This window comes from Oncorhynchus gorbuscha, linkage group LGY, assembly GCF_021184085.1.
Source record: "Oncorhynchus gorbuscha isolate QuinsamMale2020 ecotype Even-year linkage group LGY, OgorEven_v1.0, whole genome shotgun sequence".
Classification (NCBI taxonomy): Eukaryota; Metazoa; Chordata; class Actinopteri; order Salmoniformes; family Salmonidae; genus Oncorhynchus; species Oncorhynchus gorbuscha.
In genome coordinates, this window is record NC_060199.1 from 2,616,558 (window position 1) to 2,727,471 (window position 110,914).

At 44.8% G+C, this 110,914-nt stretch overlaps 3 protein-coding genes across 9 annotated transcripts; 1 reads left to right on the plus strand and 2 right to left on the minus strand.

Moving 5' to 3' along the window:
• Window positions 1-559: 559 nt before the first annotated feature.
• On the plus strand, window positions 560-11,723 carry LOC124016623 (myomegalin-like). Its single transcript, XM_046332150.1, has 15 exons — window positions 560-892; window positions 1,321-1,647; window positions 2,309-2,443; window positions 2,549-2,668; window positions 3,157-3,249; window positions 3,951-4,217; window positions 4,570-4,740; window positions 5,333-5,443; window positions 5,595-5,732; window positions 5,939-6,118; window positions 8,179-8,373; window positions 8,632-8,823; window positions 10,632-10,764; window positions 10,906-11,085; window positions 11,226-11,723. Exons 1-14 carry the CDS (start codon window positions 560-562, stop codon window positions 11,052-11,054), a joined length of 2,544 nt encoding a protein of 847 aa, XP_046188106.1. The 3' UTR covers window positions 11,055-11,085; window positions 11,226-11,723.
• Window positions 11,724-15,091: 3,368 nt separating this feature from the next.
• On the minus strand, window positions 15,092-26,395 carry LOC124016633 (nucleoporin NUP188-like). 6 transcript variants are annotated; one of them, XM_046332161.1, is made up of 8 exons: window positions 25,558-25,994; window positions 24,611-24,688; window positions 24,381-24,457; window positions 23,957-24,102; window positions 22,385-22,562; window positions 21,889-22,083; window positions 16,617-16,709; window positions 15,092-15,624 (listed from the first exon to the last, which is right to left on the minus strand). In XM_046332161.1, the coding sequence occupies exons 1-6, from the start codon at window positions 25,627-25,629 to the stop codon at window positions 22,017-22,019; spliced, it is 618 nt and encodes a 205-aa protein (XP_046188117.1). In that variant the 5' UTR covers window positions 25,630-25,994; the 3' UTR covers window positions 15,092-15,624; window positions 16,617-16,709; window positions 21,889-22,016. The 6 variants fall into 6 exon arrangements, with proteins under 6 accessions (XP_046188117.1, XP_046188116.1, XP_046188119.1 ...); XM_046332160.1 differs by having other exon boundaries at window positions 16,009-16,709; XM_046332163.1 differs by lacking the exon at window positions 25,558-25,994 and adding an exon at window positions 26,270-26,395 and having other exon boundaries at window positions 15,092-16,709.
• On the minus strand, window positions 26,300-84,566 carry LOC124016632 (volume-regulated anion channel subunit LRRC8A-like). Of its 2 annotated transcripts, XM_046332158.1 has the most exons (4): window positions 84,434-84,566; window positions 61,263-63,384; window positions 27,791-27,989; window positions 26,300-26,435 (listed from the first exon to the last, which is right to left on the minus strand). In XM_046332158.1, exons 2-3 carry the CDS (start codon window positions 63,372-63,374, stop codon window positions 27,837-27,839), a joined length of 2,265 nt encoding a protein of 754 aa, XP_046188114.1. In that variant the 5' UTR covers window positions 63,375-63,384; window positions 84,434-84,566; the 3' UTR covers window positions 26,300-26,435; window positions 27,791-27,836. The 2 variants fall into 2 exon arrangements, with proteins under 2 accessions (XP_046188114.1, XP_046188113.1); XM_046332157.1 differs by lacking the exons at window positions 26,300-26,435; window positions 27,791-27,989 and adding an exon at window positions 41,098-42,672.
• Between the last annotated feature and the right edge of the window lie 26,348 nt (window positions 84,567-110,914).

Here is a 110,914-nt window from a genome sequence, read left to right on the forward strand (position 1 = left end):
CTGCCACACCTTAACCCACCCCAAGTCAAAGTCAGTCTTCACCTGTATAGACCTAGGGCCAACCCAGAGCCTGTTGTCCTTGTGAGTGAAGCTACGCTAGGTAGACAGGCCAGGGGTCTGACGGGGCAGGATTACGAGGACAGCAGCCAGCCGTAACACAGGAGATCACAGCGGGTCTCATCCAGGGGATTTAGTCTGATTGAATGTGTGGGGCAGTGGAGGAGGGATCAGGGGAGCAGGGACAGATTTCTTAACGCTTACGCTGAGCTCACCAGGAAGAGCTCAGTCTCTCCTCTTCAGTCAGAGAGAGAGGGAGAGTAGGCTGTGTTCCATGATTGGAAGGCAGACGACCATGGGACAGCGGAGTGTTATTTAGGGTCTGTAGTAGACTATTTGTGTTGGACTAAACTGCGAGCTTACTGCGCTGTCACTGACACAGAGATGGATAGAGAGCATTTTCTGTGTGCCATGGCTGGCAAGCTGACGACTGTGGGACATCGGAGCATTTATACAAGGAGCCTATCTGAGTGTGTCTGAACTGTGATCTCTTGTCATCACCATGAAGGACCCGTGCCGAGTTTGCGGCGTGCGCCTCATTGGCAGCCAGTGCCGTTGGATCTTCAACCCGTTGGGCAAGCGACAGCTCCAGGTCATCCTGTCCCACGTGCTGGGGCGCCAGGTCGACCGCGACCCTGACGGCCAGGCCTCAGAGTTCCTGTGCGGCAAGTGTGTGTTCACACTGGAGCGCGTGGTGCAGTGCGATGTGCAGATAGGCAGGCTGCAGGAGGAGCACGCCACTCTGGTGCAGCAGCTGCAGCAGGAGAGGGAGCACCTGAAGGAGTGTGTGGCCCACGTCTACGGACGCCATAACCCCTTGCCTAAGAGGCCCGATGTGGGGGGAAGAGAACAATGTTAAGGTCCCCCTCTGGAGGTCCTCTGAAGGTGGGGGAAGCCCAGAGGATTACGGGGGAGGGCAGTGTACGTCAGAGGGGCAGACCAAGGAAGGCGCGGGGGAGGGGGATGGTCGGGGGAGGCGCTCTGTGAGTATGGACCTCCTGGGTGGACCGAGTGGTCCAGGGGGAGTCACAGGTCGGTCAAGCTCAGTCCCCAGGAGGGTGCAAGCAGGGACAGATCTTTGCCAGGTGAAGAACCCCTGGCTACAGTCATCACGGCTCCGCTCCAGGAGCCTGATCTACCTGGACCTGGTCTACCGCAAGGGTACTCTCGCCTCTCCCGGCCCCAGGCTCCGCTCAGCCTCGCTCCAGTCCCTCAACCTTAACCCCCCCTCAACAAACAGAACCCCTGTGCCCCCTGCCACAGAGACAGCACAGAGAGTCGAAGATACCATTGAGGGAGCGTTCGCCCTCAGTTGGCCCAGCTACCAGCACTACCACACCCCAGAGAGCCCAGCCTTCCATCATCTCTGACCTGCTGCAGCTGCTGCGCTCCATCCCCAGACCACCAGTGCCAGGTGCCCCCGGAAGCCGCATCCCCATACTGCGTGGGAGGCCCAGCGACGGACAGCCGCTCCCCCCAAGACGCAGCCTCACCCCTTGGGCCTGGCACAGACTGAGGGAGGCAGAGTGGAGGTCCCTCCGGCACCTCACTGAGGAGTTTAATGATGATTACATGCCGCTCAGAGTCGAGGTAGTCCAGTCAGCCCAGACCCTTACTCTGTAGAGAATCTAAAGGCCCTGGAAATGTAGCCTGGTTAAACTAGACTGAATGATGCGCATGGTTTTGAATGATTAAAGATCAAAAACTAAATGGGATTCGAAGCTGTGTTCTGTTCCCATGTGTCCTAGTATTGCCCATGTGTCCTAGTATTGCCCATGTGTCCTAGTATTGCCCATGTGTCCTAGTATTGCCCATGTGTCCTAGTATTGCCCATGTGTCCTAAATGGGATTTGAAGCTGTGTTCTGTGCCCATGTGTCCTAGTATTGCCCATGTGTCCTAGTATTGCCCATGTGTCCTAAATGGGATTTGAAGCTGTGTTCTGTGCCCATGTGTCCTAGTATTGCCCATGTGTCCTAGTATTGCCCATGTGTCCTAAATGGGATTTGAAGCTGTGTTCTGTGCCCATGTGTCCTAGTATTGCCCATGTGTCCTAGTATTGCCCATGTGTCCTAGTATTGCCCATGTGTCCTAAATGGGATTTGAAGCTGTGTTCTGTGCCCATGTGTCCTAGTATTGGACACAATGCTATAAATAATCCCTCTGTTAACGCAATGTCCTTTTGTCCTTTGTTAGCCAACTCATCCCTCCTCGTCGATGAATATTCCTGAATCTTGTGCTTTACCTTTCCAGGGTTTCACTGAGCATCAGAGTGAAGTGAGCAGACTGAAGACAGCCCACAGGCAGCTGAGTGAGGAGATGAACCAGTTCAGAGCAACCAACCAGAACCTCTCCAAGACCCTGGTGGACACCCAGAACAACAACAAGGTAGATTGAAGTGGAAATAGAAAATAACCAATCTAACATGTTAGAGGCAGATTCATCTACTGTTCTGGCTACTTAAGGTCCCTGACTCCTGGTGTGTTTTAATAGGTGCTGTCTGGTAAACTGGAGGACACTGAGAACGAGCTCACCTCTGAGAAAAAAAACACTCTGAAACAAGACAAAACCATCCAGGGACTCACTCTGCTGCTCAAGGAGAAAGAAAAAGAGGTAAGGTTGATTTGTATATTGCTTTTTCAACTGCTTTTCTTTCTCCAATGAGTGTTGACCATGACAACACGATTTGATCGTGTGAAATGATAATATACTGTTGTAAATATACCAATGTATCACAGAATGTTGACCATTATAGTTTCTCTCCATACTCTATGCAATCTGTGTTACGCAGACTGAGGGCTTATGTAACATCATCACAACTAACCTGTCTGTCTGTCTGTCTGTCTGTCTGTCTGTCTGTCTGTCTGTCTGTCTGTCTGTCTGTCTGTCTGTCTGTCTGTCTGTCTGTCTGTCTGTCTGTCTGTCTGTCTGTCTGTCTGTCTGTCTGTCTGTCTGTCTGTCTGTCTGTCTGTCTGTCTGTCTGTCTGTCTGTCTGTCTGTCTGTCTGTCTGTCTGTCTGTCTGTCTGTCTGTCTGTCTGTCTGTCTGTCTGTCTGTCTGTCTGTCTGTCTGTCTGTCTGTCTGTCTGTCTGTCTGTTCCAGATTGAAGAGCTGTACCATGAGATTGAGGACAGGGACGAGGTTTTAGTCAAAGCCAGGGAGACGGCGCACAAAGCCCAGCTCCACAAATACCAGGCAAGACGTCAGACCAGACACTTAGCATTGGTCCCGTTCCAGGCTCAATACATTGCAGTCGCACTAAACTCATCAACCAATGGCTGTGAGCCACGTCAGTCGGGCTTGCTATGTCATATGATGTCATTAGCTAAACACCTATAAAGGCATTGTAACTCTGCTACTCTGCTGTAATTCCAATGTGCTGTCCCTGCAGGATTCCGCGATCAAAACCTTTTTGCAAAATTAACAATTCTCCCCATATTTTGCAAGGGATTGCAAATTTGACCAATCACTGCAATGTTACCACATAAAAAATTTAAATCAGCTCAATATTACATATAAAACTGACACATCACCGTAGTTCAAAAAGAGGGCTCGCAATTTCAACCAGCCAATGCACATTTACCTCATATGGTTCAATCAAGACCCAATCAAACTTTTTCCCTTGTCAGCGCATTTTCGGGAGAATTTTGAGAAAATCCCTGCATATTGCCATGCAAAATGTCAGAATTGTCACAGCAGAATCAAACATTTTTGTCTGCAAATATCACATAAAATCCCCCTGAAGTCTTGGAGGGACTGAATGTGTGTACAGTATATGCGTGTTTACAAAAGGTCACAAATGCAGACTCAACATGTACACCACACACTAAAAAGACAAAAAAAGAGGTCTCCTGCTTCTCTAACTGTATCCTAATTTCATGCTTTCCCCTGTGGAGGAGCACCAGAACCATTTGATGGAGAAGCAGGAGGAGCTGGCCCAGCTCCAAGGGGAGCACCAAACCAAGCTGCTGGAGGCCCAGAAGCTGCAGCGCTCCCTGGGCAGGCAGAAGCAGGCCAAGGAGCAGCTGGACCAGGAGCTGTCAGACCTGCAGCAGGCCAAGGAGCAGCTGGACCAGGAGCTGTCCGACCTGCAGCAGGCCAAGGAGCAGCTGGACCAGGAGCTGTCCGACCTGCAGCAGCAGAAGGTCGACAAGGCCCTCAATGTAAGCCCACGGGAGGAATTTAGATTCTGTCATTGTGAGGGAAAACTTTGATAACGGCAAGCTGGCAGCAGGTCTGCTGTTTTTTTTTTTTTAACCACATAACTACATGGTTTTATGTAATATAATGCAGAGTGTATTACCCAAAGCCCTTTGCCCAAAATATGAGGGTGACTTATTCTCAGTGCTTTTGCTAACCACGTGACCCGACCAGGAAAGAGAACTCCTGACCCTACCTGTAATCAACCTTATGAGCACAAGACCTTGAAAATACTGTATGTGGTTTTGGTTGAAAATACCTTGAAAATACTGTATTTTCAATGCAACCAGTCAGTGGCATTGTTCTAACCCCCAGGAGGTGCAGAACCAGCTGAAGAAACTGACCGGGGAGCTGGGCGAGAGGGAGAGCAGCCTGAAGCAGCAGTACCAGGAGCTGCTGGAGCAGACCAAGAGGAGGCTGCAGGGCCATGAGGTCACCATCCAGCGCCTCACCACTTGCCTGACCGACAAGGAGCAGCAGCTGCAGGTAGAGAGATATAATGCAGGAGGGCAGTGAAGAAGAAATGGATAGTCTAAGAACTAGAGCAACTCTAGGTGAAACCATGGAAACATAATCATAGAAGGGGTTTAGAGCCTCTAACCCTGACCATTTGGAGAGGCCAATTCTATAGTTTCTATGGGTGAAACTAGGTAAAGGCGATGTGCTAGCACGGGAACTGGTTCTGGCACAGGAACTGGTTCTGGCACAGGAACTGGTTCTGGCACGGGAACTGGTGCTGGCACGGGAACTGGTGCTGGCATGGGAACTGGTGCTGGCACGGGAACTGGTGCTGGCACGGGAACTGGTGCTGTCACGGGAACTGGTGCTGTCACGGGGACTGGTGCTGGCACGGGAACTGGTGCTGGCACGTGAACTGGTGCTGGCACGGGAACTGGTTCTGGCACGGGAACTGGTGCTGGCACGGAAACTGGTGGTATAGCACGGGAACTGGTGCTGGCACGGGGACTGGTTCTTTTTTTTCTGTCTCTATTCTATCTTGTTCCTTGTCTAACTTTCACACTATTTTCTCTCACTTTCTCTACCTCCTCTCTCTGTCTATTTTCTCTCTTCCTCTCAGGAGTACATGAACATAACGAGAGACATGGAACAGAGCAGAAGTCCTGGGGGAAGCGACACCATGCTGTCGAAGCTTCGAGAACAACTGAAACAGAAAGAGAAGGCTCTGGAGGTGTGCTTTCTATCAATGTCTTTTTAAAATAAAATATTTCACTCACTCACACACACACTTTCTCTCATGTTCTAGATCTGTCTCATCTGACAAAGAATGTTGTAAGCATCTACAGTCTTTATTATCAGCCTGTTTTATTGCTCCTCTACAGGAAGCGCTGGATGATAAGTTTGCGGCTCTAGAAGAGAAAGACAACGAGATCCACCAGCTGCACCTGTCACTCAGGGAGAAGACGAGGGACCTGGAGAGACTCAACAAACTGCTGTCTTACAATGAGGACACCATCAATGTAGGGACCACTAGTCCTGTTCACACTACCTTGACTGCTCAGTGCTCACACTGTTTGCAATCCCTAGACACTTGTGGAGATCTGAGAGGATTTGATGGTGATAGCTTACCTTACTCCTGGGATAAAAAGCATGTTCAATGAAGTCTCAGCCGGCACTATTTTTCACACCTCTTGGACTAACACATATTCTCACTTCCGAACTCCAGAGTTTTGACACGTTGATAAAGGAGAAGGACGTGGAGCTACAGTACCTTGTGAACATGCTGAAAAACCTGCAGCAGGCCAAGCAGGACGTGGAGGACAACCTGAACTGGGCCTGCAAGGAGAAGGATGCCATCATTAGCCAGCTGCAGCTCTGCCTGGAGTGCAAGACCAAGGACATGGAGGTAGGCTGCTGAGACATGCACAAAGAAACATGCTAATGCATGCACTCACTCACCCATCCACCCACTTATTCATTTATTAATTCACTCACACATAGACACATACTTACAGTACGTACATACCCCCGTAGATACACACTATCCATCAAAAGTTTTTTCTTTATTTTGACAAATGTTTACATTGTAGAACAATAGTGAAGACATCAACACTATGACATAACACATATGGATTCATGTAGTAACCAAGAAAGTGTTAAACAAACCTAAATATATTTTATATTTGAGATTCTTCAAAGTATCCTCCCTTTGCCTTGATGACAGCTTTGCACACTCTTGGCATTCTCTCAACCAGCTTCATGAGGTAGTCACCTGGAATGCATTTCAATTAACAGGTGTGCATTGTTAAAAGTTTATTTGTGGAATTTCTTTCCTTCTTAATGTGTTGAGCCAATCAGTTGTGTTGTGACAAGATAGGGTTGGTATACAGAAGATAGCCCTATTTGGTAAAAGACCAAGTCCATATTATGGCACGAACAGCTCAAATAAGCAAAGAGAAACAGCAGTCCATGAAAGTCAGTCAGTCCTGAAAATGTCAAGAACATTGAAAGTTTCTTCAAGTTCAGTCGCAAGAACCACCAAGCGCTATGATGAAACTGGCTCTCATGAGGACCACCACAGGAAAGGAAGACCCAGAATTACCTTTGCTTCAGATGATAAGTTCATTAGAGTTAACTGCACCTCAGATATTTCAGCCCAAATGAATGCTTCAGAGCTCAAGTAACAGACACATCTCCACATCAACTGTTCAGAGGAGACTGCGTAAATCAGGCCTTCATGGTCAAATTGATGCAAAGAAACCACTACTAAAGGACACCAATAAGAGGAAGAGACTTGCTTGGGCCAAGAAACACGAGCAATAGACATTAGACCGGTAGAAATCTGTCCTTTGGTCTGATGAGTCCAAATTTGTGATTTTTGGTTCCAACCACCGTGTCGTTGTGAGACGCAGAGTAGGTGAATGGAGGATGTCTACATGTGTGGTTCCCACCGTAATGCATGAGGAAAGAGGTGTGATGGTGTGGGGGTGCTTTGCTGGTGACACTGTCTGTGATTTATTTAGAATTCAAGGCACACTTAACCAGCATGGCTACCACAGCATTCTGTAGTGATACCCAATCCCACCTGGTTGCGCTTAGTGTTAGTATCATTTGTTTTTCAACAGGACAATGACCCAAAACACCTCCAGGCTGTGTAAGGGCTATTTGACCAAGAAGGAGAGTGATGGAGTGCTGTATCAGATGACCTGGCCTCCACAATCACCTGACCTCAACCCAGTTGAGATGGTTTGGGATGAGTTGGACCACAGAGTGAAGGAAAATCAGGCAACAAGTGTTAAGCATATGTGGGAACTCCTTCTAGACTATTGGAAAAGCATTCCAGGTGAAGCTGGTTGAGAGAATGCCAAGAGTGTGCAAAGCTGTCATCAAGGCAAAGGGTGGCTACTTTGAAGAATCTCAAACTTTTTTGGTTACTACATGATTCCATTTGTGTTATTTCATAGTTTTGATGTCTTCACTATTATTCTACAATGTAGAAAATAAAGCAAAACCCTTGAATTTTTGTATTATTTATTTTACCTTTATTTAACTAGGCAAGTCAGTTAAGAACAAATTCTTATTTTCAATGACATTCTAGGAACAGTGGGTTAACTGCCTGTTCAGGGGCAGAACGACAGATTTGTACCTTGTCAGCTCGGGGATTTGAACTTGCAACCTAGTCCAACGCTCTAACCACTAGGCTACCCTGCCGGCCTGACTTGAACTGTACATAACACATAGAAAAACACACAGTTTGCAATATACTCACAACAAATACCCACAAAAATGGACACTCACTCGACACAGTCATACAGTAATAATATATCCATAGCCATCTTAGCTCACGTCTCTCTTGGAAAAAAGTTCTCTCCAAGGGACAAAGCTGGATAAATAAAGGTTGAACAAAAATATATATTCAACTCATTCTTTCTCTCCGTGTCTCTCCATCGCCCTCTCTGTGTGTAGGAGATGGCGAATGCCTTGCTTAGTCAGTCCCAGTCTCAGGCCTGTGACCTTGCAGAGCAGATGGGTCAGAGGTTAAAGGTGACAGAGGCCATGCTGGCGGAGGCAGTCAAGGCCCGGGAGAGGCTGGTGGAGAACAACAAGAGCACCGTGGAGGGTCTGCTGTCCACCATCAGCAGCAACGACCAGCTGCTCAATGTACACACACACACACACACACACACACACACACACACACACACACACACACACACACACACACACACACACACACACACACACACACACACACACACACACACACACACACACACACACACACACACACACACACACACACACACACACACTCATATCCTCCAATCTGTCTCAGACACATTCATCTACACCCAATAACATGTCATTTTTACAGGAGGTGTAGTTTTATGTTCTCTCATGTCTGTGTTGTCTTACCAGGAGTCAGCGGAGCACTATAACCGCACACTGTCTGAGCGCACCCAGGAGATCCAGGAGCTGAAGCGACAGCTGTTTGTCCGACAGCAGCAGCTGGCCTTGGCAGAGAAACAGAGTTCTGAGGCAACACAGGAGGGTTACCTGGAGACTGCCGAGCTCAGGGCCCTGCTGACGGAGAAGGACTCCATCATCGACGTAAGTGGGACCGAAAGCGCTACTCAGTTATTTGGTTAGATGCATTGTAAAGAAATGACTATTTTGTAAAGTGTGGGGGTCATTTTTAAGAGTTTAGGATTTATATGGGTGCTGGCTTCACTGTGTGTAGGATTTTGCTCCTGCCCAACTCATACGCAGTAAAAATGGAAGACACTTTGGTTATTATTATTATATATTATCTCGAATCCCACCGTACCTTCTCCGCTGTGCAATCTGGTTTCCGAGCCGGTCACTGGTGCACCTCAGCCACGCTCAAGGTACTAAACGATATCATAACCTCCATCGATAAAAGACAGTACTGTGCAGCCGTCTTCATCGACCTGGCCAAGGCTTTCGACTCTGTCAATCCTCATATTCTTATCGGCAGACTCAGTAGCCTCGGTTTTTCTAATGACTGCCTTGCCTGGTTCACCAACTACTTTGCAGACAGAGTTCAGTGTGTCAAATCGGAGGGCATGCTGTCTGGTCCTCTGGCAATCTCTATGGGGGTTCAACAGGGTTCAATTCTCGGGCCGACTCTTTTCTCTGTCTATATCAATGATGTTGCTCTTGCTGCGGGCGATTCCCTGATCCACCTCTACGCAGACGACACCATTCTGTATACTTCTGGCCCTTCCTTGGACACTGTGCTATCTAACCTCCAAACGAGCTTCAATGCCATACAACACTCTTTCCGTGGCCTCCAACTGCTCTTAAACGCTAGTAAAACCAAATTCAAGCCTCCTTCTCTCACGCCGCCAAACTTACCCTAGTAAAACTGACTATCCTACCGATCCTCGACTTCGGTGATGTCATCTACAAAATAGCTTCCAATACTCTACTCAGCAAACTGGATGCAGTTTATCACAGTGCCATCCATTTTGTTACTAAAGCACCTTATACCACCCACCACTGCGACCTGTATGCTCTAGTCGGTTGGCCCTTGCTACATATTCGTCGCCAGACCCACTGGCTCCAGGTTATCTACAAGTCCATGCTAGGTAAAGCTCCGCCTTATCTCAGTTCACTGGTCACGATGGCAACACCCACCCATAGCACGCGCTCCAGCAGGTGTATCTCACTGATCATCCCTAAAGCCAACACCTCATTTGGCTGCTTTTCCTTCCAGTTCTCTGCTGCCTGTGACTGGAACAAACTGCAAAAATCACTGAAGTTGGAGACTTTTATCTCCCTCACCAACTTTAAACATCAGCTATCTGAGCAGCTAACCAATCGCTGCAGCTGTACATAGTCCATCTGTAAATACCCCACCCAATTTACCTACCTCATACCCATACTGTTTATATTTATTTACTTTTCTGTTCTTTTGCACACCAGTATCTCTACCTGCACATGACCATCTGACCATTTATCACTCCAGTGTTAATCTTCTAAATTGTAATTATTCGCCTACCTCCTCATGCCTTTTGCACACAATGTATATAAACTATTTTTTCTTCTTCTTTTTTCTACTGTGTTATTGACTTGTTAATTGTGTAACTCTTTGTTGATGTCCGTTCACACTGCTATACTTTATCTTGGCCAGGTCGCAGTTGTAAGTGAGAACTTGTTCTCAACTAGCCTACCTGGCTAAATAAAGGTGAAATAAAAAAAATATGTGTGTGTTAATGCTGGGCCAGAACAAAAGCCTGCACACATCATTGGCCTGCACACATCATCCCTGATTTCCCTTGCAATAATTGCTCCTCGTAGAGTAACGTTGAATAAAGATAATTGCAAGGTTATTTAATTGCAAGGTTATGAACAAGAGAGCTCCAGTGTGTTAAACATTTGATTTCCTCTTCAAGAAACTTCTGGAGCGTGGGCAGGAGAGAGACCAGTTCCTGGCTGAGTTAGGGCAGAAGGAGCCTGCACCGCCCCAGGTGATGGAGATCAGACAGACCATCAAAGTTCTGCAGGAGAAGCTGGAGGAGAGGGAAGGTGAGAAACTCGTATCTCGAAGGCATTTTCAAAGCATTCAGGAAACGGGGGAAAACTTTGGGTTGAACGTTGCTTTCTTTAGTCTCTCTGGGAAAGGTAACCCATTAACATTGTCCTCAACTGCTCTGTCCCTCTCTGTAGTGCAGCTCTCCAAGAAGAACAACGAGGACAACATGGAGAAGGTCCCTCTCACCGAGAATACTCTGGTCATCCTGAAGAAGGAGCTAGCTCAGAAGACTGATGCTCTCAACAAGGCTCTGAAGAGGGAGAATGACCTCAAAGTGAACTAAAAGAACACACGAACACCCCTGCTCATTCAAGGTGTGTCACATTTTGGGTGTTTTGTTGGCTCATCATTCTTAGGCACAGATCTAGAATCATCTTACCCTCCACAAATCCTAATATTTAACCATTAGATGGAAAAACACAAACCTGACCTTGATGTCTTCCCAATGTTCCAGATGTCCCTAGCTGATCTCAAGTCAGTGTTGTCAGAGCTGAAGGAGCGTATCGAGGTCCAGGTGGTCAGTATAGACTCCCTCACCACCACCCTTGGGACCAAAGACAAGATTATAAATGAGTGGACGACCAGTGGCATCTTCACACACTCATACACACATTCAAACAGGCTCATTAGGTTATCTGGTGCCATTTTGGGTTCACGGGTAGCTTTCATAGGGTTCATCCATTTGACTAACCTTGAACTGAACTTATCCATCACCACCTGTTCTACTCTTGAGCGTGGCTTTAAAGTTGAAACCATGTATTGCATTCGTTGTAAATTGTAATGAACATGTCTGGACAATACATTTACTTCAATACGTTTGTTTTTTCAACCCTTTAAGGGCACATTTTAATTTGCTGTTACCGACACACAATACCACCATAATGTCAAAGTGGAATTATGTTCTTAGAAATGTTTACTAATTAATTAAAAAGGAAAAACAACTTGCAGACTTGTTTACGTGTTGCTGTGCGTTTTGTTGCCAACCTTACTTTGCTACCTGACAACTTTACGGTTTTTACTTTTTAACTACAGTTCATATTTTTTAGTTTTCCCAACTTTTTTTCATTCAACTTTTTCACTCCTTATGCTTTAGTTGGACCAATAGCCGACCTCCAGACGCCGAAGCTTCCTGCCATTAGCTCTGACAAATTGAAAACCCTGGTCATTGGCGACTCCATTAGTATCAGACTTAAAACGAATCATCCAGCGGTCATACACTGTTTACCAGGGAGCAGGGCTACCGACGTTGAGGCTAATCTGAAGATGGTGCTGGCTAAAGCTAAAACTGGGGCAGGGCTACCGACGTTGAGGCTAATCTGAAGATGGTGCTGGCTAACTGGTGAGTGTAGACAGTATAGGGATATTGTTATCCACGTCAGCACCAATGATGTTAGGATGAAACAGTCAGAGGTCACCAAGCGCAACATAGCTTCAGCGTGTAAATCAGCTAGAAAGATGTCGGCATCGAGTAATTGTCTCTGGCCACCTCCCAGGTAGGGGGTGATGAGCTCTACAGCAGACTCACAACTCAATCGCTGGTTGAAAACTGTTTTCTACAACCCCCAAAAGATGGCATTTGTAGATAACTGGCCCTCTTTCTGGGACTCACCCAAACACAGTTTTAACCTGTCCAAATCAATAACCAATATGTAGAAACAGTTTGTTCCCTGGCCTGTTGAGGAGTGACGGACTCCATCCTAGCTCTCATTTTATCTACCAACATAGACAGGGCTCTAACTCCTCTAGCTCCACAATGAAATAGGATGCAGGCCAGGCAGCAGGCTGAAAGCCAGCCTGCCAGCTTAGTGGAGTCTGCCACTAGCACATTCAGCGTAGTCAGCTCAGCTATCCCCATTGAGACTGTGTCTGTGCCTCAACCTAGGTTGGGCAAAACTAAACATGGTGGGGGTCGCCTGAGCAATCTCACTAGAATAAAGACCTTCTCTATTCCTGCCATTATTGAAAGAGATCATGATACCTCACATCTCAAAATAGGGCTACTTAATGTTAGATCCCTCACTTCCAAGGCAGTTATAGTCAATGAACTAATCACTGATCATAATCTTGATGTGATTGGCCTGACTGAAACATGGATTAAGCCTGATGAATTTACTGTGTTAAATGAGGCCTCACCTCCTGGTTACACTAGTGACCATATCCCCTGTGCATCCCGCAAAGGCGGAGGTGTTGCTAACATTTACGATAGCAAATTAAATTGACAAAAATATGTAACCTACTCAATCACTTTTTATAGCTACTGTTTACAAGCCTCCTGGGCCATATACAGCATTCCTCAGTGAGTTCCCTGAATTGCTATCGGACCTTGTAGTCATAGCAGATAATATTCTAATTTTTGGTGATTTTAATATTCACATGGAAAAGTCCACAGACCCACTCCAAAAGGCTTTCGGAGCCATCATCGACTCAGTGGGTTTTGTCCAACATGTCTCTGGACCTACTCACTGTCACAGTCATACTCTGGACCTAGTTTTGTCCCATGGATTGAATGTTGTGGATCTTAATGTTCCCTGGCCTGTTGAGGAGTGACGGTATGCTACTGTAGAGCTCTACTTCCAGTCATTGCGCTAATGCTAGTTAGCATCAGGCTCGTGATACTACCTCTAACTTCCTTCATACTGGACACGGAGACATGAAAATGGTACCTACGGTATAGCCTTTTTGACATCCCCAGGTTGTACAGTGCTTGAAAGTGGGGAGCAAGCAGTGAGCAGCTGTTCACATTTCCTTTGATCAAATCTACAGTCCCACTAGTCTATCAATATCCAGTGTAATATTTACGGAACCTGCTGATTTCCAGTTGGCGCCCATGTCGGTGTACGCCTGCCTGGGCGGTGACGCGGCAGCCATCTGGGACGCCTACCTGACTCGGCTGCAGAGCAAGACGGAGGACATGAGGAGCAAGGTCATGATCTGGAGTTTCTCACCGTAGCCGTGGAGACCCAGCCGGGCCTCATTGAGCTCTTCCTCAACCTGGAGGTCAAGGACAGCACAGAGGGGTCTAAGGTGAGCAGCTAGACTGGGAAGTCTGACAATAGGACTGAAATAGGTTGGGACTCCATTTTGTTTACTTGTTAACAGACTTTGTGTATTGATGTTTGCCACATATAACGGAACAAAAATGTAAACAACATGCAACAGTTACAAAGATTTTACTGAGTTACAGTTCATATGAGGAAATCAGTCAATTTAAATGAATTAGGCCCTAATCTATGGATTTCACATGACTAGGTAATATAGATATGCACATGTTGGTCACAGATACCTTTCTGTGCATTCTAATTGCCATCGATAAAATGCAATTGTGTTTGTTGTCCGTAGCTTATGCCTGCCCCTACGATAACCCCACCTTCACCATGGGGCACTCCAACAAAATGCCATACATGTGGTCTGTGGTTGTGAGGCCTGTTGGACGCACTGCCAAATTCTCTATAACAACATTGGAGGCAGTTTATGGTAGGGAAATTAACTTTCAAAACTTGAGAAATCTGTGACATTGTGTTGTGTGACAAAACTACATTTTAGTGGGCTTTTTTATTCCCTGCACAAGATGCACCTGTGTAATGATCATGCTGTTTAATCAGCAACTTGATATGCCACACCTGTCAGGGGAATGGATTATTTTGGCAAAGGAGAAATGCTCACTAGGTACGTAAACAAATTTGTGCACAAAATGAGAGACATGCGATTTTTGTGCGTATGGGAAATGTCTGGGATCTTTTAATTCAGCTCATGAAAAATGGGACCAACACTTTTCATGTTGCACTTATATTTTTGTTCGGGATATTTGTTTCTTTTTCACCATTTTCATTTAAAAAATCACAGCAAGGTAGTTAATTGTTACCTAGAAATGATTTGATATTGTGATTAAAAAAGACTGCATTGGACCTTTAAGGAGCCCATGACCCGTACAGAATGGGGTCTATTGAGATGCTCCATTAAACAACCCAATCTGAAACTACATTTACATTACATTTAAGTCATTTAGCAGACGCTCTTATCCAGAGCGACTTACAAATTGGTGCATTCACCTTATGACATCCAGTGGAACAGTCACTTTACAATAGTGCATCTAAATCTTAAAGGGGGGTATGAGAGGGATTACTTATCCTATCCTAGGTATTCCTTAAAGAGGTGTGGTTTCATGGATGTGGAGCTAAGATGTTGTAACAAAACCCACACTACCTTCCAATACACACACTGCTAGGCCTCTCACCACTCAAGCTGAGTCAAGTGTTTCACTTGGCAACCAGGAGAAGACAGGCTGTTCAAAGTTGTAACGTAGACACTGGGAGTCGAGAAGCAGGTGCAGGTGGTAAAGTTTAATATAACAAGTAACATGGAACGATACAATATAGGAGTAGCGTCTAGACATGAACAACAGAAACAATACTGCCTGGAGAAGGAACCTAAGGGAGTGCCAGATAAAAGGGAGGTAATGAGTGAGGTAATGGAGAACAGGTGAGCTTACTGATGAAGCGCAGGTGCACGTAATGATGAAAGCCAAGTGTGCATAAAGTACGGTGGTTAGTAAACTGGTGATGTCGAATGCCAGAAGGGAGGAGTGGGGATAGACGTGACAGTACGCGCGGCTCCAGCCGCAGGACAGCCCCGAGGACGAAGAGCAGGCTGGTCCGATAGGCGAAGATGTATATTACGGATGATATTGGGATCCAGAATGACCTCCACCGGAACCAAACACTTTTCCTCTGGGCCGTACCCCTCCCAGTCCACCAACCCCCACGACGTCGGGAGTACAGTAGGGATCTAACATCCAGGAGGGCGGAGGGGTGTCGTGGGGGACAGCATCAGCCAGAGGACCAGGAACCACCGGCCTGAGAAGGGAGACATGAAAAGAAGGTGAGATACGTTAGTCACTGGGAAGCTGTAAGCTATACATCACCTCCTTGGCCCCCCGAAGAACCTTGAACGGCCCCACAAACCGGGGGCTCAACTTCTTGCAGGGCAGGCAGAATGGGAGGATTCTGGTAGAGAACCAGACATGATCCCCAGGATGGAACATGGGAGTCTCACTGTGGTGGCGGTCTGCCTACTCCTTCTGACGGCTCCACACTTCCTCTGCGCGCCTGATCCATTCATCAACTGCAGGAGCTTCAGTCTGGCCTGGGGTCCACGGAGCAAGAAACGGCTGAAAACCCAGAACACACTGGAAGGGAGTCAGCCCGGTGGAGGAGTGACGTAACGAATTCTGTACGTACTCTGCCCATGGAAGGAATTGGGCCCACTCTCCCTGCCGGTCCTGGCAGTGACTCCTCAGGAACCTCCCCAGCTCCTGGTTCATCCTCTCCACCTGCCTGTTGGACTGAGGCCTATACCCGGAGGTGAGGCGGACCGTGACCTGAGCTTCTCCACCCGTGATGTGAATTGGGGCCCATGATCGGACACAATGTCCTCCGGAAGGACATAATGCTGGAAGACCTGCTGGAATAGTGCCTCAGCAACCCGGGGAGCAGTAGGGAGACCAGACAAAGGAATGAAATGACAGGATTTAGAAAATCTATCCACAACTACCAAAATGGTGGTGAAACCGTCAGAGGGGAGATCAGTGACAAAGTCAATTGATAGATTAGACCAGGGACGATGAGGCAAGGAAAGGTAAAGGACTTTCCCTGCTGGAGCGTGCTGGGGGGACTTAGTTTGCGCACATACAGAACAGGAGTTGACTTAGCAACTAACGTCCTGTGGCAAGGTAGGCCGCCAATACTTCTTGGAGAGAGATTGGGTAGTGCGAGAAATACCTGGATGTCGGGCAATAACAGTTGTGTGCACCCAGGTCAGCAGCCGATCCCTTATCCCCGTGTGTTACCTGTGAGGCTCCATTGGAGGGTGCTGCATAGGCACTGAGCAGAGGGAGACAGATGCTCTGGATGACTCTGGCCCCGGCTACTGCTGCTGCCCCCTGGAGGACAGGGCACAGAACATGCTCAATGGCTGAAACACAGAGTACATGTTTAAATAGGTTTGTCTTTGCAGAATAGATAATGATATCTAATAATATCACATCTAAGTCTTTCTACAGTACTCAACATTGTGCTATTGGGGTGTGACAATTGGTGTCCTTCTGTACCTGTGGTGAGTGGGTGAATGAGAGAGACAGACAGTGTGTTCCTGTGGTGGGTGTGTAATAGAGAAAGACCAACATGTTTTCTTTTAGGGCCTCTACCAATTTTTGGGGGACCAAGGAAGCCGATGGACAATATTTTATGGCGATATTCAATATCATTACATTTAAAAATGTTAGTAAACATCTTCCAGAGACATCCATATATGCATCAATAAATCAAACTATATAACATAAATGGTAGTCATTTATTTGTATGGTAAATCTCTATTGATACACTGGTCAGTAGCCTATAGGCCTACAATACAGGTGAATGCATATGCAATAGAAGTGTGCATGCATTGAGTTACTGAGCTTGTTGTGCTCTCGCTAGGAAGGGGACATTGGCTGTAGTTTGCAACACAAGAGGCACGGTGTGCTCTCGCTAGGAAGGGGACATTGGCTGTAGTTTGCAACACAAGAGGCACGGTGTGCTCTCGCTAGGAAGGGGACATTGGCTGTAGTTTGCAACACAAGAGGCACGGTGTGCTCTCGCTAGGAAGGGGACATTGGCTGTAGTTTGCAACACAAGAGGCACGGTGTGCTCTTGCTAGGAAGGGGACATTGGCTGTAGTTTGCAACACAAGAGGCACGGTGTGCTCTCGCTAGGAAGGGGACATTGGCTGTAGTTTGCAACACAAGAGGCACGGTGTGCTCTCGCTAGGAAGGGGACATTGGCTGTAGTTTGCAACACAAGAGGCACGGTGTGCTCTCGCTAGGAAGGGGACATTGGCTGTAGTTTGCAACACAAGAGGCACGGTGTGCTCTCGCTAGGAAGGGGACATTGGCTGTAGTTTGCAACACAAGAGGCACGGTGTGCTCTCGCTAGGAAGGGGACATTGGCTGTAGTTTGCAACACAAGAGGCACGGTGTGCTCTCGCTAGGAAGGGGACATTGGCTGTAGTTTGCAACACAAGAGGCACGGTGTGCTCTCGCTAGGAAGGGGACATTGGCTGTAGTTTGCAACACAAGAGGCACGGTGTGCTCTCGCTAGGAAGGGGACATTGGCTGTAGTTTGCAACACAAGAGGCACGGTGTGCTCTCGCTAGGAAGGGGACATTGGCTGTAGTTTGCAACACAAGAGGCACGGTGTGCTCTCGCTAGAAAGGGGACATTGGCTGTAGTTTGCAACACAAGAGGCACGGTGTGCTCTCGCTAGAAAGGGGACATTGGCTGTAGTTTGCAACACAAGAGGCACGGTGTGCTCTCGCTAGGAAGGGGACATTGGCTGTAGTTTGCAACACAAGAGGCACGGTGTGCTCTCGCTAGGAAGGGGACATTGGCTGTAGTTTGCAACACAAGAGGCACGGTGTGCTCTCGCTAGGAAGGGGACATTGGCTGTAGTTTGCAACACAAGAGGCACGGTGTGCTCTCGCTAGAAAGGGGACATTGGCTGTAGTTTGCAACACAAGAGGCACGGTGTGCTCTCGCTAGGAAGGGGACATTGGCTGTAGTTTGCAACACAAGAGGCACGGTGTGCTCTCGCTAGGAAGGGGACATTGGCTGTAGTTTGCAACACAAGAGGCACGGTGTGCTCTCGCTAGAAAGGGACATTGGCTGTAGTTTGCAACACAAGAGGCACGGTGTGCTCTCGCTAGAAAGGGGACATTGGCTGTAGTTTGCAACACAAGAGGCACGGTGTGCTCTCGCTAGGAAGGGGACATTGGCTGTAGTTTGCAACACAAGAGGCACGGTGTGCTCTCGCTAGGAAGGGGACATTGGCTGTAGTTTGCAACACAAGAGGCACGGTGTGCTCTCGCTAGAAAGGGGACATTGGCTGTAGTTTGCAACACAAGAGGCACGGTGTGCTCTCGCTAGGAAGGGGACATTGGCTGTAGTTTGCAACACAAGAGGCACGGTGTGCTCTCGCTAGGAAGGGGACATTGGCTGTAGTTTGCAACACAAGAGGCACGGTGTGCTCTCGCTAGGAAAGGGGACATTGGCTGTAGTTTGCAACACAAGAGGCACGGTGTGCTCTCGCTAGGAAGGGGACATTGGCTGTAGTTTGCAACACAAGAGGCACGGTGTGCTCTCGCTAGAAAGGGGACATTGGCTGTAGTTTGCAACACAAGAGGCACGGTGTGCTCTCGCTAGGAAAGGGGACATTGGCTGTAGTTTGCAACACAAGAGGCACGGTGACATTGGCTGTAGTTTGCAACACTCGCTAGGAAGGGGACATTGGCTGTAGTTTGCAACACAAGAGGCACGGTGTGCTCTCGCTAGGAAGGGGACATTGGCTGTAGTTTGCAACACAAGAGGCACGGTGTGCTCTCGCTAGGAAGGGGACATTGGCTGTAGTTTGCAACACAAGAGGCACGGTGTGCTCTCGCTAGGAAGGGGACATTGGCTGTAGTTTGCAACACAAGAGGCACGGTGTGCTCTCGCTAGAAAGGGGACATTGGCTGTAGTTTGCAACACAAGAGGCACGGTGTGCTCTCGCTAGGAAGGGGACATTGGCTGTAGTTTGCAACACAAGAGGCACGGTGTGCTCTCGCTAGGAAGGGGACATTGGCTGTAGTTTGCAACACAAGAGGCACGGTGTGCTCTCGCTAGGAAGGGGACATTGGCTGTAGTTTGCAACACAAGAGGCACGGTGTGCTCTCGCTAGAAAGGGGACATTGGCTGTAGTTTGCAACACAAGAGGCACGGTGTGCTCTCGCTAGAAAGGGGACATTGGCTGTAGTTTGCAACACAAGAGGCACGGTGTGCTCTCGCTAGGAAGGGGACATTGGCTGTAGTTTGCAAGTTTGCACAAACACAAGAGGCAGGCACGGTGTGCTCTCGCTAGGAAGGGGACATTGGCTGTAGTTTGCAACACAAGAGGCACGGTGTGCTCTCGCTAGGAAGGGGACATTGGCTGTAGTTTGCAACACAAGAGGCACGGTGTGCTCTCGCTAGGAAGGGGACATTGGCTGTAGTTTGCAACACAAGAGGCACGGTGTGCTCTCGCTAGGAAGGGGACATTGGCTGTAGTTTGCAACACAAGAGGCACGGTGTGCTCTCGCTAGGAAGGGGACATTGGCTGTAGTTTGCAACACAAGAGGCACGGTGTGCTCTCGCTAGGAAGGGGACATTGGCTGTAGTTTGCAACACAAGAGGCACGGTGTGCTCTCGCTAGGAAGGGGACATTGGCTGTAGTTTGCAACACAAGAGGCACGGTGTGCTCTCGCTAGGAAGGGGACATTGGCTGTAGTTTGCAACACAAGAGGCACGGTGTGCTCTCGCTAGGAAGGGGACATTGGCTGTAGTTTGCAACACAAGAGGCACGGTGTGCTCTCGCTAGGAAGGGGACATTGGCTGTAGTTTGCAACACAAGAGGCACGGTGTGCTCTCGCTAGGAAGGGGACATTGGCTGTAGTTTGCAACACAAGAGGCACGGTGTGCTCTCGCTAGGAAGGGGACATTGGCTGTAGTTTGCAACACAAGAGGCACGGTGTGCTCTCGCTAGGAAGGGGACATTGGCTGTAGTTTGCAACACAAGAGGCACGGTGTGCTCTCGCTAGGAAGGGGACATTGGCTGTAGTTTGCAACACAAGAGGCACGGTGTGCTCTCGCTAGGAAGGGGACATTGGCTGTAGTTTGCAACACAAGAGGCACGGTGTGCTCTCGCTAGGAAGGGGACATTGGCTGTAGTTTGCAACACAAGAGGCACGGTGTGCTCTCGCTAGGAAGGGGACATTGGCTGTAGTTTGCAACACAAGAGGCACGGTGTGCTCTCGCTAGAAAGGGGACATTGGCTGTAGTTTGCAACACAAGAGGCACGGTGTGCTCTCGCTAGAAAGGGGACATTGGCTGTAGTTTGCAACACAAGAGGCACGGTGTGCTCTCGCTAGAAAGGGGACATTGGCTGTAGTTTGCAACACAAGAGGCACGGTGTGCTCTCGCTAGGAAAGGGACATTGGCTGTAGTTTGCAACACAAGAGGCACGGTGTGCTCTCGCTAGGAAGGGGACATTGGCTGTAGTTTGCAACACAAGAGGCACGGTGTGCTCTCGCTAGGAAGGGGACATTGGCTGTAGTTTGCAACACAAGAGGCACGGTGTGCTCTCGCTAGGAAGGGGACATTGGCTGTAGTTTGCAACACAAGAGGCACGGTGTGCTCTCGCTAGGAAGGGGACATTGGCTGTAGTTTGCAACACAAGAGGCACGGTGTGCTCTCGCTAGGAAGGGGGGACATTGGCTGTAGTTTGCAACACAAGAGGCACGGTGTGCTCTTGCTAGGAAGGGGACATTGGCTGTAGTTTGCAACACAAGAGGCACGGTGTGCTCTCGCTAGGAAGGGGACATTGGCTGTAGTTTGCAACACAAGAGGCACGGTGTGCTCTCGCTAGGAAGGGGACATTGGCTGTAGTTTGCAACACAAGAGGCACGGTGTGCTCTCGCTAGGAAGGGGACATTGGCTGTAGTTTGCAACACAAGAGGCACGGTGTGCTCTCGCTAGGAAGGGGACATTGGCTGTAGTTTGCAACACAAGAGGCACGGTGTGCTCTCGCTAGGAAAGGGGACATTGGCTGTAGTTTGCAACACAAGAGGCACGGTGTGCTCTCATTGGCTAGGAAGGGGACATTGGCTGTAGTTTGCAACACAAGAGGCACGGTGTGCTCTTGCTAGAAAGGGGACATTGGCTGTAGTTTGCAACACAAGAGGCACGGTGTGCTCTCGCTAGGAAGGGGACATTGGCTGTAGTTTGCAACACAAGAGGCACGGTGTGCTCTCGCTAGGAAGGGGACATTGGCTGTAGTTTGCAACACAAGAGGCACGGTGTGCTCTCGCTAGGAAGGGGACATTGGCTGTAGTTTGCAACACAAGAGGCACGGTGTGCTCTCGCTAGAAAGGGGACATTGGCTGTAGTTTGCAACACAAGAGGCACGGTGTGCTCTATAGTCAAGACTAAGAAAGGGGTAATACTGGCCCTAAATATCGGCCAAACTGATTATCGATCGGTCGTTGACTAGTGTGTACTTGTGGCGTGTGTGTACCTGTGGCGTGCGGGCCAGCGTGAGAAGCAGGTGCAGGGCAGCCTCAGTAAAGTAGAGGTTGTGTTTGGATCGCAGGCTCAGTTCTAGAGTGCTGAGAACCGAGTGGAGAACGGGAACCTTCCTCATCACTAGAACCCAGTGTTCCTCGTCGTCACGACACAGCTCCATAGCCAGGTGTAACGCCAGCAAACACACCTTAGAGTAAGATTGAAAGGAAGAGGGGGAACAGAGAATATTAAGGCTGAACACTTAGTCGAATTGCTTTACATAAACTACACTTGAGATGATCCACCACAGACAAGTAACATAGATCATTCTGACTGCTGAGTTGCCCTGACTAAGTTCGTCATAGATCATCATTTTTTCAGCACATAAAATTGAAAGACGCAGATTTCATTTTTGGGGTATGCTTTTTCAAAACACTTTGAACAACAGGTAGGCACCGTGTGCGTTTAGAAGAGTAAAATGGCAGCCTCGGTCTGGTTGTGTGACTCACCTGTCCCTCTGGTCCTTCTGGACGCTACTGGAGGCATCAGTCTCCGTGCGGTCCTTGTCCTTGGGGACATCCCCTGCCTGGGCCGTGTGATGCGTGCTGTCAATCAGTGCCAGTGCCTCGTCTTGCACAGTCTCACACACACACAGCAGTAGCTGGGGAAGTTGGCAGATCTCACCACCTGGTAAATGTAATGAGCAATACTGTTACAGTGGTATACCCAGGGGTGCAAATAAGGAGATACAGTCTGGTACGGCGTCCCGGCAAAATAAATAGTGGGGGTAAGCCGTACCAGTAAAACATGAGCCTGTCAAAACAAAATGTCAAGAAAACTGTCGGCTATTAGACCGTTATTTATCATTACCACATGTCAGAGTTATGGAACAATTACGAATGGACATTAAAACGGGCGATATAGTCTACACTCCAAAATGCCATGTGTTTCGACAAGAAAACGTACATTTTGCCATGGCAGAGATGAATGGCGGACAGCAGTGGACGTCAAATGTCATTAAACGTTTGTGTAGAAGGTGTCTCTTTCCACAACTATTTGGTGGCTTGAAATACACTACATGACCCAAAAGTATTCGGAGACGTGCTCGTCAAACATGTCATTCCAAAATCTTTGGCATTAATATGGACTTTGGTCCCCTCTTTGCTGCTATAACCGCCTCCACTCTTCTGGGAAAGCTTTCCCACTAGAAGTTGGAACGTTGCTGTGGGAACTTGCTTCCATTTAGCCACAAGAGTATTAGTGAGATCGGGCACTGATGTTGGGCGATTAGGTCTGGCATGTAGTTGGCGTTCCAATTTATCCCAAAGGTGTTCGATGGGGTTGAGGTCATGGCTCTGTGCAGGTCAGTCAAGTTCTTCCACACCGATCTCGACAAACCATTTCTGTATGGACCTCGCTTTGTGAATGGGGGCAGTATCATGCTGAAACAGGAACTTCGCCAAACTGTTGCCACAAAGTTGGAAGTACAGAATCCTCTATAATGCCATTGTATGCTGTAGCGTAAAAATGTCCCTTCAATGAATCGAATGGGCCTATCCCGAACCAAGATAAACAGCCCCAAACCATTATTCCTATTCCTCGACCAAACTTTACAGTTGGCACTATGCATTCGGGCAGGCAGCATTTTCCTGGCAACCGCCAAATCCAGATTTGTCCTTTGGACTGCCAAATGGTGAAGCGTGATTCATCACTCCAGAGACGCGTTTTCACTGCTCCAGAGTCCAATGGCGTCGAGCTTTACACCACTCCAGCTGACACTTGGCATTGTGCATGGTGATCTTAGGCTTGTGTGTGGCAGCTCTGCCATGGAAACCCAATTCATGAAGCTCCCGACGAACAGTTATTGTGCTGAAGTTGCTTCCAGAGGCAGGTTGGAACTCGGTAGTGAGTGTTGCAACTGTGTTGCAACTGAGATTTTTACAGATTCTATGATTAGGCCTGCAGGCGTGTGCACACATAGCAAGGTCCCGTACGGGGAAGAAATTACATATACTTTCACCCCTGGTATACCATACACACACCCACACCTAGATACACACAGCGGTTGTTCCCTTCCATACCATCAAGGCCCAGCATCTGCAGCACAGACATGAGAGCAGAGAACACCTTGGCCTTGGTCTTTGCCATCAGCTGCTGGTCGGTCTGCAGGACACTCTCCAGGATCAGAGAGAGGGGAGACAACATGTCAGAGGTCGTGGCCACCACACTGGAGGATGGGAATGATGGAGGGTGGTTGGGTAAAAAGAGGGGAAGATGTTAGAGCCAAGATGTACAGAGAGAGACTGAATTAAGTATACAACACAGGTTGGAGGTGATTTTTAGCATCCTGATTTTTCTACCTGAGTGGACACAATGTATACCTATTACATCAATCCAAACACACACACACACACACACACGCACACGCACACACACACACACACACACACACACACACACACACACACACACACACACACACACACACACACACACCTTCTCCACTGTTTGAGCAGGATCAGCAGCAGGGTAGTCATCATGGATCCCAGACGTAGACAGTGCACCGATCTGGGCACCAGCAACTGAAGAGACAGTGGACGAGAACATGAGTGAAAAGATGAGTGAGACAGGGATGATGAGAAAACAAGTGAGTTAAAAGGAGTACAGAGATTAAATACAAGAGAGGAAGTGACAGCAAGTACAAATTGCAGCAGTTGTCATGGCGACTAACTCACAACAGCTTTGGTCCCATTCAGCACATCCATGAAGAGCTTCAGTCTGGCAGAGTCCTCATTCAACTGCATCACATCTGACTGGAGACAATACCACACATCAATCAACCAACCAATCACATTGACATATCTGCATTTCACTCTGGACAGAATAAATGTAAGACTCAACACACATCAGGTTTATATAACATACAACAACCAGTTCCAGTACTTGTAACTAAACTAATACAACTGATCACATGAAATTGGTAGTCTCATATCGCTACTATAACCCAAAGTCAAATCTGCACTTGAATTAATTCAACCTTGAACTTGAAAGTCACAGTTCAGTTCAGTGCAGAGCAGTGGGTTGTGGGTAGTGGGATGTGATAACGTACGTGACCATGGCTGCATTCCATATATACAGTGTATACCAACCATTAGGAGAACATTCCTAATATTGAGTTGAACCCTCCCCTGTTGCCCTCAGAACAGCCGCAATTCATCGTGGCATAGACTTGAAAGCGTTCCACAGGGATGCTGGCCCGTGTTAAATCCAATGCTTCCCATGGCTGTGTCAAGCTGGCTGGATGACCTTTGGATGGTGGACCATTCTTGATACACACAGGAATTGGTTGAGCGTGAAAAACCCAGCAGTGTTGCAGTTCTTAACAGAAACCGGTGCGCCTGGCATCTAACCAGTTCAAGTGCACTTAAATATTTTGTCTTGCACATTTATCTTCTGAATGGCACACACACAATCCATGTCTCAAGGCTTAAAAATCCTTCTTTAACCAGTCTCCTCCCCTTCACTGATTGAAGTGGATTTAACAGGTGACATCAATAAGGGATCATAGATTTCACCTGGACAGTTTATGTTATGGAAAGAGCAGGTGTTCTTAATGTTTTGTATACTCAGTGTATAAACATGCACACATATATTTTGTATACATTATTGGGTCATGGCGTACGTGACTGGTGGAGAGGATGAGCAGCAAGAACCAGGCTGACATGACCATCTGGGTCTCTGAGAATGAGCGCATGCCCTCTTCCTCAGTCTCAGCTATGTGCACCACCAGAGACTTGACGTACTGGGACCAGTAGTGCCGCCCACTGGAGAACTTCTGCTAGAATCAGAGCAGTGGTCGTGTACTGTTTTTGACAAGTGTCTGCTAGCGTCCTTCAGAGTCTGCTCCAGGGAGCCACTGGGGATCAGAGGTTCGTTCAGATGGAAGAGTACTGTGTAGAATAGATATGAATGTATCTCAGGTAGGATAAGGAATTTGTGACGTATCTATCCATTACGTTTCAAAAGTCCATCTCGTTTAGTTTATTTCATATCTCTATTTTACAAATTTTCACAAGAAGTTTTTTGCATTTCGCTCCAATTCCCACAGATATACAAAACTTGACATGCAATTCGGGTTGACGGAGCCATTGATACCAGTAACAACTCAATCCACCAATCCAAACAGAGGAGGAAATATCATAGATTTAATATATTAAAACTCGTAAAAACAATGTCACTGTATCATCTCTCATGTCGGTCTGTGTGTGGATGTGTGTGCATGTGTGTGGATGTGTGTGCATGTGTGTGGATGTGTGTGGATGTGTGTGGATGTGTGTGTTCACGTGTGTGTCTCAGGTTGTGTGCGCACCCAGGCAGTGTCATAGCTCACGCACTTGGTGCGTAGGACAGAGATGGCTCTGTCCTGTTGGTCCTGCCACAGGGCGTGGAGGACGGCCAGGATGGCGCGGTGCAGAGGGGGGACACCAGTACTTCCTCTGCTGCCGAGTCGATCAGGTCCAACAGCACCTGCAGACAGCTCCACTCACCCAGCAGAAACTCCTGAGAGGGAAGGAGGGAGGGAGAGAAAGAAAGGTATTTGAAATGACTGAACTCTGAGTCCACAGCCTTGAGATGGGAAGAAGAATTCATCTTGCATAAAGACGCAGAAACTAAAAAATAAACGCTACATGTAAAGTGTTGTGCCCATGTTTCATGCTCTGAAATAAACGATCCCAGAAATGTTCCATACACACAAAATGCTTATTTCAAAATGTGCACTTTCTTTTCTTACATCCCTGTTAGTGAGCATTTCTCCTTTGCCAAGTTAATCCATCTACATTACAGGTATGGCATATCAAGAAGCTGATTAACACAGCATGATTATGACACAAGTGCACCTTGTGCTGGGGACAATAAAATGCCACTCTAAAATGTGGTTTTGTCACACAATGCCACAGATGTCTGAAATTTTGAGGGAGCGTGCAATTAGCATGCTGAATGCAGGAATGCCCAACATAGCTGTTGCCAGAGAATTTAATGTAAATATCTCTACCATAAGCAGTCTCCAACATTGTTTTAGGGAATTTGGCAGTACGTCCAACCGGCCTCACAACCACAGACCACAAGCGGTTTGGAGGCAAGCGGTTTGCTGTTGTCAACGTTGTGAAAAGAGTGCCACATAGTGAAGGTGGGGTTATCGTATAGGCAGGCATAAGCTATAGACAACGAACACAATTGCATTTTATCGATGGCAATTTGAATGCACAGAAAGGTATCTGTGACTAACATATGCATATCTATATTCCCTAGTTGTCACGAATATCATCGAAGGTGGCTCCCATTCCTGTTCGGGTGGCACTCGGATGTCGTCATCGTCGGCCTACTAGATGCCACCGATCCCTTTTCCTTTTCGTTTGGTTTTGTCTAATTGTTTTCACCTGTTTCTTGTTGGGGTTTTGGGGTTGGTATTATTTAAGTTTGTTTATCCCGCTTGTGTTTGTGCTTGTTGCTTTGTACGTAAGAGGTGTATTGTTTGGGTTTTCGCTGTCCAGGTTATTACCAGTGGTCCTTGGGTTGTGTTTGCGCCTGTGTTTTGGCTTCACCCATTTGTACATGTTCCTGGTTGTTTTGGACATTAAAGCGTTTTTCCCTGGTATCATCTGCTCTCTGCGCCTGACTCCACACCCATCACTCTTCAGATGTTACACTAATCATGTGAAATCCATAGATTAGGACCTAATGAATTTAAATTGACTGATTTCCTCATATGAACTGTAACTCTTTGTAACTGTTGCATGTTGTTTACATTTTTGTTCCGTTATATGTGGCAAACATCAATACAGTCTGTAAACAAGTAAACAAAATGGTCCTAACATATTTCAGTCCTATTCTCAGTGCCCAGTCTAGCTCCTCACCTTAGACCCCTCTGGGCTGTCCTTGACCTCCAGGTTGAGGAAGAGCTCAATGAGGCCCGGCTGGGTCTCCACGGCCACGGTGAGAAGCTCCAGGATCATGACCTTGATCCTCCATCTTGCTCTGCAGCCGTGTCAGGTAGGCGTCCCGGATGGCTGCCGCGTCACCGCCCAGGCAGGCGTACACCGACATGGGCGCCACCTGGAAATCAGCAGGTTCCGTAAATATTACACTGGATATTGATAGACTAGTGGGACTGTAGAATTGGTCAAAGGAAATGTGAACAGCTGCTCTCCGCTTTCAAGCACTGTACAACCTGGGGATGTCAAAAAGGCTATACCGTCAGATTTTAGCAGTCTTGGCATTTTTCTACCAGGCCGGAGTCAGATGAACTCGTAGGTACCATTGTCATGTCTCCGCGTCCAGTATGAAGGAAGTTAGAGGTAGTTTCACGAGCCGGATGCTAACTAGCATTAGCGCAATGACGAAGTAGAGCTATAGAGTAACATACCTGTAGATTGTTTGGGCTCACTAGCCACTAGGAAAGATTTTAACGGCATTACTACTCTTACTGATACTGCTTATCGAACCGGTACTTTAACGTTATTCTCATCAGTGCTTTTTGTTATTTTTTTTACAAAATGTAAAATAAAATAAAATATTATTTACAGCAAAAGAAACCGCAATGTTTTGAACAAATCAGTATTATAGACTAATGTTGTGATGAAAATGTGAATCAAATGAAAAAAGGACTATACAGTGGTATACAGCAACATGGGAGGGGCATGCAGGTAGACTGCAAAAGGACTATACAGTGATATACAGCAACATGGGAGGGGCATGCAGGTAGACTGCAAAAGGACTATACAGTGATATACAGCAACATGGGAGGGGCATGCAGGTAGACTGCAAAAGGACTATACAGTGATATACAGCAACATGGGTGGGCCATGCAGGTAGACTGCAAAAGGACAAAGAGTTCTTAGCAGTTATTCAGGAGAAAGATCAACATATTTGCCTTTTCTGGCAGAAGTCGGGACCTCTCCTGGCATATTGTCTTCCCTGCAGTCGAAGATACTCTCTCGCCAGGGGTGGAGGAGGCTTGAGCACAGAGGTAGCTTTTTGCAATGTTTGTGAGGAGGGGCAGAGTAGCTCTGTTCCCCCACCACCACCACATCACAGGATCTCCAGCCATGGAGATGGGAGGCCTTTGTAGAGCTCCACCTCTAGGTGAACACACTCGCTGAGGGTGAGGGACGAGGTGTCCTGTTGCATCGTCAACCTCAACTCCCTGTCCTCTGAGAACAGCTCCTCCGAGGCACTCCTTGTTTTGTAAAATGGAGACTGTCTTCTGCTTCAGACTCCTCCTCCTGTTGCTGGTGCTCTGTGTCTGTCTGCTTCTGCTCCTCTGACAACCCTGGTGTTGCCTCCCTTTACATCTGGGATCCATTGCTGTGGCCTCATGCAGGAAGGCTTGATTGTCCTCATCCCGATAGGGCTCGGTGAGGTTCTCCCACACCTTCGCTTTGATGGTTGCCGCAAACGTTGCATCTTCATGCTTCACAGTGACGTGCTCTTCCAGTTTGAGCAGGATGGGTGGCATTCTTGTCACATGACACACAGGGTGGATGTATAGAGGATTCTCATGATCTGGACAAACTCCTCAGCCTTATGCAAGTCCTCATCCTTCAGACGGTCCAGGTTGTCCTTGGTCATTTCTTTTGGCAGTCGTGGGTCCAAGGCTGCTGCTTGGATGGCTGGGCACTGCTCCATGAATCTCTCTATCGTTAGGTAGAGTTCCATCGGGTCTTGACGTCAAGGATGAGTGTTGCGGAAGGCCTGAAACAACAAATTAAATTGAATTAAATAGTTAAATCTAGGAATTTCAAAATAATACTTTAATAGACTGAACTGGCTTCTTACCAAGGAGCTGCTGCTTTTCCTTCAATACTGTTTTGGACTTCGAGGATCTCGTGAACCACACGACCACTGCTCTGATTGGGGCTGGACATCGAGGATCTCTTCAACCACACGACCACTGCTCTGATTGGGGCTGGACAGAGGATCTCTTGAACCACACAACCACTGCTCTGATTGGGGCTGGACATCGAGGATCTCTTGAACCACACGACCACTGCTCTGATTGGGGCTGGACATCGAGGATCTCTTGAACCACACGACCACTGCTCTGATTGGGGCTGGACATCGAGGATCTCTTGAACCACACGACCACTGCTCTGATTGGGGCTGGACATCGAGGATCTCTTGAACCACACGGCCACTGCTCTGATTGGGGCTGGACATCGAGGATCTCTTGAACCACACGACCACTGCTCTGATTGGGGCTGGACATCGAGGATCTCTTGAACCACACGACCACTGCTCTGATTCGGGCTGCGCATTTATCAATGGAAGTCATTTTGTATATTTTCTGCACTGCCAGATTTAGTGAGTGTGCCAAAGCATCCTATTTTTAGGATGTGTAGCCTCTTGATGGCAACATCCATATTGCCAGCACTATCAACAATCACAGCTACAATCTTGCTTGGCTCTATCTCAAACGCTTCCAGAATATCTGAGATCTCCTCTGTCACTACTCTCCTCTGCCACAGTTTGCGATTTATACACTGGCCTGGTGTGGAGGACCTTCTGTTTTTACACTGCCCTGGCTTGTGTAGTGCACTTTAACAGTGACATAGTGGTCCTGACAGAGGCTGGTCCACCCGTCTGATGTGATGGCCAGCTTTGGCACGTCCTTCAGCTCAGTGATGACATTGGCCATTTCTACACCATGAAAATAAAAGAAAGCCACACACTCTAGGAGCTCAGATGTATTTACCAATGTTTCGACAGCCAAGCTGTCTTCATCAGGGTATAATCACAAACACTGCGGGATGACTCGTTTATATAGTGTCAAAAGACACAGGTGTCTGTAGTCATGGCCAGGAGTGGCCTATTATCATTGGTTAATTCTCAAATATTAAAATGGCATACAAAGAACAGCATACAAACAAATGGATAGCATACGATCATACATTCATTTTAGACTAAATCAAATCAAATGTATTTATATAGCCCTTCGTACATCAGCTGATATCTCAAAGTGCTGTACAGAAACCCAGCCTAAAACCCCAAACAGAAAGCAATGCAGGTGTAGAAGCACGAGACTACACAAGCTTACAAACAATTACAATGGCAAAGTCACAATAATGGCTTCAGATCAAAGTCTACGTTGAGACCGAAGGGAGCAAAGGTCTATAAGTTAAAGATCCAGGCAGCCTCTCGTTTTAACAATAAATTGTCAAGGTCACCCCCTCTCCTACCCTCCGTATGTTCGATGCCAATATAATGCAGAGACTAAATCAAGTGGCCTGCCTCCAAGAAGTGGTCCGCAACTGGGTAAGTCAAGTTTTTGCACCTAATGGTGCTACGATGCTCCGAGATACGTACTTTTATTTTGCGCTTTGTTTTACCCACATCATTTTTACCACAAGGACAAGTTAAGATAAATAACTGCCTTAGTGGAGCACGTAATAACAACTTTGATTGGGATCGATCTCCCTGTTTGTGAGTGTTTGAAGGATCTACATTTATAAGTGCCATTGCATTGAGCACAGCCATTACACTTCCATCCAGTAGGGGCGCAAATAGACGTTGTTCAGGAATATCTTGGGGTGGTAAATCAGAGTGTACCAATTGGTCTCAGATTTCTGCCCCGCGAGAATACGACCAAGGGAAGGCCCGAAAACATATTACCCAGACGATCATCAGATTTTAGAATGTGCCTATGTTAGTGAACGATTCCCTTAATTTGTTCAGAACGCTTTGAATAGCGGGTAGTTAGAACACAAGAATGCGTCTTTTTGCGAGACTGACCTTGAAAAAGATAATGTCTCATTTTGATTTGAATTTTCTCAAAGGCAATATTAATCGGATTGTTTTTTGCTAATTCTTTTGAGTCAACAGAATTGGCTGTAGGGCAAACTATTTTTCAAGGGAAGTGGGTGACAACTATCAGCCCTCAACCAGCTGTTACGATCAGTAGGCTTCATCAGTGTATAGAACATTATCTTCACACAAGATCAGAAGATCAAGAAAACTGATTTGACATGTATCAGATTGCATAGTAAATCTCAAATGATCAGAACAAGAGTTAAGAAAAGCACGGAACGCCTGGAGCTGTTTGGCATCACCCCTCCATAGAACACAACTATCATCAATATACCGTTTCCAAATTATGATGTCAGGCAAGAAAACATTTGAGAGGATTGAAAATAGACGGTTTCTCCATGTAACCCACATACAAATGAGAAAAGTTAGGAGCCACGGGGGATCCCATAGTAGTACCCTTCATCCCAATAAAGAAATCAATTTTAAAAAACATGAAATGATTATGTGCGAGTATTTCAGCCAATTGGATGACTTTGGGAGTTTCAGTAAGCAACAATTTGCCTACTTTATTCCAATATTTCTGTTATTCAGTGATATTTATTCCCATAGTAACTTTCATTATGGATCCATCCTTAAGGGTAGAGCCGCAGCTTTCAAGGGACTCGGAAGCTAATAAGAAGCCCTCTGACGAACCATCTAACAGGCAAAGCACCAATACAGTACTAAGATTGAATCGTACTACAACGGCTCCGACGCTCTTCTTATGTGGCAGGGCCTGCAAACTATTACAGACTATAAAGGGAAGCACAGTCACGAGCTGCCCAGTGACACGAGCCTATCAGATGAGCTAAATCACTTCTATGCTCGCTTCGAGGCAAGCAACACTGAGGCATGCATGAGTGCATCAGCTGTTCCAGACGACTGTGTGATCACGCTCTTCATAGCCGACGTGAGTAAGACCTTTAAACTGGTCAACATTCACAAGGCCGCAGGGCCAGACAGATGACCAGGACATGTGCTCCGGGCATGTGCTGACCAACTGGCAGGTGTTTTCACTGACATTTTCAACATGTCCCTGATTGAGTCTGTAATACCAACATGTTTCAAGCAGACCACCATAGTCCCTGTGCCCAAGAACACTAAGGTAACCTGCTTAACTATTTTTACTAACTTTCTATAAAGATTTATTGGTAGTGAGAATTATTTTTTTTCGGGATATGTATGTCCACATCCCCGTCTATATTGGTAAACTACACAGTAATGTAAAATGTATATTTTTTTGTGATCCAATACATAATATAGTACGTTAAAAAAAATCCAGCTCGCAACATGCATCTGATTATTCATTATGAATAGGATTTATTTGAATAATTTTGTTTACATTCTTCATTGTAACCACAATGTCACAAATAATTGAACCCACACAACATCAGCAGATTGACTGGGTCAAAACCTGTCTTTATTAAACACTATTAGAAATAATGCTGGTACTTATTTATTTTGATCCAAAGCCATGAATGAGTGAGTCACTCAGCTTTATGCTGAAAGATCTTCACTGGACTCCCTTTCATTATGTTTCTTCTTCACATCAGCAAAGGACTCAGTGTTTCAGAAACTCACTTTATATAGAGGGGATATCACTCTTTCACACAGGTAAATAAATACAGTTTGTTATTTATAATTTAAAAAAAATGTTTTTAGAGGGAGAGAATCGTCAGTCCACATGTTAAGTGTAATTCTCTGATTTTATTTACCCAAGTCTCTCTCAACTCCAGGACCACAGCCAGCATTTTTAGTTTTTTTTGTTAGTTTTTTGCCTGATGCAGGATTCAAGTGCCAGAGAAGAGAGACTCTCAGATTGAAAACACCTCCATTAATTTACGAAAAGATAGTCAATTTGTGCCACAGTTTAGACTACCAACAGATCAGCATTCTAACTCCCCCTTGTGATAATGTGGTGCAATGACAGAACGATGCAATCTACCACAAACGGTTGCGGCATCAGCTCTACACTTTTAACCAGTTGGATTTAGGGGGCGCTATTTTAATTTTTGGATGAAAAACGTTCCCGTTTTAAACAAGATATTTTGTCACGAAAAGATGCTAGACTATGCATATAATTGACAACTTTGGAAAGAAGAAACTCTGACGTTTCCAAAACTGCAAAGATATTGTCTGTGAGTGCCACAGAACTGATGTTACAGGTGAAACCCAGATAAAAATCCAACCAGGAAGTGCCACATTTTTTGAAACCGCCTCATGTCAATGACTCCTTATATGGCTGTGAATGAGCTACGAATGAGCTTACGTTTTCCACGTTTTCCCAAAGGTGTCTACAGTATTGTGACCTCTTTTTAGGCATTTCCATTGAAGAATGGCTGTAGGGGACCATATATGGCATGTGGTCACATGGTGTCTCCCGCAGAAAACCTTGCGTAAAATACTGAGGTAGCCATTTTTCCAATCGCTTCTTATGAGAAACCAACTGCCTCGGTGGATATATTATCGAATATATTTGTTAAAAACACCTTGAGGATGAATCCTAAACAACGGTTACCGTGTTTCTGTCGATATTATGTAGCTAATTTTGAAAAAAGTTTGGCGTTATAGTTGTAGCATTTTTGCCTGCTGCCAGCAGAGCCTAGCATAGCATTATGCCATGATAAACTTACAAAAATGCTTGTCTAGTGTTGGCTGTAACGCATATTTTTAAAATCTGAGATGACAGTGTTGTTAACAAAAGGCTAAGCTTGTGTTTGAATATATTTATTTCATTTAATTTGCGATTTTCACGAATGTTTGCGGATGACACTACAGTGGTAGGCTTGATTACCAACAACAACGAGACGGCCTGCAGGGAGGAGGTGAGGGCCCTCGGAGTGTGGTGTCAGGCAAATAACCTCACACTCAACATCAACAAAACAAAGGAGATGATTGTGGACTTCAGGAGACAGCAGAGGGAGCACCCCCCTATCCACATCGACGGTACAGTAGTGGAGAGGGTAGTAAGTTTAAGTTCCTCGGCGTACACATCACGGACAAACTGAATTGGTCCACCCACACAGACAGCGTTGTGAAGAAGGCGCAGCAGCGCCTCTTCAACCTCAGGAGGCTGAAGAAATTTGGCTTGTCACAAAAAGCACTCACAAACTTCTACAGATGCACAATCGAGAGCATCCTGTCGGGCTGTATCACCGCCTGGTACAGCAACTGCTCCGCCCACAACCGTAAGGTTCTCCAGAGGGTAGTGAGGTCTGCACAACGCATCACTTGGGGCAGGACACCTACACCACCCGATGTCACAGGAAGGCCATAAAGATCATCAAGGACAACCCCCACCCGAGCCACTGCCTGTTCACCCCGTTATCAACCAGAATGCGAGGTCAGTACAGGTGCATCAAATCAGGGACCAAGAGACTGAAAAATAGCTTCTATCACAAGGCCATCAGACTGTTAAACAGCCACCACTAAGATTGAGTGGCTGCTGCCAACATACTGACTCAACTCCAGCCACTTTAATAATGGAAATGTTTTATTTATTTTATCTTTATTTAACTAGGCATGTCCGTTAAGAACAAATTCTTATTTTCAATTGAAGGCCTAGGAACAGTGAGTTAACTGCCTTGTTCAGGGACAGAATGACAGATTATTACCTTGTCAGCTTGGTGATTCGATCCATCAACCTTCCAGTTACAAGTCCAACGCCCTAACCACCAGGCTACCTGCCACCCCAAGCATGCTGAAAGTCTGTTCATTTGTTTACAGAGAAATAATAATAATAATAATAATAATAAATAACATTGTATTTGGTCAAACACCATTATTTCCCAATGGTTTGGAAAGAGTTGGCAGCAAGCTGATAGGTCTGCTGTTAGAACCAGTAAAGGCCGCTTTACCACTCTTGTGTAATGGAATGACTTTGGTTTCAGATTAAATATCAGATTAAAGATATGACAGCTAGGACTGGCTATAGAGTCAACTACCATCTTCAGTAGCTTTCCATCGAAGTTGTCCATGCCAGGAGGTTTGTCATTACTGGTCAATAACTTTTTCCACCTCTCCCACACTAACTTTACAAAATTCTAACTTGCAATGCTTTTCTTTAATTATTTGTTTTGAGTACAATGGCTCACTGTTCGTTGTTGGCATTTCCTGCCTAAGTTTGCCCACTTTGCCAATGAAGTACCATCGGTACCACGGGGGCCCCTCAGGGTTGTGTGCTCAGTCCCCTCCTGTACTCCCTGTTCACTCATGACTGCACGGCCAGGCACGACTCCTACACCATCATTAAGTTTGCCGATGACAACAGTGGTAGGCCTGATCACCGACAAAAGACCTGACCATGTGGTGCAAGGACAACATCTCCCTCAACGTGATCAAGACAAATGAAATGATTGTGGACTAGAGGAAAAGGAGGGCTGAGCACGCCCCCATTCTGTAGTGGAGCAGGTTGAAAAGTTCCTTGGTGTCCAAATCACCAACAAAATAACATGGTTCGAGGACACCAAGACAGTCGTGAAGAGGGCAAGACAAACCTATTCCCCCTCAGGAGACTGAAAAGATTTGGCATGGGTCCTCAGATCCTCAAAAGATTCTATAGCTGCACCATCGAGAGCATCCTGCTGGGTTGCATCACCGCCTGGAATGGTAACTGCTTGGCCGCAAGGCACTACAGAGGGTAGTGCGTATGGCCCAGCACATCACTGGGGCTAAGCTTCCTGCCATCCAGGACCTCTATACCAGGTGGTGTCGGAGGAAGGCCCAAAAATATTCAGGACTTCATAGACTGTTCTTTCTGCTACCGCACAGCAAATGGTACCGGAGCTCCAAGTCTAGGTCCAAGAGGCTTCTAAACAGCTTTTATCTCCAAGCCATAAGACTCCTGAACATCTAATCAAATGGCTACCCAGTCTATTTCCATTGAACCCCCCCCCCCCTTAACACTGCTGCAACTCTCATCTATGCATAGTTACTTTATCTCTACATACATGTGATCACTGAAAATTGGAAAATATATCAATGCGCCACTTGCATGTATTGTCTATGGGAAAGCAAATTACCTGGAGCCGAGATTGCAATTCCTACAGCTTCCACACGATGTCAACTGTCTTGTCATTTGCCTAGGCTTTGTTTCTTGGTCAAACGAACAAGAGACAGCTCATTTCTTCAGGTCTCCGACCGGATATTTTGGTTGAGATTTACCCGGACATTATTTCCAGACGTACAGCTATAGAATAAACATCGCCTCGTGATCAATTTGATCGCTTATTAACGTTTACTAATACCTAAAGTTGCATTACAAAAGTATTTCAAAGTGTTTTGTGAAAGTTTATCGCAGACTTTTTTAATTTAAAAAAATGACGTTACAAAACACTATTTTTTTCCATTGATCACACAGTCTTCATAGATCGATATCACACAGTCTTCATAGATCGATATCACACAGTCTTCATAGATCGATATCACACAGTCTTCATAGATCGATATCACACAGTCTTCATAGATCGATATCACACAGTCTTCATAGATCGATATCACACAGTCTTCATAGATCGATATCACACAGTCTTCATAGATCGATATCACACAGTCTTCATAGATCGATATCACAGTCTTCATAGATCGATATCACACAGTCTTCATAGATCGATATCACACAGTCTTCATAGATCGATATCTATGGACCGATTTAATCGAAAAAAAGACCCAATAGTGATTATGGAACATCTAGGAGTGCCAACAAAGAAGATGGTCAAAGGTAATGAATGTTTTATATTTTATTTGTGCGTTTTGTGTAGCGCCGACTATGCTAATTATTTTGTTTACGTCCCCTGCGGGTCTTTTGGGGTGTTACATGCTATCAGATAATAGCTTCTCATGCTTTCGCCGAAAAGCAGTTTAAAAATCTGACTTGTTGCCTGGATCCAAATGAGTGTAGCTTTAATTCAATACCCTGCATGTGTATTTTAATGAACGTTTGAGTTTTAACGAGTGCTATTAGCATTTAGCGTAGCACATTTGCATTTCCAGATGTCTAGATGGGACGCCTGCGTGTCAGGTAGGAGCAAGAGGTTAACAAGTCCAATACAGAAAATGAAAGATAAACTTCTTGTTAATCTACCCATCATGTCCGATTTCAAAAAGGCTTTACAGTGAAAGCACAACATAGTGGTTTATACATTAATGGCTGTGTGTTGAGTTATTTTGAGGGGACAGCAAATTTACACTGTTAAACAAGCTGTACACTCACTACTTTATATTGTAGCAGAGTGTCATTTCTTCAGTGTTGTCACATGAAAAGATACACTCAAATATTTACAAAAATGTGAGGGGTGTACTCACTTTTGTGATATACTGTATATATACACATTTTTTGTAATAATGACAATTGCAACAATACTGAATTAACACTTTTATTTTAACTTAATATAATACATATGGGCTTTTGGATGGGTGTACTTAAGGTGATTCCACAGGTTGGTGGTATGTTTTGATTTAGCCCTTGCTGACCCCATGCTTACATCTTTATCACAAATAAGACACCTTGCTTTCCCTGGTGCCAATTCCATGTAATAGTCTGGTGCTCTGCTTTTCTCTGCCATCTGTATAAAACACACACACACACACACACACACACACACACACACACACACACACACACACACACACACACACACACACACACACACACACACACACACACACACACACACACACACACACACAGCTCTGAAGTGACAATGATGACACTGAAGAGTCTGCTTCGGAGACAAATACTCTCAACTGTTTGAATAAAAATAGAGTTTAAGTTACCTGTGATGAATGTTGAAAACAAAAACTGTAATTTCTATATGCAGGAAATCCTATTTTAATAATGGGCACGGTAAGAATTGACTACCAAGGTGCGAGTCATAATTCCCATGACACCTTCTAGCAAAATCTGAAAAGCGGTTCCTTCATTCATTTATTCCATAGGATATTTTTTAGATTCACTTAAAATAAGGTCTGTGTTTCGTGTAGGCTTACACCACCTTGCCAATTTTATAACTGTGTAGATATCCATAGGACAAGGTAACTCTGATCAATATTGGCTAAATATAAGCGAAGATCATTTTTTTGTAGAGTGGATTTATGAAAATATTTTGACAAACGTTACCTTATCCTAGTGAGATTTACACGGGTATCAAAACGCAGAGGCGGTTTAAGCCTGCACCCTAACCTGCATGAAACCCTCTCACCCCCCCCCCCTTTAAGATTTAGATGCACTATTGTAAAGTGACTGTTCCACTGGATGTCATAAGGTGAATGCACCAATTTGTAAGTCGCTCTGGATAAGAGCGTCTGCTAAATGACTTAAATGTAAAAATGTAAATGTAAACCCAGACCTTATTGGAAGTAGATCAAGACATTCTCTATGGAAGACATGAACGGTAAAATAACGAAGGAAACTCTTTCAAGTTCAGACGCAAGTTATTACAGGAATTATAACGCGTCGACTATTTCTCTCTAAACCATATACCTTTGACTATTACGAGCCTGCTGCTGCCTACCACCCCTCAGTCAGACTGCTCTATCAAATATCAAATCATAGACTTAACTATAAACACACAGAAATACAAGCCTTTGGTCAAATCCAGAAACTATCACCTGGAAAACAAAACGTTTATTCCGTTCCGTATTTTATCTAACGGGTGGCATCCATGAGTCTAAATATTCCTGTTACATTGCACAACCTTCAATATTATGTCATAATTACGTAAAATTCTGGCAAATTAGTTCGCAAAGAGCCAGGTGGCCCAAACTGTTGCGCAAGAGAAGTGACACAATTTCACCTGGTTAATATTGCCTGCTAACCTGGATTTATTTTAGATAAATATGCAGGTTTAAAAATATATACTTGTGTATTGATTTTAAGAAAGGCATTGATGTTTATGGTTAAGTACACATTGGAGCAACGACAGTCATTGATTGATTGTTTTTTATAAGATAAGTTTAATGCTAGCTAGCAACTTACCTTGGCTTACTGCATTCGCGTAACAGGCAGCCTCCTCATGAGGCAGGTGATTAGAGCGTTGGACTAGTTAACTGTAAGGTTGCAAGATTGAATCCCCCGAGCTGACAAGGTAAAAATGTGTCGTTCTGCCTCGTTCCTAGGCCGTCATTGAAAATAAGAATGTGTTCTTAACTGGCATGCCTAGTTAAATGAATATTAAATAAAAAATCAAATTAAAAACATCGGCAAAATCGACGCCCAAAAATACTGATTTCCGACTGTTATGAAAACTTGAAATCGGCCCTAATTAATCGGCCATTCCGATTAATCGGTTGACCTCTAGTCACAGCATCATCAGACTGAGCTTGTTGTCATTGCAGGCAATCTCAACGCTGTGCGTTACAGGGAAGACATCCTCCTCCCTCATGTGGTACCCTTCCTGCAGGCTCATCCTGACATGACCCTCAAGCATGACAATGCCACCAGCCATACTGCTCGTTCTGTGCCTGATTTCCTGCAAGACAGGAATGTCAGTGTTCTGCCATGGCCAGCGAAGAGCCCAGATCTCAATCCCATTGAGCACGTCTGGGACCTGTTGGATTGGAGGGTGAGGACTAGGGCCATTCCCCCCAGAAATGTCCGGGAACTTGCAGGTGCCTTGATGGAAGAGTGGGGTAACATCTTACAGCAAGAACTGGCAAATCTGTTGCAGTCCATGAGGAGGAGATGCACTGCAGTACTTAATGCAGCTGCTGGCCACACCAGATACTGACTGATACTTTTGATTTTAACCTCCCCCTTTGTTCAGGGAGACATTATTACATTTCTGTTGGTCAAGTCTGTGGAACTTGTTCAGTTTATGTCTCAGTTGTTGAATCTTATGTTCATACAAATATTTACACATGTTAAGTTTGCTGAAAATAAACACAGTTGAGTGAGAGGCTGTTTCTTTTTTTGCTGAGTTTACTATAGAATTCCATGCATTCCTATAGAGGACTGCTCCTACTGGGGAGAGCCAATATGACCGGCCGGTGGCCTCTCAATGGCCAATACATAGCATCAGCAATCGAGGGTTTATATATATCATTGGTCTCAACCAATGATTTATATACACACTTGATTACTAATTGAGGATGCTGTGTTGAAACCACCACGCCTCCATCTTGGTACACCTTATTGCATACTTTTAAATTATATTATTTGGGCTAAACATACAAAAACATATTTTTTGGTGCATTTTTCATCATCAGCAATCCAGGGTTTATATACATCATTGGTCTCGACCAGCGAGCCTTTGCTCTGGGATCGCTTGCTCCTTTCTGATGCACTCCTACTCTGTGAGCATTGTTCCATTCATTTCAATCTGGGCCTTTACTAACAAATCCAAAACCGCTAACTTTTCAGAACAGAGCTAGATTCAAAACACCTAGCTGGAAAGTTTTATTCGGTAAGTAACATTGTGAGAAAAGGGAAATGACATATGTAGTTTATACATAAAATGAAAGTAATTGTGTGAACAAAGATGAATTAAGCTCCCTTTCCTCCAAAGTTAGGCTTTCCTCTCCTAATATAACTTGGGACAGTTGGTGAGAAAAATAAAACCATCAATGCCTATGCTCAAAACAATTTTACAACAGCTATACATTTGTCTGCATATTTAGCAAAATCGTGAACATTATGGTTTTAATCAAAGACAATGTGGGACGTACAGCACAGCATCCAAAAGGTAAGGCCATATTAGTAACAAGAGTTGCCTGGCTGGTCTTGAAGGAATCAGCTGAGGTGGCAATTGCCCTCAAAATTATGTTGTTTACTCCAAGTCCAATCGATAAAAGTGTCTCTTCTTCGATATCCCGGCAGAATATATTGCACTAACGTGTACTGTATGGGCCAATGCCGTATCCATGGACACTGTTTTGGAGTGCAAACATCTGGATCATTTTCATTAGGGCACAGTATCAAACGTTTCAAAACATTTAGCAACAGGAAACAAAAATATGTGTTTCTTATTGATAGTCCGTCTGTTTCAGACCATTTTCTTCCATTTGGTGGCTAATGAACAGGGCCCTGCTTTGGATGTATTGCCATCGTGATGTGTTCCCTTAAGCCAGTCGGATCCTGTGTCCTCTCACTGCCGTTTGGATAAACACATACTGCTGGTATTGGTGGACTGTATACTTTAAAGTGAAAATGATGGAAAACAGAGCACACACACATTGCTTGGTAGGCTACATGAGCCTTCCACTCCCATACAGCGTTTTTTCCATGTTGACCACTGGCTTTCTAGGAGTGGATCAGTTAGGCAGAAGATACTATTTTTCTGAGTTGTAGGTGTGTGTGTTTTTTATTTTTACCACATGGGGGAACCGTGGGGGTACTGCTTAGCTTTGTAACCCCTTGTCACTTTGTGGTCTCTGTCTATACGGAGACGACTCAGTACTAAAAAAGGGCCTCGATCTCAGAGAGGTTTCTGTCTGGTTGGTCTGTTAAAGAGCATCTTGTGAACCTAAACAAACTAATTCAACCAGTAAAGCCAAGACACCAACCAACCATCCTTCTCTAAACGTACATCCAGAAATATTGACACCTCTTTCTCCTTCCCGATACCAGTGGAGGGAGAAATTGGAGGATGGCTGCTGATTTAAAATGACATCATCCTCCACTGCCAAATAACCCTTCTCTCTCCCGCTTTCCTCCTCGCCTTAGGCTCTCTGGAGTCTCTCCTCAGACCGGCTCTTTGTCGGCCCTCCACAGCTGCTCTTTGACCTCGGGGGGCAGGGTGTTAAAGAGGTCCTCCTCCACCACTAGACCACACCTCTTCAGCAGCCTGCACTCTCCCAGCTCCACGGGCAGGCACTCCAGACGGTTCCCCCGCAGCTCCAGCTGGGTCAGGCCAGTCAGCTCGCCAAAGCGCGAGGGCAGAGTCTGCAGGCAGTTGTTGCCCAGGTTAAGGGTGCGCAGCTTCTTGCACTGGAACAGATCCGGCGGGAGGGACTCGATCTGACAGGGACAAGGAGGGAGAACAGAGAGAGGATGAATGTTGAAAAATAGTAGAAAGGTTCTTGTATTTGTTAACTTCTCCCCAGTGCATAGTTAACAGCTATATTTGTAATAGCAGACTTGGAAAAAGAGGCGAGAGAAATCCGTGCACTGTTCCCGCCGAAGTTACCCAATCAAAAACCAGTCACACACCAGCCCATAGAACTTTAAACCAATCTGAAACAAATCAAAACAATCTGCCCTAAAGCAAAGACTGGCATGATACCCTAGCCAAGAATCTAGAGTAAATTATTTAGGTAGAGGTACAGACATACCGTGCATTCGGAAAGTATTCAGACCCCTTGACTTCATCCAAATTTTGTAACATTACAGCCTTATTCTAAAATGGATTCAATTGTTTTTCCCCCCTCATCAATCTACACACAACACCCCACAATGACACATTAATATAATATTTTTATTTTTACAAATTCGTAAAAAAAGTGAACTGAAATCACATGTACATAAGTATTCAGACCCTTTAATCAGTATTTTGTTGAAGCACCTTTGGCATCGCTTAGAGCCTTGAGTCTTCTTGTGTATGACGCTACAAGACTGGCACATACATTTGAGGAGTTATTCTTCTCTGCAGATCCTCTCAATCTCTGTCAGGTTGGATGGGGAGCGTCGCTGCACAGCTATTTTCAGGTCTCAAGAGATCAAGGACATTCAGAGACTTGTCTTGACGCCACTCCTGCGTTGTCTTGGCTGTGTGCTTAGGGTCGTTGTCCTGTTCGAAGGTGAACCTTCACCCCAGTCGGAGGTCCTGAGCACTCTGTAGCAGGATTTCTTCAAGGATCTCTCTGTACTTTGCTCTGTTAATCTTTCCCTCGATCCTGACTAGTCTCTCAGTCCCTGCCGCTGAAAAACATCCCCACAGCATGATGCTGCCACCACCATGCTTCACCGTAGGGATGATGCCAGGTTTCCTCCAGACGTGACGTTTGGCATTCAGGCCAATCTTGGTTTCAACAGACCAGGGAATCTTGTTTCTCATGGTCTGGGTCCTTTAGGTGCATTTTTGCAAACTCCAAGCTGGCTGTCATGTACCTTTTACTGAGGAGTGGCCTCCATCTGGCCACTCTACCATAAAGGCCTGATTGGTGGAGTGCTACAGAGATGGTTGTCCTTCTGGAAGGTTCTGTCATATTCACAGAGGAACTCTGGAGCTCTGTCAGAGTGACCATCAGGTTCTTGCACACCTCCCTGACCAAGGCCCTTCTCCCCCGATTGCTTGGTTTGGCTGGGCGGCCAGCTCTTGGAAGATTCTTGGTGGTTCCAAACTTCTTCCATTTCAGAATGATGGAGGCCACCCTGTTCTTGGGGACCTTCAATGCGACATTTCTTAGTACCCTCCGCCAGGTCTGCGCCTCAACACAATCCTGTCTCAGAGCTCTACGGATAATTCTGTTGACCTCATGGCTTGGTTTTTGCTCTGATATGCACTGTCAACTGTGCCAACTTATATAGAGAGGTGTGTGCCTTTCCAAATCATGTCCAATCAATTCAATTTACCACAAGTGGACTCCAATCAAGTTGGAGAAACATTTCAAAGATAAATGGAAACAGGATGCACCTGAGCTACATTTCAAGTCTTATAGCAAAGGGTCTGAGTAGTTCTGAAAATAAGCTTTGTTTTGATTTTTTAAAATACATTTGCAAAAAATTCTGTTTTTGCTTTTGTCGTTATGGGATAGTGTGTAGATTGATGAGGAAAAATGACTTTAATCGATTTTAGATTATGACTAAGATAAAATGTGGAAAAAGTCAAGGGGTCTGAATACTTTCCGAATGCACATTACACGTACATATTCTATAATAACTTCATGCCTACACTAACACCTGTTATTATTGGCTGCCATCTGTTGGGACAACAGCACAACGAGTGCATCCTATATAGATTATGTTCATTTAAGACAATTACGATCAGAGTAAGCCGATTTACGAGCCTAAAAATAGCCTTCTCAAATTACAAATGCTTTTCTTAGCTACATGCGCTGAAGATGTGAGATGGCTTCGAGCAAAAAACTAAAACATAGCACATTGGTGTCCAGCTGTAAGCATTGGATCCTCGTTAGGGCCCACCTGGGAACGACGTTTTGCAAATTACGCAACTCATTTAAGTAAATAATGTGCAAATTGCAAAGAGAAGATCCCAGAGATGATCGTAAAAACGGTACAAATCAGAGGGGTTCCTTGTAAACGGGGCTAATTTGGGATAACACTCTGTTCCAGGACAAAGGAGTGCAGCAAAGGGTGTTTAATAGTTATCCAACTTCATTGGGAGGAATGATGTTTGAAATTCTTTTGACATTTTTAGAACGTTTTTTAAAAATCATGATGAAAATGTCATTTTTTAGACCTTCTGTAAAACCATATGACCTGTGAACGTGATAAAGACAACATATCGGTGCCATTTTGAAATATCCAATAAATGTCGTTCCACTTTACATTTACATTACATTTAAGTCATTTAGCAGACGCTCTTATCCAGAGCGACTTACAAATTGGTGCATTCACCTTATGACATCCAGTGGAACAGTCACTTTACAATAGTGCATCTAAATCTTAAAGGGGGGGTGAGAGGGATTACTTATCCTATCCTAGGTATTCCTTAAAGAGGTGGGGTTTCAGGTGTCTCCGGAAGGTGGTGATTGACTCCGCTGTCCTGGCGTCGTGAGGGAGTTTGTTCCACCATTGGGGGCCAGAGCAGCGAACAGTTTTGACTGGGCTGAGCGGGAGCTGTACTTCCTCAGTGGTAGGGAGGCGAGCAGGCCAGAGGTGGATGAACGCAGTGCCCTTGTTTGGGTGTAGGGCCTGATCAGAGCCTGGAGGTACTGAGGTGCCGTTCCCCTCACAGCTCCGTAGGCAAGCACCATGGTCTTGTAGCGGATGCGAGCTTCAACTGGAAGCCAGTGGAGAGAACGGAGGAGCGGGGTGACGTGAGAGAACTTGGGAAGGTTGAACACCAGACGGGCTGCGGCGTTCTGGATGAGTTGAAGGGGTTTAATGGCACAGGCAGGGAGCCCAGCCAACAGCGAGTTGCAGTAGTCCAGACGGGAGATGACAAGTGCCTGGATTAGGACCTGCGCCGCTTCCTGTGTGAGGCAGGGTCGTACTCTGCGGATGTTGTAGAGCATGAACCTACAGGAACGGGCCACCGCCTTGATGTTGGTTGAGAACGACAGGGTGTTGTCCAGGATCACGCCAAGGTTCTTAGCGCTTTGGGAGGAGGACACAATGGAGTTGTCAACCGTGATGGCGAGATCATGGAACGGGCAGTCCTTCCCCGGGAGGAAGAGCAGCTCCGTCTTGCCGAGGTTCAGCTTGAGGTGGTGATCCGTCATCCACACTGATATGTCTGCCAGACATGCAGAGATGCGATTCGCCACCTGGTCATCAGAAGGGGGAAAGGAGAAGATTAATTGTGTGTCATCTGCATAGCAATGATAGGAGAGACCATGTGAGGTTATGACAGAGCCAAGTGACTTGGTGTATAGCGAGAATAGGAGAGGGCCTAGAACAGAGCCCTGGGGGACACCAGTGGTGAGAGCGTGTGGTGAGGAGACAGATTCTCGCCACGCCACCTGGTAGGAGCGACCTGTCAGGTAGGACGCAATCCAAGCGTGGGCCGCGCCGGAGATGCCCAAATCGGAGAGGGTGGAGAGGAGGATCTGATGGTTCACAGTATCGAAGGCAGCCGATAGATCTAGAAGGATGAGAGCAGAGGAGAGAGAGTTAGCTTTAGCAGTGCGGAGCGCCCTCCGTGATACAGAGGAGAGCAGTCTCAGTTGAATGACTAGACTTGAAACCTGACTGATTTGGATCAAGAAGGTCATTCAGAGAGAGATAGCGGGAGAGCTGGCCAAGGACGGCACGTTCAAGAGTTTTGGAGAGAAAAGAAAGAAGGGATACTGGTCTGTAATTGTTGACATCGGAGGGATCGAGTGTAGGTTTTTTCAGAAGGGGTGCAACTCTCGCTCTCTTGAAGACGGATGGGACGTAGCCAGCGGTCAGGGATGAGTTGATGAGCGAGGTGAGGTAAGGGAGAAGGTCTCCGGAAGGAGGAGGAAAATGTAGAGAGGAGGGAGTGAAAGGATGCCAGGTCCGCAGGGAGGCGAGTTTTCCTCCATTTCCGCTCGGCTGCCCGGAGCCCTGTTCTTCTCACTGCTCGCAATGAGTCGTCGAGCCACGGAGCGGGAGGGGAGGACCGAGCCGGCCTGGAGGATAGGGGACATAGAGAGTCAAAGGATGCAGAGAGGGAGGAGAGGAGGGTTGAGGAGGCAGAATCAGGAGATAGGTTGGAGAAGGTTTGAGCAGAGGGAAGAGATGATAGGATGGAAGAAGAGAGAGTAGCGGGGGAGAGTAGGGGCAGTGTGGGAGGTGTTGGATGAGAGCGAGAGGGAAAAGGATACAAGGTAGTGGTCGGAGACTTGGAGGGGAGTTGCAATGAGGTTAGTGGAAGAACAGCATCTAGTAAAGATGAGGTCGAGCGGATTGCCTGCCTTGTGAGTAGAGGGGGAAGGTGAGAGGGTGAGGTCAAAAGAGGAGAGGAGTGGAAAGAAGGAGGCAGAGAGGAATGAGTCAAAGGTAGACGTGGGGAGGTGAAAGTCGCCCAGAACTGTGAGAGGTGAGCCATCCTCAGGAAAGGAGCTTATCAAGGCATCAAGCTCATTGATGAACTCTCCGAGGGAACCTGGAGGGCGATAAATGATAAGGATGTTAAGCTTGAAAGGGCTGGTAACTGTGACAGCATGGAATTCAAAGGAGGCGATAGACAGATGGGTAAGGGGAGAAAGAGAGAATGACCACTTGGGAGAGATGAGGATCCCGGTGCCACCACCCCGCTGACCAGAAGCTCTCGGGGTGTTAAAAAAGTTTGAAATATCCAATAAATGTCGTTCCACTTCATGATTGTGTCCCACTTGTTGTTGATTCTTCACAAAAAATACAGTTTTATATCTTTATGTTTGAAGGCTGAAATGTGGCAAAAGGTCACAAAGTTCAAGGGGGCCGAATACTTTCGCAAGGCACTGTATATAAATATAAAAACTCAGCAAAAAAAAGAAACGTCCTCTCACTGTAAACTATGTTAATTTTCAGCAAACTTAACGTGTAAATATTTGAATGAACATAAGATTCTACAACTGAGACATAACCTGAACAAGTTCCACAGACATGTCACTAACAGAAATTGAATAATGTCCCTGAACGAAGGGGGGAGGGAAGGGGTCAAAATCAAAAGTAACAGTCAGTATCTAGTGTGGCCACCAGCTGCATTAAATACTGCAGTGCATCTCCTCCTCATGGACTGCACCAGATTTGCCAGTTCTTCCCCCAAGGCACCTGCAAATTCCCATTCCCCTTGCTGTGAGATGTTACCCCACTCTTCCACCAAGGCACCTGCAAATTCCCAGAAATTTCTGGGGGGAATGGTCCTAGCCCTCACCTTCCGATCCAAATAGGTACCAGACGTGCTCAATGAGATTGAGATTTGGGCTCTTCTCTGGCCATGGCAGAACACTGACATTCCTGTCTTGCAGGAAATTACGCACAGAACGAGCAGTATGGCTGGTGGCTCTGTCATGTTGGAGGGTCATGTCAGGATGAGCTTGTAGGAAGTGTACCACATGAGGGAGGATGTATTCCCTGTAATGAACAGCATTGAGATTGCCTGCAATGACAACAAGCTCAGTCCGATGATGGTGGGACACCGCCCCAGACCATGACGGTCCCTCCACCTCCAAATCGATCCCACTCCAGAGTACAGGCCTCGGTGTAACGCTCATTCCTTCGAGATATATATATATACACACACAGTGGGGAGAACAAGTATTTTGCAGGTTTTCCTACCTACAAAGCTTGTAGAGGTCTGTAATTTTTATCATAGGTAGTACACTTCAACTGTGAGAGACGGAATCTAAAACAAAAATCCAGAAAATCACATTGTATGATTTTTAAGTAATAATTAGCATTTTATTGCATGACATAAGTATTTGACATGTCACTACTTCACAGGAGCAGCATTTGAAGAAATTTTTATCAAAATGCGTTTTTTGGCAGAAATGCCTTTTGGAACATGTGAACGTTCATGTGGCTTAAAAAAAAGTTGTATTCCTTCCATAAATATTAATACAATTGTTAAAAATGACGAGCTTACTTGGTTTAGGAAAAAGTGAGGAACCTTCCCACTAGCCATGATTGGCTGAGATAATGTATGGGCTGGACATGCCAGCAGAGGAGTTTGGATTGGTCTGCCATGTAGCCCGCTTCTGTCTATAAAGTGAGCTGTTCAGTATGTGATGACAGTCCTTTCTACGGTGCCGTTTTTGAAAGACATAACGTTAACCACCGAGAACTACAAAAGTTTTGCTACTTTTCTCAACGTTGTCCTGAATTTAGTAGGTGCTACCGACAGATCAGTAGACAAAGTGATGTGTGACTTGACGGAGTGACTTGACACAAAGCTGGCCAAACAAGATGAAGCTACAAACAAAACGAAGTTAAATGGTTCAAGTCTGTCTTGAAGCGTTCATCCACGTTTACAGATAAGAGTCTAGCTATTTTCCAGATAAGTTTCTAATTTTGTCAGAAAGTCATTTTTATTGCAAGTTAATGCATACTGTTAGCTTGCTAGCTAATGTTACCTATATGATCTGTGTAGTAATATTATTAAAATCAGAAATCCATTTGCATTGCTAGTTATAGGATAATGTTAGCTAGTTAACATTGAACCTAGTTCGTTAGCTTTAGCTACCTACATATTCATACTCTTGCTAAGACACTTCGTATTGGTAGTAGTATTAATTGGGGTTATGCCGGTTCAGTGTTTAGCTAGCTAGTTACATGTCTAAACAAAAAAAGACTCCACTTTGGCCCGATTATTACATGACCCATCAAATTAGTAGGTGTGTCTGGCAGTGATTACGGCCATCAAATGTATTTTATGAACATGTGTATGTCTAGACAATAGTGACCTTAGCTAGATGTGGGTGAGGGGTGGTTAGAGTATTTCCTTCACATGACCCATCAATTTAGACAAGTGTGTCGGGTAAGCGTCATCTAATAACGATAAAAAATTTATAAAATATTTTTTACATGCGAGTCCATGTGGTATAAAATATTTTTAATCTGGACACTTTGTTTTTGATATTTCTCCAATTATCCTATCCTAGTATTATCCCTGTACCGTTTACACCTTCTGTATCCTGTACATGTGACAAATAAACTTAGATTCTATTTGATTTAGTGGGGGCTCTCAGAGTGAGTTTTGCGCAACTGAGTAAAGCGGCCATTGTTTCTCCCGCTGTTATTGAAAAAGCTACACACTCGGTTGATATATTATCGAATATATATTTTAAAAACAACATGAGGATTGATTTTAAAAACAACATTAGGATTGATTATAAAAAACGTTTGACATGTTTCTGTGGACATTATGGATTTTATTTGGAATATATGTCTGCGTTGTCGTGACCACTCTTTCCTGTGGATTTCTGAACATAACGCGACAAACAAACGGCGGTATTTTGGGTATAAAAATAAATCTTTATGGAACAAAGGGAGCATTTGTTGTGTAACTGGGAGTCTCGTGAGTGAAAACATTCAAAGATCAAAGATAAACAATTTTTTTGATTGCTTTTCTGATTTTCGTGACCTAGCTACTTAATGCTTAGTGTACATAATGTTATGCTAGCTCTAAACTTACACAAACGCTTGGATTGCTTTCGCTGTAAAACATAATTTCAAAATCTGAGATGACAGGTGGATTAACAAAAGGCTAAACTGTGTTTTGCAATATTGCACTTGTGATTTAATGAATATGAATATTTTTTTGTAATATTATTTGACTGTGGCGCTATGCTGTTCAGCGGTTGCTGATGACAATTATCCCGGTACCGGGATGGGTAGCGTCAAGAGGTTTTACGAGGGTGTGAACGATGCTGAATGGGTGTAGACAAAGATGAGCTCTCCAGTAGGTGTACCAAAACATTCAATGGCCATTTTAGTTATAGCCTAATGTTAGCTAGTCAACACGGAACCTAGTTTGTTACACTCTGAAAAGTGGGGTTATAAGTTTAGCAACTTTAAATACAGAATTACTTTCCCACTGTTCCGCCACGCTCCCGAGCGGCACAGCGATCTAAAGCACTGCATCGCAGTGCAAGAGGCATCACTACAGTCCCTGGTTCAAATCCAGGTTGTATCATATCTGGCCGTGATAGGGAGGCGCACAATTGGCCCAGCGTCGTCCGGGTTTGGCCGACATTCTAAATAAGAATTTGTTCTTAACTGACTTGCCTAGTTAAATAAAGGTGAAATAAAAATATTAAAACATACAGTGTATGACATACAAATTTCTAGCTCTGAGTCTCTACTTTTATCCAATATAAAAATAGAATTTCAGATTTTGCTACATAAGACCGAATTGAGGCGGTTGGTCACATATGGAGACTGTTCAGTAACATAAATAAGGGGTTAAATATGTACATGTAAAAAATAAAATGAATCTCTGGGATATAGGACAGACTCTTCAGAACAAACTTCCTTTAGATATTTTGTTTGGACTATCTGTTGTTCAAAGTAGTGAATCTGTTATTCCATGCATTTGTTAATAGCTTAGACTCTTATGGGTTAAACATCCTTCCTCCCTATGAAGTTTCTACGCCTGAAAAATCTGAGATACCAAAAATATTTGGTGGAGTGGAATGGCCTGAAAAACCATGATAATAGTATCGTTTAGAGTAACCATCTGATCCCACACACAGCAGATAACCACCAGAACACAACAGGGAGAATGTTGTATAACCTCCCAGAATTCCTTGCGAGCCCTAAGCATGTTTCTCACTGTGAACTCGATCCCTAAATAAATCAATTGGATGAACGGCGTGTTTAACCCGACAGTAATGCACATTAGACATTACAGGCAAATTGGTTGTGAAGAGTATGAGGTCAGCTCATCAGGTGATCCGAGTGTTGTTCATGCAAAATTCACAAATTGGCCCATGCAAAAACATAAATGACCAGAGCTATGGCTAAGTCACCTCACATTTATATAATTATAAAGATATATTCAATGATGTAATGTGTACATTATACATTATGTATATTTACATGATATATTACATTTAGTTAGTGTTAAGTGCTAGCCTACACTAATATTATTCTCAAAACTCTCTTTAAAAGTCAGAAATTAGTTAGACAAGAATTTGCATAAGTCAAATAATCTTCTTAAACAATTCACAAAACTCCTGACTGAGTCTAAGACAGTATAACCCTGAGGTGTTCTGTACAGAAGACAGTAAACCTTTACCAGCTATCATTGGGTCGGCAGGTAGCCTAATGGTTAGAGTGTTGGACTAGAAACTGAAAGGTTGCTAGATCGAATCCCCGAGCTGACAAGGTAAAAAAAAAAAATGTTGTTCTGCCCCTGAACAGGCAGTTAACCCACTGTTCCTAGACCAGTTAACCCATTGTTCCTAGACCAGTTAACCCACTGTTCCTAGACCAGTTAACCCACTGTTCCTAGACCAGTTATCCCACTGTTCCTAGACCAGTTAACCCACTGTTCCTAGACCAGTTAACCCACTGTTCCTAGACCAGTTAACCCACTGTTCCTAGACAAGTTATCCCACTGTTCCTAGACAAGTTATCCCACTGTTCCTAGACCAGTTAACCCACTGTTCCTAGACCAGTTAACCCACTGTTCCTAGACCAGTTATCCCACTGTTCCTAGACCGGTTATCCCACTGTTCCTAGACCAGTTAACCCACTGTTCCTAGACCAGTTATCCCACTGTTCCTAGACCAGTTAACCCACTGTTCCTAGGCCATTATTGTAAATAAGAATTTGTTCTTAACTGACTTGCCTAGTTAAATAAAAGGTTAAATAAAAATTTAAATTGTTGCATCTAATAGGATGGGGTGTAGGACACACTGTTCAAAGAATGACACTTTTTTAGGAGCTTGACCATACTAAATAGTCCTAAAAACGAATTCACTAGACATTTTGGCTTCATTTTGGCTTGAAAAAGAAGTACAGTACCAAAATAGTGAAAATCACCCCAGAGACAAGTTCTCTTTATCTGCAGCCAGAAGTGTGATAAAGTAATTAGCATAATACAACTGTTCATCTGTGTACTTCAATTTAAAAAATATATATATTTCATTTATGAATTTTCTGCTTTACAAAACAGACATAATGACAGCAAACAATACACTGAGAATACCCCCCCACCCCTCAACTGGAGACAAATAAATACAGTCAAAAACAACAGAACACAACATTGCTCTTAAGGAATTGGCACCTTGCTTCAATGATATTTGACATACTGCACAGTATAAGGACTATGCTCGGCATTAAAAAGAATCACTGTGGATCAGGGTTGGTTGCAGGTTGCATGTTGTTTCCCATCATCACTTGAAAGATACGTGATAAATGGCTGCCATATCTTAAATGTATTAGATCTGCCAGAGATATCATGTTGAATCCTTTCTACGTGTTGCAAGCTGGTGACTTCAGCTAACCAGGTTTTAAAAACAGGTAAAGTCTCCTTATTCCAAAGGCTCAAAATGTTTCTTTTTGCAATAACCCTGCCATATTGTAATGTTTTTTTGTTCCCAGTGGGTTAAAGCCGTTAGGTGCTGTGACCTGCCTAAAACAGCAGTATCCGGGGCTGGTATGAGGTTACTTACAGCTGTATACTCCTGAGAAGCACTTAGAAATATCCTGCCAGAATGTGTGCAGTTTGGGGCATGACCAGAAGAGGTGACCCAGGGTACCCTCTGCAGATTTGAACTGAGGGCATATCGGAGAGACCGAGGGGTAGAACGAGTGTAATTTGGTACAGGAATAGTGTAGTCTGTGAATCACTTTGTATTGAATAAGTTGGTGTCGGGAGTTTATCGAGCACAAGTGAATATCTTGAAGCAATCACCCCAACAGTCATCAGTAATCTCTATAACAAGGTCTTCCTCCCAGGTCTCCTTCAAATGTTAGAGTAATATAATGCAAAGTTATCTACAAAGCTGGAGATCAAACTCTTGGAGCCAGGGGCGAAGTTCATGAAAATATACAACTGGTGGGCAGGTATAATTGCCTCAAAATGTGGTATATTTAACCTCTTGCTCCTACCTGGCACGCAGGCGTCCCATCTAGACATCTGGAAATGCAAATGCGCTACGCTAAATACTAATAGTACTAGTTAAAACTCAAACGGTCATTAAAATACACATGCAGGGTATTGAATTAAAGCTACACTCGTTGTGAATCCAGGCAACAAGTCAGATTTTTAAAATGCTTTTCGGCGAAAGCATGAGAAGCTATTATCTGATAGCATGTAACACCCCAAAAGACCCGCAGGGGACGTAAACAAAATAATTAGCATAGTCGTCGCTACACAAACCGCACAAATAAAATATAAAACATTCATTACCTTTGACCATCTTCTTTGTTGGCACTCCTAGATGTCCCATAATCACTATTGGGTCTTTTTTTCCCCGATTAAATCGGTCCATATATAGCCTAGATATCGATCTATGAAGACTGTGTGATAAACAAAAAAAATAGCGTCTTATAACGTAACGTCTTTTTAAAATTAAAAAAGTCGACGATAAACTTTCACAAAACACTTCGAAATACTTTTGTAATGCAACTTTAGGTATTCGTAAACGTTAATAATCAATCAAATTGATCACGAGGCGATGTATATTCTATAGCTGTACGTCTTGAAATAATGTCCGGGTAAATCTCAACCAAAATATCCGGTCGGAGACCGGAAGAAATGCGCTGCCTCTTGTCCGTTTGACCAAGAAACAAATCGTAGGCAAATGACAAGACTGTTGACATCGTGTGGAAGCTGTAGGTATTGCAACCTCGGACGATTTTAATGTGGCTCCCATTCAACAACACGTTCAAGTGGCGCATTGATATATTTTCCAGTTTTCAGTGATCAGATTTTCCTGCGCTTTTCGATGAAACGCATGTTCTGTTATAGTCACAGCCGTGATTTAACCAGTGTTTTCTATCCACACATACTAATCATATGCATATACTATATTCCTGGCATGAGCAGCAGGGCGCTGAAATGTTGCGCGATTTTTAACAGAATGTTCGAAAAAGTAGGGGTTAGGAGTAACAGGTTTTAAGTAAACGTAGTTTCTTATCTGAAGATATCGGTAGAAGTTAGATGCGGGGATAGTTATGTCAAATAGGAGTACATACAGAGGTCTCCGGGAGACCAAATGTTTCCCTTACGATACCATTTTTGCATAAAGTTATTGCCAGTAATACCTGTAGAGGATTTAGTTGATGAAAAGAAAAGTGCTGGAAGAGAGGTGTTGTGTATATCTTGGATCTACCATGCCAGGGTATGCATTCTGCCAATAAACCTAATAAACCTGCCCAATAACAATGTTGAAAATTTGGTAGGCTCAGGCTACCTAATTCTTTGGGCTTGATTATATGTTTTTTTAGAGATCTGGTGTACTTTGTATCCCCACACAAAAGGCAAGATAATAGAATCCAAGGATTTGAAAAAAGATTTACTTATAATATAGCCAAATTCTGAAAGAGATAAAAGGAATCTGGGGAGTGTAACAATTTTAATAGCGTTAACACGGCCTATCATAGATAGAGGCAACACTCTCAAGATCTCAATGTTGCATTTCAACTTCCCTATCACGTCGTGGTAGTTCAATTTAGGGTCCTTGGGGATGACAACCCCTAAATATTTAATTTAGTCTTCTGTGAATTTAAAAGGTATATGTTTAAGGAACTCCCCTTTAACCTGTTGATCCTACCCCCTACTTTTACGAACATTCTGTTCAAAATTGCGCAACATTTCAGCGCCCTGCTACTCATGCCAGGAATATAGTATATGCATATGATTAGTATGTGTGGATAGAAAACACTCAGACATTTCTAAAATTGGTTAAATCACGGCTGTGACTATAACAGAACGTGCGTTTCATCGAAAAGCGCAGGAAAATCTGATCACTGAAAACTGGAAAATATATCAATGCGCTACTTGAATGAATTGTTGAATAGAAACCACATTACCTGGAGCCGAGGTTGCAATACCTACAGCTTCCACACGATGTCAACAGTCTTGTCATTTGCCTAGGATTTGTTTCTTGGTCAAACGAACAAGAGACAGCCCATTTCTTCCGGTCTCCAACAGGATATTTTGGTTGAGATTTATCCAGACATTAAATCAAATCAAAATCAAATCAAATTTTATTTGTCACATACACATGGTTAGCAGATATTAATGCGAGTGTAGCGAAATGCTTGTGCTTCTAGTTCCGACAATGCAGTGATAACCAACAAGTAATCTAACTAACAATTCCAAAACTACTGTCTTATACACAGTGTAAGGGGATAAGGAACATGTACATAAGGATATATGAATGAGTGATGGTACAGAGCAGCATACAGTAGATGGTATCGAGTACAGTATATACATATGAGATGAGTGTGTAGACAAAGTAAACAAAGTGGCATAGTTAAAGTGGCTAGTGATACATGTGTTACATAAGGATGCAGTCGATGATGTAGAGTACAGTATATACATATGCATATGAGATGAATAATGTAGGGTAAGTAACATTATATAAGGTAGCATTGTTTAAAGTGGCTAGTGATATATTTACATCATTTCCCATCAATTCCCATTATTAAAATGGCTGGAGTTGGGTCAGTGTCAATGACAGTGTGTTGGCAGCAGCCACTCAGTGTTAGTGGTGGCTGTTTAACAGTCTGATGGCCTTGAGATAGAAGCTGTTTTTCAATCTCTCGGTCCCAGCTTTGATGCACCTGTACTGACCTCGCCTTCTGGATGATAGCGGGGTGAACAGGCAGTGGTTCGGGTGGTTGATGTCCTTGATGATCTTTATGGCCTTCCTGTAACAACGGGTGGTGTAGGTGTCCTGGAGGGCAGGTAGTTTGCCCCGGTGATGCGTTGTGCAGTCCTCACTACCCTCTGGAGAGCCTTACGGTTGAGGGCGGAGCAGTTGCCGTACCAGGCAGTGATACAGCCCGCCAGGATGCTCTCGATTGTGCATCTGTAGAAGTTTGTGAGTGCTTTTGGTGACAAGCCGAATTTCTTCAGCCTCCTGAGGTTGAATAGGCGCTGCTGCGCCTTCTTCACACGCTGTCAGTGTGAGTGGACCAATTCAATTTGTCTGTGATGTGTATGCCGAGGAACTTAAAACTAGCTACCCTCTCCACTACTGTTCCATCGATGTGGATAGGGGGTGTTCCCTCTGCTGTTTCCTGAAGTCCACAATCATCTCCTTAGTTTTGTTGACGTTGAATGTGAGGTTATTTTCCTGACACCACACTCCGAGGGCCCTCACCTCCTCCCTGTAGGCCGTCTCGTCGTTGTTGGTAATCAAGCCTACCACTGTTGTGTCGTCCGCAAACTTGATGATTGAGTTGGAGGCGTGCGTGGCCACGCAGTCGTGGGTGAACAGGGAGTACAGGAGAGGGCTCAGAACGCACCCTTGTGGGGCCCCGTGTTGAGGATCAGCGGGGAGGAGATGTTGTTGCCTACCCTCACCACCTGGGGGCGGCCCGTCAGGAAGTCCAGTACCCAGTTGCACAGGGCGGGGTCGAGACCCAGGGTCTCGAGCTTGATGACGAGCTTGGAGGGTACTATGGTGTTGAATGCCGAGCTGTAGTCGATGAACAGCATTCTCACATAGGTATTTCTCTTGTCCAGGTGGGTTAGGGCAGTGTGCAGTGTGGTTGAGATTGCATCGTCTGTGGACCTATTTGGGCGGTAAGCAAATTGGAGTGGGTCTAGGGTGTCAGGTAGGGTGGAGGTGATATGGTCCTTGACTAGTCTCTCAAAGCACTTCATGATGACGGAAGTGAGTGCTACGGGGGCGGTAGTCGTTTAGCTCAGTTACCTTAGTTTTCTTGGGAACAGGAACAATGGTGGCCCTCTTGAAGCATGTGGGAACAGCAGACTGGTATAGGGATTGATTGAATATGTCCGTAAACACACCGGCCAGCTGGTCTGCGCATGCTCTGAGGGCGCGGCTGGGGATGCCGTCTGGGCCTGCAGCCTTGCGAGGGTTAACACGTTTAAATGTCTTACTCACCTCGGCTGCAGTGAAGGAGAGACCGCATGTTTCCGTTGCAGGCCGTGTCAGTGGCACTGTATTGTCCTCAAAGCGGGCAAAAAAGTTATTTAGTCTGCCTGGGAGCAAGACATCCTGGTCCGTGACTGGGCTGGATTTCATCTTGTAGTCCGTGATTGACTGTAGACCCTGCCACATGCCTCTTGTGTCTGAGCCATTGAATTGAGATTCCACTTTGTCTCTGTACTGACGCTTAGCTTGTTTGATAGCCTTACGGAGGGAATAGCTGCACTGTTTGTATTCAGTCATGTTGCCAGACACCTTGCCCTGATTAAAAGCAGTGGTTCGCGCTTTCAGTTTCACGCGAATGCTGCCATCAATCCACGGTTTCTGGTTAGGGAATGTTTTTATCGTTGCTATGGGAACGACATCTTCGACGCACGTTCTAATGAACTCGCACACCGAATCAGCGTATTCGTCAATATTCCCATCTGACGCAATACGAAACATGTCCCAGTCCACGTGATGGAAGCAGTCTTGGAGTGTAGTGTCAGCTTGGTCTGACCAGCGTTGGACAGACCTCAGCGTGGGAGCCTCTTGTTTTAATTTCTGCCTGTAGGCAGGGATCAGCAAAATGGAGTCGTGGTCAGCTTTCCCGAAAGGGGGGCGGGGCAGGGCCTTAAATGCGTCGCGGAAGTTAGAGTAACAATGATCCAAGGTTTTTACCACCCCTGGTTGCGCAATCGATATGCTGATAAAATTTAGGGAGTCTTGTTTTCAGATTGGCTTTGTTAAAATCCCCAGCTACAATGAATGCAGCCTCCGGATAAATGTTTTCCAGTTTGCAAAGAGTTAAATAAAGTTCGTTCAGAGCCATCGATGTGTCTGCTTGGGGGGGGATATATACGGCTGTGATTATAATCGAAGAGAATTCTCTTGGAAGATAATGCGGTCTACATTTGATTGTGAGGAATTCTAAATCAGGTGAACAGAAGGATCTGAGTTCCTGTATGTTTCCTTCATCACACCATGTCCCGTTAGTCATGAGGCATACGCCCCCGCCACTCTTCTTACCAGAGAGATGTTTGTTTCTGTCGGCGCGATGCGTGGAGAAACCCGTTGGCTGCACCGCCCTGGATAGCGTTTTCCCAGTAAGCCATGTCTCCGTAAAGCAAAGAACGTTGCAGTCTCTGATGTCCCTCTGGAATGCCACCCTTGCTCGGATTTCATCAACCTTGTTGTCGAGAGACTGGACATTGGCAAGAAGAATACTGGGAAGTGGTGCGCGATGTGCCCTTTTTCGGAGTCTGACCAGAACACCGCCGCGTTTCCCTCTTTTTCGGAGTCGTTTCCTTGGGTCGCTGCATGCGATCCATTCCGTTGTCCTGTTTGTAAGGCAGAACACAGGATCCGCGTCGCGGAAAACATATTCTTGGTCGTACTGATGGTGAGTTGACGCTGATCTTATATTCAGTAGTTCTTCTCGACTGTATGTAATGAAACCTAAGATGACCTGGGGTACTAATGTAAGAAATAACACGTAAAAAAACAAAAAACTGCATAGTTTCCTAGGAACGCGAAGCGAGGCGGCCATCTCAGTCGGCGCCGGAGGGGCCGACAAGACGTAGAGCAATAGAATATACATCGCCTCGTGATCAATTTGATCGATTATTAACGTTTACTAATACCTAAAGTTGCATTACAAAAGTATTTCGAAGTGTTTTGTGAAAGTTTATCGTCGACTTTTTTTAATTTTAAAAAATGACGTTGCGTTATAAAACGCTGTTTTTTTCCTTGATCACACAGTCTTCATAGATCGATATCTAGGCTATATATGGACCGATTTAATCGAAAAAAATGACCCAATAGTGATGTTTATGGGACATCTAGGAGTGCCAACAAAGAAGATTGTCAAAGGTAATGAATGTTTTATATTTTATTTCTGCATTTTGTGTAGCGCCGACTATGCTAATGATTTTGTTTACGTCCCCCATTTGCATTTCCAGATGTCTAGATGGGATGCGTGTCGGGTGGAGGTAAGAGGTTAAGAGGCAGGAATTCGCTTTTTTGCCAGTTTATGGTATACCCAGAGAGTTCTCCAAATGATTCGATGAGCTCCAACAGCAGTGGAAATGACTCTTTGGGGGCGTGAGACAAACAAGATGATGTCATCCGCATAGAGCGAGATGCGGTGATCAACCTTGCCTATGTTTAGCTGGAGCAATGGCAGGACAGCTTCTGATACAGACAGCTAGGGGTTCCATAGCAGTGGCAAATAGCAACGGACTCAAGGGGTATCTCTGGCTGCAGGAATGTTAAAGTGAAAAGGAGCGGAATTATTGTAATTAGTGAGAATTGAAGCTGTCAAGCACGCATATAGTATTTCATGCCACGAGACAACACTCTTGCCCAGACCAAACTAATTTAATGATTTCTGGTGCGTTAAGTGCAAGTATTGCAATTTTAGAATAAAGATTTAGTAGCTCTTCATACTGTCCCTCGAGGGTGGCGATGCATGTCTCGTGGTCACCTGCGTTTCCTTCCAGATCAATAACGTGGGTTGTATGGTTCAGCCAGGGAGGTTTGCACTGATTGTAAGGATGAGTCAAGATGATTAAATTGAGCGTTCATGTCCCCTTCCATTGTCTTGATAGCTGCTAAAATAATAGTCGGTGAGGGCTCCGAGTCAGGGCTAGTCATTACGGTCAGGCAAACGCAAGCATCGCCATCCTCGTCTTGTGCTGTGGTGGGAACTTTACCATCTTTCTTTACGATTGTTTTTGGATTAATTAGTTTCCCCATGGCCGTGTTTCTCATGGAGTTGCTCATAGTAGCAGTTTGGTTGGGCAAAAGTAGAATTTAAATCTAATTTAAGCAAGGGTGAGGAGGTAGTCGGAGAAGCGTCTACTCCATGGTGCTCACTAGCACCCCCCCCCATCAGTGTACTTTTAAAACTCGGGCACATTGCATCACATCAGACAGTTCCTTAACTTGAACTCATTTGAAACATATTATTAGCACTAGCAGGGTAGGCTGTTACTGTCTCAGAATAATGGGCAAATGAACTATTGAAGCGATAATTTCAACTCAATGGAGTTGGAGACATCTCGGTCTACTACACAAAACTCTACAATGTGTACTGTACAATATGTGCACAAGATCATTAGGGCAAATTATCCCTAACATAACCACGTTCCGGTCATCATTATGCTAAGCCCTACCTTCCCAATCACATGTGAAAGAGGCAGGTAGACGGGAGTAGGGCTTTTCAAGAACAAATGTCTAACATTTTCCTGTGACACACAGAAACAAGTGTTTCTTTGACCATCTGACCTGACCAGCAAATAATCTGGGCCCTAACAAAGATAGTTAGAGGAAAGAATAAAAACAGTTGGTTATAGAGGTAGTTCCAAGTCTGTATCAAATATTTTCTCTGGGACGCTCAAATAATAGATCTGTACTCACCCTGTTGGCTGTCACAGCAAAGTACTGCAGGTTCTGGAGGAAGCCCACGTCGGCATGTATACTGGTCAGGTTGTTGTGACTCAGGTCCAGGAAGCGCAGTTTGCGGCAGTAGAACAGCTGGCCCGGGATGTTCTCGATCTTGTTGCGGTTTAGGTAGAGCCTCTCCATGTTCGTCAAGGTGCCGATCTGGATGGGGATATAGGCGATCTGGTTGTACCACAGCTTCAAGTTTACCAGACGGTGCAGGTGCTGGAAGCTGATGATCTCCTCGATGGTCTTAAGGTTGTTGTCCTTCAGGTCAATCTCCTGCAGGTTGTGCAGGCTGAAGATGGAGTGCGGGATACGTTCCAGGTCGCAGCGCAACAGCTCCAGCTCTGTCAGGTTCACCATCTTCTTCAGGCTGTTGAGCACCATCAGCTTGGTGCCCTCATTGTTGATTGACAGCTTCTGGAGGTGGACCCCAACGTCTGTCACCACCTGAGGCAGCTTGGTCAGGTTACTCTTCAGACGGAGCACTTTGAGCCTCTTGAGCTCTCGTAGCCCGTCGATGACAATGTAGCGGTTGTTCTCTGCGCTCAGGTTCCCTGTGAGGTGCAGCTCGCTCAGGTTCTTCAGGCTGTAGATCCATAGAGGAATCTCCTTGATGTCAGTGAATTTGATGTGGAGGGACTTGAGGTTCTCCCTCAGAAAGGCCAAAGCTGGAGCCTCAATTTTTGCCGGTGTGTGGTAGAGCCACATCTCTCTCAGGCTGACTAGCTGGGCAATGATGGGGGGGATGGTGACATCAGGGATGAGCTCCAGCTTGAGCACCTCCAGTTCTATTAGGTCAAACACTGTTTCAGGGATTCCGTTAAGCATGAACAAGTGCAGCTCCAGTTTCTCCTGGGAGTTCTTGGTGATACGTTGCCTCAGCTTGTCCAGCGTCCACTCATTGTTGAGGTTCAGCTGACGCAGTTTGTTCTCGCTAACCTCTGACAGGAAGACCGCAAAGCGTTTGGAGTAGAGCGGGTCATACTGGTCTATCATGTGCAACATGAAGGCAAAGTCGTTTTTCACGTCAGGTATGTCACTGTACCTGCTCTCCTCGCGGATTGACTCAAAGGAGTAGCACTTAAGCGAGCGGCTGAGCATCCAGCAGAGGGTGTACATGCAGATTAGACCGTAAATCCCCACCAAGCTGATATAGAAACATGCCAGAATCTTGAAGAGTGTGGCCAGGGGGTGAGCACAGTGGTACATCCTATAGCCCGTCAGCTTCTCAATGTCCACCGTGCAGATCACACTGAACTTGATGTAGTGCACATAGTAGGCCGTGTAGCAGATGATCAGAATAAACTTGATGACTTTGATGATGGTCTGGCGGATGTAGAGCCGGTAGACAATGTCCCCTTCTTCGACGTGGATCCGGAACTTCTTGACCTTCTCGAAAAGAGCTTTGGCCTGCTCGCCTTCCTTCTTGTCCAGGACACCCGTGTCGGAGCGGTCAACAATGCCCTGCTCGATGAGGGACTTGGTCCTTTGGAGCATGGGCACGCTGGCCTCCACATCCTCGCTGATGCATGATGCCTTCTTGTCCATGGTACCGTTCATCTTCCCCAGAGGCTTGGGGTCGCTCTCCTCCACTACAGTCTCAGACAGAGCCCTGGTGGTCCATGGCGAGTCAAAACACTTGAGCAGGATGGACACAAAGTGCTCCAGTTTGGAGCTAGTCCGGGGGAACTTGAACCAGAAGTTACTGCAGGCCAGGAAGATGAGGGTGTGCAGTAGCACCAGGTAAGGGAAGTACTTGGCAAACCAGTGCAGCTTGTTCTCATAGCAGACCGCGTCAATGTAGTTGTACTGGTGCCGGTCCAGTTCATACTGGATGCCTTTTGGCTCTGGGTCAAAGGGGTCACGGAAGCTCATATTGAGGTACTCGCAGGATTTGTTGACCACCCACTTGCAGGGCAGGCAGATCATCTTGTCCTGGGTTACCTGTAGCGTGCCCCCAAACACGGCGATCATGAGCATGACGATGGAGATGTAGTCTGTGAAGACGTCCCACCATGGCTTCAGGATGCGGTACGCCGGCTGTGTGTCGGCAAAGTACCGGAGCTCTGTGATGGGGATCATGATGGTTTACCTATAGAAAGGGATAGAGAAGAAATGTAATGCAAGACATTCACAATGCCACTCGTATACTTCAAAGTTCATCAGAGTAAAAGCTTCAAAAGGTTGGCTCCAACATAGCTCATCAAATCGAACAGGATTGCACAATAAAGTCAGAGAATTATTTCCGTTGTGGGGAAATACGCCATGTCAGCATGAGTTAGGGCTGGGCCATATACCGGTATTGATACACGGACCGGTTTGGGTTTTTACTTTACCTTCAAAAAATGTATTCGAATGTTTGGTTTGTTAAATGTGATATGCCATGTGTAACGTACATTTTTATAGATTACTTCGCTACTTAAATCATCTCTCTCTGCTCTCTCTCCATGCCTCTTTCCACATAGACCTAGCCCCGCCCCGTCACTCAAGGAGCAGATGTTGATCCTCAACCACGAGATACTTGCATTCAGTCTCTGCATGATTAATGCAGCACATTAAACAAGGTTGAAGACAAAGATGCTGTTTTCACTTTGCTTCTTAATATAAATCTACTAGTGTTCTATTAGTTTGTGTTTCTTATATCTGCAAACAGCTAGATTGTCTTTTCTTAGCAAATTGGGCCTGAATCTTGTTAGCCGCTAATGCTAATCGCTAACTAGCTAGTAAATGTACTGAGTCAGAGCAAACGTAACTAGCTATACAGCCTGATAATACCAGTGATGGTGTAGACCCACAGTACCAGCCAAAAGTTGACACACCTACTCATTCAAGGATTTTTCTTTATGTGTACTATTTCGTACATTGTAGAATACATTTACATTTAAGTCATTTAGCAGACGCTCTTATCCAGAGCGACTTACTATGAAATAACACATGGAATCCTGCAGTAAAAGTGTTAAAATAAAAATATATTTGAGACTCTTCAAAGTAGCCACCCTTTGTCATGACAGCTTTGCACACTCTTGGCATTCTCTCAACCAGCTTAACCTGGAATGCTTTTCCAACAGTCTTGAAGGAGTTCCCACATACAGTGGGGCAAAAAAGGATTTAGTCAGCCACCAATTCTGCAAGTTCTCCCACTTAAAAAAGATGAGGCCTGTAATTTTCATCATAGGTACACTTCAAATGTAACAGACAAAATGAGAAAAAAAATCCAAAAATTACATTGTAGGATTTTTTAATGAATTTATTTGCAAATTATGGTGGAAAATAAGTATTTGGTCAATAACAAAAGTTTCTCAATACTTTGTTATATACCCTTTGTTGAAAATGACAGAGGTCAAACGTTTTCTGTAAGACTTCACAAGGTTTTCACACACTGTTGCAGTAGTGTGTTACTGACCTCACCCTCTCACCCTCCCCCCCTACTCACAAGGCAGGCAATACGCTCGACCTCATCTTTACTAGATGCTGTTCTTCCACTAACCTCATTGCAACTCCCCTCCAAGTCTCCGACCACTACCTTGTATCCTTTTCCCTCTCGCTCTCATCCAACACCTCCCACACTGCCCCTACTCGGATGGTATCGCGCCGTCCCAACCTTCGCTCTCTCTCCCCCGCTACTCTCTCCTCTTCCATCCTATCATCTCTTCCCTCCGCGCAAACCTTCTCCAACCTATCTCCTGATTCTGCCTCCTCAACCCTCCTCTCCTCCCTCTCTGCATCCTTTGACTCTCTATGTCTCCTATCCTCCAGGCCGGCTCGGTCCTCCCCTCCCGCTCCGTGGCTCGATGACTCATTGCGAGCTCACAGAACAGGGCTCCGGGCAGCCGAGCGGAAATGGAGGAAAACTCGCCTCCCTGCGGACCTGGCATCCTTTCACTCCCTCCTCTCTACATTTTCCTCCTCTGTCTCTGCTGCTAAAGCCACTTTCTACCACGCTAAATTCCAAGCATCTGCCTCTAACCCTAGGAAGCTCTTTGCCACCTTCTCCTCCCTCCTGAATCCTCCTCCCCCTCCCCCCTCCTCCCTCTCTGCAGACGACTTCGTCAACCATTTTGAAAAGAAGGTCGACGACATCCGATCCTCGTTTGCTAAGTCAAACGACACCGCTGGTTCTGCTCACACTGCCCTACCCTGTGCTCTGACCTCTTTCTCCCTCTCTCTCCAGATGAAATCTCGCGTCTTGTGATGGCCGGCCGCCCAACAACCTGCCCGCTTGACCCTATCCCCTCCCCTCTTCTCCAGACCATTTCCGGAGACCTCCTCCCTTACCTCACCTCGCTCATCAACTCATCACTGACCGCTGGCTACGTCCCTTCCGTCTTCAAGAGAGCGAGAGTTGCACCCCTTCTGAAAAAAAACACTCGATCCCTCCGATGTCAACAATTACAGACCAGTATCCCTTCTTTCTTTTCTCTCCAAAACTCTTGAACGTGCCGTCCTTGGCCAGCTCTCCCGCTATCTCTCTCTGAATGACCTTCTTGATCCAAATCAGTCAGGTTTCAAGACTAGTCATTCAACTGAGACTGCTCTCCTCTGTATCACGGAGGCGCTCCGCACTGCTAAAGCTAACTCTCTCTCCTCTGCTCTCATCCTTCTAGATCTATCGGCTGCCTTCGATACTGTGAACCATCAGATTCTCCTCTCCACCCTCTCCGAGTTGGGCATCTCCGGCGCGGCTCACGCTTGGATTGCGTCCTACCTGACAGGTCGCTCCTACCAGGTGGCGTGGCGAGAATCTGTCTCCTCACCACGCGCTCTCACCACTGGTGTCCCCCAGGGCTCTGTTCTAGGCCCTCTCCTATTCTCGCTATACACCAAGTCACTTGGCTCTGTCATAACCTCACATGGTCTCTCCTATCATTGCTATGCAGACGACACACAACTAATCTTCTCCTTTCCCCCTTCTGACGACCAGGTGGCGAATCGCATCTCTGCATGTCTGGCAGACATATCAGTGTGGATGACGGATCACCACCTCAAGCTGAACCTCGGCAAGACGGAGCTGCTCTTCCTCCCGGGGAAGGACTGCCCGTTCCATGATCTCGCCATCACGGTTGACAACTCCATTGTGTCCTCCTCCCAGAGCGCTAAGAACCTTGGTGTGATCCTGGACAACACCCTGTCGTTCTCAACCAACATCAAGGCGGTGGCCCGTTCCTGTAGGTTCATGCTCTACAACATCCGCAGAGTACGACCCTGCCTCACACAGGAAGCGGCGCAGGTCCTAATCCAGGCACTTGTCATCTCCCGTCTGGATTACTGCAACTCGCTGTTGGCTGGGCTCCCTGCCTGTGCCATTAAACCCCTTCAACTCATCCAGAACGCCGCAGCCCGTCTGGTGTTCAACCTTCCCAAGTTCTCTCACGTCACCCCGCTCCTCCGTTCTCTCCACTGGCTTCCAGTTGAAGCTCGCATCCGCTACAAGACCATGGTGCTTGCCTACGGAGCTGTGAGGGGAACGGCACCTCAGTACCTCCAGGCTCTGATCAGGCCCTACACCCAAACAAGGGCACTGCGCTCATCCACCTCTGGCCTGCTCGCCTCCCTACCACTGAGGAAGTACAGCTCCCGCTCAGCCCAGTCAAAACTGTTCGCTGCTCTGGCCCCACAATGGTGGAACAAACTCCCTCACGACGCCAGGACAGCGGAGTCAATCACCACCTTCCGGAGACACCTGAAACCCCACCTCTTTAAGGAATACCTAGGATAGGATAAGTATTCCCTCTCTCCCCCCCCCCTTTAAGATTTAGATGCACTATTGTAAAGTGACTGTTCCACTGGATGTCATAAGGTGAATGCACCAATTTGTAAGTCGCTCTGGATAAGAGCGTCTGCTAAATGACTTAAATGTAAATGTAAATGTAATGTATTTTGTCCCATTCCTCCATGCAGATCTCCTCTAGAGCAGTGATGTTTTGGGGCTGTTGCTGGGCAACACAGACTTTCAACTCCCTCCAAAGACTTTCTATGGGGTTGAGATCTGGAGACTGGCTAGGCCACTCCAGGACCTTGAAATGCTTCTTACGAAGAAGCCACTCCTTCGTTGCCCGGGCGGTGTGTTTGGGATCATTGTCATGCTGAAAGACCCAGCCACGTTTCATCTTCAATGCCCTTGCTGATGGAAGGAGGTTTTCACTCAAAATCTCACGATACATGGCCCCATTCATTCTTTCCTTTACACGGATCAGTCGTCCTGGTCCCTTTGCAGAAAAACGGCCCCAAAGCATGATGTTTCCACCTCCATGCTTCACAGTAGGTATGGATGCAACTCAGCATTCTTTGTCCTCCAAACACGACAAGTTGAGTTTTTACCAAAGAGTTATATTTTGGTTTCATCTGACCATATGACATTCTCTCAATCTTCTTCTGGATCATCCAAATGCTCTCTAGCAAACTTCAGACGGGCCTGGACATGTACTGCTTAAGCAGGGTGACACATCTGGCACTGCAGGATTTGAGTCCCTAGCGGCGTAGTGTGTTACTGATGGTAGGCTTTGTTACTTTTTGGTCCCAGCTCTCTGCAGGTCATTCACTAGGTCCCCCCGTGTGGTTCTGGGATTTTTGCTCACCGTTCTTGTGATCAATTTGACCCCACGGGGTAGGATCTTGCGTGGAGCCCCAGATCGAGGGAGATTATCAGTGGTCTTGTATGTCTTCCATTTCCTAATAATTGCTCCCACAGTTGATTTCTTCAAACCAAGCTGCTTACCTATTGCAGATTCAGTCTTCCCAGCCTGGTGCAGGTCTACAATTTTGTTTCTGGTGTCCTTTGACAGCTCTTTGGTTTTGGCCATAGTGGAGTTTGGAATGTGACTGTTTGAGGTTGTGGACAGGTGTCTTTTATACTGATAAATCCAAACAGGTGCCATTAATACAGGTAACGAGTGGAGGACAGAGGAGCCTCTTAAAGAAGAGGTTACAGGTCTGTGAGAGCCAGAAATCTTGCATGTTTGTAGGTGACCAAATACTTATTTTCCACCAATTTGCAAATAAATTCATAAACAAAATCCTACAATGTGATTTTCTGGATTTTTTTCTCATTTTGTCTGTCATAGTTGAAGTGTACCTATGATGAAAATTAGAACTTGCACAATTGGTGGCTGACTAAATACTTTTTTGCCCCACTGTAGGTCTGTAGCAGTTTGGGTCTAGAGTGTCACCCACTTTGAAGAGGGGGATGACCCCGGCAGCTTTCCAATCTTTGGGAATCTCAGACGATACGAAAGAGAGGTTGAACAGTCTAGTAATAGGGGCTGCAACAATTTCGGCAGATAATTTGAGAAAGAGAGAGTCCAGATTGTCTAGCCTGGCTGATTTGTAGGGGTCCAGATTTTGCAGCTCTTTCAGTACATCAGCTATCTGGTTTTGGGTAAAGGAGAAATGGTGGGGGCTTTGGCGGTTTGCTGTGGAGGGTGCCGGGCAGTGGACCGGGGTTGGGGTAGCCATGTGGAAAGCATGGCCAGCCGTAGAGAAATTCTTATTGAAATTCTCAATTATAGTGGATTTATCGGTGGTGACGGTGTTTCCTAGCCTCAGAGCAGTGGGCAGCTGGGAGGAGGTGCTCTTATTCTCCATGGACTTTACAGTTTCCCAGAACCTTTTTGAGTTAGTACTACAGGATGCAAATTTCTGTTTGAAAAAGCTTGCCTTAGCTTTTCTAACTGCCTGTGTATATTTGTTCCTATCTTCCCTGAAAAGTTGCATATCACGGGGGCTATTCGATGCGAATGCAGAACGCCACAGGATAGTTTGTTAAGGGCAGTCAGTTCTGGGGAGAACCAAAGGCTATATTCCTGTTCCTGGTTCTAAATTTCTTGAATGGGGCATGCTTATTTAAGATGGTTAGGAAGGCATTTAAAAAAAACAGCCATCCTCTACTGACGGGATGAGATCAATATCCTTCCAGGATACCCCGGCCAGGTCGATTAGAAAGGCCTGTTCGCAGAAGTGTTTCAGTGAGCGTTTGACAGTGATGAGGGGTGGTCGTTTGCTCGCAGAGCCATTACGGATGCAGGCAATGAGGCAGTGATCGCTGAGATCTTGATTGAAAACAGCAGAGGTGAATTTGGAGGGTGAATTAGTTAGGATGACATCTATGAGGGTGCCCGTGTTTACTGATTTGGGGTTGTATCTGGTAGGTTCATTGATAATTTGTGTGAGATTGAGGGCATCTATCTTAGATTGTAGGACTGCCGGGGTGTTAAGCATATCCCAGTTTAGGTCACCTAACGGAACAAACTCTGAAGCTAGATGGGGGGCAATCAACAGTGAGATATTTCTGGAGAGAGTAATTTTTTTAATTAGTAGTTCGAACTGTTTGGGTATGGACCTGGAAAGTATGACATTGCAGGCTATCTCTGCAGTAGACTGCAACTCCTCCCCCTTTGGCAGTTCTATCTTGATGGAAAATGTTATAGTTGGGTATGGAAATTTCAGGGTTTTTGGTGGTTTTCCTAAGCCAGGATTCAGACCTGGCTAAGACATCTGGGTTGGCAGAGTGTGCTAAAGCAGTGAGTGAAACAAACTTAGGGAGTAGGCTTCTAATGTTAACATGCATGAAACCAAGGCTTTTACGTTTACAGAAGTCAACAAATGAGAGTACCTGGGGGGTGGGAGTGGAGCTAGGCACTGCAGGACCTGGATTAACCTCCACATCACCAGAGGAACAGAGGAGAAGTAGGAAAAGGGTACGGCTAAAGACTATACGAACTGGCCGTCTAGCACATTCAGAACAGAGCGTAAAAGGAGCAGGTTTCTGGGCACGATAGCATAGATTCAAGGCATAGTGTACAGACAAAGGTAAGGTAGGATGTGAGTACATTGGAGGTAAACCTAGGCATTGAGTAATGAAGAGAGCGATATAGTCTCTAGAGATGTTTAAACCAGGTGATGTCATCGCATATGTAGGAGGTGGAACAACATGATTGGTTAAGGCATATTGAGCAGGGCTAGAGGCTCTACAGTGAAATAAGACAGTAATCACTAACCAGGACAGTAATGGACAAGGCATATTGATATTAGAGAGAGACATGCGTTGCCAAGTCAACATATGGGTCCAGTGAGTGGTTGGGCTGGCTGGGGACACGGCTATTCAGACAGTTAGCAGGCTAACAAGCTAAAAGTTAGTAGGCCAGGGTCTATACAAGCTAGCAGCTAGTAGATCGGGGCAAGCTAGCAGTTAGCAGGCCGGGTTAGCAAGCAGTTAGCATGGGCTAGCTGTTACAGACCGGGCAGGTAAGCTAGCAGTTAGCAGGCTTGCAGCTAGCAGTTAGTAGACCGGGGCAAGCTAGCAGTTAGCAAGCAGTTAGCAGGGGCTAGCAGTTAGCAGACTGGGTTAGCAAGCAGTTAGCAAGGGCTAGCAGTTAGCAGACCGGGCAGGCAAGCTAGCAGTTAGCAGACCGGGTTATCAAGCTAGCAGTTATCAGACCGGGTTATCAAGCAAGCAGATAGCAGGGGCTAGAAAGTTAGCCTTTGGGGGACGTCGCGATGGGGGTAAGTCTGTTTTTGCCTCTTCGTGCAGTGACGTCGATAGACCAGTCGTGAAATTAGTAGGGTTCCAAGTAGCTCTAGGTAGCTAGCAGGCCTAGCTGGTTAGCATAATGGGCCTTCAGCGGGCGTCGCGCCTGAGGGGCCTGTTGGAGTCCTCGGGCAGATTATGTCGGTATTCCAGTGGTAGGGGATCTGCAGGGTTCTTCGGTGGTAGCCCAGGAGCCTTGGCCGGGCTAGCTTCAAGCTAATTGGTGCTTGCTCTGGGATGGAAACGCTAGCCAGGAGTAGTCATCCGGGATTGCAGTTAGCTAGTTGTGAAGATCCAGATGAAAATTTTCAGTTTGCGGTAGGAATCCGGGGATAAAAAAATAACAGGTCCGTTATGCTCTGGTTAGAGTCACGTTGTTCGAACTGACGAGAGCTTTCCGGGCTGAAGGTTAGCTGATGACCGCTGGCAATGGTTTGCTGACTGATAGCTGGTAGTTAGCTGGCTAGCTTCAGTTGAGGGATTCCGGATCCGAAGTAAATATAAATACTTTAGGAAAAAAAAGCAGATCCACGCCACATTGGGTGAGGCGGGTTGCAGGAGAGTATTTAGATGTTGAGGTTTAGCAAAATATTTTAAAGGATATGCGACGAAAAAGATGTAACGCAATATATACAAGGGACACGACAGAACAAAGACGTCTGACTGCTACGCCATCTTGGATTCATTCATCATCATTAAATAGCCTGCCTAAAATATGTCAGTCTTTTTAAACTAAGTACAATTTCAGGAAATTAGCTTCAAAACAACATTTTCCAATGTCCAAAAGGGGGGCTTGGGGAAAAAAGGTTGGGAAACCCTGCTCCAGCCAAATGTTTAGGCTACGCTTCATCACCAAGTTAATTCAAACAATTAGGAAGTAATCTTTATGATGCCTTTTACAATAGGCCTACAACCCAGTCAGCTACTTTCAGGTCAAGCCAGTGTGTGGGTTGCCAGAGTGGTGTGTGAATGTGGGGGGGGGGTGTACTCCATGTCAGGGACATCCCAGACATCCTGTGAGCAGACAGAGAACACTATGTGGCTCCAAGAAGACAGCGGAAGGGGAACAGAAACTGACACAGCACACAAATGCTAAAGTAAGCAATAAATGTATTGTTACAAGACCCCGCACAAAAATGAGTAATCATTGTGACTCGTTCTTTAAAAACACAAAGTTCTAAAAAGGACAAGCCCATCAGGTAGGCAAACTTGACATTTTCAGGAAGGCGAGCTTTGGAGAACTTTGGCCTTTAAAAGTACATTAAGAAAACAGGGAGTGAACATGTTTCTAACGGTTAACTTTCTGAAGACATATTACTCAATGCGGGAGATTTAATGACGGTATTTATGGGCCAACAGCTAAATGTCATAGACAGCCTGTTTGATTATAATAAATCCAATGCTGAATCCATTAACATGGCTGGAATGTGTTTATGCCGAAAAGGCTCACTTCCTCATGGTGTTCCATCTGTTAGGTCTAGCTCAGCTATAGTCAAACTGTATCCTCTCCACCAGTGATATTTTATCTCCCAGACAGCACAGATGTGGAAAAATGTAAGGTTACTTTGCGTAACCCTGGTTCTCTGCTATTATCAGTGAGATCTCTTCACTAAGACTGCCCACCCTCTCGGAAGTGCCTATCAAAAGTGTTTGTTGGAGACAGACAGGTAAGAGTGGAGAATGAGGTGAAACCCTCACACTTCCATAAAAGGAATAACTCTCCCGCCCTCTGGTTATTCTCAAGTATGCTTTTCTTCCCCATGCTCCTGCGAGCAGGGGAAGGCGGTGAGATATCTCATACCATATCAGAGAACCAGGGATATGAAAGTAATCTTCAGTTCCCTTTCAATTATTTGTTTTAATATCTCACATGGGGATATGGCCAACTCCCGTATTGCAAAACATGCTCTCCAAAGCCAGGGAAGTCCCAACATCAGCAACCCTCAGAGGTCCTGAGTACGTACCGAAGAGGTGCAGAGACAACCCAACAGGGGAAAAACTTCATAAAGTGAGGGTCAGCCCAAAATAAGACGAAATACAATCTCAGTTTAATGAGATATGCTACAAAAAAACAGAGGTAAACTCCTTTGTAGGAGAGGGACCTTCCAGGCACCTCCAAAGATTATCGCCCCATTATAATGATTCCCATGATCCGGCAGGATATCGTCAAAAAGAGAAGGGCCCAATAAGTGAAGCGCATAACACCCTTGCCCGAGTTCTCCTACATTCCAAGTAGATGCGAACCGCACCTAATGGACAACAGGGACACCCTTCTAGAGAAGGCAACAGGTGAAAAGCCATAGGCTCCAAGGTGCGACAATGGGAAAAAGTCGACCCGGGCCAAAGATAGGGTTAGGTACATTGACCTGAAAAACCCCCAGGGCAGACTGTTGGCGCAAACAGTGACTGGTAAAGCACAGTCCACACATACGTTTTGTGATGCCAAAGGCCTTAGTAAAGTGAAAGAAGGAGGAATAATGCATCTCCACACTAATAGACACGTCCCAAGACGAGCTAAAATCTCAGAGACTGGGATTAAGCAAAGTGTCCTGCTTAGAGACTACACAACAGTTATGGATAATCTGTTTCAAGCATCTTTGAACTTTGCTCCGTTCATCTTTGCCTTGATCCTGACTAGTCTCCCAGTCCATACCGCTAGAAAACCTTGAGCCTTGGAAGGCTGAAAAAGTGGCTAAAGGACCATAACAAAGAGTAACCTTCTCACCCCAACAAATCCTGCAAGGAGCATAGGACCATGGAAAACAGTGTAGTGAAAAACAATCTGTCTAGTCACACCACTTCGCCACAAAAAAACAACACACTGTGAAAACAGAAAGCATAAGTGGCTGCCACTCTTTTCAAAGAGTTGCAGGCCTGTGTCTTTCCCTTTTTTTCTAAAGAATCTGGGCGAGGGTGGAAAATTGCTTTGTTCGCTAGGGTTTAAACCCTGCATGACGACAGCCAGGGTTGGGGAGTAACTGATTAATGTATACTGATTACAAAAAAATTACTTTTAAATTTAGAAAGAATGTTTGCGGAAAAAAGAGACACCTTTCTGTTCTCAATGACATTCAATTCAGCATTGGAAAAAAGGCACAATTTGAAGTTTGTTTCACCTGAGTGAGTCTGACCACAAGTCAGAGATCAAGTATCTTTTTTGTCTTCTTCTAATTCATCTTAAGGCGGAAGTAATAGAAAAATAACGGAAAGTAAATGAGATTACATTACTTTGGGTAATCCAATGTCCAGGCTAAGGGTAGCCTTAGCAAGAATCCTGCTAGTGAGGGCCTCTTAGCTTCCCTGAGGCAAAGGCAAACTGGTACTGCGGGGAGCAGTTAATAAATAAATAAATGGGGGGGGGGGGGGGGTCTTTCCTGTTGTATAGATCCATTGACGGGCGCTGAGCCACTACAGGGGATGGCCACTCGATGTCTAGTCTGGCCGCAGCCGCTTTCAGACATAAGAGAGCCCAAACTTCACTGGAGGTGGTCTGTGGGCCTGAGAGGGTGGGAGAACGGGGTCGTCAGTCCCCATCTCCTGCACTCTCTCAAGGATCTCCATGATATTAATCCCATCGTGATCCCCCAACTCGCCTTCCCCCTGACACTATGTCGTCAGCCATTGAGGGGAGAGAGTGGAGGCTAGTGGGGCGTTAGCTAGCTAGAAGCTACCTTTTGGTGAAAGTGTGCCGTGGCTAGCTCAGTGCTGGCCGAGTTGGCCTTCAGAAAGAGCGCTTCCGCAACCGAAGATGCCGCGAAGGCTGAGATGGTCAGTCTAGTAAACACAACAGGTGAATGTAGACGATAAAAGGGTGCTCACAATGCTACCGTGTTGCAGGTAGGGTATGCTAGCAAGCTTGCCTCTCAGCAAGGTAGCCAATTTAGCCTTGCAGAGTTGGCTAACCGAGTCTCAGTAGCTAGCGGAGACTGAGAAGTAGAAAAGGATTTCAAAACAAAAACCTTCCGGTTTGTACACAACCTCTCGACAGGGTATGAAGACCATCAGTTGAAGTCAGAAGTTATCCTTCAGGGTTCATTTCTGGGTATCCAGTCGATATGTGGCGAGCTAGAGTAGTGAGACCATTCGTGAGGAAGAGAAGCAAGAATAACCAGAGGGTGGTAGAGTGGCTCCTTTTATAGAAGTGAGAGTCTCACCTCATTCGCTACTCTACCTCCGTCTCCAACAGACACTTCCATGAGAATAGGTGGTCGTAGAGAACCCCCACATGTGAGATATCAAAATTCATATTTGAAAGAGAACAACCCATTTATTAGGACATTGTTGGGGCCAGGAGTTTTTACTGATCACATGACCTGATTAGGGAAAATAATCTCTACCCTATTCAGGACAAGAGGTCAGAAACACCTTTGTCCTGAGAAATTAATACTACTACTACAGTCTACTGGGGAAACCAGTAGACCGTAGGACATTCGTCAGGAAATGAAATCATTATTCAGGTACACAAGTCCTCTGCATTTGGACTGTTTAACCCAGACACGTTACTTAATGAAAACATCTCAAACTGAGATCATGGTAAAGCTTAGAGTCCCCCAGCAGAAAAACCTCTTCCAGTATCAGCTATCTAATCAGTTATCCGTTTCCTTTTTGTATGTGTGAGGTCAGTTGGACTGGGTGTAGACTTTAGTTTCTAGCTCCCTCTCTCCATGTGTACCTCCCCTTCTACCTGCACGAACAAACAGGAAGAGAATAAGGGAGTGTGGTCAATGGAAGCTCACAAAAGAGCCTCATCCAGTCCAAACCAGTCAGACGAAGCCATCTTAAGTCACTCTATTTCTTTGGATCGCTGCCCACTCTTACAGTAGCTCCCAGTTTGTCAGAAGTCTAGTTTAAACACTCCGACTGAGACCGGGAAAAAAACGTTTGTTTCTCTCTCTATGCTGTCCATTCCCTCCCTCCCTCCCTCCCTCCCTCCCTCCCTCCCTCCCCTCTGTAGTATGAACCAAGTAACCTATCAAATGAAGTCTTTGTTTGCACAGATTTCAAGTCGTGGTGGAATGACTTCTACAATTCCGTCTGAGAGCATAATGAATAATGTGTGCCAGCCTACTGGGTGACTCAAACAGGCCGTTATACAGCTGCACAGTTCACAGTGTACCTAGCTGCGCCCTGAGCACTATCTGGCAGATCGGACACTGTAAAGGCAGTTCACATGGATCACTATACGGCAGCTTGATAAATCATTCCCGTTTGCCCCTGGGGTATTAAACATATCCATCCAACAACAGTACACACAACATACTTTCTCTCTTTCTGCTGGAGTTACACTACCGGTGAAAAGTTTTAGAATAGCTACTCATTCAAGGGTTTATCTTTATTTTTTTTACTATTTTCTACATTGTAGAATAATAGTGAAGACATAAACTATGAAATAACACATATGGAATCATGTAGTAACCAAAAAAAGAGTTAAACAAATAAAAATATATTTGAGATTTGAGATTCTTCAAATAGCCACCCTTTGCATTGATGACAGCTTTGCACACTTGGAATTCTCTCAACCAGCGTCATGAGGTGGTCACCTGGAATGCATTTCAATTAACACGTGTGCATTCTTAAAAAGTTAATTTTTGGAATTTCTTTCCTTCTTCATGCGTTTGAGCCAATCAGTTGTGTTGTGACAAGGTAGGGGGGAATACAGAAGATATCCCTATTTGATAAAAGACTAACTTCATATTATGGCAAAACAGCTCAAATAAGCAAAGAGAATTATTGGTCACATACACATGGTTATCAGATGTTATCGCGAGTGTAGCAAAATGCTTGTGCTTCTAGTTCTGAGAGTGCAGCAATATCTAACAAGTAATATCTAACAATTCCACAACAAATACCTAATACACACAGATCTAAGAATACAGGTAATGAGTGGAGGACAGAGGAGCCTCTTAAAGAAGAAAGAAGAAGTTACAGGTATGTGAGAGCCAGAAATCTTGCTTGTTTGTAGGTGACCAAATACTTATTTTCCACCATAATTTGCAAATAAATTCATTAAAAATCCTACAATGTGATTTTCTGGATTTTTTTTTCTCATTTTGTCTGTCATAGTTTAAGTGTACCTATGATGAAAATTACAGGCCTCTCTCATCTTTTTAAGTGGGAGAACTTGCACAATTGGTGGCTGACTAAATAATTTTTTGCCCCACTGTATATGGATGAGCAATGAACGAGCGGAATAGGCTAAGATGCAATAGATAGTATAGAATACAGTATGAGACGAGTAATGCAAGATATGTCAATATTATTAAATTGGCATTATTAAAGTGACTAGTGTTAAAGTGGCTAAGGATTTAAAGTATGTATGTAGGCAGCAGCCTCTCTGTGCTAGTGATGGCTATTTAACACATCTGATGACCTTGAGATAAAAGCTGTTTTTCAGTCTCTCGGTCTCAGCTTTGATGCACCTGCACTGACCTCGTCTTCTGGATGGTAGCAGGATGAACAGGCAGTGGCTCAGGTGGTTGTTGTCCTTATGATCTTTTTGGCCTTCCCGTGACATCAGGTGCCTTAGGTGTCCTGGAGGGCAGGTAGTTTGCCCCCGGTGAAGCGTTGTGCAGACCACACCATCCTCAAGAGAGCCCTGCGGTTGTGGGCAATGCAGTTGCCGTACCAGACGGTGATCCAGCCAGACAGGATGCTCTCAAATGTGCATCTGTTAAAGTTTGTGAGGGTTTTAGGTGCCATGCCAAACTTATTCAGTATACCTTGTTAGGTATGCACGTCAGCTTTGACATTGGTTTTGCACATTGGTGTTAAACTAGCCAATGCTGGCATTTTTAGAAATATATCGGGCATCCTTAGTTGAGACGCAGGGCCTCAAGTTCAATGATGATCTTGAAGGGTACTATGGTGTTGAATGCTGTCGTCAATGAACAGCATTCTTGCATAGGTATTCCTCTTGTCCCAATGGGATAGGGCAGTGTGCAATGTGACGGTGATTGCGTCATCTGTGGACCTATTTGGGCAAATTGAAGTGGGTCTAGGGTGTCAGGTAAGATAGAGGTGATATGATCCTTGACTAGTCTCTCAAAGCACTTCATGATGACAGATGTGAGTGCTATGGGGCGATAGTCATTTAGTTCAGTTGCCTTTGCATTCTTGGGTATAGAACAATGGTGGCCATCTTGAAGCATGTGGGGACAGCAGACTGGGATAGGTGGAGATTGAATATGTCCGTAAACACACCAGCCAGCTGGTCTGTGCATGCTCGGAGGACGTGGATAGGGATGCCGTCTGGGCCGGAAGCCTTGCGAGGGTTAACATGTTTAAATGTCTTAATCACGACGGCCACAGGGAAGGAGAGCCCACAGTGCTTGGTAGAGGGCCGCGTCGGTGGCACTGTATTATCCTCAAAGCGGGCAAAGAAGGTGTTTAGTTTGTCTGGAAGCAAGACGTCAGTGTCCATGAAGTGGCTGGTTTTCCTTTTGTGGTCCGTGATTGTCTGTAGACCCTGCCACATAAGTCATGTATAAGCAGTTGAATTGTGACTACACTTTGTCTCTGTACGGACATTATGCTTGTTTGATTGCCTTCCAGAGGGAATAACTACACAGTTTGGCCATATTTCCAGTCGCCTTGGTTAAATGAAGTGGTACGCGCTTTCAGTTGTGTGAAAATGCTGCCATCTATCCACGGTTTCCGGGTAGGGTAGGTTTTAATAATAGTGGGTACAACAACTCCTATACACTTCCTTATAAACTTTCCTTATAAACCCTATAAACTCACTCACTGAATCAGCGCATACGTCGATATTATTCTCTAAGGCTACCTGGAACCTATCCCAGTCCGCGTGATCAAAACAATCTCCAAGCGTGGATTCCGACTGGTCAGCCTTGCATTGAATGGTCCTTAGCACAGGTACTTCCTGTTTGAGTTTCAACTTATAAGAAGGGAGGAGAAAAATGGTCAGATTTTCTGAAACAAAGGCGGGTGAGCATTGTGGAAGTCAGAGTAACAGTGTTCGTGTTTTTCCCAGCGCGAGTGCTACAGTCGACATGCTGATAGATCTTAGGTAGCCTTGTTCTCAAATGTGCTTTGTCAAAATCCCCAGCTACAATAAATGCAGCCTCAGGATATATGGTTTCTAGTTTGCATAAAGTCCAGTGAAGTTCCTTGAGGGCCGTTGTGGTATCGGCTTGAGGGGGGATATACACAGCTGTTACAATAACCGAAGAGAATTCTCTTGGGAGATAATACGGTCGGCATTTGATTGTGAGGAACTGTAGGTCAGGTGAGTTTCTGTATGTTTATACAATTACACCATGAGTCATCAATCATGAAACATACACCCCTGCCCTTCTTCCCGGAGAGATGTTTATTCCTGTCGGCGCGAAGCACTGAGAATCCAGGTGGCTGTACCGACTCCGACAGCATATCCCGAGAGAGCCATGCTTCCGTGAAACAGAGTATGTTAAAATCCCTGATGTCAATCTAGAAAGCTTGTCCTGATTTTGTTGTTGTCTGATTTTGTTGTTACCTTGTTATCTAGGGACTGGACATTAGCGAGTAATATACTCGGAAGTGGTGGGTGTTGTGTGCGCCGCCAAAGTCTGACTAGAAGACTGCTCCAGTCTCTCTCTTCTCCGGCTGCGTTGTTTTGGGTCGGCCTCTGGAATCAGTTCAAATGCTGGGGCGGACAAAGGATCTGCGTCGGGAAAGTCGTATTCCTGGTCGTAGTTCTGGTAGAAGCGAGGCAGCACTCTCTGTCGACGCCATCTTTCACAACCATCAAGTGCTATGATGAAACTGGCTCTCATGAGGACCGCCGCAGGAATGGAAGACCCAGAGTTACCTCTGCTGCAGACTATACGTTCATTAGAGTTAGAGGCCTTAGAAATTGCAGCCCAAATAAATGCTTCAGAGTAACAGAGACATCTCAACATCAACTGTTCAGTGGAGACTGATGAATCAGTCCAAGAAACCACTGCTAAATGACACCAATAATAAGAAGAAAGTAGCTTGGGCCAAGAAACACTTGCAATGGACATTAGACCAGTGGAAATTGTCCTTTGGTCTGATGAGTCCAAATGAGATTTTCGGTTCAAACCGCCATGTCGTTGTGAGATGCAGAAGAGGTGAACGGATGATGTCCGCATGTGTGGTTCCCACTGTGAAGCATGGATGTGGAGGTGTGATGGTGCGGGGGTGCTTTGCTGGTGACACCGTCTGTGATTTATTTGAAATTCAAGGCACACTTAACCAGCATGGCCACCATACCATTCTGCAGCCATACGCCATCCCATCTGGTTTAGGCTTAGTGGGACTATCATTTGTGTTTCAACAGGACAATGACCCAACACACCTCCAGGCTGTGTAAGGGCTATTTGACCAAGAAGGAGAGTGATGGAGTGCTACATCAGATGACCTGGCATCCACAATCCCCGACCTCAACCAAATTGAGATGGTTTGGGATGAGTCGGACCACAGAGTGAAGGAAAAGCAGCCAAGTGCTCCGCATATGTGGGAACTCCAGGTGAAGCTGGTTGAGAGAATACCAAGAGTGTGCAAAGCTGTCATCAAGGCAAAGGGTGCCTATTTGAAGAATCTCAAATATAAAATATACTTTGATATGTTAAACACTTTTTTGGTTACTACATGATTCCATATGTGTTCCTTCATAGTTTTGATGTCTTCACTATTATCCTACAATGTAGAAAATAGTAAAAATAAAGAAAAACACTGAACGGGTAGGTATTCTAAAACTTTTGACCGGTAGTGTACAGTGTCAAGAAAAAGTATATGTGAACACTTTGGAATTATCTGGATGTTTGCTTAAATTGGTCATACAATTTGATCTGATCTTCATCTACTCACACAATAGACAAACACAGTCTGCTTTTACTTAATAACACACAAACTATTATGAGGTATGTCTTTATTGAACACACCGTGTAAACATTCATAGTGCAGGGTGGAAAAAGTATGTGAACCCTTGTTTTAGTTCAGCAATATTCTTGTGATGTCTTGTGTGAACCGCTCTCTTGAGGTCATGCCACAGCATCTCAAATCGGGTTGAGGTCAGGACTCTGACTGGGCCATTCCAGAAGGCGAATCTTCTTATGTTGAAGCCGTTCTGTTGATTTACTTCTGTGTTTTGGGTCGTTGTCCCGTTGCGTCACCCAACATCAATTGACGGACAGATAGACTTACATTCTCCTGCAAAAAGTATTGATAAACTTGGGAATTTAGTTTTCTGTCGATGATAGCAAGCTGTCCAGGCCCTGAGGCAGCAAAGCAGCCCCAAACCATGATGCTCCCTCCACCATACTTTACAGTTCGGATGAGGTTTTGATGTTGGTGTGCTGTGACTTTTTTTCTCCACACAGTGTTGTGTTCCTTCCAAACAACTCAACTGTAGTTTTATCTATCCACAGAATATTTTGCCAGTAGCTCTGTGGAACATCCAGATGTGCAGCAATGTTTTTTTGGACAGCAGTGGCTTCTACCGTGGTGTCCTCCCATGAACACCATTCTTGTTTAGTGTTTTACATATCGTAGACTCGTCAACAGAGATTTTAACATGTTCCAGAGATTTCTGTAAGTCTTTAGCTGATACTAGAATTATTCTTAACCTCATTGAGCATTCTGAGCTGTGATCTTGCAGTCATCTTTGCAGGACGGCCAGTCCTAGGGAGAGTAGCAACAGTGCTGAACTCTCTCCATTTATAGACAATTTGTCTTACCATGGACCGATGGACATCAAGGCTTTTAGAGATACTTTTGTAACCCTTTCCAGCTTAATGCAAGTCAACAATTCTTAATCTTAGGTCTTCTGAGATCTCATATGTTTGAGGCATGGTTCACATCAGGCAATGCTTCTTGTGAATAGCAAACTCAAATTTTGTGAGTGTTTTGTATAGGGCAGGGCAACTAACCAACATCTCCAATCTCATCTCAATGATTGGACTCCAGGTTAGCTGATTCCTGATTCCTGAGTCATTAGCCTAGGGGGTTCACATAATTTTTCCAACCTACACTGTGAATGTTTAAATTATGTATTCAATATAGACTAGAAAAATGCAATAATTTGTGTGTTATTGGTTTAAGCACACTGTGTGTGCCTATTGTTGTGTCTTTGATGAAGTTCAGATCAAATTTTATGACCAATTTATGCAGAAATCCAGGTAATTCCAAAGGGTTCACATACTTTTTATTGCCACTGTGTGTGTGTAATATGTATATATATATATATTACATTATCTCCAAAATGTCAGACAGAATTATAATCACATGGTGAAGCCTTGCCTGATTGAACTGCAACATACATTTACCACTCAAATAGTTTCCCTGACAGTTGCCTGGCATGGTATTCAAGTAGGCAGGTAGAGAGCTTGAGGCTTACATCTTAAGTTATGTTATTCCCCGGTAGATTGATCGACGTAGTCTGATCGTCTGGGCTACAGAAATCTGAAAGCATACCACTGACAGAACAGTCCTGGTGTAGAAATGGGGGTACAGGAGAATAGTAATGCCCAGCTGAACACTGGACGGTAATGCATTTCAGTAAGAGATTACCCGAGTCTGTTTTAGGTCTCCATCCAGAACAAGCAAAGATAATGAGTCTGTTAAATAGTATGGCTTGTTTTATGTAAGGCTTTGAGGAGAGGAGTAAAATAAGAGAATTTAGTGGCCGGTTTTCAGATCCTACCCTCAGCCTTATGTAGGTACAGTGAGTCAGTGCTCCCACTTTCTGAAGACAAAGCTACCATTGTCCAGGCAGGGCTGCTTTGTCCAGGCAGTGTTGACTGGCATACATTAGAAAAAGGGCCAAACATAGAAATATAATTACTAGAAGGCCCGTCACCACTGCGATTTGTATGTACCATGATAGTTACACTAATTGGAGATGCTAGTTCTAATAATTATATTTCTATGGGGCCAAACCTGAGCCAAACTTATATCCCTGAGCCAAGGCCAAATAACCTCCTCCAAGGGCATTACTGCTCTTTACCTGGAACTACAGGGAGACAATCTTAGAGAAAATATCAAAAGAATGGTCCCTGTGAAAATAGGGAACAAATACTATCCTTCTAAAAGAGCATTAAGATGTTGAGTGATGTAGCTGAAATTCATCAGAGGGTGATTTGCACTGCCAAGAGGTTCCAAGGACAGTTGAGACACTCAACATTTAAAAACAAATTACATTTGATTCACAAACATGGTGGTGCGTAGCAGACAAACAAGCCATTTGTTAGCAACCTAATCAACACCACGTACTCGACAAAGAAGTTGGAGGTCAAGTTGTTTCTAACATTCTTACACACAGGGTAATTACATTGTGTCCCTCTTTATGTCAGCCTTGTAAAAGAGATGTTGACTTTCTTCAACAATGTTTTGAAAGTAGACCAAGGCTGAGACAGTAGCACAGTCCAGTGCATAGGATTAGCATGAGGGCTGTTTGTGTTTGTTATGATCTGGTGAGTAACTTCAAAAATAACACTCTGCAGAGCATTCCAGTGACCTCGCCGATGTCCAGCCCCGGGGACAGACAGTGTCACAGAGAGACAAGATGTCCTCATCATTTTATGTCAGGGCATCCATGCTCAGGTGTTATAATTGGGTGGAGGGGGGGGGACATGTAGTGGTGGCCGTTTCTTTTGGATTAAATAGCAATTTTGTGAACAGTTCAACCTCTCTGAAATAAAAACACTCCAATTTAACCTTGATGTCCAACTCACATACAGGGTTCTGATGGCATCAATGTGATGTGTACATTTCCTTTATAATTTTCTCCATGATTTTTAGTGGACAATGTTAAGTGGCCTGGCTGGCGGTCCTATATGATGTTCTGAACAGTAGACTACCTGAGGTGCCCCCAGGGCAGGTAAAATGCCAACAGACAGCAGAATATTGCTTTTGGCACTAGCGCCAACTAACGCTAACTTACAAATCGATATGTCGTCCAAAATAATATCGCGCAATGTAACTGTATACATTCTTCACCCATCACTATCCAAATCCATTATTTGCTGAAATGCAATTGCATAGAATGATATGTTGCCAACTGATGTGCTATTTACAGACTGCAGATAATCGAAGACCGGAGAGCATTTGAAGGCCCACTCAATATGTGCTTCTGTGTGCCATTGTTTGAGCTGTTATTAGTTGTTTTTTTACAATACATGTTGTAAGGCCTACTTTACATTTTTCCAAATAATCATTCCATATTGAAATATCATCCCATGACATTAATTTAACAAGTGTATATCCAGAAATCATTCATTATCGTCACTAACATTTTATCCACATTGCAACGATTTATAGGAAAGTGATATACAATTGCCTACCTAGACTGGTGTAACATTAAACCGCTGTGAAATCATAAAAAGACTTAACAGTTTAAATGCGTGTGCCAGGTGCCGGTTGAATGGCACGTGTTATGGCTCCAACAAAATGCACAATCTGATAATGAAGCAACAAGCCACAAAATACAGTTTAAGTTTATATATAAAGTCGTTTCGTGTCTATAACAAAGGTTTTATTACGTTATCACCGACAGTCTTTGTTGGATTCCTAAACAACACCCCGGTGACGCTGTTACGATGTCATACACAGGAGTCGCATTTTTTCTCTGAACATCATCATGTATAAAGTCCTTACTCACCTAATTTGTTACAGTAACTGTCTTTATCCTCTTCAGCACATAATTGAAACATTTCGTATTGTTTCACAGAGGGGCAATGTTACCGTTCACACTAACCATCCGCAGCACATGTGTATCGTTAGCAACATTAATATATTTTGGAATCAGCGGTTCGCCTTCAAAATAAAAGTCTGCAAATGATGCAAACGGGTAAAAAGTCAAAACATGCCACAATTGAACTATAATTATATACAAATTAACAAAATACAATTATTAGTTCATTTGAACCCCCCAAAAGTATAAATCAGTTGATGGGGATGTATTTGAATTCAGAATTTCATTGGGGGCATACTTATATGCACTGTACAGACTAACCTATGGATTGTACACCCATGAAATGGGAGTTCAGCCACTCAGTGACATCCACAGAACACCACTATGTAGAATTTACACAAATATTCGTGTTTTAGCTCTTATTGCAAGACTTTAACTGTGGGGAAATCACCACCCCAGTCAGTATATTGTGTGTATTGAACTGCACAGCCTGACCTATGGATTGCGCACCCATGAAATGCAATGTGGAGAAGCTACTCTGGAAGTATAGTTTATTAAGTTACCATGTACTTCCCTCTGGAAGAAGTTAATTAAGCTACACTAAAACGACCCTCACAAAATATACATTTCTTAACTAAAGTTACTTTGATGGATGGAAACTACAAATGTAATGTCTGTGCTCAATGCAATGGCACTCATAAATGTAGATCCTTCAAACACTCACAAAACCGGGAAACAAATCCCATTCAAAGGTGCTATCATGTGCTCCACTAAGGCAGTTATTTATCTTAGAACTTGTCCTTGTGGTAAAAATTATGTGGGTAAAACAAAGCGCAAATTAAAAGTATGTATCTTGGAGCATCGCAAAAACTTGACTTCCCCAGTTGTGGCCCACTTCTTGGAAGAAAACCACTCGATTTCGTCTCTATATTATATTGGCATCGAACACGTCACCCTCCCTAGGAGAGGGGGTGACCTCGATAATTTATTGTTAAAACGAGAGGCTGCCTGGATCTTTAATTTAAAGTCCTTTGCACCCTTCGGTCTCAACGTAGACTTTGATCTGAGGCCATTCTTGTGATTATTGTGATTTTGCTATTGTAAATGTTTGTAGGCTTATGTAGCCAAATTGTATATATGATTGTATGTTATCCATTTATGTTTTATGTATGTTATTTACAAATACAGAGCCCACAATAACGGACCTTCCTACATAGAAACAATCAGTCACAAACAAACATGGGGGAACAGAGGGTTAAATAATGAACAGGGAATTGGGGGATTGAAACCAGGTGTGTAAGACAAAGACAAAACAAATGGATAATGAAAAGTGGATTGGCGATGGCTAGATGGCCGGGGACATCGACCATCGAACGCTGCCCGAACAAGGAAAGGGACCAACTTCGGTGGAAGTCGTGACAAGCTGCTACCCCCAAGCCATAAGACTGCTGAAAAAGTCAAATGGCTACCTAGACAATTTGCATTGAGCCCCCCTTTTTTTACACTGCTGCTACTCACTGTTTATTATCTATGCATAGTCACTTTACCCCTACCTACATGTACACTGCTGCTACTCACTGTTTATTATCTATGCATAGTCACTTTACCCCTACCTACATGTACACTGCTGCTACTCACTGTTTATTAACTATGCATAGTCACTTTACCCCTACCTACATGTACACTGCTGCTACTCACTGTTTATTATCTATGCATAGTCACTTTACCCCTACCTACAAGTACATATTACCTAATTACCTCAACTAACCTGTACACCCGCACATTGACTCGGTACCCCTTGTATATAGCCTTGTTATTATTTTATTTTTTAAAACATTTTCTTTACTTTTATTTTTCTTAAAAGTGCATTGTTGGGGGCTTGTAAGTAAAAGCATTTTCGGCGCATGTCACTAATGACATTTGATTGGACTTTCTCTGTTTTAATTTTAGCTTGGACAGTTTCACCACCACCATGTGAGTTACCTTGTTTTCCCCTTACAGCTTAGACTAGAAACAATCAGAAAATTCAGAGCACAGAAAATACACACACTTAGTATTTCACTGTAATTCTTTACCTTGTATTTCTAACAGTTTAGCAGAAGGCCACCACAACACATTAGAGCTGGTAAGTGCATGAGAAAACAATACATTTACTAATTCATCTGTTCTTGATGATTTGTCTCATGTGGAGCTCAATTAGTCCAGTAGTCTACTAGTTAAAGGTGAGTAGGTTGTCTTTTGCTACTTCAATATATAATTTGCAGTATTTTGTCGCTGTTTTTCATGTAACACACAGATGTTCTGCAGTTCTATTCTGAACTCTGCCCCTCATCTGTCTCCTGACCTCCCCAGTTAAAACAGAGCCTGTAAACAACAGTGAGACACCACAGAAGGCAGTACTGGACAGCCATGCAGGCGACCGATAACACCACACACAGTTTCAGCCTCTCACTTCTCCCTTTAAAACGGAGCCTAAGACACATGCATACTCACAGATGTTGGTTTAACAGCCATATTAAAACCAACTCTCACCAAGTGTACCATTACAGACATCTGTTTCCCTTCACACCAACACACATACTGTAAGCTGTTCATGTGATGTCACCATGACTCTCACTCTTGTTATAAAGTCAGCTTTTACCATATTTATTAAAAATCTTGTATTTTCTTTCTCCTAGGAATTATATGTTATGCATTGCTGGTGAAATGGACAATCAAACACGCCAGGTGTGGCATGATTGGATAATACAATTGCCATGCAACCTTATATCTTGTGCAATCTGTGCATTCTTTTTAAGGAATGTGGATTGACCTACATGAAATTATCTGAAGGAGGAGGAAATAATCTACAGGAATTCTTCCCTGGAAATCTTGTGGAATTTACTGCAGGACTACAGAATATCCCACAGGATTTTGGGGCCATTTTGGTGTAGGACAATTCCTTCATGTAGTCCTTCAGGAAACAGTCCTGCAGGATTTATTTGAGGACTATCTGCAGGATCACTGCAGGATTGTTTTCCTGAAGGACTACCGGCATGATTCCTACAGGATCCTGCAGGAATTGTCAAACAGGAAAGTGGCCCCGAAAATCCTGTGGGATATCCTGCATGACTTCCTATTCCTGCAGGATAAATAATCTGCAGGATTTCTGCTACATTTATTGTGAAGGATTCCTGTAGGACTTTTTTGGAATGTTGGTCTGGATTGCGCTGCTTGTATACAATTTTGACCCTTTAGAAGCCATATCGGCCTTCGATGGCATTTCTGTAAATGAATATCGCGGCCGCGAACGGCCTTGTTTTTCTAACAATAACGTCTCTGTCAATAACACAAAATGAACTCGCTAACAACTTGTTTTAGTATTCGCATGGCTGTTGTCATCAACCAGACACCGGAAACAGGGTATGCTGTCATTAGGTTTTTTTTGTGTGACTTTTTTGTCTTTCAATTCATTACTCAAAATGCTTGAATGAATGAATGCTTTCTGTCTCATGGAAATAGCTCCAGCATTTAGCTGAGTACAGTCAGCTAACTAGAACTAGCCGTTTTGTCTTGTTTCTACAAATGTAATTCATGTGGAAACGGCTCAAGCTGCTTGCTATAGCTAGCTAGTCTATAGCTACCTAGTCTATAGCTACCTAGTCTATAGCTAGCTAGTCTATAGCTACCTAGTCTATAGCTACCTAGTCTATAGCTACCTAGTCTATAGCTACCTAGTCTGTAAGGCAAGAAAAGTTGTGTGCCGGTAAATGTGGGCTGCGCTCTTGAAGCATCAACCTCAGCTATCCATACAGTCAACCAGCTAACTAGCCACCAAAATGGAGATTAGAGCAATTCGTGTTTATCTGTTGGGATAAGGTTATGGTTTGTCATGTTTGGTAGGTACAGATATTCATAGGCTATACGTTGCTCTTTTCCTATTATTTGACAGTTTAGCTGTCGTCTTAGTGGACATGCCCGCGCAGTGGAACTCATAAGATATTGAGTGTTCGCTGCTCTGGCCCCCCAATGGTGGAACAAACTCCCTCACGACGCCAGGACAGCGGAGTCAATCACCACCTTCCGGAGACACCTGAAACCCCACCTCTTTAAGGAATACCTAGGATAGGATAAGTAATCCTTCTCACCCCCCCCCTTTAAGATTTAGATGCACTATTGTAAAGTGACTGTTCCACTGGATGTCATAAGGTGAATGCACCAATTTGTAAGTCGCTCTGAATAAGAGCGTCTGCTAAATGACTTAAATGTAAATGTAAATGAGTGGCAGTGATATTTGTTTACATAGCCAGCTAACAAGTTGCTTGTTTTGTCCTGTTTCTACGGATTCATTTGGAAATTGTCCCATATTCGTAACTAGCTAATAAGCTAACATTGGCGAACTTTGTAGTTAGTCTGTCAGGCAAGAAAACGAGAGTCGATTGTGCTTCGCTGTCATTTGATCGTCTCACTCCCTTCGTACAAAGACAACCAGTCGTAGCATCATCCCCCGTTCTGAAAGACTTGGCATTAACCATCAGTCAGACATCATATGCTGCGACATCTGTAGAACGTTGAAAACAATGGTAACGATGTGACCGAGTTGCAACACATGAAGAGATCGTAATCAATAAAAGGTCACAATATGGTGCAGAGCGTTCCATTTGCCTCCCGGGGGGCAAGGAGACTCTCCAGCTCCCCTACCATTGACAACTGAGTGCCATTTTCACGGGATTGTTAAATAAATGTTTACCATTTGGTTGTAATATCCTTGATCTTGAAGAGTCAGAACTACACATTTCTGATTATTCCATGCAAAGTAAGTGTGCACATTTAGCTCTATCATCAGAGATATAAAGCAAGTAACTGCATGCTTTTCATGATCAGTAAACTTAAATTGATCATGTAATTTCAGATATGTGATGGTAGCCCCTAACTTTTCTTGAAAAGTTTGTCTTGAGAATGGCATTATAATTATATCCTCGACCAAATCGATATCTTCTCCTTCCGCCATTGTTGGTTGAAAAAACAGCTTAGTAGTACGCAAATTATTTCGTTTATCAAATTCAGTTTCCTAGTTCTGAGATTCTGCATAGACCTGCCCATATAGGACCTGCCTCTCAATATTGGTAATCCAATCAAAAGACGTGCACGCACTACGTCTGCTAGCTGGCTCCTGTGTAACCCTGGAGCCAGCCAGCAGGCGTACAATAGCCAACTCTAAAGCTGATTGGTTGACACTAAATTTTAATTTCCATTCACTTTAAGCTACAAGCGCCCGCACTGTTGATTCTGAAGGCCTGAGGGCAGATTTTAGACCCCTGGCAACACATGATGGCTGAATATGATTGGATAAAAGATCTAACATAAAGACCAGCCCTCCAAATCTCAACCTGGGGCTGGAAGCAGTGCAACCAAGAGGAAATCTATGAAATGAAGAGTATAACTCTTACTCTGGCGAATAATTTAATACATATTTGTGGGAAAATATATTTAAAAAAAAATTATATTCTGATGATGTTTAAGCCAGCAGAGAAGGCCTTGCTGGCCCTGATGGCCCATCACTGCTTTTCACACTGCATTGTTCTTAGCCCCGGAGTATCTTAGCCCCAGGGAACTGGCACGGGGCTAAAAAGTGTAGTCCTGAATGAACTTAGAGGTAACCATATTAAAATCAAATAGTTTTATTATAACATTGATTTAACAATCCCTCGAAAACGGCACTTAGTTGTCAATGGTTTTAGCAGAGTTTGGCGTCTCCTTGCCCCCCAGCAGCCCAATGGAATGCTCTGCACCGTATTGTGACGTTTTATTGATAACAGCACAATGTTCTATCCTTCTTTTTGTTCTCCACTTTCATGGGATTTCCTCAGCATTCTAAAAGTCCCATTGTAACATCAAGACTTACAACATTCCATTCACTGTAAATGCAACAATACACCTTTTGACACAAATCAGCTACTTTGCCAACAATGTAGACACACAACTAGTCAACACAACACACACAAATTCTGACCACAACCACACAACTACTGACCACAACCACACAACTATTGGCGACGACAACACAACTACAGACTACAACTCCTAACCACAAGTACTGACCAAAACCATACAACTACTGATCATAACAACTGACCACAACCACACAACTACTGGCCACAACTACATTCCATAACTACTGAACACAACTTCTGACCACAAGTACTGACCACAACCACTGATCACAATTATTGATCACAACCACAAAACAACTGATCACAACTACTGACCACAACTACTGACCACAACCACACTACTACCAACCACAACCACACAACTAATGGCCACAACCACAAAACTACAAATAATGACCACTACTACTGAAACACACAGTACATTCAAATCTAGGTAGTGTTTTCAGTAGCTAACTAGATGGTAACTTTACAAGTAAAGCTGTGGGTCTTGCTTTAGTTATATATAGTCAAAGTTCAATTTAGTAAAATAATTGGTCTGATTACTTTGATAGACTACTATATCAACCTTATTACTTTTGGCTCCAATGCCTTCCCACTGTGGGACACAATGCCACTATTTTCATTCCATTTCCCCCAGTGGTGTAGATTTTGCACATACTGCCACGTTCAGAACAAGTTCCCGTGTTGGATGACCATTGGATGACCGTTAATATAGATTTTTCCCAATCGGAAGTTGGAGATTTCCGAGTTCAAAGTTGTTTTAAACGTCGCATACGGGTGCAACAGTTGGTGTTTTCAAGACAATTGTGGTGCGTTCAGTTCGCTTAAACATTTGCTGTTGCGGAACAGTTTGAAAGACAATGCATTACATGCTGACCACGCCGTCCGTGAGCGTTGCAAAATAAATGTACACAGAAGTTATTCAATCATTGCGCCCACACTGTTTATGCGCGTCTGCGTAGCCAGGCGCTAAAATAGAGCTTGGTTCTATTTGTGGCGCTTGACGTGCTGCAAGTTCCGCCTCTCCCATCTCCTCATTGGTTTTTAGGAACATATATCCATGTGGGTGATTGAAAGATGAACTGGGGTCCACACTCCAGACCAGTTGGTGGTGGTAATGCACATTAAAGTTGGTTGCCAAATTCCATATAAAGTCCAAACAAGAAGAAATCTGAAGGAGGAGAGATTACTAGAAAATAACTCGGTTTACCCTTTTATCTGTGGATTAATTGTCAGAGTAGAGGACCTTGTAAATTTCAGGTAAAATAACAACCCTGTCACTGGTGTAGAGAGGAGTAGGTAGGAGGCAGCTGCAGGTTTAGAACTTAGAACTCCTGAATTTATTTGTTCCCTACCCTTACCACCTGGGGGCGGCCCGTCAGGAAGTCCAGGATCCAGTTGCAGAGGCAGGTGTTTTGTCCCTAGGTCCTTAGCTTAGTGATGAGCTTCGAGGGCACTATGGTGTTGAACGCTGAGCTGTAGCCAATGAACAGCATTCTCACATAGGTGTTCCTTCTGTCCACGTGGGAAAGGGCAGTGTTGAGTGCAATAGAGATTGAATCATCTGTGGATCTACTGGGTCTAGGGTTTCTGGGTTGATGGTGTTGATGTGAGCCATGACCAGCCTTTCAAAGCACTTCATGGCTACCAATGTGAGTGCTACGGGTCGGCAGTCATTTAGGCAGGCTTCCTTAGTGTTCTTGGGTACAGGGACTTTGGTGGTTTGCTTGCAACATGTTGGTATCACAGACTCAGTCAGGGACTGGTTGAAAATGTCAGTGAAGACACCTGCCAGTTGGTCAACGCATACTCGGAGTACACGTCCTGGTAATCCATCTGGCCCTGCGGCCTTGTGAATGTTGACCTGTTTAAAGGTCTCACATCGGCTACGGAGAGCGTGATCACACAGTCGTCCGGAACAGCTGGTGCTTTCAAGCATGTTTCAGTGTTACTTGGAGCAAAGCAAACATAAAAGTAATTTAGCTCATCTGGTAGGTTTGTGTCACTGGGCAGCTCATCTGGTAGGTTTGTGTCACTGGGTGGTAAGTTGGTGGTTGAAGATTTCCCTCTAGTGGTGTGGGGGCTGTGCTTTGGCAAAGTGGGTGGGGTTATATCCTTCCTGTTTGGCCCTGTCCGGGGGTGTCCTCGGATGGGGCCACAGTGTCTCCTGACCCCTCCTGTCTCAGCCTCCAGTATTTATGCTGCAGTAGTTTATGTGTCGGGGGCTAGGGTCAGTTTGTTTATCTGGAGTACTTCTCCTGTCCTATTCGGTGTCCTGTGTAAATCTAAGTGTGCGTTCTCTAATTCTCTCCTTCTCTCTTTCTTTCTCTCTCTCGGAGGACCTGAGCCCTAGGACCATGCCCCAGGACTACCTGACATGATGACTCCTTGCTGTCCCCAGTCCACCTGGCCATGCTGCTGCTCCAGTTTCAACTGGCCTGGGCCCTAGGACCATGTCCCAGGACTACCTGACATGAGGACTCCTTGCTGTCCCCAGTCCACCTGGCCATGCTCCTGCTCCAGTTTCAACTGTTCTGCCTTACTATTATTCAACCATGCTGGTCATTTATGAACATTTGAACATCTTGGCCACGTTCTGTTATAATCTCCACCCGGCACAGCCAGAAGAGGACTGGCCACCCCACATATGCTCTCTCTAATTCTCTCTTTCTTTCTCTCTCTCGGAGGACCTGAGCCCTAGGACCGTGCCCCAGGACTACCTGACATGATGGCTCCTTGCTGTCCCCAGTCCACCTGACTGTGCTGCTGCTCCAGTTTCAACTGTTCTGCCTTATTATTATTTGACCATGCTGGTCATTTATGAACATTTGAACATCTTGGTCATGTTCTGTTATAATCTCTACCCGGCACAGCCAGAAGAGGACTGGCCACCCCACATAGCCCGGTTCCTCTCTAGGTTTCTTCCTAGGTTTTGGCCTTTCTAGGGAGTTTTTCCTAGCCACCGTGCTTTTACACCTGCATTGTTTGCTGTTTGGGGTTTTAGGCTGGGTTTCTGTACAGCACTTTGAGATATCAGCTGATGTACGAAGGGCTATATAAATAAATTTGATTTGATTTGATTTTGACTGGGCAGCTCATCTGGTAGGTTTGTGTCACTGGGCAGCTCATCTGGTAGGTTTGTGTCACTGGGCAGCTCATCTGGTAGGTTTGTGTCACTGTGCTTCGCTTTGTAGTCTGTAATAGTTTGCAAGCCCTGCCACATCCGACAAGCGTCGGAGCCGGTGTAGTACGATTCAATCTTAGTCCCATATTGACGCGTTGCCTGTTTGACGGTTCATCGGAGGGTATAGCGGGATTTCTTATAAGATTCCGGGTTAGAGTTCCGCTCCTTGAAAGCGGCAGCTCTCCTCATGCCTTTTGCACACAATGTATATAGACTCTTTTTTTTCTACTGTGTTATTGACTTGTTAATTGTTTACTCCATGTGTAACTCTGTGTTGTCTGTTCACACTGCTATGCTTTATCTTGGCCAGGTCACAGTTGCAAATGAGAACTTGTTCTCAACTAGCCTACCTGGTTAAATAAAGGTGAAAAAAAAGGAAAAAAAGGTAGCTCTGGTGATTGTTTGCAATCTGGCCGATTAATTAGGGCCGATTTCAAGTTTTCATAACAATCGGTAATCGTCATTTATGGACGCTGATTATGGCCGATTACATTGCATTCCATGAGGAAACTGCGTGGTAGGCTGACCACCTGTTACGCGAGTGCAGCAAGGATCCAAGGTAAGTTGCTAGCTAGCATTAAACTTATCTTATAAAAAACAATCAATCTTCACATAATCACTAGTTAACTACACATGGTTGATATTACTAGGTTAACTAGCTTGTCCTGCGTTGTATATAATCAATTTATCATCGAATCACAGCCTACGTCACCAAATGGGTGATGATTTAACAAAAGCCCATTTGCGAAAAAAGCACAATAGTTGCACGAATGTACCTGACCATAAACATTAATGCCTTTCTTAAAATTAATACACAGAACTATATTTTTTCAAACCTGCATATTTAGTTAAAATAAATTCATGTTTGCAAGCAATATTAAACTAGGGAAATTGTATCAATTCTCTTGCGTTCATTGCACGCAGAGTCAGGATATATGCACAGTTTGGGCAGCCTGGCTCGTTGCAAACTACTTTGCTAGAATTTTACATAATTATGACATAACATTGAAGGTTATGTAATGTAACAGCAATATTTAGACTAATGGATGCCACCCGTTAGATAAAATACGGAACGGTTCCGTATTTCACTGAAAGAATAAACGAAATGATAGTTTCCGAATTTGACCATATTAGACCATATTAATGACCAAAGGCTCGTATTTCTGTGTTTATTATATTATAATTAAGTCTATGATTTTATATTTGCCAGCAGCTCTTAACAAAGCTTGATGCGCTGTTTATGATTTCAAGTCTATCAACTCAAAATGGCAAAACTAAAGTGCCTATTAGAACATCCAATAGTCAAAGGTATATTAAATACAAATTGTATAGAGAGAAATAGTCGACGCGTCATAATTCCTATAATAACTACAACCTAAAACTTCTTAACTGGGAATATTGAACCACCAGCTTTCATATGTTCTCAACAAGGAACTTAAACGTTAGCTTTTTTACATGGCACTTTTACTTTCTTCTCCAACACTGTTTTTGCATTATTTAAACCAAATTGAGCATGTTTCATTATTTATTTGAGACTAAATAGATTTTATTTATGTATGGTATTATTAAGTTAAAATTAGTGTTCATTGCTCATTCAGTATTTTTGTAATAGTCATTATATACAGTGGGGAGGACAGGTATTTGACACACTGACGATTTTGCAGTGTTTCCTACTTACAAAGCATGTAGAGGTCTGGTCATTTTTATCATAGGTACACTTCAAGTGTGAGAGACGGAATTTAAAACAAAAATCCAGAAAATCACATTTGTATGATTTTAAGTAATTAAGTAATTAGTTCTACAGTTAGCCCATTCCCATGTCCTAGGAGGACACCTGGCACGAGACAAGACTATTGACAGAATCATGCAGAGATTCTATTGGCCCCGGGTCACCTGGGATGTGGCCAGGTATTGTAGGACGTGTGATCAATGTCAACGTACACTCCACGGCCACACCTACGTAACCCTTTGATTCCTCTCCCCATCATAGAGACTCCCTTTGAACGCATAGCTATGAAATCCACCAGAGGACACGAGTACATCCTAGTGGTTATAGATTACGCTACCAAGTTCCCGGAGGCCATACCCCTGCGTAACATGTCGTCAAAGGGAATTGCCAATGAGTTATTCCTGATGTTCTCTCGTGTGGGCCTCCCCAAGATGATCTTAACAGATCAGGGAACTCCGTTCATGTCCCGGTTGATGAAGGACTTGTGTCGGTAATATCAGGTTCAACAGATACGTACAAGCATATTCCACCCTCAAACAGACGGGTTGTGTGAACGCTGGAACAAAACGATTAAAAGCATGTTGAGAAGAGTGGTGTCCCGAGACGGGAAAAACTGGGACATGCTTCTCCCACACTTAATGTTTGCCCTGCGAGAAGTACCCCAGGCATCCACTGGATTCTCTCCCTTTGAATTGCTCTATGGCAGACCCTGTCGAGGGATCCTCGACTTAGCAAAGGAGACCTGGGAGACCCAACCATGCCCCTTTCGATCCACAATAGAACATATTACCCTGATGAGAGACTGCCTGTCAGCAGTGTGGCCCATAGTCAAGAAGGACCCAAGGCCGGGCCTATGATAAGTCTGCGACCCCCCCGTAAGTTCACCGTGGGTGAGAAAGTGATGGTGCTCGTGCCCACAGCCAAACATCGCTTGCTGGTGCAGTGGAGGAGGCCCTATGAGGTTATGAAAAGGGTCTCACCGGTCAATTACCTCATCAAGCAACCTGACAGGAGGAAGAAGGTCCAACTCTATCACATAAACCTATTGAAGATGTACCATGGACGAGAGGAGGTGGTGGCTTTGATGGCCCTGGAAGGCAAAGGAAAAGAGGAGGCTCTACCACAGGTGCGCCGTGGGTGCGCCGTGGCCAAACTCTCCTGCCGGAGCAGTCAAGACAGCTAGACATGCTGATTATGAACTTCGGACGAATATTCTCTCCATTCCCAGGACAAACAGATGAACCCGGCAAGAAGGTGCATATCCACCCTTACAGGATTCCTGAGGCTCGCCGAGTCATTGCTAAGAATGAGGTAAGGGAGATGTTGAGGATGGGTGTGATCGAGCCATCGACGAGTGAGTGGTCCAGTCCCATAGTCCTGGTCCCCAAATCCGATGGTAGTATGAGACTCTGCAATGACTTTAGGGGCGTGAATGCCATCTCTACATTCGATGCGTATCCCATGCCCCATGTGGATGAACTCTTGGAGCGCTTAGGAAAGGCCAAGTTCATCACTACCCTGGATTTGATGAAGGGATATTGGCAAGTGTCGGTGCCTCCGGAGGATCGCCCAAAGACTGCCTTCGCCACCCCAGAGAGGGGCTTTTCCAGTATGTGAGGATGCCCTTCGGACTGCATGGTGCCGCTGCAGCTTTCCAATGCCTCATGGATGCCATTCTACGGCCCCATCAAGAGTATGCAGCCGCGTACATAGACGATGTGGTCATCCACAGCGAGGACTGGGATAGTCACCTCCTGCGATTACGGGCAGTGGTCGTGAGTTTGGAAGCCACAGGGTTGACAGCCAATCCAAATAAATGCTGCCTGGGCCTGTCCGAAGCGGAATACCTGGGGTACACCGTGTGGAATGGGAAAATACGCCCACAGGCAGAGAAGAACAGGGCAATTCGGGACTGGCATCGACCTCGGACCAAGCAGGATGTTCGTGCCTTCTTAGGGATAACGGCATATTATGGGCGTTTTATCCCGGGATATGCAGCCATTGCCAACCCTCTCACAAACCTCATCAAGAAAAACCTTCCAAACCAGGTAGAGTGGAAAGACGAGACGGAAGAGACCTTTCAATTGCTAAAATATGGCCTGTGTTCTAATCCAATCCTGCAGGCTCCGGACTTCTCACAAGAGTTCATTTGTGCAGGTCAACGCCTCGGAAACGGGGCTCGGGACCGTACTAGCACAGGGTAAAGGAGAAGCAGAGAAGCCAATTCTCTTCATAAGTAGGAAGCTCATCGATCAGGAACAGAGGGAGTTTGTTCCACCATTGGGGGGCCAGAGCAGCGAACAGTTTAGACTGGGCTGAGCGGGAACTGTACTTCCTCAGTGGTAAGGAGGCGAGCAGGCCAGAGGTGGATGAAGCGGAAGCTTTATAGACCCACATTAGAGACTGTGTCATTTAGGTTAGAGGCCTTTTTGTGGAAGTTAATTTTTCCATAAGAAATATTGGGGTGTCTGAAAAAAAAACTGTCCTACTCCCCTCCTCTCGACCTAACTTCCCCTCATAGTCCCTTCAGAGCGCTTGGAAATGCATATCTGGACTAGAGGTTGACCTATTATGTTTTTTCAACGCCGATACCGATTATTGGATAATATAATACATCAATAAAATCAATTTAGCCTCAAGTAGATAATGAAACATGTTCAATTTGGTTTAAATAATGCAAAAACAAAGTGTTGGAGAAGAATGTAAAAGTGCAATATGTGCTATGTAAGAAAGCTAACATTTCAGTTCCTTGCTCAGAACATGAGAACATATGAAAGCTGGTGGTTCCTTTTAACATGAGTCTTCAATATTCCCAGGTAAGAAGTTTTAGGTTGTAGTTTTTATAGGACTATTTCCCTCTATACCATTTGTATTTCATTAACCTTTGACTATTGGATGTTCTTATAGGCACTTTAGTATTGCCAGTGTAACAGTATTGCCTCCGTCCCTCTCCTCCCTGGGCTCGAACCAGCAACACAATGACAACAGCCACCACATCAAAGCAGCGTTACCCATGCAGAGCAAGGGAAACAACTACCCCAAGGATCAGAGCGAGTGAAGTTTGAAACGCTATTAGCGCGTGTTGATAGGTTTGAAGTCATAAATGGTGCAATATTTGACGCACAACGAAGAGCTGCTGGCAAAACGCACAATGTTTACGAGCCTGCTTCTGCCTACCACCACTCAGTCAGATACTTAGATACTTGTATGCTTGTATGCTCAGTCAGATAATATGCTTGTATGCTCAGTCAGATTATATGCAACACAGGACACGCTAGATAATATCTAGTAATATCATCAACCATGTGTAGTTAACTAGTGATTATGATTGATTGTTTTTTATAAGGTAAGTTTAATGCTAGCTAGCAACTTACCTTGGCTTACTGCATTTGCTTAACAGTCAGTCTCCTTGTGGAGTGCAACGAGAGAGAGGCAGGTCGTTATTGCGTTGGACTAGTTAACTGTAAGGTTGCAAGATTGAATCCCCTGAGCTGAGGAGGTGAAAATCTGTCTTTCTGCCCCTGAACGAGGCAGTTAACCCACCGTTCCTAGGCCGTCATTGAAAATAAGAATGTGTTCTTAACTGACTTGCCTAGTTAAATAAAGTTTAAATAAACGTAAAAAATAAAATAAAAAAATAAAAATCGGCAAATCGGCGCCCAAAAATACGGATTTCCGATTGTTATGAAAACTTTAAATCAGCCATTAATCGGTTGACCTCCAATCTGGACACTGCACTCGCATTGGATCCCTGCCTTTTGGCTGATTCATATGTAGTCTCAGGCTGAAAAGAAGTTGGGTTAAATTGGTGAAGGTAGCTCAAAGGGTCTTGTGATGATTTTCTTTGTTTATTTCATCCTGAGAGAACGTGCGCTTCATGTCACGTGACTAGGGACAATACCTATGACTTGCTTTGCTCTCCAGAGCAGGGTGTCTTTGACTGGGGTGGAAAATTTCCTGTGTCTGACGAACACCGTTTGGTGTGACGCAGACCCGGTGGCGAGCGTGGTAAAACTGAGAAGACATTGTTCTTCTGAGTTTTGAAGCAGTTTTTACCTGATTAACTGACATCCTAACATGACTTTTTCAGTGAGAGCTTTTGTGCCAAACCCACTAAGGTGTTTCAGATGCCAAGCTTATGGTTATGTTGCAGCAGTGTGTAGGAGGGAGATTCCAAGATATGACAAGTGTGCAGGAGGGCATGGGACAAAGGAATGTGTAGTTTTGTGTCAATTGTGGAGTTGCCCAAGTTGCTGGGGATCAGAAGTGCTCGGTGCGAGAGAGACAGGTTGAGGTTGCCAGGGTCAGAATAGAACAGCAGGTGTGGTATGCTGAGGCAGTGAAGAGACAATGCGTTTTCACTTATCACACAACTACTACTGCACTGATCACAGTCAAACAGAAAAGGCTGATTCTTGGAATTAATTTTTATTGTGAAGTTATTTGATATAGGAAAAATAAAAACCCAAAAGCCCATTTAGGGCCATGACAAACTACCTATCATGGACACTCTCCCTCTTCCTCCATGGTGTCCTCCAGTCGCTCATTAGAAGCAATGCCTTCAATCCATACAGAATGTAATCATACAGTGCTGTAAAACAAACAAAAATGTAGTTTTTAGTTGAATCAAATCAAATGAAATTGTATTTGTCACATGCGCCAAAATGAAATTGTCACATACAGTGAAATTCTTACTTACAAGCCATTAACCAACAATGCAGTTAAGAAAAAAACGTGTTAAAGTACTTACTAAAATAAACTGAAGTAAAAAAAATAAATGAATAAAATAAATGATTATGGAGCAAAAATAAAATAACAGTAGTGAGGGGGTACAGGGGGTACCGGTACAGAGTCAATGTGGAGGCTATATACAGGGGGTACCGGTACAGAGTCAATGTGGAGGCTATATACAGGGGGTACCGGTACGGGTACAGAGTCAATGTGGAGGCTATATACAGGGAGTACCGGTACAGAGTCAATGTGGAGGTTATATACAGGGTGTTACGGTACAGAGTCAATGTGGAGGCTATATACAGGGGGTACCGGTACAGAGTCAATGTGGAGGCTATATACAGGGGGTACCGGTACAGAGTCAATGTGGAGGCTATATACAGGGGTACCAGTACAGAGTCAATGTGGAGGCTATATACAGGGGGTACCTGTACAGAGTCAATGTGGAGGCTATATACAGGGGGTACTGGTACAGAGTCAATGTGGAGGCTATATACAGGGGGTACCGGTACAGAGTCAATGTGGAGGCTATATACAGGGGGTACTGGTACAGAGTCAATGTCATAAGGTGAATGCACCAATTTGTAAGTCGCTCTGGATAAGAGCGTCTGCTAAATGACTTAAATGTAAAAAATGTTAAATGTAATGTGGAGGCTATATACAAGGGGTACCGGTACAGAGTCAATGTGTGAGGGTACTGATTATTAGTTGAGGTAATTGAGGTAATATGTAGAGGTAAAGTGACTATGCATGGATAATAAACAGAGAGTAGCAGCAGCGTAAAAATGGGGGTGGGGGGGGCAATGCAAATAGGCCCGGGTAGACATTTGATTAGCTATTCGGGAGTCTTATGGCTTGGGGGTAAAAGCTGTTAAGAAGCCTTTTGCATAAAGACATTGGATAAATGCATTGATACACATACAGTAATTCACAATCTCCAATCATGCTGGTGCTGTGGCCGGGGCTGGAAACAGTGCGGGTACTGGGGCCGGGACTAGTACTGGGACGGTAACTGGTGTTGGTGCAGGTGCTGGATTGGATCTGGGACTGTAGAGGGGAGAAATTACAACCTGAGGAGCAAGCAGGCACACAAGGGAGTCCAAGACCGTAAGATTAGGGCTGGCAACTCTGGGTGAAGGTTCGATCTTTGGTCCCTTTGGTTCCACCGCACCTCGAGTGGTGGTCGGGTGCTGGGGTTAGTGCTGGGACTGGTGTTGGATCTGCAGAGGGGAGGAAGGACAACCCAAGGAGCAAGCAGGCACACAAGCAAGCCCTAGACCTAGAGGTTGGTGGTGGCACTCCCCTGTGTCGGGGAGATGGGTCGAAGAATGGAGGAGGTGTAGCGCTGCTTGATCAGTCCTTTATCCACTCCAATCTGCATGATAACAGACACGTTTCTATTACTTAATAGCTTAATGGTCCATGTTATAACTATCTTAAAACAATTCTGTGTATGGGTAGTACATCTCATAGAGAAAACACGTTTATATTACTGTATCTCAGCCTATTAGAAAAATAGCAAGGTCTACACTCTTGAAATAAAGGTGAAAAATATTTATTCCAATTCATAGATTCTTCCATTAATTTTCAACTATTTTCCAAGAATGCCAACCTTCCTAAGAATATTACCAGTGTGCAGCTTTCCTTTCTTTTACTATTTACATATTATTTCCATGTATCAGGATTGGGCAAAGCAACCATCTACTGTTATGAAAGTCTGATTTAAGGAAACTGATGTTACCTCCTCCAATGGCTCATGCAGCCTAAATATTTCTCCATACAGCGACTTAATCTCCCTCATGTTTCCTCGCTCAGTACTCTATGTCGCTCTAGCCAATCTCCAAAGGGCAAGCTCAAGATCATGGATGAGTCCCGCATGAGTAGTTCAACCTGGGTCCCCTTCTCATTGGGCCTCTTCTTTTACCTCTTCTTTGGGGTTGAATCTGGTTTCCATGCCCTGCCTACGCACCTTTGGGGCATGAAGGAAATTTAGAATAGAACATGTTATATTTGATTTTACTCATTGGATTATTATGTGCATTACATTGTTATAGAAGTGGTTCCCGACCTTTTTAATGTCCCGTACCCCTTCAAACATTCAACTTCCAGCTGCGCACTCTCAAATGTTGTTTTTTGCCATTTTTTCCCATGTTTTTTTTATTTCACCTTTATTTAATTAACCGGTAGGCTAGTTGAGAACAAGTCCTCATTTACAACTGCGACCTGGCCGAGATAAAGCAAAGCAACACAAACAACAACCATACAGTCAGTAACACAATAGAGAAAAAATAGTCCATATTCAAATGCAAATGAGGTGAGGGAGGTATAAAGCAATAAATAGGCCATAGTGGCAAAGTAATCACAATTTAGCAATTAATCATTGGAGTGATAGATGTGCAGAAGATGAACGTGCAAGTAGAGATACTGGGGTGCAAAGGAGCAAAAATATAAATAACAGTATAGGGATGCAGTAGTTGCACGTCGACACATACAACAACACAGAGTTACACATGGAATAAAGAAACAGTCAATAATACAATAGGGGGGAAAGTATTTATACAATGTGTGCAAATGAGGTCGGATTAGGGAGATAAGGCCATAGTGGTGAAATAATTACAAATATAGCAATTAAACACTGGAGTGATAGATGTGCAGAAGATGAGTGTGCAAGTAGAGATACTGGGGTGCAAAGGAGCAAAATAAATCAAATAAATACAGTATGGGGATGAGGTAGTTGGATGGGCTATGTACAGGTGCAGTGATCTGTGAGCTGCTCAGACAGCTGGTGCTTAAAAGTTAGCAAGGGAGATATGAGTCTCCAGCTTCAGTGTTTTTTGCAATTCGTTCCAGTCATTGGCAGCAGAGAAGGAAAGGCGGCCAAAGGAGTAATTGGCTTTGGGTGTGACCAGTGAAATATACCTGCTGGAGCGCATGCTACAGGTGGCTGCTGCTATGGTGACCAGTGAGCTGAGATAAGGCGGGGCTTTACCTAGCAAAGACTTATAGATGACCTGGAGCCAGCGGGTTTGGCGACGAATATGAAGCGAAGGCCAGCCAACGAGAGCATACAGGTTGCAGTGGTGAGTAGTATATGGGGCTTTGGTGACAAAACGGATGGCACTGTGATAGACCGCTTCCAATTTGCTGAGTAGAGTGTTGGAGGCTATTTTGTAAATGACATCATCGAAGTCGAGGATCGGCAGGATAGTCAGTTTTACGAGGGTATGTTTGACAGCATGAGATTTAATTTTGGAATGGAGATGCTTAATGTGATTCTGGAAGGAGAGTTTAGTCTAACCAGACACCTAGGTATTTGTCCACATATTCTGTCCAGAGTGGTGATGCTGGATGGGTAGGCAGGTGCGGGCAGCGATCGGTTGAAGAGCATGCATTTAGTTTTACTTGCATTTAAGAGCAGTTGGAGGCCACGGAAGGAGAGTTGCATGGCACTGAAGCTCGTCTGGAGGTTAGTTAACACAGTGTCCAAAGAAGGGCCAGAAGTATACAGAATGGTGTCATCTGTGTAGAGGTGGATCAGAGAATCACCAGCAGCAAGAGCGACATCATTGATGTATACAGAGAAAAGAGTCGGTCCAAGAATTGAACCCTGTGGCACCCCCATAGAGACTGCCAGAGGTCCGGACAACAGGCCCTCCGATTTGACACACTGAACTCTATCTGAGAAGTAGTTGGTGAACAAGGGGAGGCAGTCATTTGAGAAACCAAGGCTGTTGAGTTTGCTGATAAGAATGTGGTGATTGACAGAGTCGAAAGCCTTGGCCAGGTCAATGAATACAGCTGCACAGTATGGTCTCTTATCGATGGCAGTTATGTTATCGTTTAGGACCTTGAGCGTGTCTGAGGTGCACCCCATGACCAACTCGGAAAACAGGTTGCATAGCGGAGAAGGTACGGTGGGATTCAAAATGTTCGGTGATCTGTTTGTTAACTTGGCTTTGAATAACTTAGAAAGGCAGGGTAGGATAGATATAGGTCTGTAGCAGTTTGGGTCTAGAGTGTCTCCCCCTTTGAAGAGGGGGATGACCACAGCAGCTTTCCTATCCAGATTTTGGTCCAGATTTTGCAGCTCTTTCAGAACATCAGCTATCTGGATTTGGGTGAAGGAGAAATGGGGGAGATTTGGGCAAGTGGCTGTGGGTGGTGCAGGGCTGTTGACCAGGGTAGGGTGGCCAGGTGGAAAGCATGGCCAGCCGTAGAAAAATGCTTATTGAAATGCTCAATTATAGTGGATTTAGTGGTGGTGACAGTGTTTCCTAATCAAATCAAATCAAATGTATTTATATAGCCCTTCGTACATCAGCTGATATCTCAAAGTGCTGTACAGAAACCCAGCCTAAAACCCCAAACAGCAAACAATGCAGGTGTAAAAGCACCTAGCCTAGCCTCATTGCAGTGGGCAGCTGGGAGGAGGTGCTTCATGGAAAATGAAAATGTTATAGTTAGGGATGGAAATTTCTGGGGTTTTGGTGGCCTTCCTAAGCCAGGAGTCAGACACAGCTTGGACAACTGGGTTGGCAGAGTTTGCTAAAGCACTGAATAAAACAAACTTGGGGAGGAGGCTTCTAATGTTAACATGCATGAAACCAAGGCTTTAACGGTTACAGAAGTCAACAAATGAGAAGGCCTGGGGAATGGGAGTGGAGCTAGGTACTGCAGGCTCTGGATTAACCTCTACATCACCAGAGGAGCAGAAGAGGAGTAGGATAAGGGTACGGCTAAGGGCTATAAGAACTGGTTGTCTAGTACGTTTGGAACAGATAATAAAAGTAGCAGGTTTCTGGGCGAGGTAGAATAGATTCAATACATAATGTACAGTCGTGGCCAAAAGTTTTAAAAATGACACAAATATTAATTTTCACAAAGTCTGCTGCCTCAGTTTGTATGATGGCAATTTGCATATACTCCAGAATGTTATGAAGAGTGATTAGATGAATTTCAATTAATTGCAAAGTCCATTTTGGCCATGCGAATGAACTGAATCCCCCAAAAACATTTCCACTACATTTTTTGCCACAAAAAGACCAGCTGATATCATGTCAGTGATTCTCTCGTTAACCTCTACTAACTCCCCATCCAGCATGCGGGAGTGTAATCATCGCCTGACACTAATTTGCATAACGCATCGGACATAAATATCCCTAGAAAATATTCCTAACCATGAAAATCACCAAAGAAATATATTAGCCTTTTGTTAATCACCCTGTCATCTCAGATTTTCAAAATATGCTTTACAGCCAAAGCTAGACAAGCATTTGTGTTTATCATAGCCTAGCATAGCATTATGCCCTGCTAGCAGCAGGCAACATTTTCACGAAAATAGAAAAGCAATCAAATTAAATCATTTACCTTTGAAGAACTTCGGATGTTTTCACTCACGAGACTCCCAGTTAGATAGGAAATGTTCCTTTTTTCCCAAAATATTATTTTCGTAGGCGAAATAGCTCCGTTTGTTCTTCACGTTTGGCGGAGAAATCGACCGGAAAATGCGGTCACTACAACGCCAAACTTTTATCCAAATTAGCTCCATAATATCGACAGAAACATAGCAAACGTTGTTTAGAATCAATCCTCAATGTGTTTTTCACATATCTATTCGATAATATATCCACTGGGACAATTGGTCTCTCATTAGAAGCGATTGGAATAATGGCTACCTCTGTGCTTTACGCAATATTTTCTGCGGGAGCCATCATGTGACCACTTGCTCAATGTAGTCCCTTACGGCTATTCTTCAGCATAAATGTGTAAAAATACGTCACAATGCTGTACACCTTGGGGAGTACGTAGAAAGCGTAAGCTCATTCGTAGCCCATGCACAGCCATATAAGGAGTCATTGGCATGCAGCGCTTTCAAAATATGGGGCACTTCCTGATTGGATTTTTATCTGGGTTTCGCCTGTAACATCGGTTCTGTTGCACTCACAGACAATATCTTTGCAGTTTTGGATACGTCAGAGTGTTTTCTATCCAAAGCTGTCAATTATATGCATAGTCGAGCATCTTGTCGTCACAAAATATCCCGTTTGAAAACGGGAACGTTTTTTATCCAAAAATGAAATGCAGCCCCCAGAGTTTCAAGTTAACACAGGTGTGAGTGTTGATGAGGACAAGGCTGGAGATCACTCGGTCATGCTGACTGAGTTCGAATAACAGACTGGAAACTTCAAAAGGAGGGTGGTCCTTGGAATCATTGTTCTTCCTCTGTCAACCATGGTTACCTGCAAGGAAACACGCACCGTCATCATTGCTTTGCACAAAAAGGGCTTCACAGGCAAGGATATTGCTGCCAGTAAGATTGTACCTAAATCAACCATTTATCGGATCATCAAGAACTTCAAGGAGAGCGGTTCAATTGTTATGAAGAAGGCTTCAGGGCGCCCAAGAAAGTCCAGCAAGCGCCAGGACCGTCTCCTAAAGTTGATTCAGCTGCGGGATCGGGGCACCACCAGTACAGAGCTTGATCAGGAATGGCAGCAGGCAGGAGGTGAAGACTTTTGGAGGATGGCCTGGTGTTAAGAAGGGCAGCAAAGAAGCCACTTCTCTCCAGGAAAAACATCAGGGACAGACTGATATTCTGCAAAAGGTACAGGGATTGGACTTCTGAGGATTGGGGTTAAAGTCATTTTCTCTGATGAATCCCCTTTCCGATTGTTTGGGGAATCGGATAAAAGCTTGTCCGGAGAATACACGGTGAGCTCTACCATCAGTCCTGTGTCATGCCAACAGTAAAGCATCCTGAGACATTCATGTGTGGGGTTGCTTCTCAGCCAAGGGAGTGGGCTCACTCACAATTCTGCCTAAGAACACAGCCATGAATAAAGAATGGTACCAACACATCCTCAGAGAGCAACTTCTCCCAACCATCCAGGAACAGTTTGGTGACGAACAATGCCTTTTCCAGCATGAAGGAGCACCTTGCCCTAAGGCAAAAGTGATAACTAAATGGCTCTAGGAACAAAACATCGATATTTTAGGTCCATGGCCAGGAAACTCCCCAGACCTTAATTCCATTGAGAACCGTGCTTTTACACCTGCATTGTTTGCTGTTTGGGGTTTTAGGCTGGGTTTCTGTACAGCACTTTGAGATATCAGCTGACGTACGAAGGGCTATATAAATAAATTTGATTTGATTTGATTTGAACTTGTGGTCAATCCTCAAGAGGTGGGTGGACAAATTCTGACAAACTCCAAGCATTGATTATGCAAGAATGGGCTGCCATCAGTCAGGATGTGGACCAGAAGTGAATTGACAGCATGCCAGGGCAGATTGCAGAGGTCTTGAAAAAGAAGGGTCAACACTGCAAATATTGACTCTGCATCAACTTCATATCATTGTCAATAAAAGCCTTTGACATTTGAAATGCTTGTAATTGTACTTCAGTAATTCCATTGTAAATTCAGAAAAAAAGACACTGAAGCAGCAAACTTTGTGGAAATTAATATTTGTGTCATTCAAAATTTTGGCCTCAACTGTACAGGTGTTTACTCTACATGACAGCTGCATCTCCACCCACTGGTGTGGTCTGAGGAGAGGGGTCACTGTGTTTCGGGTTATTACAGCTGTTCACCCACCATTGAACCACAGCTAGTAGGTAATGTTCAATTGAAGTGTGTGTGTGTGTGTGTAATTACTTCAGTATTCCATAGTAACATTGACAAAAATATCTAGACACTGAAACAGCAAACTTTGTGAAAATTAATATTTCTGTCATTCTCAAAACTTTTGGACACGACTGTACAGACAAAGGTATGGTAGGAAGTGAATACAGTTCAGGTAAACCTAGGCATTGAGTGACGATGAGAGAGGTATTGTCTCTAGAGACATCAATTTAACCAGGTGAGGTCACCGCATGTGTGGGAGGTGGGACAAGAGGGTTAGTTGAGGCATATTGAGCAGGGCTGGAAGCTCTACAGTGAAATAAGACAATAATCAATAACCAAAACAGCAATGAACAAGGCATATTGACATTAGGGAGAGGCATGTGTAGCCGAGTGATCCTAGGGTCCAATGAGTAGCTGGACGGGCAGGAGACACGACGATTCAGATAGCTAGCGGGCCGGGGTTAGCAGGCTAGCAGAAGGGCCTTAGAGGGACATCGCGACGGAAGGAAGGTTGTCGTTGTTGCCCCCTCGTGCGGTTACGCCGGCAGACCAGTCGTGATGGTCTGCCGGGGTCCGTGTAGTAAAAGGGTCAAGGCCAATTGGCAGAATAGGTATTGTAGTCAGAGACCTGGCCAGGTGGTGCCAGAATAACAACCTATCTCTCAACGTAACCAAGACTAAGGAGATTATTGTGGACTACAGGAAAAGGAGGACCGAGCACGCCCCCATTCTCATCGACGGGGCTGTAGTGGAGCAGGTTGAGAGCTGTCCACATCAACAACAAACTAGAAATGGTCCAAACACACCAAGACAGTCGTGAAGAGGACACAACAAAGCCTATTCCCCCTCAGGAAACGAAAAAGATTTGGCATGGGTACAGAGATTCTCAAAAGGTTCTACAGCTGCACCATCGAGAGCATCCTGACTGGTACGGCAATTGTTCGGCCTCTGACCGCAAGGCACTACAGAGGGTAGTACATATGGCCCAGTCCATCACTGGGGCTAAGCTGCCTGCCATCCAGGACCTCTACACCAGGCGGTGTCAGAGGAAGGCCCTAAAAATTGTCAAAGATCCCAGCCACCCCAGTCATAGAATGTTCTCTCTACTACCGCATGGCAAGCGGTACCGGAGTGCCAAGTCTAGGACAAAAAGGCTTCTCAACAGTTTTTACCCCCAAGCCATACGACTCCTGAACAGGTAATCAAATGGCTACCCAGACTATTTGCAATGTGGTCCTCCCCCCATCCCCTCTTTTTACGCTGCTGCTACTCTCTGTTTATCATATATGCATAGTCACTTTAACTATACATGCATGTACATACTACCTCAATTGGGCCGAGCACCCAGTGCTCCCGCACATTGGCTAACCGGGCTATTTGCATTGTGACCTACCCACCACCCCCTCTTTTACGCTACTGCTACTCTCTGTTCATCATATATGCATAGTCACTTTAACATTATCTACATGTACATACTACCTCAATCAGCCTGACTAACCAGTGTCTGCATGTAGCCTTGCTACTTTTATAGCCTCGCTACTGTATAAAGCCTGTCTTTTTACTGTTGTTTATTTCTTTACTTACCTATTGTTCACGTAATACCTTTTTTGCACTATTGGTTAGAGCCAGTAAGTAAGCATTTCACTGTAAGGTCTACACCTGATGTATTCAACACATGTGACAAATAAACATGGATTTGATAGTATCCCAGGAAATTGACTAATGGACCACTTCAGCTAACAGTCCGGTATACTCTAGACAGCTAGCAGGCTAGCAGATGGGCATTCAGGGGACATCACGATGAAGGAGCCTGTTGAAAAAAAACCCTCGGGCAGATTACGTCGGTAGTCCAGTCGTGATGGATCGGCGGGGCTCCGTACCGGCAATAAAAGGGGTCCAGACCAATTGGCAAAATAGGTATTGTAGCCCAAGCAATAGCTGATTGACCTCTTCAGCTAGCCGGGAGATGGGCCTAGCATAGGCTAGCTCCAGGCTAATTGGTGCTTGCTTCGGGTCAGAGACGTTAGCCAGGAGAAGCCAATTGGATAACAGCTAGCTAGCTGCGATGATCCAGGTGAATAGGTTCAGAGCTTGCGGTAGGAATCTGATGATATTTCATTACATTTCATTATATTTCATTATAGCACAACGGTTTGATTTGTCTAATCTTAGCAATTTCTTCTCAGCTAGCTACATAGCCGTCTTTGTATCAAAGATAATTGCGTAATTATCGTATTTCGCCGTCCTAACGTAGTCTTCACTAGCCAGCTAGCTAACGTCCACTGATTAGCTGCACTGGAGAAACTATTACACTCAACTGAACGACTTGATTAGTGTAGTGTTAGCTAGCTACATAGCTGTCTTTGCTGTCTTCGTATCTTCGTATCCAAGATAATTGTGTTGTTTAGGTTTAGAGTGTGTAGTCTTAGAGTGATTATCTTAATTTACCGAGGTTAGCTAGCCAGCTATTTGTCGTCCTTAACGTAGGAGACTCTGCTAGCTAGCCAACGCTAGCCAACGTCTTCTGAATAGAACTCAACAACCCGGTCGCATTCACAGGTAGTATCACATTTTCACTTCATTTCATTACAGTACAACGGTTTGATTTGTTTGATCGTAGCTAGCTACATAGCTAGCGGGAGCTGTACTTCCTGGAGTTCCAGGTCTCCGGTAGCCTCTGGAACTGCCAATCTGCGGTCAACAAGGCAGAGTTCATCTCAGCCTATGCCTCCCTCCAGTCCCTCGACTTCTTGGCACTGACGGAAACATGGATCACCACAGACAACACTGCTACTCCTACTGCTCTCTCTTCGTCCGCCCACATGTTCTCGCACACCCCGAGAGCTTCTGGTCAGCGGGGTGGTGGCACCGGGATCCTCATCTCTCCCAAGTGGTCATTCTCTCTTTCTCCCCTTACCCATCTGTCTATCGCCTCCTTTGAATTCCATGCTGTCACAGTTACCAGCCCTTTCAAGCTTAACATCCTTATCATTTATCGCCCTCCAGGTTCCCTCGGAGAGTTCATCAATGAGCTTGATGCCTTGATAAGCTCCTTTCCTGAGGACGGCTCACCTCTCACAGTTCTGGGCGACTTTAACCTCCCCACGTCTACCTTTGACTCTTTCCTCTCTGCCTCCTTCTTTCCACTCCTCTCCTCTTTTGACCTCACCCTCTCACCTTCCCCCCCTACTCACAAGGCAGGCAATACGCTCGACCTCATCTTTACTAGATGCTGTACTTCCACTAAC

Coding starts and splice junctions, on each gene's coding strand:
- LOC124016623 (XM_046332150.1), top strand. CDS start 560: ATGAAGGACCCGTGCCGAGTTTGCGGCGTGCGCCTCATTGGCAGCCAG. Junction 4,218..4,569: donor AGGTCGACAAGGCCCTCAAT/GTAAGCCCACGG, acceptor TCTAACCCCCAG/GAGGTGCAGAACCAGCTGAA. Junction 4,741..5,332: donor ACAAGGAGCAGCAGCTGCAG/GTAGAGAGATAT, acceptor TCTTCCTCTCAG/GAGTACATGAACATAACGAG.
- LOC124016633 (XM_046332161.1), bottom strand. CDS start 25,629: ATGCGCTCATTCTCAGAGACCCAGATGGTCATGTCAGCCTGGTTCTTG. Junction 24,689..25,557: donor TCATCCTCTCCACCAGTCAC/GTACGCCATGAC, acceptor TATTGTCTCCAG/TCAGATGTGATGCAGTTGAA. Junction 24,458..24,610: donor TGAATGGGACCAAAGCTGTT/GTGAGTTAGTCG, acceptor CTGTCTCTTCAG/TTGCTGGTGCCCAGATCGGT.
- LOC124016632 (XM_046332157.1), bottom strand. CDS start 63,374: ATGATCCCCATCACAGAGCTCCGGTACTTTGCCGACACACAGCCGGCG. Junction 42,673..61,262: donor TTGCTGTGACAGCCAACAGG/GTGAGTACAGAT, acceptor TGTCCCTGTCAG/ATCGAGTCCCTCCCGCCGGA.